This window comes from Xenopus laevis, chromosome 4L (genome assembly GCF_017654675.1).
Source record: "Xenopus laevis strain J_2021 chromosome 4L, Xenopus_laevis_v10.1, whole genome shotgun sequence".
NCBI classification, from domain to species: domain Eukaryota; kingdom Metazoa; phylum Chordata; class Amphibia; order Anura; family Pipidae; genus Xenopus; species Xenopus laevis.
Window position 1 is genome coordinate 44,091,254 of NC_054377.1, and position 144,179 is coordinate 44,235,432.

The following is a 144,179-nucleotide window of genomic DNA, read 5'->3' on the forward strand; positions in this document are numbered from 1 at the left end:
TGGGTTCTGGCAAATGCCAGAGGGGCTGCCATAAGATGCCATAGAAAGTCCCTATTTAGTGGGCTGGTGGGTAGCTGATTGGGCCTCTGTGTACTTGAAATGCCTGGGTCTATTTTGACTCCCAGTCCAGTCCTGGTGTCACCCCAGGACCCTTTATCCCAGGAATGGCACTTTTCCCCCAAGCACTACAGTATCTCTGCTGCAGGCCACAATCTAGCAGAACCAAGTCACCATGCTGCCTCTATGGGAGTATACAATAAGCAGCCCTCCTTATAGGGTTTAGTTAGAATTTTCAAGCTGCAGGCCACAATCTAGCAGAACCAAGTCACCATGCTGCCTCTATGGGATTATACAGTAGGCAGCCCTCCTTATAGGGTTTAGTTAGGATTTTCAAGCTGTAGAACTGAAAAGATGTCAGGCACTGGGTATGGCACAGCAGAAATGCAACAATAATGTGTTGTACGTGAAAGTTCTAAGCATGTACAATACTTTTTCCCAGATAATAATGCAATATATTTTGTGACTGACATTGCCCTGAAAAAAATACCATATTCTGTGGCTGCTATCAAGTCCGAGAAAGCCAGAGAAACTGCAGCAGGTTATTTTAGGTTCTGTACCCTTGGGTGTTTTAACTTTTGCTGTGCTGGGCATTTACGTTCCAATACAAGTGGTAATGGGCTTAATTCTTCCCTCTGGTCAATGCAACGTGACACCGAGTTTGATTTCCACCTGGGCACAGTGTGCAAGAGTCTGTCTGCCTATGTGTCTGTGGGGGTTTCCTCTGGGTACTGTGCTTTTTTTAACCACATATCAAAAATGAAATTTGCCTATTGCTTGTATGTAATAGGGAATGTAGGGTGTAAGCTCCACTGGGAAAGGGACTTATGTGCATAATGACCAATAACCTTGCTGTTTTTTTGTGGCTGAATAAACACTATTTCCTGTACTTACATATGGCAGTGGGCAAATAAGGGGTTAAATAAAGAGCTTATGGGTCCCCCTGCACCCATATCAATTCTCCTGTCAAAGGAATACCGCCCTATACCTCTCTCCCTCTGAAGCGCCTGGGGCCAAGGTTCTTACCTTGTGAGTGCCCCAGGGGAAGCCGGCGGGCTTCAGGCCTTTTGTTGCCTCCGGTGCAGTAAGTCGCAATGCTGCCATTCCAGGAAGGTAGCGCATGCGTAATAAGACGCCGATCGCCCATCTCCTTAATGTCGCCTCAGGACTACAATGAATGTGAGCATGTGCATGTCCGCGCAAATTTAAAAGGTCTCGAGCCGGAACCAGGTTAGTCACTCCACCAGAGACTCTTCTGTTCCAGATGTCTCTGGAGGAGCCCTAGAGACTTCCAGTAACTCCGAACCTGTTACACCAAGGATCCCTCCTGCACCCAGACCCAGGTTACTGGGCCCTGACTGCATGGAAACTGTTAATTGCCGATGGGGCAATTAACACGCTGATAGCATCCAGAAAAATGTCTACCTCTTCCAAATACAGCAAAATTTAGGAAAAAGTTTCCAACTGGGGTTCTGAGAAGTTTGGATCCTCTCTTTCCAAACTCTGAAAGGTCAGATTTCAGCCATCTCCACATATTGTACACTGATAAACAGTGGCCGTCTATACCCTTGATCAAGAAATTCTTCAAGGCCCTGAATAGAATTCATCCTTAGGTAAAAAACACAGTCCCTCATTGGGACCTCTCTCTAGTGTTGGACACATTAACGAAAGCTCCCTTTGAAAATTAGAGGAGATCCCTCTTAAGATCCTCACGCTAAAGATGGTATTTAAACTTGCCATATCCTCAGCAAAAAGAGTTGGAGAACTTAATGCTCTCTCATCCAGAGAAAACAAAGTTCAATTTCTTCATGATAAAAGTTTGTTTCTAAAGTGGCCACTAAATTTCAAGACATAGTGCTTCCTTATTTCTTGGATGATCCCAAGAACGAAGAAGAGAAAAGACTCAATAACCTGGATGCGGTGCGATGCTTAAAGCTTTATTTACAAAAAGTATCAAGTTTCAGTAAATCTGACAATCTTCGCCTCCAATACTGAGGTCCCAGAAGAGGTTGGGGGGCCTCCAAAAAAGTGATCTCTCGTTGGATCAGAGACTGCATTCAAATGGCTTACTCCTCTCAGACAGTACCTGGGCTGTCTTCCATCAAAGCACACTCCACCAGAGGGATAGCGGCGTCTTGGGCCCTCCAGTGCCAAGTACCAGCAGATGACATCTATAGAGCAGCAATGTGGAAATCTCTACACACTTTTGTAAAACACTACTGTTTTGATGTCTACTCAAAAAAACTTATCTGGATTTGGGCACAGTGTCCTTTCAGCAGCTACAATTAAAGTTCCTCAGTATTCCCTTCCTATTTGTCTTGCTTTTTTTAAATCCCCTTATTTGCCGACTGTCATGTGTAAGTAGAGAAAAACAGATAATCTTAATCATACTTGCCGTGATTTTCATTTCCTGGACTGGAACATGGCAGTGGGCAGGGGTTCCCTCCCTATTAGGGGGTATTGTCTCCAGTCATTGAGTGGGACACAGGGGGGGGACCTGGAAGCTCTTTTATTGTTAATTTCCTGTGCCTTCCTATTGGCGGGGGATTTAACCCCTTTTTTTCAATGGATAAATATAATTTGAAGGCTTTGTGTGTAGTCACGATGCTTGTATACATTGTATATGGTACTCCGTTTACAGAATGTTTATACAGGAGCAGCAGCCAGCTCCATGTTATAGCTCCCACCCTTTCCAGCTATAGTCAGGTGGTCCCCATGGTGGCCAATAAAAGGGCAACCATATTTGGGAGTTGTAACATTGAAAGCAAGTAAGTTGCAGGAAAATATAATTGGAATAGTATAATTACTACATTATAATTCTTAATGAATCAGATGAAATCAGATGAGTGTAGGACTAGCCAGACCAGGGATGACTTTGATGCAGTTGGCCAGCTTACAGTAAATATATTGCAATATATGGAAAAAACAATCTCTGTTTTGTTTAAAGGGTAAGGCATTTTTAGTAGCTTAAGGCACAAAACGTCTCAATGTCCTTAATATAATGATAATGGGTTGAGTGCAGAGGACCTTTTGTTTTTGTCTACATAATGGAATCAGTTGGTTGGTTGGCTTTAAATCCTTAAAGGAGAATTCAACCCCTTATTAAAAAAAAAAAAAATCCTACCCCCCTTCCCTACAAAGACCCCCTCCCTCCTCCACCCCAGGTAAATGCCCCTAACTTTTTACTTACACCTTGGTGCAGATTCAGGGCATCGGAGTTCACGGCAGCCATCTTCTTTGGTAATTTTTGGGTCTTCTTCTGTCACTTCGACAATTTCCGTGACTTTCGGCGTGCAGTTGTCAAAGACTAAAGATTGCTCCAACTGCGCTTGTGTCGATACGGCACTTACTTCCCGAAGAAGACCGAAGAGAAGAAGATGGCTGCTGTGAACTCCGATGCCCTGAATCGGCACTGAGGGGTAAGTAAAAAATTAAGGGCATTTACCCGGGTAGCAGCTAGGCTGGAGGGGGGCGGAAGAGGGGTCTATGTAGGGTAGGGTTTTTATTAATAGATGGTTGAATTCTCCTTTAATGGAGTTATTCATTGTTGATTGCTTAATGATTGTCGATTGTTTAATTGCTGATGCACTGCATTTTCCAGTTGAGATGTGGGTGGTATGTATGAAAGAGAACCCCAGAACCCTTGAATACCAGCACTGTATAGCAGAAGGCAGGAAAAGGGGTTAAAGCTATAGCTTGGATGTTGTATGCTCATATGTTATGTGTTGGTCTTAACATAAATATACAACTCATTTGCTATTTTTAATACATTGTAAACACTTCTGTGTGCGCATACAAGAATTACAACAAAAGGAGATCCACAGAACTCATTTATGAAGCAAGTGCCATATGCACCGTCACTGCAGCTTCTTCCCCCCAAAAAAACTCCATGTTCATAGGGGGCACTGGCTAAATAGTGTGAGCCACAACTTGTCTGTGATTCACAAATGCAACTGCAAATTATCAGCCACACTTAAGTTCCAGCATGTTTTTTTCATACTGCATTGTGTCTGAATGGCGTGACTTCCATCACCCAGTGCCAATAATGGCTTTAGCATATAATCCAATGGAAGTCAGTCAGTCAGATCTAAAAGGTGGCAACCCTACCCACTGCAGGTATGGGATCCGTTATCCAGAAACCCTTTATCCAGAAAGTTCGAATTATGGGAAGGCTATCACAGACTCCAATTTAATTAAATAATTCAGAATTTGAAAAATTACTTATTTTCTTTCTGTAAAAATAAACCAGAAGCTTGTAATTGATCCCAAGTAGAATATAATTAATCCACATTGAAGGCAAAACAATCCTATTGGGTTTAATTAATATCTAAACGATTCATAAGTAGACTTAAAGTATGGAGATCCTTGATCCGGAAAACCGCAGGTCCTGAGCATTCTGGATAACAGGTCCTATACCTGTAAGAAACACCCATAAGAAATCAGGACCACAAAACAGGTGGTAATTCCAGCATTCCTTAGATACAGCTGTACATGGGTCTATTGCTTTGCAGCTTGCATGCAGTTGCACGTAGTCCATCAGACGAGGCTGTGATGTTGTGTTAGCACTAATTGTAGGAAGAACCTTTCCCATTTTACAAAAAATGGGCTCTTTTGTGATAAGAAAACAATTACCTATGGCTGCTAGCCACTTCTGCACCGTAATGTGTTGAAAACCAGACGTCTGCAATAGTACCTCTTACTGATCACAGACAGCTCTTTCTGCTGGGGTCTGCTGGGAAATGTGCAGAAATGCCGAGACTAAGTTTCAGAATCCAAAAGGGTTGTTCACCTTTCAATTAACATTTAGTATGATGTACAAAGTGATGTTCTGAGACAATTTGCAGCTAGTTTTAATTTTGTATTATTTATGGTACGAGTTATTTATTCCGCAGCATCCAGTTTGCAATTTCAGCACCCTGGTTGCTAGGCTCCAAATTACCCTAGCAACCATAATTGATGTGAATAAGAGACTGGAATATAAATAGGACAGGGCACAAGTAGAAAGATGAGTAATAAAGAGTAGCAATAACAATAAATGTGTAGCCTTACAGAGCATTTGTTTTTAGATGGTAGTAGTAGGCAAATCATTTTTTTTTTTAAAGAAAACTATAAAAAATAAATAATGAAGACCAACTGAAAAGTTGCATAGAATTGGACATTCTATAACATACTTAAAGTTAACTTAAAGGAGAACCACCCCTTTAATATCATCAAAATCATAGCACGCATATTATATATATATAGATATATTTATATATAGATATAGATATATATATCTATATCTATATATATATTTGCAATCAACCGAATTAGACTAATAATAATAAGCATAATAAATACACACTTCCCACAATATTTTTTTTTTAGATTGGGTCTATGCATTTCTTATGCTTTATAAATTCTGACTTCTGGTTTTGTTGATATTAAATTGATACTGAAACCCTGGTTTGTCTTTTCCTGTATCTCAAAAGAATAACCATGGCATCTGTGACTCCCTGAAACTAATCTGGCCAGGATAGATATTCCGTGACTACGGGGTTGGGATGACTGCCGATTTGCTGTCCTGGATTCTGGAACAGACCATCGCCTTATTATGAGATAAACGAAAGTCCTGTTCTAATGTTTGACTGCAAAGTGGGATCCAAAAAGTCTGAAAACCGCTGGGCTGGTGATACTGAGCAGCTGCCTATTCCAGGCTTAGATACTAATATAATTTAAGAGGATAAGCCAAACGCACACACAGACTGCAGTTGTACAATAAGCGACACAAGGAACACGGCCACCTCATTGTGCCCAAAGGCAGCCAGTTCACTTTCCTCGTATAGTGACGCAAGTTGATAAAAAGCAGAATGTTGGAGACAGCTCAGTACAGACAAACATTCTCTTTATTAAGCTACACACGAGTTTCCATTAGTTACGAGAGTCGCTGGCAGCACCAAACTGAGCGCTCGGCAATACAAAGAACACACTCCAGCTTCATTTCTCGCTCATTTATTGATTGCTTTTTTCCATTTTTTTTTCTTTAACATTTGTGACCGCTCTTCTTCAGTTCGCAAGTGAAATGGTGAAGAAGTCTGAGTTCTAATCAAAGTAGAAATGGCAAAGGTTTGGTCATGAAAATTGTGGATTTAATGTAAACACTACATTCGATTAAATTAGTTTTTTTTTTTGGTTTTGCTTTTTTCATTTTTTTATTTTTTGATGTTTTTTTGTGTTTTTTTTTTCTCAGCACAAACATCCCACATGAGAGGAAAACACCATTCACTATAAGATGGAAAAGGGGGGGGGGGAGAGAGAAGCAGCACAAAGCATTCACTTAGGAAAAGTAAAATGAGATTGAAAGTAAAGAAGCCTATCAGTTTGGAAATACAGGGAATTCAGAGCAAAAATTGAAGAAGGGAGCTATTTCAGGTGGAGGTCAGTGAGAGCTGTGCTTTTTCTATACAAATCCAAAGAGTGCATGGTACACAGTTCAGAGTATGGGAACCTAATCAGAAATCAGATCTGTACATTAAATATCTTGGATTATTTTTTTCCCCCTGCATTCAAATGATTATTTTTATTCCACTTAAATGTCTTTGCTGGAGGCCGTTTTGGCTTCTCTGGCAGTGATGGGGTTGGAAAGGATATGGGAGATGCTTCTTTACAGTTGGTGCAAGAAAATGGTAGTAGTAATAATACTAAGAAGAATAAGGGAGGTGTCTTTAAGCTACAAGCACGTGGGAAAAAAAAGAACAATTTTGTTTCTTCTAAATGTACAGACTTAGCTAAACCAGATTTACAGCATCCTATGCAGCCACTAATCCAGTGATAACATTACACATCAACTTTAAGGAAGGCTGTGTTTTTACAAAGGCCAAAGGTCATGCTACCTGCAGATCATCAATTTGAGGGTCCATAAAGTAGTGCGGAGTAGGAAGGGACAGCGGGTTATAAAACCCCCTAAAAACTGTAGACTGTGCCCCCTGCTCTGCAGTTTGGGTTGGCACTGATACCCTTTTTTCATAAAACAGGGACCCCACTACATTATGTTGTTCTGAGTAGCTGGGCCTCCTATAATCCCTCTCAGACCCTCTTATACAGCAACAGCACCCACAAAAGCTGAGCACATTGTCCTGCGAGTCTCACAAACACTTCTACCTGGTTAAGAAATTGGAGGGAAAGTTTTTTTTTTTTTGTTTTGTTTTTTTGTTTTAACCGAAGAGCTGAACAGAAGAGATATACCTGAACGTTGGTTTTGGGTCCTGCTTGTGTGAAACGGATGGCAACACACATATCTTAAAAGATTAAAATATATTATATTCCCTTTATCAAAGAAGTCCTACACTATCTTTCAGCCCTGGAAAGAACAGTCATGGGTTACATGAATTCCAAAGCTTCCAGCACTGAAAGAGTTAAGACCTACCTCTTGTTTTGGATAAGGGCTGTCAGGAATCTATTCTGTTGACAGCTCTTTGAGACAAATGAAAAAGATTGGTTTTATATATATATATATATATATATATATATATATATATATATATATATATATATGTTAATTTTTGTTTTGCCTTCTGTTTACCAAGTTGCATTTCTTTTTTTTTATCGCCAGCAGATAAATTGCTATACAGAGAAAATCAGTACAAGCCGCAGCCTCTGAGGTTGTTGGCAATGATGATGTCGGTGACGGCGTCGAATACCACCTGGATGTTATTCGTATCTGTGGCGCAAGTCAAGTGACAATAAATCTCCTTATTGGGAGAGCGGTTCTTGCTTTCAAATTGTGCTTGGATATAAGCAGCAGCATCTTCATAAGTGTTAGGACCTAATGAACAGAGAAGAGAAAAAAACAAGGAAAAGGTATAAGAAATTGGAAATTTGCAAGGGACTGGCGAGACAATAAATAGAAAAAAGATCTACGGAGAACTGAATCTCGCAGGTCCTAACCCTAATATTGGCCTTACACACACAGATAAGAAATGTAATCTAATGCACCATGTCAGACAGTAAATGCTACATTGGAAAAAAAAAACAGAGGGGTCAGAGAATGTACCAGATTGGCTCATGTACGGCTGCCTTTACTCCCATCCCATTGGGTGCAGTGACATAAAGAGTCACAAAGGAGCAGCAAAATATTGATAGACTGCCAATGCCACTGGCATAAGGCTGCTGTACTATTGGGCTGGTATAACAGTCCCTTAAAGAAGAAGGCAAGCTACAGAGGCAATTTATTGCCAATAGATTAGTCGCAATAGTGCAAGCTGGAACACTATATTTATTCTGTAGAATTCTTTACCATACCAGAGTAAACAACTCTAGAAGTGCTCTCTGGTTGTTTAGGACAGCAGCTGCCATATTAGCTTGTTGCGAAATCAATTCCTGCAGTCTTTCCCTGCTCACTCATAGCTCTGGGCTCAGATTACAGCAGGGAAGGGAGGACGGAGAGGAGCAAACTGAGCATGCTCAAGCCATGCCCTGGTGGTTTATGCTGAAAACAGTAAGTCTGATACAGAAGCCCATGAGTACACAACAGAAGGAAAGAAATGCTGTGTTTCTTTTGACAGAGGACTCAGAGCAGAATTACCGTGAAGGTTTACTGGTGTATTTATATAGACCTTTCTGATAAAGCTTACTTGGTTTTAACATTTCATTCTCCTTTAAGATACATAAATCGTAGATTCATTTTTGGTGGTATTTTACCTTTGAGATCAGCAGAATTGAGGATTAAAACATAAAGCAGAAATGTTCATGGCGCTGTATTCCACTGTAAGTGTCATTTGCCAGCTGTTTTTATTCCATTTTGTTATGTTTTGGGAAGCCGAGGATGAGTAGAGTATAACAGTGCTTTATTAGCAGGCTCATGCAGCCATTACACAACGGTAACGTTTACTTTCACTTTTAAGCTGTCCAGGAAGTATGCACAGTAGAAGTCTGAGCACAGTGACATCTACAGGCCATTTGTATAAACACCACACATTTAATTCATAATTTTTTAAACCAGAAAGTAAATTATTACCTATGGGTAACCAATGCTATATACTTTCTAAATGAAGACAATATAAAGGTAATGGGGCCACCAGAACATTAAAAATATTGTATTAACTTTCTCCAAATTGTTCTGCAATAACAATTCAATTAGGCGTCCTCCAACAGATTTAGCACCAATGTAAATATGACCTGAGCTGAATTTGGTCTGCCAAGGTGACATCCCAGCATCCCCTTGGCCTAACAAGGACAGACAGCACTTTGCTGGGCATAGGGTGGAAAGAGCAGGGGAGAGGCTGCAGGCAAGCCCTCAGGATAGTTCCTCTCAGGAGGATTTGTACAGTTGTTAGGCCAAGGGATAAACTGAGGCAGGAGCCACAGTCTGATTAGGGGTTAAACAACATATTTGGACTGACATTCAGTAAAGGGATGTTGTGGTCTTAAAATGCAAAATACACATGTTGAACAAGAGCCCTAATATTTATGTTTCAAGGAGGTAGTATACCTTTTTGTAGGGGCCCTGTTACCTACCTTGTATGAAAAAATACACCAATAAATAAAAGTGTCTAAAAGAAATTAAAATGTACTGCTGCCCTGCACTTTGGAAAGACTACTATAGCTTATATTAATAAGATGCTGTATAGCCATGGGGGCAGCCATTAAAGCTGGAAAAAGGGGGAAAGGCAAAGGTCATATAGTCGATAGATAAAACACCCTTGTATTCTACAGGGCTTATCTTGTATGTGCTATATAACCTGTGCCTTTTCTCCAGCTTGAATGGCTGCCCCCATGGCTACACAGCAGCTGGTTTATTATAATATTCTTTCCGAAGCAAACAAAACTTTTACCAGTGCAGGGCAGCAGTACAATATATTTTAATTCCTTTTAGACACTTATTTTAAGGTGTTACTGTCCCTTTAAATATTCACTGGGTATTTGTCTGGGCACAAGAAATTGTAATAAATATACTAGGGCATAACTACAACCACGAATGCGCACAAATGTGTTCAGATCTATAGCATTCATTAAGGTACGTGTGTACAAAACCACTTCTTGCACTGGGCACCGCTGGGCTCATCCTGGCTTGTTTTGTGCACGGGTACCTACTGATGCTGGCAAGCCCTGGACCCAATGCCACCTAAAAAAGCTGTGCATCATGGGTATAAAAAGGTGGGCTTGCACATTACACTTGTGCTTGTAAATGGGTCCTCTTGACTGGGAGAAGATGTGGCAGTTGCAGGGGAAATCTATTATTATTTATTTTAGATAAAGTAGTCCCTCTAGTGGCCAAAGTGGCTTATATAGAGGAACCTCCATAATCTTAAAGAAAGCAGGGAGCTGCTAGTAGAATGTCATACACACAGTATTGTTGCCATGTTTTTTCCCTATAATGCAGCACTTTTCCTCATAGTTTGGTATAAGGGCAAAGTCACAAGCGGCAATTCATCGCTATGACGTTTTAAAAACCACGTTCACAATGAATATTGGGGAAGTTTGCGGTATGGCGACAAATTGTCATGTGTGTCTTCTCCCTAACTGTGGCCATGCAAATAGTTGCACTGACCTCAATCGCATCTACTTCATGAGAAGGTATTCATGAGAAGGTTACCCTGGGCAAATGCCCCTAACGTTTTACTTTCCCCTCGGTGCAGATTCAGGCATCTGAGTTCACGGGCACCATCTTCTTCTCTTCGGAAATTTTCAAAATGAAACCGGCGCATGTGCGCTGAAGCAATTTTCTATTTTGCAATAACTGCGCATGCAATGAAACTCACAGAATTTGCTGAAGCGCCGGCCTCATTCCAAAGATTACCGAAGAGGCTGAAGATGGCTGCCGTGAACTCCGATGCCTGAATCTGCACCGAGGGGTAAGTAAAACATTAGAGGGATTTGCCCGGGATAACACTTAGGCTGGGGGAAGGAGGAAGGGGGGGGGGTCTATGTAGGGTAGGGGGGGTAAGGTTTTTTTCAACTTTAGGGTTGAATTCTCCTTTAACTGTACTTGTCTTTTACCAAAAAATCGTGAGCTTTGCATCTAGTTTTTTTCAGTGTGGCACCAATTCCCCCTACAGCTAAATACTGGAGATTTAGATAAGGGCCAAACTTATTGCATTGCAGGTAGGGTTGCCACCTTTTCCAGAAAAATAGTGGCCTTCCTATATATTTATCTTTTTTCCCTATCAATATCATTGGGACCAACCATAATTTTTACAGGTCAGGTGGCAACCCTAATTGCGGGCAGAAGAGATACCTGGGCAGTGTCCCACTAGTGTTGAACCCTATGCACTTGCCATATGTTTTGGGAGAGTGCGTGTGTGGGGAGGACAGAGTACCCAGAAGAAACACAAACAGGTGGAACATGCAAACTCAACACAGAACCCATAGCTACAAGGCAGCAGTTCCCATTATACCACTGTGCTGAGAAGAGGCTCGATATAAACGCACTTGCAACCACGTAAAAGCGCAAGAGCAGGTGTGGACACATGTACCTTAAAGGGTTTGTTCAACAACACTTTTCAGTTTAGTTGTTTTTACATAGTTCTTTTTAAAATTACTCTTTTCTATTTGTTACCTTTTTTTCTGATATTGAAGTTTAAAGTTTCACTTTTCACCTTCTTATGTATTTCTGAAGCAGCCGGGGGGGAGGGGGATGCTAGGCTCTCCAACTCTGTGAACTGTTCTAAGTTGATACATTAGTTGATACATTTCTTATCTTATTTGACCTCAGAATTCCTGAGTTTCATTGAAGACACCTGTTGATAAAATTGTTGCTAATACTCCACAGATGCTGCTGAGAAATGTATCAACTAATGTAGCAAATTGTAACAGTTCAGAATGTTCACTTGGATCACTGAGCTGCCAGACTCAAACACCAGAGACAGGAACATTCAACTTCAATTTTGGGAAAAGTCAAAAAAAAAAAAAAAACATGGAAAGCAATTAAAATAGTCTTTATTTCAGGCTAACAATCTGAAAAGAACTGAACTGAAAAAAAGTGTTTGGAAGGTGAACAACTCCTTTAAAGAATTGGATGACTATGCTCTCTCCATTGTGTCCCTTTTAGAGGACCCTGCGGTTGTTTTTATAAATGATCCCTAGTTTAATGCGGTTTCAAAGGCTATTCTCCAATGGTATCGTCTCCTTAATAGACTATATTAATGCAAGTGGAATTAATAAAGGGCGCCATCTTCCGCATCTTTGGTTTTCTTCAGATCCTCTTTCTTCCCTTCGGCAATTTACAGCATTCACAGTTATTGCAAATACCAGAATGGTTCCAACTGCACTTGCGCCAAATAGCTCAGTGTTCGGAGTCTCTTTCTGAATAAAACCAAAGATGTGGAAGATGTGCACTTCAGCTCCGCTGCGCTACTCTGCATGGAGACATGAGTGACATTCAGGGACACTTTTTGCATAAATGCATTTTGCAGGGAGGAAGCAGGGACGGGGGACTGCTAATGTTTGTGGATGGGGCTTTTCTCATTAGGGTGGGTTTAGTTCTACTTTAATGTGTATCACAGTTTACAGCGTGCAGGCTGTTATTGTATTTTCACCTTCCTCTAGATCAGCAGATAAGCTACTTTCACTTAGACACAAATATTGAGTTATTGAATACATGTCTTTTTTTCAACCTCATCTACTATTATACTGTATTGCTTTGAAACTGCAGTGAAAAGGCAGCTACTGGTTTTTGCAAAAATCAAAATATATCTGCATATATATATATATATATATATATCTATCTATCTATATATATATATATATATATATATATATATATATATATATATATATATATATATATATATATATATATATATATATATCCCTTGTGTTTTTTTGTGAAAGTAGAGCAAAAACATGGTTTCATGTTAAACTACCTGAGCATTAGTCCAGATTTCCAGTAATGTGGATGAATTTAAAGGGATACTGTCATCGGAAAACATGTTTTTTTCAAAACGCATCAGTTAATAGTGCTACTCCAGCAGAATTCTGCACTGAAATCCATTTCTCAAAAGAGCAAACAGATTTTGTTACATTCAATTTTGAAATCTGACATGGGGCTAGACATTTTGTCAATTTCCCAGCTGCCCCAAGTCATGTGACTTGTGCCTGTACTTTAGGAGAGAAATGCTTTCTGGCAGGCTGCTGTTTTTCCTTTTCAATGTAACTGAATGTGTCTCAGTGGGACATGGGTTTTTACTATTGAGTGTTGTTCTTAGATCTACCAGGCAGCTGTTATCTTGTGTTGGGGAGCTGTTATCTGGTTACTTTCCCATTGTTCTTTTGTTTGGCTGCTGGGGGGGGGGGGGGAAAGGGAGGGGGTGATATCACTCCAACTTGCAGTACAGCAGTAAAGAGTGATTGAAGTTTATCAGTCACATGACTTGGGGCAGCTGGGAAATTGACAATATGTCTAGCCCCATGTCAGATTTCAAAATTGAATGTAACAAAATCAGATTTCAAACATTGTGAGGATTTATTTGGACCAATATAAATCCTCACAATGTTTGAAGCTTAATTCTGCTGTAAATGTATTCCTTGGCGTGCCGTCAACCTGCATGAATATATATTTCACTTTAAACTGGCACCCAGGTTTATTAGAAAAAAAAAAAATTAGAACCTGGGTGCCAGTGAATATATATCCATGCAGGTTGACGGCACGCCAAGGAATACATTTCTCTCTCTCTCTCTCTCTCTCTCTCTCATTAGGGTTTTGTTACCCTAACTAATACCTGCCTTGATAAACTGTATGTTTATTTTGAAAGGTTATAATTGAATGAACTCTTTCAGTTGGGCTTAAGTAGAAAAGATACATTAAACACTATCTGAACTTCCAGAAATAAATACAATTTTTTTTTTCTACACAAACATACAGTACCTGATTCCACAGACTGAAAGGAACCCATTTTATTCACACAAGCAATTCCCTTAATCCCTTAGACCAGTGATCCCCAACCAGTAGCTCGTGAGCAACATGTTGCTCTCCAACCACTTGGATGTTGCTCCCAGTGTCCTCAAATCAGGTGCTTATTTTTAAATTCCAGGATTGTAAGCAAGTTTTAAGTGCATAAAAACTAAGTATAGTGCCAAATAGCGTCTCCTGTAGGCTGCCAGTTCACATAGAGGCTACCAAATAGCCAATAGTGGCCCTTATTTGGCACCCCAAGGGACTTGCGTTGCTTGTGTTGCTCCCCAACTCTTTTTACATTTGAATGTGGCTCACGGGAAAAAAAGGTTGGGGACCCCTGCCTTAGACACACAATGCAATGCATCAGCTCCCTTACATTTTTCCACTGTGCAGTGATAGAAACTGGGGCTTGAAGTCCCTCTGCTTTGCAGAGAATCTGTGCAGCACCCGCTATGGAAAGCAAAGGGATTTCAAATCTCAGATTCCATGACTTCCCAATGAAACAAGCTAAGGGTCAGGGCACATGGTCAGATTCGGGGAGATTAGTTGCCCGGCAACAAACCTCCCCTTCTTCGGGGCAACTAATCTACCCGAACTGCCCGGATGGCACTCCGAACAATTCGCTTTCTGAAGTCGCCCAAAGGTGTCTCACATATCCCTTAAACATATAGGACCCCACATTGCCATTATAAAGATAGGTCTAAAGGGCCGTCATACACTCAACATATTTCTGCAGATCTATACTTACTACAAGAAAATATTAGTGCTAGAATAGTTTCATGGTATATATCTGTACATAGTATGAGAAAACAAGCAATATGCAAGCTATGAGAAAAACATGGAACATACAAAGAAGGAATCGGCCACTCAGAAATTTATATACAAATGCCCCAAAATCAAATTTAAAAATATAATATTTATGGTAGATTAATTAAAAAAGTAACAATATCTCCATTGGACCTACACGTTTCGTGCCCTCCAAGGCACTTAATCATGGGCTAACGTTACCTCCCAGGAAGTCACATTTATAGGCGCCATGACCAATAGAAAACAAGATACAAAACATATTTAAATTCAAAGCAAATAGAGGGGAATGTCTTTTAAAGGGACACCGTCTCTTAAAGAGATATAATCTCAGAAATCATAGAAATCTCCTGTGCCCCTTTCCTCTTTGGTGGTTTAATGTATAAGAAGAACATGCCATTAAAGGGAAAGTTAACTCCAAAATAAAATTTTGCCTAATAAAAGAAAACACAATTCTTATCAACTTTCTAATAAACATTTACAGAAAATTTTTAATGCTTATTTGTAAACAATAGCTAGTGAAAGCAAGCATGACTCCTGGTTGCTACTTTTTAAGCAATGTTGCAAAAGTCTTAGTTCCCCCTGCAAAGACAGGTCTTTTACTCAGCTGGCTTGTCTTTTGTATCAACAGTCTGAGCTATCAGTGCAGAGCATAGAAAGGGACAGACTAACATTGCTTTCAATAGCAATACATATACAAATAACTTAAAAACCATAGAACAATTATAATAATTGTATATTGCAAAACTGCTTAGAATTATGTTTTAGGCAAGAAATACATTTTTGGGTTGACATTCCCTTAAATAAAATATATATTTATGGTCCAGTATCCTGGCTATGCCCTGAACCATATCCCATGGGCTGATAAAACAAGTCTGTTCTGGTTCCTAGCCACGGAATAATAACCCAATAAGAGAGCTAAAAGTGGAAATAAGAAAGTTTGTCCCAAAATAAGTTTGTCCCAAAATAAAAAAGGGCAGCCTAAAACTGGAGTCAGTAACACCTTGACAAGGAGAAAAAAAAAGCATCTATTTGCCTCCTAATATTTGTATTAGGCAAGTACAGAAATACAAAAAGAAAAACTAAAAAAAAGAGTGGTTTTATGTGGGTAGTCGACAATGAAAATGGGCTTACAGCTCAGTGCTAAGATTTATAAATTATATACGGAAGGCGTGTAGCTAGTAGGGGCTAAGATACAGATTATAAAGTACCAATAGTATAGGCACTATTCATCAGCAGGGTCAGGGCAACGCAAAAGAGAAGGAAGAATGGATGTTGCAAAATACAGGGACATACTGCAAGATAACATGTTCAAGGTTCTGCCAAAAACAACTGAATCTAGGGCAGGACCGCCATCAGAAATCGCAGGGCCCCATATGACAAAATTTCCTGGGGCCCTTAAATGTCCATGCCTTCCCGAAGTCAGCAGATCTCAGAAAAATGGGGGCCCGGCTAATCAAGTAAGTGTGGCGTGGCCGGGCCCCCCTTACCCTTGGGGCCCCCTACGACTCTCCCCCCTGTCCCCCCCTGATGGCTGCCCTGATCTAGGGACAAAGTGTGCACTTCAGAATGGCTATGCTGACACGAGGCAAAATAAGATTGCAGTATAGTCATGTGCAGCCTCTCTGTAACTGTCCCTTAACCACATGGAGTAAATCCTTGAAGAATGGGCCAGAATCACTCCTGAACAGAGGGTGAAAAATAATAAAAAAAACTACAAAACTAACCATTATGTATCAATATAAAACATTTAGCACCTTTGCAAACACAACAAGGGGATGAATACATATACAAGGCACCACATTTTTTTAAAGGAACGCTAAACCATCAAATTTTCCAGGAGAATTGCACTAAATATGGAGGAATGCATACGCCTGTACAGCTTTATACTGTTAATGGGGAATAAACTTTGTACAGGTATGGGATCCATTATCCAGAAAAAGCAGTTATCCAGAAAGCTCCGAATTACGGGATGGCCTTCTCCCATAGATTCCATTCTAATTAATTTATTCAAAAGATTTTCAAGACCTTTTTCCGGTATCTCTGTAGTAATAAAACAGTACCTTGTACTTGATCCTAACTAAAACAATCCTACTGGGTTTATTTAATGATTATTACCTAAAGCTTCCATATCCAGAAAACTCCAGGTTCCGCACATTCTGGATAACAGGTCCCATACCTGTATTACCATTCCTTGCAATCAGATTAGGACAATCACCGTCCCTTGAGCTGTGATGCAAAGCGCCAAATCCATTCTTACCTGTGTACTCTGGGAAGCAAATGGTCAGAGGTGACTTCTTGATCTTCTCAGCAAACAGGTCCTTCTTGTTGAGGAAGAGAATAATTGATGTGTCGATGAAGAACTTGTTGTTACAGATGGAGTCAAAGAGCATAAGAGACTCGTGCATCCGGTTCTATAGCAAGGAGACAGGAGAGAGAAGAGGTGGAAGACAGAAAGAAAGGAGAAAAGAAGTTAGGCTAAGGAGAGAGGAATGGTTACCAGTGTAAAAACAAAGGGAAAAAGAAACAAATATTAAGTTCCAAACGCTTCTACAAATATTGCCATTCCTAATACAGCAGAATGTAAACCTCTACGGGTTTAATAAAGTATCGACAAAATTAAAACGTATCCATTATTCACTGTAGAAAAAAAAAGATTATATAATGTAGTAATTTTAAAGAGAATGTTAATGTGTTTGAGTTTTGAAAATTTTTGACAATTTTTTAGTCCAGTAGTAGTTCCCTGTTCCCCTTAAAGTAAAAGTTTGGTGTAAAAATAAATACTGGCTAAATAGACATATATCTGTGTACATACATTTAACCCATAAAGGATGGATGCCTAATACAGTAGCTAGAACATGAATTCCTGCTTTACCTGTCTCTAACTTTTAGTCAGCAACATGACGGGGGCCCACATGGAACATAACTATTCAGTGCATTTGCTTCTGATCCATAGCATGCAGGTCAGATTCAAAAACAACAGTTATGACCCATGTCCCACCCCCTCAAGTCATTGATAACCAATCAGTGGAAACCAAGAGAGCTGCAAAACAGGAAGTAGTGTTCTGGCTATTATGTTAGACATCCAGTCACTCCAGCCTTTATGGATTACATTTTTGCCTAACTAACTATATTGAAAGCATTTTTTATTTTGCACAGCCTATCTATTTACCCAGTTTTTATTTTTACACTGAACAATTCCTTTTAAGAGTGTTTCAGAATATTCATGACAATGGATGACACATCGGGTAAAATTCACAAAGTTTGCACCAGGTCTAGTAATCCATAACACCCAACTGTCATTGAACGGTTGGAAAGCATACAAGGGACATTACAAGGTATGGCTGCATTTCTATTGTTTTGATTGTTTGGAACAGCTGTGGCTCCTATTTACATCCTTATCCAACAGCCCATGCACATGGCTGACATAGGACACCTCAGTAGATGACATTTTCTAACTGACTGATACCCACATGGATACCGCCCGGGATTGGCAGTCCATTATAGACTTACCAGTGATTATATGAAGCATTATTGGTATGTGCATGGCATTAGTGATGTGTGTTTACTGCCCGTTTAGCAGCTTTTGGTTGAAGTTTGGCCATCCATTGCAGATTACAGTTGGATGAGAGTCAGACTAGGGAAGTACACTCCTCCTCTGCTCTGGGAGAACTTGGTACCAAAGGCACACACAAAAGGAGTACAGAGAAAGACATGGGCATGGGTTGGGTGCAAGTCCTACAATGATAACATCTTACAGGATAGGTTCTAGTGTGGGTTGAGTTTTTCCTGACCAACCTATCACTAATGGGCACCTTAATTGGCTTTATTTATTTTGTTTATACCACATTATAGACTGAAAATAAATAAGACAAAATAAAAATGGACACATTTCCGCTGCAGGTTTGGAAAATCTGAATTTCTAAAACAAAATGGTCCAGCCTTTTGGAGTTTTTGATGTGCCTTACACTGCTTACCCTGCACAGGGGAGTATCTTAGTGGAAGACAATTCTTCAGCTATGTCACAGAAAAGTGAAATGTTTCCTCCACTATCTCACTCATGCGAGATGACTATTTGTCCCAGTGTCACCCTAACAATTAAGTATATCCTCATCAGTTACATAGTACTGAAGATAAAAAAGGACTGATTTCCATAAAGTTTTCTAAATCATTTCTTGAGGAACCAAACAAATCTAAATGATGAGATGGTTACTCTTATGACGGGAATGCCCATCACTGCCTTAATCTCCCCCCCCCCCTCATTCTGCTTTCTATCTATTTCTATTCCTACTAACGGTTTGAAATGAAAAACCAATAAAGAAAAACTTACAAAAAAAATCTCAATGATGAGAACCTAGTGCAGGGGTCCCAAACCTTTTTACCCATGAGCCAGATTCAATTGTATAATTGGGAAGCAATACAAGAATGAAAAAGTCCCTGGGGATGCCACATAAGGGCTGTGATTGGCTATTGTCTACTGGCAGCCTACAGGAGGCTCCACTTATGCCACCAAAACTTTCCTCCAATCCATGAATTAAAAATTAAGCACCTGCTTTGAGGCTACTGGGAGCAACATCCAAGGGGTTAGTGAGCACTGTGAGCCACTGGATTGGGATCACTGACCTAGACACTTGTATACCACTCACAACCTGCCCATTAATAATAAAGCACTACCACATGCAGGCAGCTCTGTATTCATGGGAGAAGTGCAGGTTCCTTGCACTGCAAACCTGTACCTAGGATGTGAAGTGCAAAAAATGTGGTCAAGATACCAAGATTCTTATTGTTGTTGTGCTGCACTTGACTACTGTAATTTTAAGTTCTATTGCCATTTTATTTATGCATTACCTGAAACGTGTGAAATACTTGTAAACCTACTTGAGGGATCTTAAGAATACCTGTATCCCCTGAATAGATTAAATCTAAAAACGATTAAAAAAAAAAAAAAAAAAACTATGACAAATAGATACCTGCCAAAAAATAAAAAACACAACCAAAGGTGCCTCAACCCCAAACAAACACTCCTGGGCCTGAACAGCAGGTATATTCCCAAAGCTTATGACATAAAAGTATATAAACACTAGTAGCAAGATCAATAACTGAAGGAAATTATCCGCTATAATTGGATTTTCTTGAAAATTGCAGACATTTTTTATTATGCAGCTTGTGCGTAACACATTGTATCTATATAAACACACTGTACAATTATTAATAAAATGGATTGAGTTTATACTCAACATAAATTAGACTGGCAACGTTAAAACACAATGTATCTGTTTAGATTCTCTTTATAATGTAGGTGCACTTCATATTCAGGTTCTAGAAAATACCATAGATTTTGACACAGAGATTACTTTGGTTATTTAGAAGCTAAACATTTAGTTATGTAGATTTACCATAATTTATGATACATTGTTTTATATATGTACATTTAAAAAAAAAATACTGTACCTTCTTAAAGGGCCAGTAACATCAAAATTACAATAAAATGAGTGTATGTACATTTAAATGTAATATTACCCTGCATGTGTATAAAAATGTGCTTGATTCAGAATCTATCATTGTTTATATAAATAAGCTACTTTGTAGCCATGAAGAATGCTACCCAAGGTCCAGTAGGCCTGTAGTACCCAAGCAAAGCAGAGGAGCTATTTAAAATATATTTGTTTAGCAGCTATGTGCTCACTACACTCCTATAGGATGGATGCTTTTCTTATACAAAACAGTACTGATGCTGGACAGGCAGATATAATTTATAAATTTATACTTTCCCTTTCTGATGTTACTGGCCCTTTAAGTGGACAAATACCTACTGGAAAAAAAATTAAAAGAAAGAAAATACCAGCTTCTTGTGAAAAATAAAGCAAGCAACAGACACACTCTGCAATTGGTGTAGTTCGTACAATAGCAAATAGAGGGAGATAATGCTAAACTAAAGGGGAACCATCACAAAAATGAAAATTTAATATAAGCCTCATCATATTGAAATAAGGAACTTTCTAAATATAACCAATTAAATATTCTGCATTGTTTCTGAAATAATTGAGTTTATAGTCACTATTCCTCTCTCAGCATATGTCTCTCTTCATTCTGTCTTCAAGCAGGAGTTGGGTGTCATTTTTATTGACCGTTAGATGCAATACATCTTTTGGGGGGGGGGGGGGGACTCCCTTTCCTAGCAGATGTAATAGAGCGAATTCAAATAACTGATTCCAGCACAAACAATACCTAACAAAATAACCAACTTTGACGCAAAGCCTGCATGTAGGGAAACGATTTCTGGTGCTTTTTAAAGAGTGATCTCTAATACATATTCTAGGCAAATTGAGCCCCCCAAAAGCTGTATTAAGACATAACTGTCATTCAAAATTAGACTTCCAACTGCTCCATGAAGACAGAATAAAGAGAAACAAATACTGAAAAGAGGAGAGTGAAGAGTACCTTGATTGTTTCAGAAATGGGTCACAATTTCTAATTATTAAATATTTGATTATATATCTATATATATCTATATAGATATATCTATATAGATATATCTATATCTATATCTATATCTATATCTATATATATATATATATATATACAGTATATATAAATAAAACTTCTTATTTCAGTATAATGACGCTCATATCAAATTTTCATTTTTGCGATAGTGCCCCTTTAAGCCGAGCCAAATATCGCACAGCCAAGTTCGCTCCCAGACTTTGGGTCCCATTCAAAAAAAACAAAAAAGTTAACACTGATCTAATAAATTGAATTTTTTTCCCCACCCAAAATGAGAAGAGTCATAGTTTCATATGAAGTAGACATTATTGGGTTATGTAATAAAAGGCACTAAGTTTGCCCAGCAGGTTGAATTTACTAGTTATCTGTTTAAATGCAAGCATCTTATTGGTTGCCATGGGTTACTGCTCCTGGATAAACTTAGTACCTTATATTACAAATGGGGCTATGTGATTCCATTAATACAACTTTACATTATTGGCAGCTAAAGAGTAGATAGCTGTTTGTGTATTTGAGAGGAGGACTGTTTCAGAGGCGCAGAAGACAGGTTACCGCCAATTACCAGAAAAAAAAGAAAAGATCAAACCTATCAAGCCGTTCCAGGGCTAAGTTCTGCCCTGAGGCCAAGTCGATGCCCCCCCCCCCAGTTTTGCTTTTTTCCGTCGGAGTGGGTAAGTTAATAGTGATCTCTGCACTAGAAGAGCCAAAATTCTGATTTAATAAAATCTCAATTTCGGCTCTTTAGGTTACCAAGAGCGTTATTTTGCCATCCGTGGCAACTTGCAGGGCTCTGCTGCCTGAGACGAGTTTCTCAACTCACCTCATGGCACTGGTGACCCTGCGTGTAACAAACAATATGAGGGATTTAGAACACTGAGGTGAAAACCAAAAAGAATGAAAATATTGCTGAGTGAGTAAAAGCCAAACAATAGTTCCAGCTGTATCCTCTCAATTTTTCCCTAGTTATGTTGGCCTGCATCAAGGCTGGGCTGGCCTCCCAATCCCTAGTGGGCCCCAGGCCTCATCATCCCATCCTTGGGCCTATAGGAAAAACCTATACTATTTGACACTATCTTTAACTAAATGCTGTCAGAGTGGTCCATGTTGTTAGGGTTCTCTAGTGAGCCCTAGGAGGCCCAGTCTGACACCAAACGTATGTATTTGATATATTTATTTAAGCTGCAACAGCTACAAAGTCAAGAGGTTAAATAATGCCTTTGTACTGTGTATCCAAGTCAATGTATGGCAGTCTGCCATTAATTCTCATGAGAGAACATGCACATCCATAAATATTAGCACAATGGGAAAAAAAGGTGGGTGATTTGCAGGGTCTGACCCATAAAAATAGGTTCAGAATACTGCCCATGGGTGTCATTTTTTAGTCAAGCACAAGAATGAAACTTTTCATTTCACACATGAAGGTGTGTGCAGAAGCCAATGGGAGAGGGGGAAAGAGAGAAATCCACCTTTAATCTAATCTAATATAATTCGGAACACTGCTGAAGCAAGTAATGTTGGCTTTAACCAGCTTCAACTAAGAAACCAGAACACATTACAAAAGTGTTCCAAGAAATAAAAGGTAAAATACATCATTTGTAAGTAGGGTTTATGTAGAAATGACCTGCAGTCTGCCTCACACAATCCAACAAATCCAGATAATGAGTGAGAGCAACATATAATATTCCAAGATTAACAGTCATGGCCATGGGGAAAGCCTCGGCCAAGACAGCCTATGATAGGACAGCTCAATGACTTAATGCCTATTTAAGCAGAAATGATTGAGATAAAACGCAAAGTAGATTTTGCTTTTCGTTACCTCCTGGTTGCACATTACTGTTCCGCACTTTAGAAGAGGTGGAGATTTCTTGACAGATTAACAGTACAACCGGTGATGCACTAGGAGGGAATGGTGTTCTGCATATTTTGAATGTGCTGCAAGATGTAGAAAAAGATACCTTGACACTTTTTTGTGCCTGTGACTTTATTTTACTTGTCACTAGCTGGCTTTTTTTTATAGTTTTATATTTTATTTTATTGTATAGGAAGCCAGTATAAGTATCACACAGGGGCAAATGCTATGTGTTTACTAATTATGTACTGAGAGATAAAGTACAAACTTCATTAACAGAAATCCTAAATTATATTTGCATACACCTAACCTCGTTATGGCAAGTCAACATAAATGTGGCTTTTTGAATATATTTTTATTCAGCATTAACCCTATAGATGCCACCTGTGTGACAGTGCTGCTCATGCAATCTGTCTTCATTAGGGTATCTCCAATAAGTTGAGTCAATAACTTCATGCCCTCAAGAATATTACAAACAGTTTGCTTACTAAAAATTCTCCATTGCACACTAAAAATTGGCGGGTATTACATGAAATAAAGTAATTCAAACACCAGGAATTGATCTCTGATGATATGAAGTTAGATGGCATGTCAGAATGAAGCATTTAGCATCTATCTTATACATCTTTAACAACTGCTGCAATAAGAGGTCTTCTGTGTTTTTCCTGCCCAATGATAAAGGCGGCCATGGGCCAACGGCATCATATATTTGACTGGTCATGGATTGGCAGATATGGTGCATAGGCAGATGAAATGTTTTAACCTGCCCAGTCAATAAACCAACCGATATCCATAATACAGTACATGAATATTGGTTATAGTTGGTCAACCACACACATACACACACAACTTTGTACAATTTTATCACAACGTCTATGGCCACTTGTAGACTGAGAAATGGTGGCATCATTACTATAGTGAGTAGAGTGGTTAGTGGTCAATACAAATCAGGTATCTAACACTGATACAGCTGACATGGAAAGGTTTAAGTTATTTTGGCACTTTGACCTATTATTGGAAAGTATTTCTTAATGTACAGTAACTGGACAGCTATTTTAGGAACCCTGTTTCAAAATGAGATTCACTTGCAGCCCATCTAGTCAGATGATTTAAAGTTGGAATATACTACAATCCACCTACAACAGGGTACTACTTCAAAAATCAAGGTTAACCCTTTACATGTTGAGCACATGAGAGAGACATTTCAGTGGGGCAGGACAATCTGAGCCTTACAGAAGGAAGTGCCGCTCAACAATTTCATGCAGATCCTAGTCAACCATGGTTCCTGCTATGAAGCAATCCTCAAGATATCTGAGAAAAATGTATGAAAAGGCGCATTGGCACATGCAATGTATAACAGCTGACCGGGGGATTCATTACAACCATAAGTATTAATAGAAAAAAAAAAAAAAAGAAGTCTGGCTGTATCTGAGTACAAAGACTCCTCCTGTCGCTCCTCTGCCTTCATTATCCCGCTTCAGAAAGCCTGCCGCTTAGTAAAGGCCACAACCGCGCAGATTATAGGCAATGATGACATCTGTGACAGCATCAAACACAAACTGGATGTTCTGGGTATCCGTGGCGCAGGTGATATGGGTATAAATCTCCTTGTTCTGAGACTTGTTCCGGCTCTCATACTGATGCTGTATGTGTGCTACGGCTTCGGTGAACAAGTTGGGACCTGAAGCAGGAGAGCAGGGAAGGAGAGATGAACAGAGAGAACAGAGAGTTCATTTGTGCATGTGTGCGTTTTTAGGGTCAGGCACTTGGCAAGAATAGAGACTGACCCTTCTTAAAGGACTTCCCACAAGAGAAGGCACCACTGTGTAGGTGTGTAGGTGTGCTTGGCTGAATACACACAATCACAGGTTCAACCTCGCATGCATGAAACATTGATATTGTTGTGTTTTAATAAATGGCTGATTTTCTACAAGTGAGAAATAGTGTATGTGTGATATATTAAGATACATAGACATATGTGTGATTCTGTTTTTTTCACTCCAGTAGGAATGTCCAAGCTGACTGGCACATAGACCCAGCGATACAGCAGTGTACCTACCCTACCATGAGATTGGGCCTGCGTGTGTGTGTGTGGGTGTACCTGTGTAGTCCGGAAAGCAGATAGTGAGAGGAGAGCTCTTGATTTTCTCTTGGAAGATATCCTTCTTATTCAGGAACAGAATGATGGATGTGTCAGTGAACCACTTGTTGTTACAGATGGAGTCAAAAAGTTTGAGGGATTCATGCATCCGGTTCTGTAATCAAAAACAAGAACCGCATATCAAACAAGCCCGAAAGCTGCACCCTCTACACAAATGGGTTTCAGATGTATGCAGTTCTGTACTGGGAGCACATAAACTCAGCACTAACTGCTGGGTTAACCATCCTCCAACTACCCCTCATAAGCTCTATCAGATATGGAGTCTACTTATAGCCTCTCACTCTTTATTCCAACACTGTAAGTGCTGAACTCTGTTCCCACCCACTTTTACAAATATACATCTTTTGCTGCTCTTTATTCTCTTGCGCTCTGTGTGGCATTACTGAACATAACAGAAATATTTGACAATATTAAAAATATTTAACAGCAAAGAGAAAAAGAGAACACAAGTTTGATGTTGTTAAGTAGACATCCTTAACAGGCTCCTATTAGAGGATACCTGAATAGATCATGCACTATGCTATGAGACAAGAGGGGCATGCATTTTTGTAACTACATTATGTTAGGTACATTAATTCAGGACAGGCAAGGCCCTGGAAATGAATGCAGAGTTGGAAGCTTGCAGAAAACCTGTGACCTGTAATAGATCTTGCCAAACTTCTTTGTAAGTGTAGTGAGGATTAGAAGAACAATTCATGCTTGATCAAAGTAAATTTACAGATTTCATTGGGAAACAATGATAGAATCATGCAGAAAAACCAACACAATGGAAAAGGTTCCTGAAATCTACATATTGAATCCATGGATAAAGGGCAAATCAGTGATGGCAAGATCTCCAAACAGGTCACACATCCCTGTTGCTTCCAACTCTTGGCTGTCTTAAAATAAAGCTTCATACCTGCTATATCTGAAGGGTTTCTCAATATGTGCTGGATATGTGGTCGTTATTAGAAGGGGTTGGACGGTAGAAGAAGTAGTAAAGGTTTGAAGTGTTGAAGGCGCAGAGATGTTTGGAGAAAGAGGGTTGTGCAGACACTTTCCCAGCAGGACCATGAGAGCAGAAAGCAAGTGAACACAAGACGAAGCACACCACAGAGTCACGCGGTTAACAGCAGGCAACAGGTCACACACCGTGTGTTGTTACAGTTTGTGGTTAGAGCCGAAAAACCTGGCGGTAAGAAAGTACCTGCACACCATTGCCAGATTGAAACACAACACTTGGCAAATGAAGGAAATGCAGGCCAGCAGCTCAAAGGGTTAAACAAAGCAAGAGTATTAAAAAGGAAAGAAAAGCGCAAAGTAGATGAGTGCCCAAATCACGTTTTGAGGACCTTTACAAGACACCACATAGTGAAAATACAAAGATACAAGAGAGGTGCAGCACTCATCACCCTTTATCAGACCTCTCAGGCTCCAAAGTAATGCTGCAGCTCTCCTGCACTTCTAGAAAGAGCATAGCAACCAGCAACTGGTGGCAGATGCACTCCAAATTCTAACAGTCCAGATACAGAAAAGTGAAGAGAGCTCATATTAGTTTTACAGAAATAATTAACAAAATTGTAGAAAGAGGTTCCTAAATAACCTCACTTTATCAAATATTTGCATGAATCCCATCACAATTATAACAAATGGCTTTATACCCCAACCCCACCGTAAGGCTCAGATAACTTTCTTCAGTTACCAGTCCCAAGACACATTTCATGTTGTATCTGTAGGCCCAGCTGTGGGTCTATGTCATGTGTGAATTTGATTTATGTTTGCAACTACCCACAATATAACTGACAAATGATATTTCCAAGAACTTACAGGAAGGAAAAGACTTGACTAAAGAAGAGTGAACAACTGACAGATAGCATGTCACTGGCTATGTACAGTATATTTCTATAAAGCATCAGTACGTTCCCCAGATAAAGCACGAGTCAGGTATTGTCCCTGCAGCATGGTGGAAACAGATGTATATAGGAGAATACTCTCTCGAAGTTCAATGACCTGTATAAAAATACTCTGCCTTCAGCCTTGTGCTTTTAGATGCTCATGGAACACCTTATAATATCCTTTTATTTTACAAGAGGGGATACTTTATTCACTTTATAATTTTTGTGGTACCCTTGGTATAAATCACCACTTAAAAGCTGTTCAGTTGTTCCAGTTTAGTGAGCTTTTTATAAAGCCATGATATACAAAGAGATGAAGGAATGTGCCCTCAGGATAAGGTTAAATATGAGATTAATGCAGCGTGAATACACATTGTTGGGACTGCTGGGGTCAGCAAGTAAAAGGGGCAACAGCTTGGATTGTGAGGTTAGGAAATAAAACTAGGTGAATTGGAGTTAATTAATTGAGGTGGGGCGACATTGGAGTATTTAGCACGGGAAGTTATATACAACTCATAAGAGAGGCTGGAGTGCACTGAAATGGCATTACCAGGATAGAACACATTAAATAGAATGAGGACAGAAGACGGTGTGAGAAATTAGTGGTAACAAGCAGTAATTTCAGGCTGATCTAGGCCCTCTAAACTGAAAGGAAGGAAGGAAATGTGGACAGTTTTTTTCCCTTCACAATATCCGTCAGAGTCCATGTAAAGCAAGAATAAATTTATTCTCTCTATACTGTTTAATAAAATAAGAAAATCAACAAATTTTACGTAGAATTGGCAGAACATTTTCAAACAAGGACCATTTATTAGATTTATTATAAAGCACCCCACCCACAATAAAATAGCTGCTTTTTTAGTTGTATTACGGTAAATATGCACTTAACACACCTGCAAAAACAACAAAATGCTCAGCAAAGACTGGTTGCTACTGGCGACTGCACTTGAGAAATCTAGAACATATATGGCTAATTTATGAACATTAATAATAACCACCAGGTCATCAGGTCATTGCTATAATTTGATCAATCTGATCTGTTGCTGTTGGCAACTGCTCTTTTGCACTATGGGGGTTATGTAATTAAAGGTGTAAAAGGTGTTTTCTACAGTTCTAATGATCTTTAGCAGCCAATCATTAAGGCCCCTTTAAAGGTAACACTTTAAAAGCAAAAATCTTATTGGTTGCTATGGGTTACCACATCTGGGCAATTTTCACTCTAGTTTTTACTTTCCCGATTTGGTTCTTTGTCTCTCATAGTAAACATAACATTTTAATACAACCTGTAAATCCAAGTTTATGATTTCTCCATTTGTCTTTAATCATCAATTAACATAACACACATTGCAAACTGCAACCTGGAAATTTCCCCTACAGGTAGACCTTGAAGTCTGAATCTGGGCAACCCTAAATTCAGACAATATGATTGTGGAAGAATTATGAAAAGCTGCACCTCTGTACTACCGTAAGTGGGAACAGAGTGATTTGGTGCAAAAAATGGTTATGTTGGGTCAGTGCATTTTGGAGAGGATATGAAAATTATAAGGTGCAAACAGATCCAAAAACTGGGGCATTATACTGTAAATATCAACAGTATATGGACACAATTGTAACTTTTCCCTATACAATGTATGTTCTGTTTTGAATGTGTAAATTCCATGTTAAACACTTCTCATTATTTGTGTATTCCACATTTACCCCTGTATAAGAAGGAAGCCAGCAAGCTGATTTCATGGAATGATTCTGAGCCAGGATTATAGTGAGGACTGCACTTATCACTTGCTATCCTATTATATGTGTATATTTTGGTGGGACTAGGGATTGAGCATGACCTGGAGCCATCTGCAGGCAAAGAATAACTGAATGACTAAAATGGAAGCATCTGCATGCTGCCATTGGAGCTCTGTAGTGCTATAGCAAAGAAAAATTGCTACATTACCATATGCATTTATCAAAGCAAGCCAATTGACAGATGGGCAATTTATTATTTTTATTACTACTGTTTGTCTATGTATGCCACAAAAATGACATCCATGAAAGCAAGTTTGGTTTAGTCAGAGATATACCCTATGTACGCCGATTGTGTATCATCTTAAGAGTTTATTGACTAGCATCTTTTAGGGCAAGATTGGGATAAATATATTACATGTAAGTACTGGTTAGAATATGTAAATAAAACAAGCACATACAACATATTCATATTTTTAAGAGCTTGAAAAACATTAGCAAGAACGGAGCATATCTGTTATACTGCATTTCTACTTGAGATGCACCAAATCCAAGATTCCATTGGGAGTTTCTGCCTAATCCCAGGACTTTTTCTAGGATTTGGCCGAAAACTTTGTGCTCAGTGAAACAATCTTAAAGGCATGCGACTTTAAGGCACCAGATATTGGAAGGGGACACATATTTAGATTATGCAATTTGTGGGAGATTGAATAAACAAGTTAGCATTTAGATTTGTCGGAATCATTTGCTCTGATATGGAATTGAATGGGTTTGGTACATCCTTGATTTCTAATACATCTAGTTATATACAGCAATGACTGCATTAGAACTAAATTCTGCTGTGTCTGTTACTGACACATAGCACATTATAAAAACCAATGGATTAGAAAGCAGTTACCAATACTGGTACCAGTACAATTCTAGTACGATAAATGCCACTAATCTCGGCATGCAGTGCTGTTTTCTGCAAAAACAAGTTATTTGCTCATAGCACCACCTTTCAGCTCAGGAAAGCAAATATTTAAAAGCAGCATACAGTACCAACAGGCATCATAGAGCTTACCAACTGATTACTGCAAACCCCCCTGCATGTGCATAAAAATTGAAAGTCATATACAAAGAACACCAAAGATTTACCACAAATACTAACTGAACATTTTCATTAATATATAAACTTGATTGCTGTATATTACCCTAAACATCAACCATCTCTGTAAAACTCACACCTCAATGAATTATAGGCTGCTTTTTTGGAATTAAAGAAATCAGATATTCAAAGCACACAGGTAATACAATAAAAAACAGAAGATATCAATATAAGTTTGCTAATTAAGGCATAATAAAATGATATATATATTTAAAAATATATATATATAAAAAATGTATATATATATATATATATATATATATATATATATATATATATATATATATATATATATATATATATATATATATATATATATATATATATATATATATATATATATATATATATATATATATAAAAATCTGGATCCTCTAGCAAAGAATGATAAATATCTAGAAGCATTTTGATTTCAACTGTTTTTTTATTTGGCTTCCGCTAAATCAACACTAATGCATTCTACAATAGCTTTAATTGCTACCTCTCCATCATTCTTCATTGGGCTGCTATAAATATGGAAATTGCACCACATGAGGACAAAGACTGGAAGTGTGCCATAGAGAAGAGGATGTATTAAGACTGACCAGCAAGGATCTATCTCCGTATAGGTGCATGCAGGATATTTATGCAGACCCTAAGAAAGAAATGAGGATGGAGGGGTGCAGGCAGAGGAGAGGTCAGTCTTTAAGTATTAAAAGTAACATGAATAATTATTAAGCAGTAATTAAGGAAGAATAGCACGACAATACTGAAGGCATGCACACAGGGAAACGTATAGCTTGCAGAGAGTGAAAAGAAAAAATATGGAAAGAGGCAGGTGGAATGCAATGAGAAATGAGGAAACCTTTCCACCCATGACAACTTAACATGGCCAATGGTTACAGGACAAAAGTACAGGAAAGTTATGGTCAATGTGGTCTTGACATAAATTGGCACAGTGTTAACCAACAAGAACAAAATGTGGTGGAAGGGAAAGAACCAACCAACAGAAATCAATATGACAAATAGTGTGAAGTGTGCTGTATGGGCGGTGAAAAGTATAAAGGCAAGCGGTCCATTTTGGGGACAGTAGGAGAAGAAAAAATGTACAAAGGCCATAGTAAAGAGAAGGAATGAATCTAGTCCTTTAATGTAAAGGCAGAATCCTGGCCACATAAATGGGAAGGGATAAAAATAAATAAGGCCATAGAAAGGGGAAGAGATTGATTCAGGGGGAAGGTTGGATACAGGCCATGCAAACAAGAATGATTGGCTACATTGAAGTGAAAGGAACGAGCCTGGTCTAACCAATGAAAAGAAATAAAGTAACTTGTCACACAAAGCAAAAAGGGAAGCAGTCAAATGTATTCCCATATGGTGCAATGGGGGAGGAAAGGAGGCTGGCGGAACAGTTCTCAGTATAGTTGCACAACAGAAATATCAGACAAATATGAACAAGCAGCCATATAGCTACATGCCAGTACTGAAAAATATCCATATCTGTTACTATTGTTCTATCAAGTATAAAAAATAAACTTGGAATTATGGATCCTGTTGAAAAGCAGAAAGCCAAAGGCCACTGAGCTTCTGAGAGAATTCCATGAACTTTAAAATTAAAACTTGAATACAAACCAAGACACATACACATTACATATAATAACAATGAAATACTGATTTAGGGGATCACTCCCCAGAATGGGAAAAAACAACATCTAAAACTCACCGTTGTCTCATCTTCATGAAGGACCTGGTCGTACCCACTAAGTGCCACACAGAAGATGATAGCCGTCACATCCTCAAAACAGTGAATCCACTTCTTACGCTCTGATCGCTGCCCCCCAACATCAAACAGCCTGCAAAAACACAAAAAGAGGGCCAAAATGTTTACAATAGTGGGTGACAAAACATAAGTGGAAATGTCAACAGCCAAAAAAGAATGGTATATAGAAGACGTTTCACTCTATATTTTTGATATTCTGGAAAGAATATAGGAAAATCCCAAGGTTTTCTCTTCACTCTGTGCTAATACTGCATTATACAAGCATGCAAGCAAAAAGAAACAGGGGAGCCTAAACGCAACAAAAGGAAGTAATGGGGCATAAAAAAAAAAGCAAAACAGAAGTAGTGGCCCTAAACTACAACATGTAACTCCTGGCACCTCACAACATATGGGGTGCAAGTTTTCAACAGCTGAGGAGCCTCCAAATGAATAGGTATAGTTTATGAAGCACAGGCTCTATTAGAGAATCAATGTTGCTAAGCACAGGGTGTGAGTTAACCCATTTGTTGAATAACTGAGGGAAAAAGAAAAAATCTCAACTGGCAAAAAAAAAAAAAAAAGAATCAACCAGTTCCCACAGAAATAATACTAGTGTCCCTGCAAGGACCAGCTAATTATGTCGGTCTACTAACTTATGTAGAAAATTTATTTTTCCCCAGGCTAAACTGCAGCAACTCTCAAATGTCATAATCTACTGATCACTAGCACAGATATGAAACCATGTATTGTATAAACTTTTCTACTAAACTGCATTTCTTAAGCTGTACAAAGCACAGCAATCAATCTATTCGCGACAGCGCACTCCGGATCCCACAAACAGACCACCAAAGTCGAGAGTTGCAGTTAAAAAGGTATAAGCGAGGTCTGACGCGGTTTCTTGTCTACGCACTTCCTCAGAGACCTTTGAGGAAGTGCGTAGACATGAAACCGTGTCAGACCTCGGACGCTTTTACATATATCTAATGTTCAAATAAAGCTTATGCCTTTTTAACTGCAACTCTCGACTTCGGCAGTCTGTTTGTGGGATCCGGAGTGCGCTGTCGCAAAAAGATTGACTGCTGTGGCTGCCGTGATTCTCTTGGCAATGGACTCGGGGCGGCTGCACCCAGGTCAAAACATCGATTTGGTAAGAGATTTATCCTCTGTGAGTCGTTGAACTACATTATTGAAGTGGAGGCTGATTTATCTTTTAAGCGCAGGGTTCGGGGCTTGATGCACCCAAGCCAGTAGAAGTAATTGGTGAGCTGTTAACTAGCCTATCGTTACCAAAGGGTATTATTAGACTTTTCAAACAGAATAATATTCCCCGCTTAAAAGCACTTATAGCGCTGATGTTATTGTTTGATGTACAAAGCACAGCCACCAGAGGGCACTCCTGACTTCTATTCATAAATAAGGAATGTGTTTTCCCTTCCGCATGTTAATTTTTTCTACTTATTTCGACTTAAATGTCTGCAAGATTCTGTAAGAAATATTGGAAAAAAGCAAACAATGACTATCTGCAGTGTACAGCTGCAGTTTGGCCCATTGTCTGTTATCCAGAATGCTTGGGACCTGGGGTTTTCCGTATAAGGTCTACTAGAAATCAATTAAACATTAAATAAACCTAATAGGATGGTTTTGCTTCCAATAAGGATTAATTATATCTTAGTTTGGATCAAGTACAATGTACAGTTTTATTATTACAGAGAAAAAGGAAATAATTTTAAAAAAAATTGGACTATTTGGATAAAATGGAGTCTATGGGAGATGGCCTTTCCAGTATTCAGAACTTTCCAGATAATGGATTGCATACCTGTATTATTAATATCCTTTGTTTTTATATTTCAGTTATTTGAAAGTGGCATGATATATATATTATGAGGGGTAGTTTTTGCATTTGTCCAGTCCCCCCTCCCCTCAATACCAAATGAGTCACACAAACTGGGGACAAAGTTGTCACCTATTATGTGGCCAAGCAGTAAAAACCTTTACCACACAAGCACAATTTGCCCCCAAGTGTAGCACAGTCCTACAGCAAAGTCCTAAAGCTAACCATACATGTCCCAATAAAATAATATAAAGTTTTGCACGATTTTCATTACGTTTGTACTGGCTGGATGACCCCAATCTATATCCCATGAATATTGATCTGTTTCTTAATCAGGAAGGTTTAAAAATGTCATCTGCTGATGCACTATGTCAGCCAGAGCAAGGTTGATCTTCAAGTCCTGCTCTTATGACAGGTACCAATAGGAAGGCGGCAATAACGTCTATGGCACCTCATAAGTTGTTAGTCCATTCAGCTTGGGTGCTGATCAATTACCTTTACATGATTTGCCTGATTATGGCTGCCTTTAGTCTTTCAAACAGTTAAACCAAAGGCAAGCATACTCCATGTCTGCATTGCAAAAGAAAATGGGCTGTATAACTGGTGGCAGCATCTCACCAACAAGAAGGAGTATCCTTCATATTAAAAGGGACCTGTCACCTTAAGGAATAATTCTAAATCCTATTTTATGATGTTAGTCAAGCAAAATAAACCTCACTTACACTATAAAAATTATAGAAATCTTGTTTTTTTTTAGCCATGGAATTCACAATAATCACAAAAAGGATGGCAGATGCCATTTTGTAGGCACTGTTATCGAGGCAAGCTTTACATCATACCAAAATCTTGTTTATGCACACGAATGGGGCACCCGATATCCATGCCCATGCACTGGCTGCACAATTACATGGTGAAATGGGAGGGGGAATGCAAGGAGTGCAGTGATATCTAGGAAGAGCAGACTGGAAAGTGAAAGTAATTGTCTGGCCCTCCTCTATGCCCAAGGCTTAGTGACGGGGCAGGTAATATATGATTGACAAGTTTCTAACAGGCGATGTTTTAATAAAAAATTATTTGGGTATCATGTATAATTTGACAAAGACTTGTCAAATGACTTGAAAATGTCTGGGTGATAGGCCTTCTTTAAGCTTTGTCCGTAGGTACAAAAGGGAAAGTTATCCTTTAAGAGCAGTATTTAAAAATTGTCTGTGCACAAAGAAGGGTTGGTTTAAACAAGAACTAAATAGATGTGGGCAAGCACAATTTGCTTTGCACATAATCTGCTGTGTGTGCTTGTGTCACAAATGCGGCTAAAGCTGTTCACAGACGCAACAATGTCGTCATACGAAAAGAAGATTCATACAATTTTTGGATCGTCTGTGGGGGTGTCCCGAAATTTTTCATACCATGGCAATCGGTCGTTCAGTCGATCAGACAGATTAAAAGATTTATATTGGCTAACTATAATAACCTATCTGACGACATCTATGGGTGACGGTCAGTACTATTTGTCAGAAATAACTTTTGTACGATTGCTGCCTGTCAACCCATGACCAGAACATTGTCATATTTGTTCTTTTTACTACTTTATCTGAATGGTTAGTGATCGGTCGGAAGATTGCAACGAACTCAAAGAAGAAAATCTTTACGTCAGGGTAGGGTAAGGGCATACCTGGAGATTCGTTGAGATTTAATCGCCCGGCAACTAATCAACTCTTCTTTGGGGCGACTAATCTCCTTGAACTGCTTCCCCGCGTCTTCCGCCTGCTAAAATGAAAAAACACCTGCGCCAATGCACTTGCGGCACTTCAATTTCCAAAGTCGCACCCAAGTTTCCTCACGAGTAAACTTTAGAAATCAAAGCACCGCGAGTGCATTGGCACAGGCATTTTTTCATTGAAGCAGGTAGAAGACACAGGGAAGTAGTTCGGGGAGATTAGTTGCCCCAAAGTAGAGGCGATCAGTCGCCGGGCTACTAAATCTCCCCGAATCTCCAGGTGTGCCCTTATCCTTAGAGGGGATATGTCATAGCTTTAGATACATATTAAGAACTTAAAAAAAAAAGGAGGCACTAACCTGAAGTGAAGGTTTTTGAAGGTGAAGTGAGTTTCTACAATGCCAGTGGTCTTCACTCTGGTTCGCAGGATATCCTGTTCTGTAGGCTGATAATCAGGAGCTCCGATCCGATCTAAACTGTCTAGGTAGCTGGAAAAAAAAGAAAGGGGAACACTCTTGGTAAATTATTTGAAAGCCACATTGATTATTGATATCTAGTAATAAGAAAGAATCATATAAATCATGTAAATTAAAGAGTCAAGAGTTTGTAAACTTCAATGCAGAGGCGAATATATAATTTTTGAGTGACGAAACCATGTTTGATGGGACCTGGTCTGTAATAATTCCTGGCACATATACAGAAGCCTACATATTAACAGCCATTAAACTTTCAACAGTAATTTGCCAGAAACTGTAATGACAGATATTGACTATTAGCTTGTTCCTCCTTGAGCAAATTACTTTTTATCTGCAGCAGAGGTGCAGTAAAATATTATAAGAGGTCTACGTTATCAGAGCGCTACCAATATTCAGGCACACGAGTACAGTAGGAGTAAGGAAAAAAAAAAACTGTTTAACTTTCAGGGACGTGTTTGCTTAGTTTATGATTACAGAGGAAGAGTTTATATAAACTTTAGAATCTGTTAGCCCCTGTGGATCTGACATCACTTTCATCTCTTTGATCCATGGTCTTCTGGTTCTGTTCTCACCATTCTAACAAGAATCAAAGAAGGATGCCTTACAGGAACTGTGCTGAGGCCATCGTTCAAGACACAAGCAATGAATTCACAAAGGAGGAACAAAAGAGAGAGGGAGAGGTCTGCACACAATTTAGAACTAAGACCAATGAGTGATGCCTTCCATCCTGTCAGTTGGCCATCTATAGTTAGTATAATAAACAATGAAAAAGCGCACCCACAATGTTAAGTACTACTAAAGGAAAATACTATCCATTGTACTCTGTGGCACCATACACTTTTTCAAAACAATGCATGATACATTAAAATCCATTTAAAAAATGCACCTCTACCACCACCTCTACCACCACCTCTACCACCACCTCTAACACCACCTCTGGGGCCTTTGTACAAAAGATAAGATGGTAACACACAGGTTTCTGCATCTTTTCGGCGTTTGCCTTGTATTATTTGTCAGGAACAAAGAGCTGGTGTCAAAGATATTGCTGAGGTATAGTAGAGTAGCTGTGGTGCAGTCATAACTCTTTATGGCTCATTTATGAAGGCAAGGGCTAAGTACAATATAAATATGCACACAAATAGCCATAATTCTTACTCACAATGTAGTGGGTTTTGCCCAGATAAAATGGAAAAAGAGTAAAAGGGCTGGGATGAATACACAGCACTGGGGGAGTGTGTTTCATGGTGCACAATAACTTTTTGAATAATTGGCCAAAATAACCCCTCAGGGTACACACCACTGTCACAAAGCACACTTGTAGTTAAACACTTAGAGGAGAATAAACTGGAGGTCCACACGGTCTTGCTGATGAACACAGGGACAAATTTATTCACATGACAGTATAGCTTCTTCAGTGATGGTTGTTTAACAACCAATAAATGGAACAAGGCATCCCAGACCACAGGGCCCATCTGTTGCCTACCTTCCTGCCTCTTCTATTCAGGTCATGTGCTCTGCACTTCACATATGAGAGGCACAGGGGTAAACCTGTGTTAAACATACTAGGGCCTATCTATTCCTAGTTCCTTCTTCACAGGGTCCCATAATGGTGAGGTACTGTCATGGCACTGGCCTCCTTCTTTACTTCTCTCACCACCCAACCAATCACTAGCTACCCTATCATCTCACTTCAGCACCTCACCAAATTCTCAGGCTCCCTGGCATCATTCACTCTTGTCTTCTCCCATGACTCAAAGAGGAAGGGGTCCACACTTCTTCCCATTATATAGAGTCTCTAGGTCTAGGGTCAATCCCCTCTATGTGCCACAGTGAAGAATCTGCTCTAGAACCTCCTCAATGGGGCCCCCTACCTACCAGTGTTATCTAGTGACTATAACAGAAATAAAACAATTTATACAAAATTAACTTATGAAATATCTACCCCTTACAAGTGGGCAGCAGATAAACACAACAGGGATCTGTAAAGTGCACGATTTGGAATGGAGTTAAATCCATGTGTATGCAGGAAAGCTAAATTATATTAAATGCAGAGACAGAAGTGGTGAAAGGCAGTGACCTCAAATCTCCCTGAAATCTTTTCTATAAATGAAAGTCCAGTAAGTTTCAGGTTATTAGCAGTAAAAATAAAAAATACTGACAATTACATAACTAGCACGGTGGCACGATATACATTTTTCTGTTCAATTAAATTATCCTTTGCTGAAGAAATTGATTTTCTCAGACAGTGGCTCATTAGAAGGATTTACACCAAAAAAAAACAGCAGACCTATGATTAAACATTATCTTTGAGCTCTTAAAGGGGATATGTTAATTATTTAAATAATTGTAAATTATTAAAATACACTGATTAGCAGTGCATATCGAGGAATTAATCCACACAGAATTGTCTTTTTTCAGTTATATAGAGAAACTGTTGAAGATATCTAATATTCACATGTAATGTAAAGAACATACATTTAACTTTTCATTTCTAAATATAAAAAATAATATTACAATTAAACAAATTCTGCGACGGTTTAGCAGGAAACTCCGCCTATTACTCAAGTCTGTATCATTCTAGCCCTGGGATACTGAAAGCACAATGAGTTGTTCTAACAGGCTTGGATTTCCTGATGGGAATGGGCAGCTAAATCATTTTTAAAACAACCCAGCTATTATAATGCAAGATTAATGCAGTACCTTTCTCTCATGGGACACACAGCACTTTATAGCAATTAAGGTAGTCAGCACTTAGGGTCACTAGGACATATGTTAGGACACTAGCAGTGACTTGGTCAGCAGCCATCAATGATAACATTTGAAAAAGGGTCTCTAGAAATACAATTAAATCAAGGAAACTGTTATGATACCCCAATAACAGAATTTAGTGCTCATTTTAAAGGAAAACTAAAGCTTAACTAAAGAAGTAGTCAAAAAATGTTGTACATTGTGTTTTGGACTTCTATACCAACCCAAGACAACCACAGCCCTTTAGCAGGGAAGACCTGTGCCTCCAAAGATGCCCCAGTAGCTCCCCATCTTCTTTTCTGCTGATTCACTGCACATGCTCTGTGCTGCTGTCACTAACTGAGCTTAGGGACCAACTCACAATATATAGTACACATAGAATACAAATGTCATTAATATAAGGCTGATTAGTTATTAATACAGATAATTACTACATGGCAGCACATTTAATTATCAGCCCTGTAGGCTGTAGCATCAGCTTATATTACCGGCCAACCTCATTTTCTGCTTGATAATTTGCGACTACCCTGAGCTTAGCTTCTCAACAGCTGCTCAGAGCCCACTGAATGAACATGTGAGTATCACAGGCATTTTCCAAGATGGTGACCCCCTGTGGCAAGTTTGAAGTCCTGGATCATTGTTGCTATTGAGAAGCTGAAACTTTAGACTGGTGCAATAAGTTCAGTATATAAAATATGGCATTTTTAGTCATATTAATTTTCTCCTTTAAGAAGAAGGTGGTAGTGTGCAAAGTGCAAACCGGGAACAATGTCATTTTTTTGTGTACTTTGCTTACTGCCTTCCTGTTTTGGAAAATTGATGCAGATGTTTGCACTTCGTTTTTTATAGAGTGGAGACCTGTAGCCATCCCAATGAATACAATGATGCCTGTGTTTGCCAAACCATATTTTTTAAAGGATGGGGGAATTATACATCTCCACCCTCTTACCCTCTACCTATCCCTTTTATATGCAATATAAAATTCATGATACATTGTTGATTAGTAAATAATTCAGATCAACATTGCATGGTAGTGGAGAAACTGCAGTCTTCATTTCAATATACGAATTAGCCCAGCCTCCATTTCTATTACAAATGTAAACTCATTTTCTTATGACCCTTAAACTTAGCTTATCAGCAGTAGTAGTCTAGTAGATGGCGTGAGCGTGTGCACTCTCTCACATTTAAATGATGGCCAAACAATAATGGGAGCTGCTGTGGACTACTTTGAGGACCTGAATCATTACTGTTATAGGGATGCCCAACTACTGGTCCACTATATAAAATAAAGCATTTTTAGCCATATTCTTCTTTAGGCTTTTGTTCTCCCTAAGCATTTTGATCAGTTTTGAATCAGGAATACTATATTACATTACATGAGGATAACATGAAGTAGAAGGGAACTAATACAGGTATATATGAGGTTCACTGCCTCAGTTGGTCAGTTTTATTTTATCCCCTTCAAGCTCATGCTTAAAGGAGAACTAAACCCCTTCAGCGCTAAAATCCCTCCCCCTCCCCTGTGTTGCCCCCCCCGCTCCTCCCCCTGGCCTACCTACCCCCCACCCCGGGCAAATGCCCCTAAGTTGCTACTTACCCCTTGGCGCAGGTCATTTCCACGGAGTTCGCAGGCGCCATCTTCTCCCGTGCGGTCTCCTTCCTGGATTGCCCGGAGTTTGGCGGCGCATGCGCAGCAGGAGTATTTGCTGGTTCAGCTCTACTTTGCATGCGCCGAAAGTCAAGAAGTTTTCGGATTTCTTTTTTCGCAGACTTTGTGACTTTCGGCGCATGTGCAGTAGAGCTGAACCGGCAAATGCTCTTACTGCGCATGCACCGCCAAACGCTGGGAAGGAAGAATCCAGGAAGAAGACCACTCGGGAGAAGATGGCGCCTCTGAATTCCATGGACAGGACCTGCACGGAGGGGTAAGTAGCAATTTAGGGGCATTTGTCCTGGGGGGAGGTAGGTCAGGGGGGAGGGGGGGCAACACAAGGGAGAGGGGAGGGATTTTAGCGCCAAAGGGGTTGACTTCTCCTTTAATTTCTCAATTCCTATTCCCAGAGCTCTTTTAAGATACAGGTATGGGAACCGTTATCCAGAATGCTCGGGACCTGGGGTTTCACAGATAACTGATCTTTCTGTAATTTGGATCTTCATACCTTAAGTCTACTAGAAAATCATGAAAACATTAAATAAACCCAATAGGCTGGTTTTGCTTCCAATAAGGATTCATTGTACAAGGTATTGTTTTATTATTACAGAGAAAAAGGTTATTATTTTTAAAAATTTGGATTACTTGGATAGAATGGAGTCTATAAGAGATGGCCATTCCGTAATTTGAAGCTTTCTGGATAATGGGCTTCTATATAAGGGATCCCATACCGGTAGGTTTTTTTGTTAAAACCTGCATCATGTTCAGGAGGAGGTTAAACACAATACAAATGGCATTTTATAGGAACCCTGGTTCTAACTGATATTATTCACCATTACAATTTTCTCTTTCTTGCTATCTCTATAACATGCCACCCACAATTTACCAGTGTTCCTGACATCATCAGAATGTCTATTGGCAAGCCATAATTTCCAAAACATGCACACAAATAGCTTTCCCCTTCCCTCACAATAAATGTATTCTCCTTTTATAGATTTTATGGAGGGCAAGCAGAAGCCTTAATCCAGCCCACTCACCAACAGCACCTGTTTTAGTAATAACGTTTACTTGTCTTCATTTTCTACCAAATGTAAAATGCTCATGTAAAAATGTCTGTGTTATGTTATCTCTTCATAAGAACGACAATACTAATCAAATGGGTTATTACATTCTGCACACATTTATCTTCAGGTCAATAAAGAATATATTGAAATAAACACACACTCCTCCTGACATGATCAGCATCACAGATCAGTGCAAATATAGAGATTTCACAATCACTATGGTAACCAGGATATACTGAAGAGTTAAGGGATTGGCTGGTAGCAATAGGGTAGACTTTATCATAGTAATAACAGCGCTGTGTAGCCATCCCCTGTTTCTATGTCTGATAGGGGAATGGAGTGGTGGGTGTGTTTGTCAGAAAGAGGTTGCAGTCTGTAGTACAGAAGGCTTGCATCTCCTGTCTCCATGCCCAACATACCAATTAAAAAAAAGCGTAGTGATGTGACCGAGCCGCAGGATAAAAAGTCACACACGCAAAGGAAACAGGTGTTGCCTTTGAGGTAGATATTATTTGAAAGCTCAAAAAATGAACTGAAGCAGTTTAAAAAAATGAACTGAAGCAGTTTAAAAAAAAAAAAAAAAAAAAAAAAAAAAGAGGTTGTCACACAGAATGAGATTAGAAGATTATTATTGGTAGACATGGCTATTGGTGCTTATCAGCCTTTTTTGTTAAAAATGTATTATATAACATGGCTTATGAATATAGCAGGGCTCATCTACATTGAAGACAGCGTGCAGAGTGCAAAAATAAGTACAGTCCACCATTTCTGCCCCTTCTATGTCACTGAGGCTAACAAGTTAGAGAGTTGTGTCCACAACTGGGCCCTGCCATAGCATGCATCAAATGCAGCCAGATCCCAGTCTGAGTTCTCTCTATATGAACACTTGTTTTTGCATCCCTTAAGCTGGGGGCACATGGAGCGTTGGCTCGCCTCTCAGTCTGTTTTTTTTTTTTTAAGGCTGAGAGAAGCAGATCCCTTCCCCAGCTTCATTGATCTGAGCTTACAAGTACAATTTCTGCTTGTGTGTAGGCACACGGAGCAGAGGTCAGCCCTAAAATGCCTGCTTTTGCGTTTTCGGACCAACGTCCACTCTGCTCAGAGTACCTGCACGCAGAAGCTGTACTTTTCAGTGCAGATCAACGGAGCTGGGGAAAGACGTGGATCCACTTTTCTCAGCCTGCAGAAAAAACACAGGCGGAGAGCAGTGGAACCAACACTCTGTGTGCCCTCAGCCTTAGTGCTCTTGCTCTTATTTCTGGGTATAGTTAATGACCCCTAGTGAATGATAGGTCAACTACATGAACCTTGTTATGCTGTTCTACTCAACAGATCTACATCTAGATACTATATGAATCTGCCTGACCTGGCTATCTGATAAGCAAGGCTTTTTAGCGCATGAGGCAATTCATACCAACTCAATGAATATTGGCAAGAAAGAACTAAGACATCACAGAGCACAAAGAAAAAAAACGAGTGGATTGTGAATGTTACTGTGTGCTCACAGTCATGTGTGGTGCTTTAACAATGGGAGGCCCAAGTCACTCAAGCCATTTCCTTGCTCCGACATCCCTGTGTTTCACTCTGACTGAAAGGAATCTAAATCAGTGACAGAATGATTAATTTAAGGGGTTATTCACCTTTAGGATAACTTTTGGTATTTTATAGAATGGCCAGTGCTATGCAACTTTTAATTGGCCTTCGTTTTTTCTTTTTTATAGTTTTTTAATTATTTGCCTTCTTCTGATTCTTTTAAGCTTTCAAATGGGGGTCAGATCTATGCTCTGTTAGGCTACAGATGTATTGTTATTACTACTTTTTATGACTCGTCTTTCTATTCAGGCCCTCTCCTATTCATATTCCAGTCGGTTATTCAATTCAAAGCAGGGTCGCTAGGGTAATTTGGACCCTAGCAACCAGATTGCTGACACTGAAAACAGGAGAGCTGTTGAATAAAATGCTAAATAAGTCAAAAAACACAAATAATAAAAAATTTGAACCAATTGCATAATTGTCTCAGAACATCACTGCAGCATACAAAACATTAATTTAAAGGTGAACAACCCCTTTAAACAACCTCAACAGATAATGACAGTAATTAACACTGACATACCAATAGAAGTAGTGTGAACGATGGACAGATTAATAATGAGCTGTGTCCTGTACAGTTGTTATATCAAACTCATTACAGACTGGCCATTTACAAACAGACCCAGTAAAGAACAATGCTAGCACCACAATATGTACCACAAGACTTCCAAATAACTTTTTGTTTAATATAACTAGAGGAAATTGCAAATTGTCGTTCATATAACACACATGGGCTTTACTTTTAATAAGCCGTAGCTCAGAGGCTTAATAGCTAGACATACACTTAACTGCTCTACTCTCCTACATTAATACATAAGTCACATGGCTTTAGCCAGCAATTTTAAAATAGTATCATCTTGTGAATATTTTGCAAAATCAATGGCAATTACTGTGAGCAGGGGCGCGCCGCCAACGAGGCGAATTGAGAAACTCGCCTCAGGCAGCACGCCAGAGAGGTTTCCAGGGGCAGCAAAAAGCCACTCCTGATACCTTTAAGAGCCAAATTTCTGGTTTTTAAACCGGAAATTCAGCTTTACTAATGTGAGAGAGCGCAATTCCTGCCTCCCCTCTCGACGGGTAAACCGGGGAGGGGGGGCGGCATTGCAGGAGCAGCCTCAGGCGGCGTTTTCCTCTGAATCGGCACTGACTGTGAGTTTCTTACCAATTGCCACAGACATATGCTCTGTGTAGACCTTAAAGGGGATGTTAACCTTTGAGAAAACTTAGAATGATGTAGAGAGTGATATTCTGAGACAAAGTTATTATTTTTGAGTTAATTAGCTTATTCAGCAGCTGCCTAGTTTGCAACTCCAGTCTGGTTGCTAAGGTCCAAATTACCCTAGCAACTATGCAATAGCTTGAATATGAAACTAGAATATGAATAGGAGAGGGCCTGTATAGAAAGATGAGTAATAAAATGTATCAATATATTTAAGACAGAGACATTTTGTGCATACTGCTACTGAAAAATGCCTTACCCTTTAAACAAAACAGGGATTGTTTGTCCATATATTGCAATATATTTAAGCTGGCCAACTACGTCAAAGTCATCCCATATCTGGCCAGTCCTACGCTCAATTTTCATCTGATTCATTAAGAATTCTGTTGCTTCATTATACATTTTACAAAGGGACTAAGTTTTACCTGCAACTTACTAGCTGCTTTCAAAGTAAAACTCCCAAACTTGGCTGCCCTTTTATTAGACACCAGTGGGATCACCTGACTATAGCTGGGATAGATAGCTAGCCTTTTACAGTGTTGGACCCAAATTATTGCTTGCTAGAGACAATGCATTATAATATTTTCTTTCAGTAACTTACTATTTAGCAGAGTCATTAAGCTGGTATTCCCTGGATCGGTTGAAGCATTCCTGAATTCCAGAGTCTGCCCAAAGTCTCATCATGGCAGATAGCAGCTCAGGAGAGAAAGGCTCTGTGTCTTCCATGCGGCTCACCACATCACACACCATCTTGGCATCAGCCTGTGAAAAACATAGATGTCAAAAGATATGAGAATCATTATTGAGAAATTGGCGAAGAAGTGCTAACCATGTGAATGGGATTACATCTTGGACTAGGTGCTGGGAAATTGCACTACAGCCTGGTTTGCATAAAAACATGAAAGGTTTGTGGTCTAAAAAATCCATACACATATTCTTTTTAATTGGAGAATCTATCAAATAGCTTACTTTTAATGTTATTGTGGTGAAAGGAAGAGACACTGTACAGTGTAGCTCCACCAATGAGTCGAGTTGAGACACTCGCTTTAGGCGGCAACTCCCCCTGGTTGCCAGGGGCGGCAAAAATGCCGCTCCTGGTAACTAAGAAGCAAATTTCCATTTTTCAACACGGAAATTCTGCTCTTCTTGCGCTCTCTGCAATAGCGACTGGCGACCGTGTACTACCCCCTCCGGGGCGACATGGACCGCCCGACCCCCTCCAGCGCTGAAAGGTAAGTGAAGTGGGGAAGAGGGCGGCAAAATGAAGGCCGTCTTAGGTGGCAAAATGGACAGGATTGCCCCTGACACTGTATGCTAAGTGTGTCAGTAATGTTTTATATAGACATAAAAACCTTTTAAAAACAGTGCACAGCTGGAAATAAATGGCAACTTTCATATTTTCGTGTACATGTGAAATATCATCACATAATAAAACGTTGTATAAGCTTTATAGCTTCTTTAATATCTAATAGTGACTTTTTGTGAGTACAATGTCATTTTGCATTCATTATATCTACTGCCATTTTGATTCTAAAGGTGAAAAAGAGTGACTTTGCAAAGGCTAAAATCACAGCAGGCATAGAAACCGCCAATCTGCACCAATCCATCTGGCTTTCTGTGCAAAGTGATAGCTTGCCTAGGCCATGTTATGGCTCAAAAATCACAATATAATTTTATCACAGAGAGTACCACAAACAGCAGGCAGAAATGTTTTACGTTATTCAGTGGTTACTAAGGCTTCAAGTGTCCACTTAATTGCTATACACAAAAAACCTGTGCTATTTGCACTGATCCACACTAGCCCCCTGTGCCAAGTGAACAAGGAGGCATTGTACATGACACTTGCCTTGACTTGGGGTTCAGAACAGGGTCCCCTTTGGGAATGTGTATCCTACATGCGTCTGTAATCCAGTTACCAGTATAAATCTTTTTGCCTCATGTTTCTGGCACCTTCATATCTGCTGCAAATTATATGCTGGTCTGCAGTGGGCACAAATTGACTAAAATTCAGGAAAGTAACAAAATGACGAGCTCTAAAATGTATTTGCTTTATTTATAGTAGAGATTATGCTCCATTTATTTTCTTTCACAAAGATAAAACATTCGCCTAGGTAAATTTCCATATATGAATGTATTAATGGATAAATGACCACACCATACAGAAGTCTAAAACAGTATTTAGAGCTTTAAAGCATTACTGTAAATTTAAATGTGTGGATGATTTATGAATTAATGCATAAATCTCCCCAGAAATGGCATTTAACTTGACAATGTAAACCATCTTGTAAATCACATTATGCGTAATCTGACGCCGCTAAATTTAACCTTTATATTGCTTTGGGCAGGGACAAACTGGTGCCTCAGGGTTGCATTTGATTAGATGCAATCTTTCAACCATCTACAGGTGTAGATGGCAAACGATTGCACAGTCTAGAATATATAGACACAGCGTTTATGCCAGAGAAGCAAGTCTAGCAATACCCAGCAAGACTAGCAACAACCTGCTATCTACACACAGAAACAAAATGCCCAGTACATGTGACCATTTTGTACATCACCTATATACACAAACACCAAACACATAAATTATAGATATATATAGACCGGCCCCTATTTCTGATTTTCCTCAGATTCGCTTTCATCTGGTATAGTACATATGGACTGGCAAAAAACTGGTGTCATTCCAATATTTAAAAAGGGATTACAATCTCAGCCTGGCAATTATAAGACAGTAAATTTGACATCTGTGGTGGGCAAATTATTTGAAGGTTTGTTAAGGGATCAAATTCAAAATGTTGTCCTAGTGAATGGCATTATGAGCAGCAATCAGCATGGCTTTATGAAGGATAGGTCATGTCAGTCAAATTTGATTGTTTTTATGATGAGGTTAGTAAGAAAGCAGGAGAAGTGATCTATTTGGAATTTGCCAAAGAGCTTGATACTGTGCCCCACAAACTACTGTTTTTTAAACTAAGGTCTGTTGGGCTTAATGAAGTCATTTGCACATGGATAGGAAACTGGCTACAGGATCGGGTACAGAGGGTGGATGTTAACTTGTTCATTAATGACTATGGGGAGGGTATTGTAAGTAATGTTTTTAGTGTTTCCAGATGACACAAAACTATCCAGCCCAATTAATTCCATCCAGGATGTGACATCCTTGCAACAGGATCTTGACAAACTGGCAATCTGGGCAGCTAAGTGGCAAATGAGATTCAATGTTGATAAATGTAAAGTCATGCACCTGGGATGTGAAAATATCCAAGCCACTTATACCCTTAATGGGACTGCACTAGGCAAACCCATTATGGAAAAGGACCCTGGAGTCCTTGTAGATAATAAACTTGGCTGTAGCAAGCAATGCCAGTCAGCAGCATCAAGGGCAAATAAAGTCTAGAGCTGAATTAAGAGGGGCATTGATTCACGGCAGGAAGGTGTCATTCTTCCACTGTAAGGCCCCATCTAGAATATTCCATACAGCTAGTAAAAGGTATGGAAAACCTTAGCTATGAGACTGGCCAAGTTCGGGTTGTTCATGCGCTTAAGGGGTGATATGATAACTATGTATAAATATATAAGGGGATCATATAATAATTTCTCTAATTCTTTATTTACCAGTAGGTCTTTCCAGCTGACGCGAGGTCAACCATTCCGGTTAGGAAAACAGAGGTTCCGCCCGAGTATTCAGAAGGGGTTGGTTTTTACAGTGATTGAAGATATGGAATTCTCTCCCTGAATCAGTTGTACAGGCTAATACATTAGATAGCTTTAAAAAGGGGTTGGATGGCTTTTAAGCAAGTGAGGCAATACAGAGCTATGGAAGATAGGTCATAGTACAAGTTGATACTGGGACTAGACCGATTGCCATTTTGGAGTCAGGAAGGAATTTTTTCCCCCTCTGAGGCAAATTGGAGAGGCTTCATCTGGGGTTTTTTGCCTTCCTCTGGGTCAACTGGCAGTTAGGCAGGTTAAAAAAAAGAGCTAAAAGGTTGAACTTGAAGGACGTGTGTCTTTTTTCAACCTAACTTACTATGTTACTATATATAGCCACTCATGGTGATACAGAGGTACATAGAATAGAACTGTGGTTTATATGTATTTACAACAAATAGGGGTTTTTACAACTTAAATGTAAAAACGTTTTGTGAGCTACACAAGCAAGAAAATTTCCGTAGGAATGCCAAACAAGGGCTATGATATGCTAATTTATAGTCTCATGTGGACTACTAGCCTGCAGGAGGCTCTCGGAGTAAATTTGTTCCTTTATGCGTCCAAAAAATATGAATTTAAATCAGGAATTTCAAAATGAGCACTATGAGGCCAATCGGAGCTGAAAGCAACATGTTGCTCACGGGCCACTGGTTAGTGATCACTGGGTTATAGTCTAAAAAATCATTCATCTGCAATGCAATGTTTTTGCATTTGCAATGCAACTTTGTACCATATTAATTAATAATAATGCAAAACTTTGGATAAGCTGGGAATATCAGTGTGCAGTGTAATTTACAGCATTTGTCTAGGATTCAGCTGGCACAAGCAGGATTTCTTATAACTGCAACACACAACGGGAAACCTGAAATTGCTGCCTGCTTGAGGCAGGTGCAAAATACAAGACAACCTTGCACCAAAGGGTGTTGGGCCTTTTACCTATTTACAAAGTAGTTAGAACCATCATGTTGAGACATGACAAAAATAAACAGGGTAGAGACAAGGGGTGCAGATTCACTAAAGGGCGAAGTGGCCAACGCTAGCGTAAATTTGCCAGAAATCCATCATATCTTGTCTGCCGGAAATGCATTCAAGTTGTAAAAAAAGCTGGTGACTTGTCCTTTTTTTTAAGCGGGATTGCCTGCAAATGTCCTAACGATTAAACTTTTTTCGGTCAGACATTTGAGGGGCATGGAACATTCGTTTTAGGGTGGGCTCATGTGTAGGGCATTAGAGAATCTCTTTTGTCTTTATTCAGGTTCCTTGGACATTTGTAATAAAAAGTGGCCACTTTTTTTTTGAACCAACATCTCTAATAAAGACGTCTATACAACTTTAATGCACCAGCCCTATTCAAATTGAGCTAACCGTAAGAGGACTAACAAAGTATCGCTAGGCAGAATCGATCTCTAGCATAATTTGTTTTGAAACAGTCACATTGCCGAAGTAATCACCAGCATTTGGCGCCCAGGATGCAACTTCACATTTTAGTAAATTAGCGTAGTGGTAACGAATTTGCGTCTGACGAATCGTTCGCTGGCGACAATTCGCCCTTTAGTGAATCTTTTATTGTATGTAATTTTAAGTGGTGAAATTCTGTGGAGGCAACATGCATCTTTCAAGACCTCAGCCAGGAATAACAGCAAATGTGTAGGCACCTATGAGAATGGGAACCGTGATCCATGTACTTTACACATGATTCACATAGGAGAGCAAACTGTGGCCAAACCTCTTTTTTAAAAGAAAAGCACTACAATTATATGTCTGGGTGTAAGACTTGGTATTTATAGAAAAAAAAAAAAAAAAAGGTTAAATGTCATTGCACTACAGACTAGAAATGTCTCGGTTTTAAGGACTTGCTTCCTGTATTATAGTGTACATTATACCGTATACATTGGGCTTTATGTATGGGGAGACTGGAAGGCAGTTTGGTATTTGTGGGAAAGAAACCTTGTTACGTTAACATTCTCTTGGCTAGGAATCAACTATTTACTATTTACTTTGCATACAAAATCACATGAAAAATGAACAGGGTTGTTCTTAATCTCATGACATCTAAGTCATGAAAAATCATATTATTTGTCATAAAAAGTATTAAAATACGTCACTGAAATTAAACATTGCATAATAATCATTTTACGTTCAACCTCACTTCTAGCAAAAAAAAAAACCCATAGTGAGGGTTTCACATCTTGTTTTCATCACCATTAAAAACAAAATGGGAATTTCAACCCAGTTCCATGTGCTTGCTTTCAAAACAGGCCAAATGTACAAAACAAACTGTGCAGAATTCGGTCAGATGAATCAAGATGGGAAACTGCACAAAAACTGTTTCAGTACATGCAAAATAAAACATAAATTCACAAAGTAAATCGAACAGACGCTCTGATCCAATCATAACAGAGAAAAGACTATTTATATCACCATGGAAACCTTAAATTAACTCTTCAAATGTATTCAGGTTCTCCAATGGGAAAGGCAGATCAATGTCAGGCTCTTGCGCACACAAAGGAAATGTAAAATTATACAAAAAATAATCATATGAAACAAATAAAAATTTATATTTTACTGTAACTCCCCATAAATTATAACCTTGGTTTCTATTGGTTACTGCTCAGGTGCAAATTTCTCATGTTTTGATAAATGAGCCCCACATCTTTCTAAACTTACTACAAACAAGAGCAAAAGATCTTTAATGTTTTAGGAGTTTAGCAGCAACTTAACTAGAGGGGGGTGGGCCCTGGCGTGGGACGTGCAGCCGGGCCCCCGCCCCCCTCCGTACGTCCGGAATCCACCTGGAATCAGCGGCGCGCAAGCTGCAGGAGGACCCTGAGGGGGTGCGGGCCCTGGCCCAATCGCACCCCCTGCTCCCCCGGTAGTTACGTCACTGGAGTTTAGGCCAATTTTCTAAGCCAACAGTAAATTCATGGTTTAAACAGCCATTCGATAATAATTCCAGGACTACCCAGGCCAACAATTCTGCATTTTACTCCTAACTAGTATTGAAGCTTCCCCACTCCATCCAGTACTATGGATTTTCCCTGTGTCCCAGTTATCCCATCTAACAGTGCGTATTTCTGTCACAGGCAGCAATTTTGCCATTAATATGAATGGAAAGAAGGTGCAGTCTGGGACTCATTGACCTGTGTGGTTCTTCCTAAGAAGCCTTGAAGGGGGGGGGGGGGAAGAGTGCAAAAATTAAAAACTGTGGCAAAAAATAGGCATGGGATTTCTACCTGGAATGCTTGAGTTTTCTAGAGAAGAGGTTTTTCTGTAATTTGGGGTACAATGCTAAAATTTATAATGCATTTAAACATTAAAAACCCCATATAATTGTTTCTATCAACATTTCTTCATGCTAGATAACATCACATATGAAGCGCTAATTATAGAGGAACAAGAAAGAAGAACTGTTTTAAAATAAGATAATTTAGGGAACTTCACTTTGAGTTCGTAAAGCATTATGCATTACAAGTCTCTAGGTTACAGATCCCTTTTTGTTACATGCCTAGAATATATGGTTTATGAATAGTCCTTATACAACATTTTTCCATGCTTATATGTATGCTGTCTCCCCTAACATTGAAAATGGCTGCATCAGTTCCTGTAGAAAAACAGAAAATGGTGGGCAACTACTGCTGCAGAAAGATCAGCCATGCCCAGTTGATGCTGTACAAATATTTGTATAACACTTTGCAGTCCTGTGGCACAAAGACAGTTAATTTATAGGTTATGAATGCCACTCCCTTAATGCCACGTTATATTGTGTCTGGCACAGGGCACACTTCTTTGAATCCTCAATATATGGCTTCATTAGTTTCTAGAGACCAATTATTTTTGTGAGAATAGCTCTGCTTTACTCTCCTTCCCACACCAGGGTGTGCTTCATGCTGGGTCTAACCTTTCACACAAATCCCCCCTCCTCTGTTGGCACAGTGGGCATGATTTACATTTAAAATATTTATCTTACACTGATTTCTAGCTTCCTGTCCCCCACTTGCCGCCAACCTACCCCTCCTCTGAGCATAGCCTTGCCATCTGTCCGCCAATCTCTAGAAACATGGAAGCGAAGGAGCTCTAGGTGTCTATTTAATGAAGAGGATAGAACTGGCTGAGAAACCCACCGGGAAAACAAATATAACATAACAAGAGCAACATTGTAGTTGTAGGAAGTGGAAAATGCAGTTAAGCATATATAAAATGTGTGTGTCCTTTTATATCAAATACCAGTCAGATAAATTTTGTATAAGAAGTCAACATAAAACTGCTACTCATGATTTTGGATTTCAGTAGAGTAATGTGAATTATGTGGGCAAACCAGTAACTAGTAGCAATAAATGGAAAGGCAGGTAAAGAACTTACCTAATGTTATCCTAATAAACATGTACTGGAAGGGACAACAGTACATTACAAGAATGGGAGAAGGCTGGGAGGCGGAGTAGAAATGTGAGGAAATTAGTGAGGAAATTATGGAGGCTGGGATGGAAAACAAATGGAGGCAAGGCAGTTAAGGTAGCTGTAGAGGAAATCGCACACCCACGACACCCGTCCAATATAGTAGTACCTGGTGCCCGGTGATGGAGGAATCGGCAAACCTCTCAAGTAGATACGAAAAAGCACACCGGCACACAGGATTTGAAGCTGCAGGGCGAGCCCTTGCAATTTTTAATGCAGCTTCAAATCCTGTGGGCCGGTGTGCTTTTTCGTATCTACTGGCAAGGCAGTTAAGACATATTACAAAAAAACAACGGAAACCAGGAGGATGAACAGTGAAACAATATAAGAGAAGGAAACAGGGCCCTGTAAATCAAAAAAAGTATTTATGAAAGAGGACAGTTGGAGCCCAAGCTGCTAAAACTGAAATAAATGGAGCTGTGATAGATAAGAAAGCATGGAGGAAGGGAAGTAGAATAGCGACAAAATGGACATTACTGAGGTAGGGTAGCAACAGAACATGATGGAAGCATAATCTAATACAGAGAGAGGTGGAGGATGTAGGAATCAGAAATGGATAAGAATCTCGGTGTGATAAAATGTGAAGGATGGTGGCAGAATACTTTGGGCGGAATAGATGTGCCAATCAAGTAAGGGCAAAGGGGCATGTTTACTGAAGATAAATATCCCACAGAGATGTTGCCCATGGCAACCAATCAGCAATTCGATTTAAACAGTCACCGGCAAGTTAGAAAATAAAAGAAAAGATCTGAGTGGTTGCTATGGGCAACATCTCCAGAGAACTCTGGAGATATTTATCTCTGATGTTCGTAAAAATGCAAAGGCAGAAAAACCAGTGGGTTTGGAACAATATATAGCCCATATTAATGATTCTCCATTATTTCTGTTTATCACCTATTATGTCCATTTTGTAGAATAGGACAGAGCCAAGACAACAGACATGTGACAGCTACAAGAGTGTAGAAAATAGGAGAAGAGGCTTCTGGGCAGGGACAGGAAGTGGATGGACAAAAAAAATTATACAAAAAAAAAGGGGGAACAGGAAAATAATGAGATGCCAAACACAAAAAGACAACCAGTAAAAGCAGAGCAAATTATGAAGGCTTTATAACACACACACAGGAAAGGGTGTAGACATAACTGAACATCTTATTTATTGTTATGGTTAAGCTACTGTATAGTGCAAAAAGCTCAGTGCATTCAGTTTTAATAAACCACATTCTGCTCAAGGAACTCCCAGGAACATAAGGTCACCATTATGGTTTATGAAGATGCACTGTACACAATATTCTACATGAACATAAAGGGAGCTTTTAGCAAATACATTTTCCCCATCTCTGGGTACACAAATGAAGAATCAAAACAACTGCTCTTGTGAATGTAGCAAGCACTTCTGTCAAAGCTGTACCACATAACACAGCACAAGCACCACTAGGCCCTGAAAGCAGGCCTCTCTGTCCTTGTCACCAGAAAGCACTTGGGTGCTAGCTCAAGAGAAGCTCAATTAATGAGCTTTGTTACCTTGGCAACATTTCATCTCCCTGCCATATGAGCCCAGTAGTGGATTGTGTGAAAAATGAATAGGATTGGGGGGGAGGGGGGAGAACAAGGAACAAGAGAAAAATTCACCAAGTCAAAATAATACAGTGATAAATATGTTGCTAATGACAATGTGTCTATTGTGTTTTACATAAAATATTAGAATATATTGTTTCTAACTATATTTCAACTATGGTGTGGTTTGTACTGGGGTCTTTCGTTATACAACTCTGCTAGGTTTGTCAGTCATCCTGGATTGGCTATTTGGATCCCACTGAACTGAATGGAAATGTGGAATGGAAGGAAATATGTTGAAGATGGTGAGATGTATCTTCATAGGTGGATTAATGACATATGGGGCCCTAGGCTACAGCCACACAAGGCCCCATTCTAGGCTACTGCTGGGTCCAGGTGCTTGCACCCGAGCTCTCTAAGCTGGGTCAGGTTCAGCAGTCACCAGTGACTTCTACTCCCTGCAGGTGCACCCACCAGACCCAGAAGTGAAAATAAAAATAATTATTAAAGGAAAACAATACAGAAATAGGCCCCTGATCACACTAGTCCCCTAGGCTGTAGCCTGTGCATTTATCTGCCCCTTGTTATCTTGTATGAGACGGAGAACTAGATTCACAAATTGCAGTGTACAAAACCTAATCTAGAATATTGGATAAACCCACTTTAAAAGCACTATACATCTCTTGGACCCTCTTGGCAAAGAAAAAATTAATTAGCATAGAAATCGGCATCCGTCTTGCATATGGCAGAAAGCTGCACTTTTTTTCGCCTCAGGGACAGGATCTGTGTGTCTCTATAGTACACAGCATGTTCACTTCACCAAGCATTAAATAAAGGAACTCATGCACCTGATCTCAGCATGTTATGTTTTTATTCAAAACAAATATATATATATATTCAAAACGCTTTCATCCAAAACTAACATTTATATGTCGCATTACAAAGGATGCCTAAAAGAAGCAGGACTACATATCACTTCACTAAGAAACAAATACGGTGCGGAATTAGCAAAGGAAAGGAGGAAGCACCAAGTACTTGGAAACTAAGATCTGGAACTAGTGACTGCCCCGAGGGGCAATACCAAGTTACAGACTTCAGCTAACACCACCTTACCACATATAGAACTTCCCCTTTACTGTATTTTCGAGCGCAGAGCTAGAGAGAGAAAATTGGACACAAATGAGTTGGTTCTCCAGGCATGGAGTATGCAGAGCAAGCAACTACTGTTTTATCATGTCAGAGCTCAGCAACCATGCTTATTAGGGCTGACGTGAGTGTTGAGCTATGCCAGCAACTAATGTCTCAAACTGAAGCAATATAGAGAGTTAATAAGGCTTATTGTAGGAAATCTTATCTTATACCAAACATAGGTCCTCATGCTATTTTGGGCAGCTCGTCACAATACCCCAAAATACAGTAACATATTTTACAGCAACAGAAAACCATGATACTGGTTGTAAACCAATTTTTGGCCTGTAACGCCCTTAATTTGGGCCCACTGAAAAACACTGAAGGGGTAGTTAACCTTTAGATTAACTGTTATTAAAGGGGAACTAAGGCAAACATGAACATTTAATATAAGCTCATACTGAAGTAAGAAACTATCTAAATACAATGGATTAAAAATCTGCATTGCTTCTGAAATAATCAAGTTTATATTCACTTTTCCTCTCTCAGCATCTGTTTCTCTTCATTCTGTCTTCATGCAGCAGTTGGGTGTCAGATGTATTAAAGTTCACTCAAATAAATAATTCCAGTATAAACAAAATAACTGCCTTTTGCACAAATTCTGCATGTAGAGAGACATGATGTCTGGTGATTTAATAGAGTGATTTCTAATACATCTTCTAGGCAAAAGGAGCCCACCTATAAGATATATTGGACCATTCAACTGACATCCAACTCCTAAATAAAGACAGAATGAGGAAAAACAGAGAGGAATAGCGAAGATACACTTGATTATTTCAAAAACAGTACAGAATTTTGATTTGATTGTATTTAGAAAGTTTCTTATTTCAGTATGCTGAAGCTAATATTACATTTTCAAGATGTAGACAATATAATTTGTTTGTCTGTTTTTGTGATTTTTGAAATATTTACTTTTTTTGGTTTATAGGTTTTAGGCTTGAAATCTCAACTGCTGTCTACATGCAGGGTTTTGAAAGCTGGAAATAGGCAAAAAAGAAACACCAATAATTCATAATCCATGCAAAATAAATAATGAAGACGAATTGAAAGGTTGGTTAAAATAAGTCCATCTATAACACAATAAAAGTTAATATAAAGGTGAACATGCCCTTTAAGGAACACTACAATTTTTTTAAAAAAAATGTCATGCTTGAAAACAATATACTGTATTTTGTAAAGGTGATTAACCTACCCCTTTAATCATGGTCTAATTGCTTTGCATTTGTGAGAGCCATTTTCTGCCAGTTCTTCGCCTTATGCTCTCTGCATTTCCCTTATGGCTTTTTATACTTCAATAGTATATGTAGTCATTTACTCCAGCGATGCTAAGTGCTGACAAAGTGCATATTCTTCCCTCTGTGAGTACATTACTAGCAGTCATTGACTCTCCCACTTTGATGTGTGGCACATAATAAAACCAGATTTAACACCTTTATGCCAGAAGACTAAGAGGGAAGTCAAAGGTTTAAAGAGGATGTCCACTCAAACAATTAAACTTTTTGAATAATAAAAAACAATGTAATTCTAAGTAACTTTTCAATTAATGCTAATTTAGAATGTCACTTATTTCAAAGTTATTTGTAAGTAACACTGCACTTAAAAGTCCCACACAATTGAGTAGACAGTGGTGGAGTTTTATTGCAGCTAGTTTCACTCTTAAAAAAATGTCCCAAAACTCGTGTTCCCACAATGCTTTGTACTCTTTCATTATTATCCTTATAAGGTCTGTTAATCACAGAGCATTCAAGGTACTTGGGGAACTGGACTTTTTGGCTGGAGAAGAGCCCACTACTGATATAATGGAGCATATTTAGAGACACAGTATGTCCCTAAAAATCCCACACATGAGAGTGGTGGCACTTAATTCTGCGGGACAGTGGCAAGCTCTAATTTAATTCTTTGATAAATATGAACCAACGTTTTAATGGTATAAGTAGTCAGGGAAAGCAGAGACAGGTTCAGTAAGAGACATGCAAACTGATTTCAATAACAATTTAAGTTACAAATGACTTGTTAAAAACACAATGGTTAAAGGAGAAGGAAAGCTTCAAGACAGTTTATTGGCAACAGATTAGCCACAATAGTGCAAGCTAGAACACTATATTTACTCTGCAGAATGCTTTACCATACCTGAGTAAACAGCTGTAGACACTGTCTCTGTTTGTTTAGGATAGAAGCTGCCATATAAACTTGGTGTGACATTACTTCCTGCCTAAGTCTCTCCCTGCTCACTTACAGCTCTGAGCTCAGATTACAGCAGGGATGGGAGGAGGGAGGGGGAGAGGAGCAAATTGAGCATGCTCAAGCCCTAGACCTGGAGGTTTATGCTGAAAACAGGAAGTCTGATACAGAAGCCCATGAGTACACAATAGAAGAAAATAAATACTGTGTTTCTTTTGACAGAGGACTTTAAGGGTTTACTGGTGTATTTATATAGACCCTTTCTGATAAAGCTTGCTTAATTGTAGCCTTTCCTTCTCCTTTAAGGCATACCGTAAAAGCTCAGCCTTTCAACGTCTTTAATTATGCAAAAAGACATTCTATGATTATTTATTGTTTACAATTGTTATTTGAACAGAACAAATATAAAGCAGAAATAAACAAAGAAAAAAGAGAACTAACCCAAAAATTAAACAGAGCATATTTAATAGTGCATGAACCCTATCTGTGCCATTAAAGACACGGATTGTCAGGAAAAAAAGGGTTATGATATTATTCCAGAGAAAAGAACCCAAGAAAAGGTCAAATACATTCATTCATATCCCTACAATGAAAAATATACAGTTGATAAAGAAATGGAAAACACAGGATTGGCTTTTCTCCACTGGTATATCTATGCAAGTGAAGAAAATGACCCATGTGTCATTAGCCTTAGGCTAACATGGAGCAGCTTCAGTTTCCAGGTTTGCCCTGCTTAGAAAATAAAAAAAACTGAATTATTTTACGATTTCATGTGCTAGCAATCTCATTCCTTAATATTAACTTGCAGAATACTACCTATGGTTCTCAATAGAAGGGTTCTCTGTTTAGACTAGAAATGTAAAAGGATCCAATTTTTAAGAACCTGTGCAGTTTCATGTGAGGGTGCGCCAGCCCCTACCAGTTACAGTATCTATGTATAACATGAATTCTGCTGTTAACAGAAACACTCCATATACTGGGTGTCAGATGCAGGGAACAGATGCAAGGTTTCCAGATTAATCAGTATACTTTCCTCTTCTAATTAATTTTTGCTATTTTACTCTGGTGATTAACCTTTCTACACTGCCCACGAGGTCAGCTGCTGCTTAACTGAATCTCTAGCCCCAAGGGAGAAAGAAGGGGGGAAATCCCAGCATGTGGCAAAGAGTGGTCAGAAAATAAAAGCATTAGAGGATTTTGCATATGGAGATGGGCTTGTTGATTTAACCCTGTAAAGAAAGACACTAGATGTTCCTGCTGCAATACCAAAGTTCAAAAGTTTGTCTAGGTCCCAGATGTGCAAGAAGAATGTGTGATCCAGACGCTCTCGTACAGCAACAGACCCACATTAACAAAACCAAGTTTACACAACCATCGTTTAAAAACTCAAATAAGTAAAAATGAAAAATGCTTTCTTGCAGCTCAGTCATCCAAATACAGATCTCTATGAACCCTGTGTATATTCTAGAGTAGAAAGTCTCGGCCAGTGGTCCTTGGCCTGCCGCCAGTGCCTGGCAACATCAACAAGTGCTTCTGGGTGCCCCATGTCTGAATACAGAGAAAAAAGCCGACTACCCAAATTACTTTCTCAGTCATTTTACAAAAGGATTAAGGTTGTGGGAAATGGCACTTTGGAGCAGGGGTAGGCAGGATATAGCAGTGTGTGCCCTCAGCAGCAAATCAGCAGAGGCTTTTCTTTAAGCTAACTAGTAGGGGGCTGCAGGGAACAGTAGATAACAAAAGTTGGAAATCCATAGTCTGTTGAACATGGAGATTTACAATGGAGATTTTGGTTGCAATGCACAAACTAGTCCTACAGACTTGTTTGAATGAGAGACAGATATTTATATTGTTAGGAAGGTTTAGAAGAACACTGTATACTGTATAGAAGTGTTAATAGCATCATTATGTATACATATGATAAATCTAAAATCATTTTTTTTTTCATTTATATATTCTTAATTAACACTGGTGCCAGTTTTGGGCAGAGGAGCGAGAAGCCTGTTAAAATCCTTTTATAGTCCCACTTGAAGTCAACTGCCATAAAAAATGAATCAGTCAATCCCAGGATAACGAGTGTGCAGTCACACCCCACCCACTGAACTACTGAGAAATCATCAGAATCAGCTGGACCTCTGGGAATGAAAGGCAGGGAAGAAATTTTAAATAAGCAGTTAGTTTTCCACCAGCTGCAGGAATATTCATCCTAGAGGCAAGAAAATGTCAGATGAGTCTTGCTGCTTATCACACAGCATATAGCAGGGATGTGAAATGTGTGGGTTTCCAGCTGTGATGCACTACAATTCCCAGCATCCTCAATCAACAACCTATAATTAGCAATACTATATTGTATTCTATTATTATATGTATGTTTATTCACTTCCAGCACATCAGGAAATGCAGAATATATCAGTATTGATATTTTCTATTCAGAAATCTACAAAGTACAAATGAAAAAATGCCTTTTCAGCACAGAGGATTAGATTCCTCGCCACTTTATAACCTTGATTGTGAAATGAATATCCTATAGTGGGTAGTTGTCCTTTAAATGGTCACTAAATCATAAAAATTGATCCTTATTTGTGCAGAATATTACTGTTTTTCAAGCCAATCAGTGCTGTTTCAGTGTAGGCATTGTACAAAGACACTCAAAGAACAGAGCTGTGTATAACCACTATGGGGTGCAATGACACCAGAATGTATGGCGCAAGTCTGCCTGCACACATCAGAGGAGAGAAAGCTCTTTGCATGCAGACTGTAACCTCTGTTTATATCCTATAACTAGGATATAAACACTTCTTATAAACAGAGTATAGTATCCATTTTAAAGGAAGTGTTGAAATTAAGGAGGAATGTAAGGAACCCCATAGTCAAGCTGATAATGGTGGTCTGTCAATGTTCTTTGTTCCAATGTTCCATTAAAGGCCTGGTCTAGCTTCCTGTAGGATCCATTTTTGTCATAAATAAACATCCACATGCTGGCTGACAGGCGAGAAGGCAATATGATAAAGACATGCTGCCTTTTTCCATTTCTGTGTATACAGCCAAAAGAAAAGTCAAACAAAACCTTGTAGAGAAGTGCATTTAAATGGGAAAAACACAGAAAGAGAGTAAAAACCAAAGAAGACACAAAACAATATGAGGCCCCCTCATGAAGATATTAGAAGTTACCTTGGAGTGCCATGAGCTGTATATGGTCATGGAACTATTCTGTGACTTATGATATCCTTATATTTTTAAATAGGGGGTTTATTTACAATATATATACCCTGTATTAGCATAATAGCACACAAGATTCCCAGCTCACCCAGATTTCGGGCCCAGGTACATGGAGTGGATTTAAGCACAAAAAAGCATGAGTATGTAATTTGGTATTAAAATCCACTCCATGTATCTGCATGTTGACTAATGCAACAGCTCTGGGTGCAGGCACAGGAAAAAGCTGATGCAAGTAGAGATGCTTATTCCTGCGGACACACCAGGCAGAGAATCAACCATGTCTGGCATTAGCCTACCGTAATCAAATTTGTACCTTCATTAATCTTCCTGCACCTAGCTGAACAAAATCAATCACTGAGTGGTTGCTATGGGTTACAGCCCAACATATATTTGGCCAGTGTTAGTACCTGAGCTCTGCAGATGTGGATACTGTAGCCAAGGTATTGCAGCCATATCTGTTTTCGAAGTCTAGATTTTTTCAAGTTAAATATAATACCAATATTCAATTGTTTCCAGTTAGTTAATTTCAGGCTAGTCTCAATATAGGAAACCTGGAATTAAAATGTTTTAACACCAACCCAACAAGTAATGAAAAGGGGCTTTATTGTTGTCACACAGCAGGAGGCAGTAGTACAACTTTCACATTTGCTTCAGGCAACAAGTGGAATTGGCAGTGGCTTGAACACATTCTTACAGCTTATTATGGCTGGCACAGAGCCCTCTAACACATGTGCATTTGACCAACCACTGTGAAAAGGATGTGAAGGCCAAAATCACTGGCAAACAAGACTGAATTAAGTTTGATCTTCTCACCAGAACTAAAGTATACAGTCCTATTCCTCTATCATTGGTTAATTATACCAGATAAGGTGGAAAAGTTAGTTACATGTTGTAGGAGGGGGAACCACCCTGCTCAAGCAAGCTCAGTCTGTAAACGTTCTACCAAAAGCAAATCTTATTAAACCTCCTTAAATCTCTGCATCTGGAAGCTCAAAGGTTTAGAAAGGGATGCCTTTGTACAGGAATGCTAACAAATGCAGGGTTTGTTCTAATCTGTGTGAAAGAATTTGAAGTATAAAAGAGGAAGCTTTGAAATGAGCCACTGACTGTTTGGTGATTCTTAGAAGTGGCTGATTTTTGTATGTGAGAATATATACCCATTATTGGTGCAAATTCAGTTTGATGAGAAAACCTCTCAAGAGGACTGAACTCTAGCCTGAATTCTTAAACTGAACTAAAGGAAAAGTTGTCTATTTTACATCAAACTGAACCAGGCCTATTGTGTCAGAAACAGTAATAAACTAAAATCAGTCTATCAGTTCTACCCATTGTGACAAAAAATGTTGTCCCAGTGATAATTGTGTCTGATGAGGTATTGGCTCCTTTAAATTTCCAGAGTAATACTGGCTAGGGCCCTGGAGCATGGTCTGAGAGTACTCTAGACAATTATCCAGCAGGTGGAACATTTAGGGTAGAACTTCAAGGGCGATTTTTAAGTGCGATACTGTCCGTTCCGACACACAGAGATGAATCGCAGGCGTCACGTCGGATGCACCGAATCTAAGGTAAGTAATAGGAATGTCGGACGTTGCGTGCATCCAACACATTTATCTCAGCGCGTCGGAACGGACAGTATCAAACTTAAAATCACCCGTGGAGTTCTACCCTTAGGGGGAGCCTGGATGTGATGAGGAGTTTAGAGAGCTTGGAGAAGCTGTGAGAGAAAGACTGAAGTTTTGTAAGAAACTTCTAGGACTCCAAAGAAAGACTGCCTTGTAAACGCACAGTGGACTTTTGTTTTGTGTTCTTTGAAAACTAAAATCTGGTGAGACTTTGCTTTATTGTTTTCTTTTTCAGCACGGAACTTGTGCCTGTTTATTTTAGGGATGCACCAAATCCACTATTTTGGATTTGGCCGGACCGGACCCCTGAATCCTTCGCAAAAGATTCGGCAAAGTTCAAAAAATGGGTGCAATTTGCCATGTTTTCACTCTGCGGAATATAGACATCTATATTTTTCCCATGAATACATTGAAGCATGTAAACAACCTCTCTCCCACTACCTACCAGTGTCCTAACTTGCATGACATTTAGTCACCGTCACCTTTGAATTGACTTTTAGTATGATGTAGAAAGTAATATTTTGACACAATTTGCAATTGGCTGTCTTTTTTTTTATATTCATGTTTTTTTAGTTATTTTGTTTTTTTATTCAGCAGCTCTCTGATTTGCGGTTTCATCTGGTGGCTAAGGTTTAAATTACCCTAGCAACTATGCATTAGTTTGAATAAGTGACTGGAATACAAATAGCAGAGGGTCTGAATAGAAAGATGAGTAATAAAAAGTAGCAATAACAATACATTTGTAGCATTGCAGAGCATTGTTTGTTTTAGATGGGGCCAAAGATCCCCATATGGAAGCTGGAAAGTCAGAAGAAGAAGGCAAATAATTCAAAAACGATAAAAAAAAGAAAAAATTAAGGCCAGTTGAAAAGTTGAACCAACCCTTTAAGGTAGGCATGGAAAAATGTCGGTTCCAAGCTATGCACTTGGAGGGCAAGTAGGGTTGCCACCTTTTATAAAAATATTTTACCGGCTGCTGGGGGCGGGGCCTCAAATGGGCGGGTTGTGATGGCAAAAGGGGGCGTGACATCAAAATGGGCAGGGCCACATGACGGAGACCCGCGGACGCTAGAAGAGGCAAAAAAAAAGGTAAGTTTCAGGGGATTGGGGGCAGGCCGAGGGCTCCTTTTGATCGTATTACAAATTTACCGGCAGCTACATTGCCGGTAAATTTGTAATACCGGCCCCGGCCTTTGCAGGTATTTTACCGGCTAGGCCGGTAAAATACCGGCCGGGTGGCAACCCTAAGGGCAAGACAGGGCTGCCTTGTGCCTGTTGGCGATGTGCTCTGTACCTTGTGCCCCAGACACAAGTGCTTTCTAAGTAAGCAATAGGATGTGGCTTTCATGGCCTTTAATGCACACTTTAAAGGCATGCTTGAAGGTTGCATTATTTTTTATTATACTTTTGGCACATACATAACTTTTTCAGTAAGAAGTTTTATTACATATACTGGCAAAAACTATGAAGCAATATTTATTCCACTGAAATGGTTGCTACACCGTTTTTGGATTGGCACAGCTATAAAAAATGCATTTAAGGAAGATTTGTTCACACAGGGGCAAAAAATTTTGCTTTACAATTTTTCCAATACCGACGTTTATTAAATTCCCCTGTAAAGGTGGCCATAGACGTAAGAATTACGATCTTTCTTGGAAAAGATCTTTTCAGAAAAGATTGTTCATTTCAATACACACGTGTAGAGCTGAATTATCAGATATACAGGAAGAAACAATAGAATTCTACCTGTATCTGACGATTCAGCACTAAAAATGGCCGATGTTTGGGTGCCTTCAAAGGCGACCGATCAAAACTTTCCGTCGAGCCCGATCAACGAGCCGACCGATATCCAAGTCTTCTAACGATTACAGTAGGCTCTTTTCCCACCATACACGCAACGAATATCGTACTAAATTTTTTTTGTACAATATTATCTGTGTGCCACCTAAAGTGGCACAGGTTAATACTAATCTGATACATGGTGTTAACTCACAATCATTTTTTTTATTTTATACCACTTTTTTGGAATAATATATATTACTTTATTATTATATGATACTGCTGCATCTTAAGAAAGGGAGGATAGTGGTGCAATCCACATTGCCATTGCAATTAGTGTGAAATTATTGTTTATCCAATACACTTGCACAGGTCTCAAATAAACACCAACTTTTTGGCTATCACTGTGACTAATAAGATCAATGTAATATGGAAAGGTGCCCTACAGCTCATTATCTCCATCTCTGCTGTAGGTAAAATATTGTATTTGTACTTGTCAAATGCAATTATAATTGCAATTGCATTTAGACATAGATTGTGAATTAATGACTACCATTTGTTTAAAATACCAGGATGCTGCTCTTCAGTGGAACAATACTTCCAGTGTTAAATTTTAGTTTAACTATTAATGGTGAAATGCCACCAATCCCAGGATGCTACTATGGTGATTATTATAGCAGAGACAATTCTCAGTCTATGGCAGGGTATTTTCTGGTGTTTTGTAGCTGCAACAAACAGCATTGTGTTTCAGTGCCCATACAATCTGCACAATACATTTGTTACTATATTTGATCTCGCCTGCTACAATTAGGTGGGGCATTTTCCCTCGGCTTCACTGGTACAGCACAAACTGTTATACTGCTATTGATGGTGTTCTACTTAATTCTATGGGAAATGACTCGGTTTGGGTAAGTATGCTGACTAGCATTACAGAGACTGCTGATGTGATGTTAATTGAGATGTGGCTTCTCCAACCATCAAAAAAAGCATTTTTGAGTGGAGCATTTCTGGTTAAATAATATTAGTGCCAGTGACTGGTGGAAAGGGACGATTTTACCAGTGCTCTGTTAGGAGGGCAGCAGCAGTCAAAACACCCTATAACATTAACATACCTTCAACTTGGAGGCAATTTACCTGCCTGTATATTTTTGGAATGCTGATGGAAACTGGAGCAGTGAAGACCCACACAGACAAAGAGAGGACATACAAACTCCTTGAAGTTGGTGCCCTGGTTAGAATCAAACTCAGGACACCAGTGCTGTAAAGGCAATAGTTAAATCACTGGCCTATCCCATCAAAAACTCATATTTTAAAGTAATGATCACCAACCAGTGACTCATTATAACATATTGTACAATCGAATGCAGGCGATGCTTAACTATAACGCACCGCTTGTTGTAGCATCGGGTGCAAGCTGCTGGCCCCCCTGCCAGGGACCCACGTATAACTCCAAGAAACACGCTACAGCACTACGAATCCTTTGAAAGTAGTTTATTGTGCCAACAAACTAGGCAATGCCCTTTCTCAAGCACTTTCACAGGTTTTCGGAGTGCTGCAGCGTGTGTTTCTTGGGAGTCATGAGCAACATGTTGCTCACCAACCCTTTGGATGTTGCTCCCAGTGGCCTCAAAGCAGGTGCTTATTTTTTCATTTCTTTTTTTACGGCAACTTTTGGTTGCATAAAACTAGATGTACTGCCAAACAGAGCCTCCTGTAGACTGCCAGCCCACATAGAGGCTTCCAAATATACAATCACTGTCCTCCCCTACTGTGGCTCACAGGTTAAAAAAAGATGGGAACCCCTTTTTAAGTAACCACAAAGAGAAGATGCTCTTAGACTAATTTCATAAGTAGAAATATGAGGATTCTAAACAGTGGGTACTTATGCTGCATACACTGCTATTACAAGAGAATTAACTGTTCGGCATAGGAATGTCAGATGTGATTTGACCTAATGGGTTTTGACTGGTGCTTAATTCGCAGATGGCTGAGAATGATCCAGTGAGCAGACACAGTACACTTTCAGGCCAGGTTCAAGGTTATGGGTGAGGTCAGAAAACAGCAAGACCTAAAAAGTCAATTTTAAGTTTAGCACAGATGTGGTTAAAAAACGACTGGCAGGATTAAACCAGCGCACAGCAAATCCTTGTAATGTTAATTTTAGAAGTCGCCTTGGCATGTCTAACCTTGAAATGGGCAATAAGAGGAAATTCATTTTATTCGGATCTATACTTAGGGCTCTGTAGTGCTCAAGTGGTAGATGCCAGTGCCTGGGAAGGACTGAATCTGTACAGCTGGAATTGCACTGATGAAAAGTATGCTGATACCAAGTAAAGCCATTGGGAGATTCCTGACAGAAGAGGAAGGAAGCATTACAAAAGATGGAAATTGACGGTGGGACAGCTGGAAAGAGAATGGACTCAGAGCAGGAGATACAGAAGCAAAAAAGTCACTGAAAAAAAAATAATGAAGTGCTTACATTAGCTCAGGCTCCTTTTGGTTCTAACAGAAATGACATTTTCTCCCAATAAAAATGCACGTAGCTCTGACTCACAGCTCTTCTAGCCTTTATCTTTCCTTTTTAAGATATACCAAGAAATTCTTTAAAGCTGGACCTGCCAAATACTTCCTCTTTGAGGAAATTTATTATGGTAATTTGTCATGGAGGATACTGGCTTACTATTTTGCTGGGACATCTAAATACAGATATGTATGAGAATCTTTATTTCTTTTAGATTTTCAACATCACCTATTTAGCAAGTTTTTTTTCTTCTACTGGTATAGTACCCCTTATTTGGAAACCCATTATCCAGAAAGCTCCGAATCTCCCATAGACTCCATTTTAATCATATGATTCAAATGTTTAAAAAATTATTTCATTTCTCTCTGTAATAATAAAACAGTACATTATAATTGATTCTAACTAAAATATAATTAATATTTAGTGGAGACAAGACAATCCTATTTGGTTTATTGCAATTTGCTAAAATTCCAACCTGGAGAGCTGCTAAATAACTCAATCTGGTTGCTATGGTCCAAATTTCCCTATCAACCATGCATTGATTTGAATAAGAGACTGGAATATGAATAGGAAAGGCCCTGAATAGAAAGAGGAGTAATAAAAAGCAACAGTAAATCTGTAGCCTTACAGAGCATTTGTTTTTAACCGGGGTCAGTGATCCCTATTTGAAAGCTGGAAAGAATCAGAAGGCGGCAAATTAAAATAAAAACTACAAAAAATAAATAATGAAAACCAGTTTCTTGCATTTCCATGTGGTTCCTCTGTGGCTTATATGTTTTCTTCTTCATACCCAGCAAAAACCAAATATATTATAGACAAAGACAACTTTTTCTCTGGCACCCACATAAGTAGATTGTGAATGAGCAATCTAATTTAATAGGTCAAAATAGGTTAATAGGTTAATTCAGTGAATTTAACTATAGTCAGAGATGCTTCCTTAATATGAACTCACAACTCAAATGCTTTCTTATTTAAAAAAACTTGAATGGAAAAAACTTGATTCAGCGAGTTTGGGGTAAAGAACCTGAACACACGAAGGCTACTACATCTTCAAATGGTTCAAGGGACCTCTGCCATTGACTCCTACACAACCTCAACTGGTTTTAGATGGTGTATTTTTGGATTCAAGCAATTTCTAGGGTCGGGGTATAATAAATCTTGAAAAATTTGAGTTCTCAGTATTGTCTAGGGCAGGGTATTTGTTATCATTATTGTCTATTGTGTAGCTGTGACAAGTAGCTGATAATAGTAGTTCTGTGTGAGTGTCTTCACCCTAATGAACCTATTCTACACACAGCAGTAGCAAAATTGTCCAGTACAGGTATGGGACCTACTATCTAGAATGCTCGGGACCTGGGCTTTCTGGATAATGGATCTTTCTGTAATTTGGATCTTCATACATTTAATCTACTAGAAAATCGTGGAAACATTAAGTAAACCCAATGGGCTAGTTCTGCTTTCAATAAGGATTAATTATATCTTAGTTTTGATAAAGTACAAGGTACTGTTTGGTTATTACAGAGAAAAAGGGAAATCATTTTTAAAAATTTGGATTATTTGGATAAAATTGAGTCTATGGGAGACGGCCTTTCCGTAATTCAAAACTTTCTGGATAACGGTTTTCCAGATAACAGATCCCATACCTGTACAGGTCCTGATCCACATCAGTCAGCAGTCCATGCACCCTGTACTTATCAATAGGTCTAACAGTTTCTTACAGCTATATGCTGCTTCCTTCATGTGCCAACATAATACTGTGTTCCACTGCACATTAGCATTTTATCTTGCAAAAAATTTAAATCAACAAATGAGAAGCATCACTAGAAGGAAGAGGAGGTTTTTAATGTATAAATACGCAGCTATTATCTGGAAATCCATTATCCAGTGACAGGATTGAATTCCTTGTAGTTGCAGCTCTGATAGTATTGGCTGGATTGGTGAGGAGGGGTGGAACACCTTTACCTGCCTTCTTTTGCCATGGGCAGGGGCGTAACTACAGAGGAAGCAGACCCTGCGCTTGCAGGGGGGCCCAGTAGAATAGGGGGCCCAGTGAGGACCTAATTAATAGCCAATTTTAATATGTCTGGGTAGAACAGGCCACCGTATCAATATTTTGGGGCCCTAAATTGAATCTGCTGTGGGGCCCAGTGACATATAGTTACGCCACTGGCCATGGGCACCTGGAAAGCTGGCGGAGCTCCACAGCCGTCCTCCCATGGTGCTGTGCAAGTTTTGGCTTATATTATAATACACTTTATTGTTACTGAAACTCTTGCTTCATTGGTTCTACCTATATGTGTTAAACATTTAGTAAGGGATTCTACACTGCGACAGCGGTGGCTGGAATTTGGATAATGTATGGTTGGATCAGTGTACTCTTCACGTAACCAACAACAGCTCCGAGCACGTGTTGTGAATCAGCAGAAAAGAAAACGGGGAGCTGCTGGGGGCATTTTTGTAGGCACAATGGCTGTGGTTGCCATGGCATGGTGTAAACCCCAACATAATTTGCAGAATTTCAGTTCTCCTTTAAAATCAAACACATTTAGAAGCACAACATTTTTGCAAACATATATATTTTTGAAGGTTTGATGGTCCAAAATGTGGTGTAATTGCTTTTTTGTTTTTAAATAGGTTAAATTGAATTACTGTACCTATTTGAAGTAAATATTGCACCCCCCCCCCACACTAATGAAATAGTTATAGTATTTAATATACTAATTTGTATTTTTATTGTATAGTAGTTTATTTCACCCATTTTTTACATAAATTATTACTGCATTAAATTATTACATAATGTTTTACTGCATGTGATACATTTTTTACATAGCAGCCATTAAATAAATGAAAATAATTTTGTGAAGTTTTTGACAAGCCACAAATTGAAACAGAATGGAGCAGGAGGGAATAACTAGTAAAAAAATTATAAAAATATAACCAAATGCAAACAACCTCTACATAATGCCATCTTGTTACCAGTCACAGCTGGGTATCACAAAGCCAAAATGGCTAGGTGTTAGTGAGAAGAAATGATGAACAGACTTCTGTTTTATATCTGCGCTACCCTGGAAACTACAGTAATAAAAAGGCAGGCAACAGAAGAAGCAAGTGAATGGAACTCTTTGATTTGAGCTCTTGTTGGAAGATCAGCTGCTCACTTGTACATTCATTCACGTTCTCATTATCTAGTACATGTGAGATAACAGCTTAGTCACTCTCACTTATTTTCACCCCTACAAGACAGAGACAGGTGAAAAAGCTAAATGAATGCAAAAGTAAATGCTACTGTTCCAAGAAATAAGCACAAGCTAAGCGAATAATAAACAGAAAACTATATATTCAAGCTAACTGCAGGATAACCTTCTGATGATCTTCAAGTCCTGTTGAGCAGCATACAATTTGATTTTATATATATATATATATATATATATATATATATATATATATATATATATATATATATATATATATATATATATATATATATAATATATATATATATATATATATATTTCAGAAAGACCAGAAAATGGAGTGCGGGTCCTTCTGAAATATTATATTCTGACTTCTATTTATCATATTATACAAAATGCTATGCTATTTGACAAACCCTTGACAATTCCACATATCAGAAACATGCTCAAGGCTGCTGGTCTAACTTTTTGGGGTAATTTACTAAAATCTGAATTTATCTAATTTTTTTTATTATTAAACAAAGCTCAACCAAACACCCATCCAAGAATTTACCTTATTTAACTCGAAAAAGTCGGGGGGGGGGGGAACGAGATAAAATTATACACGGCCTCGACAGGTTTGAAACGTCAGTTTTCAGATTCAGGCTTTTTGCAGCATCGGTGTATAATAAATCATAATAAACTTGATTTTTTTTTTGCCCCCAAAAGTTAGACCAAAAAAAAAAATATCAAGATTTAGTAAATAACCCCCTTTATGTTTGTTAATTTAGAATAGAAGCACTGGATACATAGAATTAAAGAGATTGTAAACGTAAAGGGGGTGTTCACCTTCCAAACCCTTTTTTCATTTAGTTTTTCAGTTTTCAGATTGCTCACCAGAAATAACATCCATTTGCAATTGCTTTCCATGGTTTATTTTCGATCATTTTTTCCAAAAGTGCAGTTTAAAATGTTATGTTAATGTCTCTTGAGTTTCAGTATAGCGGCTCAGTTATCCAGGTGCAGATTCGGAACGGTTACAATTTGCTATGTTAGCAGATACACTTCTGAGCAGCATCTGTTATATATTAGCAACTATTGTATCAATTCTAAAAGCTGCCTTTAATGAAACGCGGGTATTCTTTAAATCTAAAAAAAAATTGTCTTTTGAAAGAAAATATAATTGATATAATTTTATAAAGATCCGTTTACTTTTATACATGTCATGGGACTAAAGGGGATTTTGATACTAGTATTTTACAAGTGGTACATTATTTATTATAATACACAAGTTATTATGTCAAGTGACATAATTTACATCACTAAGCACAGATTATAACTGAAGACATAACTAAGCAGTGTTTAACTGTTAATACAAAATACCTTTATATTTAAGCAATGTTTGTCCCCACTTGTGAGCCTTTGTTAGGTTTACTTTATATACAGCCACACCCACCAACACCAATTCTAAGTCTAGCATATTAACTTTTTTGGGATCCATATCCTACCTAATCCCAATGATTCTCAATTTACAGTAACCGGTGAACACAGGGGTCAAAACATAGATTACCAATATTGGGTATTAAAGGATTGAACTTGATTGGCATGCGTATTTTTTCAACCTAAGTTACTATTGGAAGATGGTGCCCGTGAGCTCCGCTGCGCTGAATCTGCAAAGAGATGTAAGTAAAGACTTCAGGGCATTTACTGAAGATAACAGCTGGGGGGAGCAGGGTCTATGTAGGGTAGGGTTTTTTTTATAATTAAGGGTTTGGTTCTCCTTTAATCAGTTGTTGAACTTAAATGTAGTCCAAACACAGAGGCAACAGAAAAAGAGAGTGTAGGAGCTCATATAGAGGGAAGAGCTCCGCAAAGTACTCTGTTAAATCACCACAAAGGGAGTATACATTTCTTCTGGTTCCTAAAAAAAGAATGATAAATCAGCATCATGGGAATCTGTCGGTTGGCCAAACTATTGAGGAATTGATTGTGTTACTCAATTTTAACATAGTAAGTAAGGTTGAAAAAAGACACAGATCCATCAAGTTCAACCTTTTAACTCTATTTTAACCTGCCTGCCAGTTGACCCAGAGGAAGGCAAACAACCCCATCTGAAGCCTCTCCAATTTGCCTCAGAAGGGGAAATCCTTCCTGACTCCAAAATGGCAATCGGACTAGTCCCTGGATCAACTTGTACTATGAGCTATCTCCCATAACCCTGTATTCCCTCACTTGCTAAAAAGCCATCTTTCAAAATAGCTTTAAGAAAGTTAAAGTCCTTTCATTTTTTCATGAGATTCAATTATGGGGCTTTATGGTACAGGTGCGGGATCTCTTATCCATAAACCTTATATGCAGAAAGCTCAGAATTACAGGAAAGCCATCTCCCATTGACTCCATTTTAAACAAATAATGCAAATTGTTAAAAATGATTTCCTTTTTCTTTAACATAATAAAACAGTACCTTGTATTTGATCCTTTCTGATCGATATCAATGGTAAAACAATCCAGTTTATTTAATGTTTAAATGTTTTTAAATAGACACGGTATGGAGATTCAAATGACAGAAAAAAAAAACCTTATCCAGAAAACCCCATGTCCCAAGCATTTCAGATAACCGGTCCAATACCTGTATTACTGTATGTGTATTATGAATTTTAACTATATGTATCGGCTATTCATTACCCAAGGACCACAAACTTGTCCAAAAATAAAAACATTAAATGGATGAGCAATTTAAAGGAACAGTAACACCAAAAAGTGAAAATGTTTTAATGTAATTAAAATATAATGAACTGTTGTCCTGCATTGGTAAAACTGGTGTGTTTACTTCAGAAAGACTACTATAGTTTACATAAAAAACCTGCTGTGTAGCCATGGGGGCAGCCATTCAAGGATCAGTTTACACAGCAGATAACTTATGCTTTGTGTAGAATACCACTGTGTTCTATTACAAAGTCTGTTATCTTCTAAATAACCTGTGTCTTTTCTCCTTTTTCAGCTTAAATGGCTGCCCCCATAGCCACACAGCAGCTTATTTGTATAAACTATAGTAGTTTATCTAAGTCAAACACATAACTTTTACCAATGTAGGACACAGTACATTATATTTCGAATTACTTTAAAACGCTTTTAATTTTTGGTTTACTGTTCTTTTTAAGGAGGGTGGTATCTGTTTTGCATTCTGGCTCACCGCAGGCTAAATATGAAGAAAACTATAAAAACAAAGAAACAGCGGTTATAAAAAAAAGTTTGATACAGGTAATCGCAACAAATCAGGGGTTAGTATTTTACTGGTCACCTATTAAAAACAAGCATATTAATGGTTGCTATGCATTATTGAACATAGGCAACCTTTCTGCTTTTTGTTGTATACACACAGTGTATATGTGCGTGTATATATAAATATATTCAATGTTACTGCATATTGCTTTATGTTTATGTACATTTGTGTTCATAAGAATTCCAGCCTCATTAATGAATAGCAAAAACTAAAGGACTTTAGAAGGGCAAGTTTATTAGTGAAAAACTGAACATAGCCCATATATACCACAAGACAGATATGCATTATACTGTAGTACAGAACTTGCTTATGTCCTTTTACCTAATTCCATATTTGCAAAAATTGCAAATCAAGCCAACATTAGATGTTAGCATTAGCATCCAACGCCCTATGCTTGAAGTTTGGAACCATTTTGCCATACAGAGTTATTAATAGGACAAGGCGGTGAACAATACTTCATAAGACATATGATCGTTAATGATCCCCAGTGCCATATTAAAAGGCCCTCTCATTTTGTTTGAAAGATGAAAGGGGTTTTGTAGCCGGCTTTGCTTGCTGTACTTTTAAGTAAAAGAGCTGTAAGGCACCAAAAGTATTGTTTTAGCAAATGTTTCCTTACATTGTTCCACTGTTTATATCTGTGTAGTAAGATCAAGTCTTTCAACTTAATTTAGCACAATAGGGGGGAAGGAGAAGTAAATTGATACAAAACAACACAGAACACAGAAGCCTTGGCAAAAAGGTTTGTCAGGGAAGTCTGTTACACAATTATATTGAGTGCATGTCGCTTTCTTTAATGCCCACTTTAAAAAATAGCGTGCAAATATTGTGTGGAGGGTTGGATGACTCTACATAAGTAGTAATACAAGTGTTTTCACACAAAATGCTTTGTGCCCAACAGAAATTGTTCTGTGTGCTGACCTCATAATTTGTGGAGGTTTGGAGATGTGCATGGCTTAGAGGGAACGATCATTTGCAGCAGTTGCAGTACAGAGAAACAGTTAAGGAATTGGACGCATATCATTTGGAAAAGCTGTGCTGACCACCATCCCCCTCTTCGATTTGGACTTAGAGGGAATGTTGTTTGCAAGGTACCACCCTGAACTGTCATCAAAAACTGATCATATTTACATTCATCTAGTCTCACTGCTGACCCAGCCCCACCCCGCCCCATTTTATCTAAGCATAATCCTTTAAGTGGTGGAACTATATTGGAACCCTGACAGGACGACTGTCTGTCACGGCAGCAATTCATTAGTAACAGGACTACACATGAAGATTCTGCACGTTTGTGCTCTGTTGGCGTTTTGTGCCATAAAGGATCAAAACGCCAAGTCATGATCGAGTACTGTGTGCAGAGAGTTTTGTTGAACACAAAACAACTCCAAAATCCAAGTTTTTGGATTCAGCTGAAAACTTAATCCTCCAACAAAAGATCTGGCTGAATATCACACTGCATCTGAATCTTTTGTAGCATAAAAAATTTTTGGGGAAAAAATCATGAATCAATAAAAAAACAGTTTCCTTCAGGTGTGTCTGAATTAAGTCTCATCACTTTTGGTAGGTTATTTATTAAATGTTGAGTTGAAAATAGCTTAAATCTCAAAATAATCCAGCTAAAACCTGTCAAGGTCATGGTGACGTCAATTGGCAGAGGTCCCTTGAACCATTGGAAGATGCTTGTAGCCTTCATGATGTTTGGGTTATTTTCAGTGGGTTTTGTTTGAAAACTTTTTTCACCAAAAACTTGATCAATTAGAGTATTGAAGTTTTTCACCCCAAATTCACTGATTTGAGTTTTTCCCCTTTGAGTTTTTTCATAAATCAAAAAAACATTTGCGTTGTGAGTTTAATAGAGGTATAAAAAAAACTCACAAAATTTTAAAACTCGAACTTTGATAAATAACCCCCTTAGTGTTTGGCTTTACTTGAACCCTACAAAGACAAAAAAGCCTAGGATGCACCTGAATTCCAAACCAGATTCTGGATTTGTTGCATCTCTTTTGAATTTACCTTCAAAGTTAAAGGATGCAATCATTGCAGCGTTGACTGTCCAGAGCCAGATACCTCCAGAGTGAAATCATTTAGTCCTAATACGTCTTTCACTTCACTATAAGGGCTACTGAGTCCAAGTTACCCTTCCACACAGAGCTCCTCATGATCCAATTGGACTTCAGTTTGTTTTAGAGATTTTGGTGGCTTAAAAGGGTCTCTCTGAAGCAAGAAATTTTAACTAATACAAATTAAGCAAACAAGTATTTCTGTATCATACAAATAACCCCAGTGTTTAGGCCTCCTACAGTAGCCATTTCAAAAGACAGGTCATATGCTCAAGGTTTGTACACCCTTCTGTGAAGCATGGTCATGTGTTAGTTTTAGAAAAACTATAAGAAAAATATATTTATATTAAAAAATACTAATGTGCTTCTTTCTAAAATTTTGTCAAAAAATCCCATTGCATGTTGCTACACAGATGTCTGATATGGATACTGAACTACAAATTAAATTGACAAATTATTATGAATATATTGCTACTTGGTTGTTAATAATTACTGCTAGTGAATGTATTTCAGTTACATGAGATCTTTACTGATCATATGGAAATCATCCTTATAATTATATTTACTTTACAGCAAGCAAAACAGAGCACTACACTACACCAGGAGTTCTTTTTTAATGATTGAATTGTGTTTAGTGTAAAAAAGCGACTACTCTCAGTTCCAGCATTAAAGCACATATTTAAAAATTCTGTAAATGAGAGGAATGACTTTCAAATGTAGCTTTGTTCTCTTTTCTGCCTATACAGTTCACCTACAAATGGGCACTGACAGTATAGTAGCACTGCCTTCTTTTCGAGGCTGTAATATCAGAAGAAAAATGACATCTACATCACTATCCTCTGTTGGAGACCATATGATCAGAGCAGAGCCTTAAGTTAGCAGCGGTTTATAGACATGTTTTTCCTAGAAAAATCAATGTATTATGCTTTGCTGCAATATCCTTATGTTCTTTATTTCCATGTCTACAAAATGTCAGGTGTACCATTAGATATAAAATAAAGGATTCATATAACCACAGAAATTGAAGGGGATACTTACCCTCCTTTCTTTGTCACCATACTCAATGCCTAGAGTGTCCATGGCACGGACAATGGCTGCCAGAGACTGGATTGTGTTACTGTAAACCACAGGCTTGTACTGCTTGACATCCTCTCCTGAGAATCCATCTTCATGGATAATTCTGCAATGGAAAGTAGTAGAAATCACAACATGGTTTTGGAAAATATTTCTATATAGAAATGCATGAATTGCCAACAGGAATATGCAGTAATGGTTTGTGAGGGGGTGCAGAGGGGGTTAAGTCAGCTGCATGGTGCATTAAAGGAGTGAGGTTCTTTAAAGCAGACAGTAATAAGGGCTGCTCCCTGCTCCCTATGCATCATGTTTAATTTGCCAGCCATTAGAATAAACATCAAAAGTGCATACATTGTAAAAGGCTCAGAGCAGGAAATCAGAGACCTTTAAAACTGAAACTATTCTGCCCCAAATCACCCAGTACAAAAAAAGAAATACAAATTCAGGAAAATTAGTGAGAATACAAAACTTGCTCTGACAGGGCTGCCACTCCCTTTCCATCAAAAGCTTTGCATAAATTATTTATCCTTGAGGACACCCCATTAATGTGAGTGCTTGCATGGAATAGCTTGGATTACAGGAAGCCAGTCCATCAGGGCCTTGGGTTAAGAGGTTTTAGAAATATGGATTAATGGCCACAGAGTAAGCACCCTCACATTACTTAAAACGTCTATGGCTGATTTACAGCTACAGTATTTGGAGACAGAATAAATCAAACCTAATCATATCTGCAGTTAGACTACTAAGGACACAGGCTCACAAATGAGTGACTGACATACAAGATCTGCTTTCATAGGATTCCTGGAAGCCGCTCATAAACCAGCATTTGTGAAAATCAATTATATTGTACACACAAGGGGTTCGTTTTGGCAAACAGGAAACGAGAGAATGTGGGGAACATAAAAACCGGGATGCAATGTAACTTCCTATGGTTCATTTATCCCATGTTATCAAATCAAACAATTGTGCAGGCCATAGTTTCCTTGTAGAACATGAAAATTTAAAACACGTGGCCAAACACATTCAAAATGTTCTCTGCTAAGAACTACACACAAAGCTTAGGTTGAACTGGTAGGGTTCACTAAGGAAACCAGTGTGATTTGGCAAGATATTGTGAAAATGGTCTTTCCTAGATAACATATGATAAACCAGAAACCTTTTATAATACTACTGGTAGACTGCAAAGCTGGGCTGACCTTTTATATACTTAATGTTCTCAAAACCATAAATGCAAACAACTATTAACCACTTTAGGAGGGAGTGCCTGCTATAGCCATGACCCCAAAGCTGTATGTCTGCACCTATATTGAGAAGTTGCCCTGCTTCAGAATCCAGCATGTTCAAATACCTGTAATGTCCATTTGTTAAATAGTATTGTGTGGTCCATTTTATGGCTAAATCACACATTGTAACATGTACTGAATGGTGTAATCATGCCACATGGCCCTGTACACTTCAAGTGGAGATCAATGCTAAATGCAAAGAAGAAGAGAAACAATTGTCCTGCATTTAGCTCAGATCTAAGACCATGGGTAAACAGCAAAACACTAAGGGGCAGATTCACTAAAGGGCAAAGTGCCTGACGCTAGTGTCAATTTGCCAGAAATCCCATATGCAGGGGCATCGTCAATCCACTAACAGGCATAGAGAACAATTCACTAGCGAACGAGGGTGTCACTAGCGTTCGTTCACACTCTATCACCATGGGACTTTTCGCTTTGGCGAAAGGCCGTTACTCCACAAATTCACTGAACGTTACCTCTTTAGCCAGAGTTTACTTCGCCACCCCAGACCAGGCGAACTGATATAATGAAGCTACATCTTCCTCAATCTTATGTCAGTGACATCATATCCTGTATGCCTGAAATGCATTAAAGATGTTAAAAAAAAAAAAAAACTATTAAAGTTTTATGTATGAGGAATTTTTTAAAACTGATTTGAGGGGCATGCCACATTTGTTTAAGGATAGGCTCATGTCTAGGGTCTAGAGCAGTGGTCCCCAACTAGCAGCTCGTGAGCAACATGTTGCTCTCCAACCCCTTGGATGTTGCTCCAATTGGCTTCAAAGCAGAAGCTTATTTTTGAATTCCAGGCTTGGAGGCAAGTTTTGGTTGTATAAAAACCAGGTGCACTGCCAAACAGAGCCTCAATGTAGGCTGACAATCCACATAGAGGCTACCAAATGGCCAATCACAGCACTTATTTGCCTCCCCAATGACATTTTTCATGCTTGTGTTGCTCCCCAACTCTTTTATTCTTCTGAATGTTGCTCACATGTTCAAAAGGTTGGGGATCCCTGGTCTAGAGGATCTCTTCTGTCTTCATTATGGCTCATTAGACGTGTTTGAAAAAGTGGCCACTTCAACATTTGCACCAACATTCCTATTAAAAACATCCATATGACTTTTAGGTACCGGCCCTATTCAAATTGACCTAAGCGCAAGAGTGTTAGCGAAGTTTTTCTAGGCAGAAATGAACGCTAGTGAAAATTCGCCATTATTCGGCTGCTGAGACGCAACTTTGCATTTTAGTGAATTATTGTAGTGGAAACGAATTTGCACCTGGCAAAATAGTGCAGAATATGGAGAAGCGGTTGCTGGCGTTTGTCCTTTAGCGAGTTTGCCCCTATGGCAAGATGATGTTAGCATAGCAGGAGAATCCACTGCCCTGCTGTTCCCATTTGCCTTTTCAGTGCGGGCGGATTTCTACGCAAAATGCAAAATGTTGCATTTCAGTGCCAAAATCCACCGCGTCTGCCTGTACCAGAGCGCAAACAATACTTCCGGGTGCAGGCAGAAAAGGAACGGAAGCAAAGCAGCGGATTCTCCTTGGTATTGCCCTAGCCTAAACTCTAGTCAAACTTTAAAGTGCCCTGCTCAAACAATAGCAAATATATAAGGTCAAGACCAGTGGAAACAATGCCACAGTGGGAGATACATGCATTCATTGTATTAGCTACATAACACACAAGAGCCACGGGTGGCCCATAAGGACAATGACACATGGTGCTGTTTGTCGCTCATCATTTTGTTGCAGCTACAAAATACCAGAATACTGAGAATCGTCTCTGCTAACATACTCAAATCGCATTTCTGAGCGTTTACATGTAGTTGTAGTTTCCAATAATGTTTATGGCATTGAATATTCGAGCATCTTGTAGTTGTGACAAAACACAGGCTACCAATAGCACCATGTGTCTGCCCTAAAGTATATCCTTTTAACCGGTGCTTAGTAGTGCAATGCAACAAAAAGATAAAAAAGATTTAGCAGAAAACCATACACCTTTAAATGATGCTTATGTGCCACATACCCTTTTGACTTATCCTACTTATGTAGAATGAATGGGTCTTGAGGTGCCCATACACTCACAGACAACAGTTGTCAAATCAGCAGCCAAAAAACCTTATTTGGCCACAATAATTGCCTTCCTTCCATCAGAAAAGGACTTTTCAGGTGTAAAATCAATGGAGGACCAAACTGGTCTGTGACCCCCTTCCCCCATTCCATGTCAGATGATCATTGGCTTATAGATCACGACTTGGGTTCCATCCCTTAGTGACCTGGTCAAACGAGTTAATATGTAATAGCCTAATATACACATCAACAGATAATGAGTGGGAGGCCATAAAACACAAGTCAGATGCAAAAAATTCAATGCAGCTGGCTATGCATATCTTACCTTGGTCAAAGAACCTAAATTGATGAGGTTGGCTGAAAAAGCCAAGCAATCAAATTTGTCATTAGGGGAAAACATACAAATCTGCCAGTGTGTGGTTCCCTTTAAATGTGAAGCCACTTGGATTAGTAGTGAAGCTTTTTCAAGAAAACTCAGAAAGTCCAGTTTCTTTAGAGACTAGATACTGTATATTATGACCTGGATCAATAGTCATTAAACTACTGAAGCTTTTTTTTTTTGCTTCATCATTACTAAAGATGAGTATTTATAAGCCAGTGAAAAAGGGGCATAGATATTAAATTTGCATAAGATATGAAAGTTCTCATGCAATTTAACTTTCCGTTTCTACACCAGCTTACTACAATAGGGAAGGTCTGATGATGTAATTATAGACAGCGTAGCCAGAGTTTTTACATATTAGATCAATGGGAAAGTACTTAAAAAGGTCACCGTTTTATAAATACAGTATGTGTTTCAGTTGATGCCAGATATAATACACCTCTGCAGTAAAATTAAATATATACTTTCCTAAATATGCCTAACATTATGGAGAACTATGCAATCATATGAAAAAGTTTGGGAACCCCTCTCAGCATGCAAAATAATTTACTCCACTTTCAACAAAAAAAGATAACAGTGGTATGTCTTTCTTTCCCAGGAACATCTGGGTACTGGGGTGTTTTCTGAACAAAGATTTTTAGTGACACAGTATTCAGTTGTATGAAATTAAATAAAATGTGAAAAACTGTTTGTGCAAAAATTTGGGTCATTTTGCTAATTTGAATGTAACTGCTTAAAACTAATTACTGGCAACACCAAATTGGTTGGATTAGCTCATTAAACCTTGAACTTCATAGGGAGGTGTGTCCAATCAGCAGAAAAGGTATTTAAGGTGACCAATTGCAAGTTGTGCTTCTGTTTGACTCTCCTCTGAAGAGTGACAGCATGGGATCCTCAAACCAACTCTCACAAGATCTGAAAACAAAGATTGTTCAGTATCATGGTTTAGGGGTAGGCTACAAAAAGCTATCTCAGAGGTTTAAACTGTCAGTTTCAACTGTAAGTAATGTAATCAGTAAATGGAAGGCCACAGGCACAGTTGCTGTAAAACCCAGGTCTGGCAGGCCGACAAAAAATACAGGAGCGGCATATGCAGAGGATTGTGAGAATGGTTACAGACAACCCAAGATCATCTCCAAAGAACTGCAAGAACATCTTGCTGCAGATAGTGTATCTGTACATCGTTTTACAATTTAGCGCAATTTGCACAAAGAACATCTGTATGGCAGGGTGATGAGAAAGCACTCGCGCAAAGACTAACAGTTGTTTGTTGTATGCAAAAGCTCATTTAGACAAAGTCATTTTGGAACAAAGTGCTTTAGACTGATGAGACAAAAATTTAGTTATTTGGTCATAACAAAAAAGCGATTTGCAAGGCGGAAGAAGAACACCGCATTCCAAGAAAAACGCCTGCTTCCTACTGTCAAATTTGGTGGAAGTTCTATCATGCTGTGGGGCTGTGTGACTTGTTCAGGGACTGGGGCCCTTGGTAAAGTCGAGGGTCGGATGAATTCAACCCAATATCAACAAATACTTCAGGATAATGTTCAAGCATCAGTCACAAAGTTGAAGTTACGCAGGGGTTGGATATTCCAACAAGACAATGACCATAAACCCACTTCGAAATCTACAAAGGCATTTATGCAGAGGGAGAAGTACAATATTCTGGAATTGGCGTCACAGCCCCCCGACTTGAATATCATTGAAAATCTATGGGATGATTTAAAGCAGGCTGTCCATGCTCGGCAGCCATCTAATCCAACCATCTTTAGGTCACTGCTGAAATACTATGGTTTTCATAAGGCATGTTTTACAGGTATAGGATCCCTTATCCAGAAAGCTCCGAATTACGGAATGGCTGTCTCCCATAGACTCCATTTTATCCAAATAATCCAAATTCTTAAAAAAGATTTTCTTTTTCTCTGTAATAATAAAACAGTACCTTGTACTTGATCACAACTAAGATATAATTAATCCTTATTGGAAGCAAAACCAGCCTATTGGGTTTATTTAATGTTTAAATGAATTTCTAGTAGACTTAAGGCATGAAGACCCAAATTACGGAAAGATCCATTATCCGGAAAATCCCAGGTCCCGAGCATTCTGGATAACAGGTCCCATACCTGTATAATAAAAGGAAGTTGCTACTTTGAAAGCTCAGACAATGATAAACAAAACTCCAATGAATTAAGAGGGGTTCCCAAACATTTTCATATGACTGTATGTAATCCTAAAGAAATGCTCTTATGTATTCAATGACAGGAATTCTGCAAAATGTTTTCCCTAGTTCCCAGAGAAAAGGATAATTGGGTTTCTACTTCATTTGACCTCATTAGTCATGTATGATTTATTTAACATTGGTTTAAACAAAGGGATAGTAAATAATGTATACATTACCTTTAAACTAAAGCCCAAAGATAAACTGAAATGGCAATGTGCTTTTAACAGAAATATATATGTATTTACTAAAAATGTGTGATTTCTTATATGCGCCTATAGAATCCTAATAGAATGCAGCACCTGTTCGTTTTAACAGTGATCACTCTGCAGCAATTTATCTCAGATAATTTAACACCGATTAACATACACTACTTTAATCTAAATGTTAATCCAGTAATCTAAAATGCTTCACTTCTTGTCTGCATCATGGAAATGAAACAGCGCTCTCCATATCATCTCATCTTTTGGGGTGATTAGTTGAGCTAGGAAGGATTACTGTGCAGAAATGGACTTTACTGTATATATATATATATATATATATATATATATATATATATATATATATATATATATATATATATATATATATATATATATATATATATATATATATATATATATATATATATATCCATTATTCCAATACCAACTGTGCTGGATCTGCATCTAGTGCCAATACAAGAGAATCCTCTACTTTATTACCAACATTAAGCAGGACTAACTCATATGTCTTCTTTGCACACTGCATACATTTAGCATTTCCTACATTTTTTAAAAAGAAGACCATATAAATATATGATTGTGTCCCAGCAGCGACACGCCTGTGTTGTCAAAGTGGCAATAGTGTGCATTTTAAAATGATGTTCCTGAGTTGTCTGGTGAAAAACTGGTCTCCGTTTTCAGTGCCACAATAAATCAGGGGAATTATTTGACACTTTGCCTTATGAGGCTGCTATAATGTAGATGCATCCTGGAAAAATGAAGATCCACAAGAACATAAGGAGATTTTTCTCTATAGCATTGTCAAACTTGTTTTACTATTGACCTTATCATGAAACTGAGAATTAAAAGAAATACCTGATAATTAGAGGCACATAGCAAACCTTTAATCTCAGGTTTCTGCAATTTAGAAAATAAATTACTGTATAAGCTAAATTAACATTATAACAGTATACATCGTTTGTCGGACACGGTATATTATTCCTTGGTTTTGATAAAGCAGTAGCTGCTCTCCAGATTCTTCCCAGAGGACTGTTGTTAGAAGACTTGCATCTCTCTTCAGACCAGGCTATGTGTACAGCTGGCTCTGTTCACTAGTGTACCAATCCCACAGGATAAAGCACATTTATATTGTACCCCAAAATGGATTTTCATTTATTCAGAGCTTGTTACATTATACAAAGTGAATTGGCAGCTGATTTGATGCAGAAGACAGAGACAATATAATATGATTGCTTTAGAACAGGCAGCCTTGGGTCTTGCTGAGTGATCATTTTTCACCTCCCAATTAATTTACAAAACCCATAAACATTTTACAAAATATGATTCCTCTATGCATGCTGAAGGCTTAAAGTTAACATATGGCAGTGGGATTAACCTGGTCCTGACTTCTAACATTTATTCATTATAAGAATAAGAAAAAAAATGAAATTGATCTCTATATGTCTATAGATGAAAATAAATTCAAGGAAATTACTTATGATGATTGAACTATAAGCCTAATGTTCCACAGTTTGAATTTCCCATGTGACGCTGCAGCACCATGTATGTTCTGGCAGGTAGTTGCACCTGAAAATGGTGCCAGCCAACAGATGTTGCCTTAGGACATTACAAACGTCAATGCAGCGTGCTTCAACTAACTACATATTGTGCCACACAAGCATGAATTGACATTTGGGTGATTATCCCAGAGGATCCAACCTATTTTTAGCCCACATGCAAGCAATTAACTTGTGAGCTTTTTAGAATGTTTTTTGTAGCTTAAGGATGATGGGAGACTGCAAAAACTTCCAGGGCCCCGGTCAGACCAAACGAGATTCCTATTCAGCAGTTTTACCAGTGCAGGCATAATATTTTTATTACTTTGAAAACGCTTTCATTTGTTAATGCTTCTGTTTCTTTATGTATTAAAACACTACACCACTGTAGTACAGAGTTCTATTCTGCCTATAGAAAAATACGAGTGGCCTGTTAAGTAACAGTCTGGCTTACAGATGTTTTGCACTTGCTACTTTACAGTGCTTTTTGGCTTTCATGTGTGCATACGAGGTCTCTACCAGCATCAGCATCGCGTCTGGACAAAATTACACAGCTGGGTCTGTGGCATTTCTGTTGGCACGCAATGTTTCCTGGCATGTGAGTCCTTATCAGACTTGTACTTCGCAAAGGAATTTCAATGGGCTATTTGGGGAGTGTTACATATATATAGAACAGGCAGATTAGATTCTGAAGAGCATTAATTGTTCTATTTTTCCTTTTACACATTTGATGGAGCTTTGAGCTCATAAGATATCCTGAGGTCTTGAGAAGAAACTGTAGTATTTCAGTCACCCAACCTCTAAACTAGGATACTGTGTGCAGAGTGGAGAATTCAGGAATCCTGTTAAAATGTAAACATGTTCCTTATGAAACAAAACAGTTTAAGGATTTTTACCACAAACATTTATTATACATTTTCAATGATTGTAACAGAAAGGAGAAGCAGAAAAAGGATCACTCTGTGGTGCTCACTAAGAAGAACTTTGGGCAGGTGCAGTCTTCTGTTAACAGGAGCAACAGGCCTGTGTACCAGGTAAGTAAATACAATCAATGGGGGTGCCTAACTTTTGGCAATCACCCCCCCCCCGCCTGCAGTGATTTCACTTTTCCTTCTCCTTTAATAAGCAGATATTCAGTCAGGAACACGTTTTAATGAATGAGAACAAGATGGAAACTTAAATTGGCAAAGAAACTGTTTCCATTCTTTTTTTCCCAGTTTTCAGATACAGATTGGGGTGTGACTACTATAGCATTCTTTCTGTTTTCTTCTTCAGATGACACAACTCTGACATATCAGTGACAGATATGCTTGTTAAAATAAACAAAAAACTCCTTAAGTGATTGTGACAGTCTGATATTTCGATTTTACCCCAATGCCACTCAGAAGGATACTAAGGTCTGCTAAATCATCACACTATGGGGATCTTTATACATGGTTGTACATGTTACAACACTTTGAGAAGCTGCTTTTGCCAATGGCATTAGCCACCGATAATTCCACTATAGAAATCTATTAGCTTCTTTAGACATGGGTCTGACTCCATTTCTGCCATTATCTCTTTTCCTATCACAACCTTCCTTATCCTTATGATAATCCCCAGATATACAGGAACAAGAAGAGGGCAGGGCCTTATGAGTGTGTGGTCTGATATTACTGTAGGTGTGGCAAAGAATGAAAAAAATAGCCATAAGAAGAAACCCCAATGTCTGCATAAAGGCTGCTGTACAAAGAGATACCAGGAAAAATTGTCAGCACTAACTTTTATGCTTAAAACTTGAGGTCTTACTATGAGCCATATTTCTGACAAGGGTAAACTGTGCTGGACACAGTAGCTGCCTCTCCTGCAACTGTCCTGGTTCAAGGACAATTTATTCCATATTCAGAATAATGTTATCCTGACCAGAACTCGTCCCTGTTGCCATAGGGAAAGCATCAAAGCTTTTCTCCTCCCCAAACAGATCTGTTGACACTTAGCCAAACAGTACATTTAAATCATCAACTGAAACAAAAATAAAATGTGCTAAAATCCACCGTGACCCTTTAATGTAACAACCCAATCTTTGAATCCTCTGCAAGATGCTTTTCACGTATGGGCTTCTATAAATCCTATTTCCTCCATTTCAGAAAGGCTTTAGGAAAGAAAAACGGCTTCCAAGTATCACCGTATTACAATAGGCCCTGTAACACAACTAACTCAAAATGGGGTTTAATAGCAAGTAAACAGGAGTATTCAACTGTGGCTCTACAAAGGTTCCAAGAAATGATTCATTCCCATGAAGGACTTTTATGATCATATCCTTTCCTGAGAACTCAACTGATGACACAAATAAATGCACCACAAACTGTGGGTAAAGTGCATAAAATTGGAACACTGTATGGGATAAATGGCAGGGCAGCTATAATTTTATATCATAAATGGGCTCCAGTGGATGTTTTAGCAAGCAGTCCATTGTACATCCACGTTCCTTTCTCCAATGTCATCAGACACAGACTAGCTTAAATAAAAATCCTCTGCAACTTGCAATATGATATGACATGAATTAATTGTTGTGTCATGTTCTGGCAATCCCAGACTGGAAAACAGACAAAAAGTCACCTCTTCTGGAGAATTCATTGTTTTGTTTTTTTTGCGATGTAATAAATGTGTTTAACGTCTTTTGTCAGTGCTCTGAGGTGGATTACAGCATTTCCTGGAAATGGGGATGGATTGATACAGCAGAGCTAAGGATCCAAGGGCCTTGAAAATCAGAACTCTGACATAACATGAAATTATAAGCAGACCTGGAACCCATCTGGACACAACATAACAGTGACTAGAGTATTTGGGCAAACAGCATTCAACCAAGACCTTAATTCCAGTTAAATTAACAATTTTCTTATTCTTCCGTACATCAACTAGGGGTTCCCAGCCCCAATGGTGACACTGCATGCAAACTGGAAATTAACAATGCTATTATTAGCGTTATAACAAATACAATTTGCAGAATATTGTGAAGTTTTACTGTATCAGAAGAAACACAATTAAAGGAGAGCTAAACCCGAAAAAAAGAATATGGCTTAAAATGTCATTTTATATACTAAACTTATTGCACCAGCCTAAAGTTTCAGCTTCTCAAAAGCAGCAATGATCAAGGATTTCAAACTTGTCACAGGGAGTCACCATCTCGGAAAGTGTCTGTGACACTCACATGCTGAGTGGGCTCTGAGCAGCAGTTGAGAAGCTAAGCTTAGAGGTTGTCACAAATTATCAAGCAGAAAATGAAGTTGGCCTGTAAAATATAAACTGATGCCACAAGGCTGATTATTACATTTTGGTGCTAGTTGCACTGGTTTCTGTGCTGCCATGTGGTAGTTATCTGTATTAATTACTAATCAGCCTTATATTGTAAGATGTATATTCTATATGTGTAATATATATTTTAAGTGGGCCCCTAAGCTCATTAACTGACAGCAGCACAGATCATGTGCAGTGAGTCAGCAGAAAAGAATATGGGGAGCTATTGTGGCATCTTTGGAGGCACAGAAAAGAATCTCAAAACATAATGTACAACATTTTCCTGCTTCTTTAGTTAAGCTTTAGGTTTTCCTTTAAAGATACACACAGAATACATTTTTGACTAGGTAGAGTGATTGAGGCTAGAACTCAATCTCCACTGGTCACGTTGCCACCTACAACGGACAGCAACCTACAGATGAACTACAACTTCCATAAGCATTGAATTGTTTTGCCATGAGCAGGCATGCTTCTTCATTCTGGCCTACTACATTGTATAAGCTGGGCAGCTCTGATAAACATACTTTAAATGATTGATACTACATATATCCTGTTGTCTATTATGCCCGTGTTATACATGTTCGTTACACAAAAAAGGAAACATAAGGAAAACTCAGACCACGTCCTAGGATTCTGTATGTGGTAGAAACAAGACTAGACTTGAGTTGTTGATACGATACATTATGTCCCACAAGATCTATATACCCTGGCCTCAGGCACCATTGCTTGTTCTCATGGGAAAATATATATCCCAGCTGGTACATGCTCTGTAAGAGAAGGGAACAGGGACCTGCAGCCTAAATCCCAAGGTACAAACAGGCAGATGTCTCATAAAACAATAAATCTCAATCACAACAGGATGAAACATGGGTTTCCCAACAGTGAAACCAATTGGTATATTATCAAAAGGCCTTTTTTTCTCCTGCTGACCCTGATAACATGAGTTTGCAATTCCATCTACTGGTTATTTTAGCTTATTTTTTATCTTTTCAAATGTAAAGTAAAAATTATTTCAAAATAGAAGTGTGGCTATAGATAATGATGCACAGCTAACTTCTCTACCCTACTCCCAAAAAGGTCCATACTTGTACTTACTGCTTGTTTTACAGCACCAGATTCTGAGGGAGTCCACTCAGTGATGTAATTGACAATATTTATATTTTATTTATATTGAACAGCTACATGTTGATACGACATGGATAAACTAACCAGTGCTACAGAATGATCCTACATAACACCCCATTCATGCAAAGAGGAAAGGAAAAGTTGGAAGCCCATCCCACTAATTATATTAAATTGGTATGCATGCCATTGATTGGGAATAGTCATACATCATCAACAAAAAAAGAAATATTTTCTGCAAATGCACAGGTAAATCCTCCCAAAAATCCTTCTTAAGAATCGTACGATGACAGCAAAACGGTGCAGATGGTCAAATGCCCCACAGCATTAGCTTTAAGTCACCTGCACAATTTATTGCCATACCCTGTCTGCCTTGCTTTAGGCACAGTATCACCCACAGTAGGGAACAGAGACTGTTGTGCCCCCTGAATCCCTGAGCAAAAGATATGACAATCTTGCAAGGTATTCATTAAGCTTGGACTAACTCCTAGCGGGGGAAGTCCAGACCAAGGAGGAAGCTTCAGGTAAAAGTCCAAGTTCGTGGAAACAGACAAGGGATTAGAAATAAGCGTAGTCAAATCCAGTCAATAGGCAGGCAGATAAATAGCAAAGTCAAAGTTCAGGCAGGGTCAAAAGTCCAGAAATACAATAACACGAATGAAGGAATACCCAGTAAAGCTTAATACAAATCCTATAAGTAGGGCATTGAAGCCGTGACCTGGAAGTCCTTATATTTTAGATTTTCTCCCCGGGTGCGTGACGTCATCGATGCCGGCCCACATGATGGGCGCTGCGCCTGACGGGAGTGCCATTGGGCGCTCCTGACAGTTTCAAAGGGAATATATGACATTTTATGAAAATATACACACAATATGGCTTTCTAAACATATTAAATGGTCTGGATTTTTTGTGGGAATTGATGCCTAGTTCTGAAGTCACTGTGGTTCAAAGATGACTGCTGCTTGTTACACTTTGTTAATTGTTTTTTATATTAAGAGAATTAAATTGAGTAATGATGTAGTGCCTAAATATAAATATATTAAACACAAATACTTGCATGCACACATGTGCCCATATACAATATAATGTAGAAGCAGGCTATTGTACCTGTGATGAACCTGCCACATGTACATGACAGCAAAGGATTAGAAGGGGCATACAGTGTCCCCAGGTCAGTTAGTCTATGTCTTTGTGCTGCCGAACGAAAATATTTGACTTTTAATTTTTATTTGAGCACCGACAAAGTGAGAAAGTAAACCCGCTTGTGTTCTGGAAATTAGCACTGATCTTTATAAGCCAATTCTGCTGAGTGAGTCTAGGGTGGTTTAATGTGAAACTCTGATGACTAATACAAAATCAGCAGTCTGGAAAAAAGCTTCACAGCCAGATGCTAATACAGCCGCCAATATGAGACCAGTATTTATTGCAGCATTTGACTAATATCATTTTTTTCCTACATTCCACACGCAGGTCATATTAGAATGCCAGGACTGTAGAGAAGTGACAGTGTGGGAGATGGGTAAGCAACAGCTTCTGTCTTGGCACAATGTGTAGTTGACATCACAGTCTGCTGTGTTGCTTATAAAATAGCTATCTCTGTGGCAACACCCCCAAAGGGGCCACCATTCTCAAATATATTCCTGCTGGATTGTGCTTTGCATAGGAGAAAACTTGATTTTCCATTAAAACAAGCAGCCTTCCCAGATCCTGCTCAATTAACAGAGGTGCTAGTATATAACATTTTAACCAACTATTATCAATGGCATACTTATGCAAACTGACCCTCCCTATAATTTAAGTAGAAATGGTGGCAGAATATTAAACCCTATCCCTAGTTGAAACTCCCTATAACACCATGCTGACAACAAGTTGCTACTGTGTTTCAACTTGATGTTGAAGTGGCCCTGGGATGACAGGGCAGAGTAGCCCTCAAAAGTACTGCAGTACTTTTGGCCTTGGGTCCATAAGAGCCTAAAAATCTTCCTCTAAACAAAATTCCTCTGTCTGAACTAGAATATAGCAGGTTAGGCTACCTGACATGTAACACCACCTGCCACCATCCTAAGTCATTCTCTGGTGATAACCAAATTAATGTTTAGCAGATGACAGAAGGTTGGAGCAGGTTGGAAATGGTCTTTGTTAGCTGCCTCAAAAGAAACATAGAAAGGAATGAGGAACTTGCCCCTGACATCAGGGTTCAAGAGGGTTTGGGCTTCTCAATCATGGATTCAATTGAAAATTAATAGGAATACTGTACCAATCCCAGAAAGGTCCTCAGCAAACACAACATGTTTTTTTTCACCCATGTTCATCTCCTGCACAGCTCCTGGCTCCTACCTTCTCTATCACTTGCCTTATAAGCAATCATGAACAGAATAGGCCATTAATCAGTACCAACCCACAGCACCAATTCCAATCCTTAAGAGCACTCCCAAGCTTGCCTTCAGAAACCCCATCAATAAATCTTTTTATTCACATCTCAACTGCCCATTTATCAGACACCTCATTTACCCTACAAGCTGATTACATGTATACCTGAACTTACACACTGCTCATTCATATCACATCACATTACTAGAAGCAGCTCAATGCTAAGCTACTGCACATGCTTCAACTGATTCACTTGCATACTATCTATATTTCTTAGATGTTTGTATTTTACGATGTGCGTCAATGCGACACAGGGGGCTGATCTCGGCCTGCGGAAATGTGAAGGCAGAGAATCAGCCTCAATATGGACATTAGCTTTTTTCTTTTCCTGCAACCAGAACCATAGCAGACACAATTTTAGCACCAAAATGCAAACTCTCATTTTTTAGTGCCCGCAGTCCACCATGTGTGCCTGCACCCATGTCCACTCAATGGTTCTAGATGCAGGAAAGGTAAGAGGCAGATTATGGTGTAGGGGATGATTCTCAGCCTGCGCTTTCCTGCAGACAGAGTTTCAGCCCCTTGTGGCTTTGGGCTATTATAAGGTCCCTGGCACATACACAATTTTATCAGGAGCAAATTCACTTGCTCTTGAATTAAACTGCGATGTCTGCTACTTTAGGAGTAAGTCAGTAATTCACTAATGTATTGCAGAGGGACAAATGAAGGCATCAGGCCTGGACTGGGAGTCAAAATAGGCCCTGCCATTCCAAGTACACAGCCCCCTACCAGCCCAAACAGCCCCCGACCAGTCCACTATATGGTAACTTTCTATGAAAACATACAGCAGCCCCTCTGGCATTTGCCAGAACCCACAGATTGCCAGTCCAGGCCTGGAAGGCATGGCCACATGAGTACCAAAACCCAATCTATCTAATTTCCTTTACCATGACATCACTAAGCACTGTTTATTATAGTGAGATACTTAACCAGATATTCATAGCTTTTATTTATTATATCCCTAGATCAGCACACATTATTGTACTTTCTTTTTTATTATTTATTTAAAGGCTAAAAGTAACTCCCTCAAAATGATGCATCTTATAAACCAGGAACAGTAACACCAAAAAAATGGTTTTAAAGTAATGAAAATATCATGTACTGTACTGGTAAAACGTATGTGTTTGCTTCAGAAATACTACTATAGTTCCTATAAACAAGCTGCTGTGTAGCAATGGAGGAAATTGAAAAAAGGCTATATGGCACAGGTTAAATAGTGGATAACAGCCAACACCTCTATGTTCTACAGAGCTTATCTGATGTGAAACCTGAGCATTTTCTCCTTTGAATGGCTGCCCCCATTGCTACACAGCAGCTTATTTATATAAACAATAGTAGTGTTTCTGAAGCAAACACACCAGTTTTACCAGTGCAGGGCAACACTGTATTATATTTGTATTACTTTAAAACACTTTCATTTCTTTATGTTTCTGTTGCTTTAACTGCCATTGCATTACATCAAGACCCATTAAGTCACAAGAGCCAATGGTACCCCACCCCCTCCCCACAGCAGCTTACACTCTTTCTAAAGCACTCTTCATCTTTCACATTATCATAAGAAGCTTAAACGATCCCCTCATGTCATCCCTTTCCCACTCATATGGTAATGAGGAGATTGAAAAACACCATCAGCATCCTTTTGAGTAACACAGCTGACCGGCTATCCTTACAATCTAAACCAGGGTTGTGCTCATCCAGCTGACTACAACACCCAGCACCCATACACAAAGCTGTCAGGCAATGCTGGATACTCTTGCTCGTAAAAGTCCACCTGGAGCTCTCATATCTAAAATGGGCTATTGGTTTTTTTTTTTTGCTGCCTACGTTTTACAAAAATAACTTTCTTTCTCCACTGTACCATCTTTATGCCCTTACATTCCAAATATTTTATCTGAACGTATCCCCTGCCTTCTATAAACGGAGCATATGGCCTCCATAAACTCTTTCCACATCCCACATCTAATAAGCAGTTAGCATGCCGCCCACAGTTCCTTTACTCTTCCATTCGACTCACACACCCCTTTGCTTCTCAAATTGAATAGCTTTACTCACTATTCAGAAAACCCTTTCACTTCTCACGTTCTTGTGTGGAGCTGTCACATCCTCCCTGCTTGTGGGGGCCACATTTCTTTCTTTTTTTGGTCTTCTTTTTTGGGTGGAACCATTTTGAAAATTGAATATTGTATTTCAATCAATACACACGCCCAGTGACCTAACATTCTAAACAGCAGCCTGCACGCCTATCACGCACAATATTAAATATTTCCGCTCCGTGATTTCCACACTTCCCATGCCGCTCTCACTAACGATTCCTGTATGGAATGTACCATATGTAAACTGGAAAATATTGTTGCAGTTTTCCAAAATATAAAAAAAAAATTCAAGTTCTATTGACAAAAAAAATGTGTGCATCCTGCTTTGTCCACATTAAATTGCTCTTCATTCAAGCAGATTTCATAGCTGCCAGAGGGGTCTGTAACACTTCGCAAATCCATTTAAACAAGAAAAGCAAGGCACGCAGCATTTGCCAGAGGTTAGAAATACAAAATGAGTTGTCTCTGGTTTATAGCAGTGACAGTGTCAGACAGGATTCCACCTGACAGCAAAGCAACCATACTGGTGAGTTCAGAAAACATCAGAATCCAGGGCAGTAATGATGTGCAGCATCACAGATCCACACTGAGCAAACCTACTTATCTATCTATTTCTATCTATTTCTATCTATCCATCTATCTCTATATATCTCTATCTACAGTAGAACCCCAATTTTACATCTTCTGATTTTAAGTTTTCCCTCATTTTACATTGTAGTTTTGTGGTCCTACATACATATTATGCATAATACATTTCCCTAATTTTACAGTATTGTTTTCTGGTCCCCTGAAAAATGTAAAATGGGGGTTCTACTGTATATTTATCTATCCACATATTTATCCATCCACATCTATGTCATATCTATCTATCTATCTATCTATCTCATGATCACATGGCACATAAGATACAAATGGGGATATAGAACAAGTCCCCCAAATATACCAAGGGTTAATAAAAAAGTAAAGTGAATAAAAATGATAGCGCCCTAGTCAGCAAAAACAACCATTTTTGAAGAAACATAACAGAGCAAAGCTGGTATTTTGTTTTTTTAGAAAGGGTGGCAGTCTTACATTTAACCCCCTGCATTTGCACATGTTCAGCCTAAAGTACTGGCTTTACACACCACCCCTACATGATAAAAAATATGAATTTATACAATGTGGTTGCTCCATCTTGAGAGCAGCCATTACAGAAATGCTTTTCTGCTGACTTTAAGCATCTGAAACTCGAATGCATTATTTACACAAAGCTGAAATTGTGCCAAGCAGTGAGTTAGAAACAACCCTTCTGTGCCAAAGACTACAGCAGCCATCTACAGAGGGGTTAATGTGGTCATTAGTAAGGACATTCCCTCCCATAATTCCTAAGGGAGGAAGCAGCAGGAAAATAGGTCAGTGCAGACATATTGCACTGAACAAATCTCAGCAAGGGAGAGTCTGTTCTAATCCCGGCCTGGATCGTGTTCCAAATGACACAAGAGCCGCTATATTCTGCTGAGCTGCTGTAGCCTCTTGTAAGCATCACCTATCCACCCTAACCGCATGGCACTCACATGTAGCAAAGGAAAATAGGACAACAATACAAAAGCCTACACTACATTCATTGTTAATTCAATACTAGCAAAAATTCTATCGTGCATGAAATAAATCGAGGCTCACAAATGTGCTGCCATTCCTTTAAAATTTGCTCCCATTCCCTTGGCGGAAACATATATAGAACTGCTGCAGCTTTTCATCTCCCAGGAATTGGTACCACTATAATTTATTTTAGGAACATGGCAAAGTGTGGCTTATAAGTAGATGCAAATATCCTGCTGTTTTGTGGGTAGTATTTGAAAACACTCTCAAATGGTATCCAGATTTTATAACTCAGCATACTGAGGCAATTGCAGTACAGAAATTAAAAGGGGGGAAAAAAAAAAAATCTAATTTTAGCATAAAGCATGTTAACAGGCATGTATGTACATCTATGGAAAAATGTATGTGCCATTAAATTGAATCGAAAAATGTATTTACAAAATTTGTTTTTTAACTAAATATAATGATTTCACTATTATTCTGGGTCCTGCTCTACAGAGGACAGAGGAATCAACCCGATCCTGTATAGCTCCTATCATGAAATGCCCAATATAACTAAACCCTGTAATAAATACATTTTAGTGTTCCTGGACATAGAATCATGTTAGAACGTGAATTTAAATGTGCCGCATTTTTTATTTAATAAGCAATGGTTTATATCGGTGGATTGCTAAAGAAAGAATTTATGATTAAACTGCTCAGCACACTAATTGATTTCTTTGCTGAGCACATTATATTTTTAATATCCAGTTACAACCTTACAGGGAAGAAGATTAGCATGGAGCACGATAGGCGTGCATATGCAGCTATGAATTAACAAGTAATATAAAGGCATAAATGGTAGTCAGTGGCACAGAGAAGCATAGGTCAAGGAGCCACAAGGCCATATTACAATATATACATCCGAACCATAATCTAGGGATTTAGAGGCCTGTACATGTACAAAGCAATCTGTCTAAGTATACTGGCATGAGCAGAGAAAATGCACCAAAACCTCTCTGCGGCACAGATTTAATCAGTGTACCATTTACAAGCAAAAATGTCTGAAATGGTAATTAATAGAAAAGGCACAGAATCCCAAATGCAAGTGCTCCCTACATGGTTAGATTATCTGTCCTGAAATTACACTCTGATCTTACAGGCAAAATACTAATCTCATGAACATGATCAGATGCCCCAATCGCCTTCCTAATAAAGAACGAGCTTTTAACCGCCCATGTTTACCTCAAAGAGAGAACAGATCACTTAGATATGCCTAGAAGTAAAGCAGTTAATAATGACTAATCCTTTTAGTCATGTCTGCATAAATACAGGTTTTAAACAAAGAAAATCATCCATTGTTGTTGCTGCCTTCCCAACATTCCACTTTTCAAACAAATACCAATGAACATCAAATTGTTTCCACTGACTACAGGATGTCAAAATTCTCAACACAATGTGCCCATACAAGAAAAGTGACACCATGTGATGCCACAGGGGCTGGTCAGTGTCAGGGAGAGAACGGTTGTGCCTCCAGCAGTAGTCCTCATACATTCAAGATAGAACCATCTGTGTCAGAGATGGGACAAAGGAGAGACACACCCAAGATGCAGACAATGAGCAAGGTTCAGGCAGCAGTTCTTGGAAGCAGCACAAGGCAGACTGTACAGTGTACAGGCAATCTGGAGAATGCGCAGGCAACACAATAGAAAAAAATCCAAGTATTATTGCAACTAGCGAAATATATTTCAGATTTAAGAATCAGTGAAACATTAATACAATAATGTATATATTTATTGCAAGTTTGCGATGCAAGCTATACATTTTAGTATGTCTGGGTATTTCAAGTATTAGTGCTTGAAACCTTAAATGCTCCTACCAAGGATTTGTAAAGAATTTGAAAAGGGTGTTCTGCTTTAAAACTATGACTCTGTTAGCAAAAAAAAAGCCCAAAGCCGTCATCATTTGCACTTTGCAGAAAATAAATATGAATAACAATGAAAACTTCTATATGCACTGCTAACAAAAGCAACACTAGTGACAAAAACAAAGTTTGACAGGTGTAACTCCTATGTGATACTGGGGCTTATTTACCAACACTGGGTAAATATGCAGCCTGGCAGTAACCCATTGCAAACAATAAGTCATTAGCTTTTTTTTCAGTTAGCTGCAGGTAGAGCAATGAAAGCAAACATTTGATTGGTTGCCATGGGTTACAGCCCAGGCCTAGATTTGCCCTGTGTTGATAAATTAGCCCCTGTGTACAGGTACTACAAACCCTCAGAGCCCAAAGATGGCTGTTTGTGGTCATAACTGCCACAGTATTGTGTCATCGAATTAGTAGTACTGCAAAGACCTGACTTCTCAAATGCACTTTACAGATGGTCAATGGAGATTACAGGAATACATTTTAAATTAGTGGTTGGATCACTAGTGAACGTGTAAAGGAAATGATTCAACAAGGCAAAGGCAACCAACATGGATTCAACATATAAAGGAGTGTTTGCACAGGAGGGAGGTGTTTTTCCTCTTTGATCTGGGCATCAGCTTTTGACAAAGTTTAATTTGTATTGCGTTCCAGAGAAACACATCAAGAGCAAGCATAGCATTATACACGAGAAGAGAATTGCTTTAAATTAAAGATGTTTCTTTAATCAATGTAATACATTAGAGCAAGATATCCCAAGAACAAACATTTTCTTTATAAATGTACACTTCTTGAATTTTCTTTTTATTTGACCCGAGGCAAGGATTTTCATAGGCCTGAGTAATTGGGGCATAAGCTAAAATTAGAAGATTTCCGGAATGCCAGAGCATGGACTGGACACAGTGCGTTGGAAGCCATGATTGGGGCAGATACTTAATGAGCAGAGCCCACAACATCCAAATGTCCGTAAACAAAAGCGGATGCACGGGCCCCCTGTGCCATTAGCCGAAGACTGCTGCAGCAAAGGAACATTGTTACCTTTCAGCAGCTAATTTTAGTGATCAATAATTTTCTTGGCTACTTGTAATTTCCAATTCACCTGGGAACCATATTAAAAAACCACACAGCAGTCAGGGATTTTAATGCAGTGCACAACTGTACATCTGCGGAATCAAACTGAATTACGTTTGGGAAGGAAAAAAAATATAGCAGTCAAGTCGTCACTAACTGCTGCTTTTGCGATCAGCCAAAGATACAAATAAACAAATAAACCCTTTATGGTTTGCAAACAGGAATAAGATATATGTTTAATTATATTTCTATCCATGGCATCTATTAATGGTGTTACTTCTACTGGACACTTATTTTTAATGGAGCCATTGTATATGGTCACAAGTTTAAAAAAATGTTTTGGCTAATCAGACATTTTTTAAAAACCTGAGCACATCAAAAACACTGTAACCAACTCCTAGGGGCCGATTCACCAAGGGTCGAATATCGAGGGTTAATTAACCCTCGATATTCGATTGGGAATTAAAATCCTTCTACTTCGAATATCGAAGTCAAAGGATTTTAGCACAAATAGTTCGATCGTACGATCGAAGGAATATTCCTTCGATCGAACGATTAAATCCTTCGAATTGAACGATTCGAAGGATTTAAATCCAACGATCGAAGGAATATCCTTCGATCAAAAAAAACTTAGGAAAGCCTATGGGGACCTTCCCCATAGGCTAACATTGAGTTCGGTAGCTTTTAGATGGTGAACTAGCGGGTCGAAGTTTTTTCTTAAAGAGACAGTACTTAGACTATCGAATGGTCGAATAGTCGAACGATTTTTACTTCGAATCCTTCGATTCGAAGTTGTAGTCGAAGGTCGAAGTAGCCCATTCGATGGCCGAAGTAGCCCAAAAAACACTTCGAAATTCGAAGTTTTTTTACTTTGAATCCTTCACTCGAAGTTAGTGAATCAGCCCCCTAGTCTTCGGTAGTCAGGGCCCACACATTAAGCCCATAAAAAATTGCTCTCTTTTTTAATTAAAATGTAATACAGTATATTGTGATATCACCAACATTAAATATTACAAGGTCCTTTTGAGTAGTCAGGGCCCACACATTAAGCCCATGAAATATTGCATGTAGCCTATCAATGGGCATCTTACATACCGTATGTCCACACACCACTTTTCTTTAAATAATGAAAGGTAATCTTGTTCTAAGCATTTCGCCAATACAGAGTGCATTAAAGGAACCGTAACATCAAAAATGTAATTAATGTAATTAAAAAATGTAATGTTTTAAAGTAATAAAAATATAATACAGTGTTGCCCTGCACTGTAAAACTGATGTGTTTACTTCAGAAACACTACTATTGTTTATATAAATAAGGTGCTGTGTAGCAATGGGAACAACCATTCAAAGGAGAAAAGGCTCAGGTTACACAGCAGATAACAGATTAGCTCTGTACAACATAATGGTGTTATCTGTTATCCATTATTAACCTGTGCCATACAGCTTTTTTTTCAATTTCCGCCATTGCTACACAGCAGCTTGTTTATATGAACTATAGTAGTGTTTCTGAGGCAAACAGGTCAGTTTTACCAGTGCAGGGCAACAGTACATTCATTCATTACTTTAAAACACTTATTTTTTTGGTGATTTTAGGTTTTGTAAATGTAATTTCAATTGAAAGCAGTTTCTGTCTGTTAACGTTGTACCACTGCAACATTGTATGTGTAGCTTGCTCTGCTCTAGCCAAAATTCCAATTCCACAATGCCTTTCATGTTTTGTGAATGGCAGACCTTTGAGGAAGGAGAATAACAAAAGTATGTACGGCATTGTGGGAAATAGGAGTCTTGAGGAGAGTTGATTTCTGTTGCACTGAGAAGGGAATAGCAAAGGACTAACAGAAACTGTAACTGTAATCATTTGTAAAAAAAAAAAAAAATTTAAAATAACAGAATAGTTTAAATTAATTGGAAAATTGCTTAGGATTACATTTTGTTTAGTTATGCCGAAAAAAAGAAAGAAAAAGAAAACTTGATTTATGCTCCTTGCTCTGAGACTACAATGTAAAGAATGTGTGAGGAAAGTAACTGACAGCCCTGGCTTGGTAACAATAAGGAAGCTGTAATTCAGTGAACCATGATGTTCTTAGGGATGATTACAAGAACACAGCCACTCGTTTTAGAACGGATATGTCTAAGGCTAGGTAAAATTAAACTAATGCATGTCCAAAATCTCAACTAGGCTGTTAAAAAAAAAACCCCAAAAAACACAGATTTTCTTTACACACATTTCAAAAACATACAATAAATAAACACAGAGAAAACAACATACACTTAGATGTAATGCACACCAGTGGAAGTCCATGTAACCAATCAACAATTAACCATGATCAGTCAAATTGCGGTTAGATTAATGAAAGCAAATATCTCATTGGTTGCTAACCACTATGATTTTTCTTTTTTAATCTTTGGTCTCAAGCACTGGAAGGAGCAAAGAAAAATCATAAGTATATATGTTATTAAATGGTGGTAAATGGTAAAAAGAATTGCCTGGGATCTTTGAGGTAATCCAAAAAAAATAACAAAAAAAACAAAAGGGCCTGTCGTGAGCACAGATACATACAAAGGGCTCCATAGAACTGCCGGAACATGAATATTAACCAGCACTCAAAGCTGCCCAGTGATTTTCTCATTAGAGCTTGAGCTGCTGCTTGTCTGAATAATGGCCTGCATCAGCAGAAATTTAACGTTCAAATCAATGTATCCCTAATGTGGAAAAAGATCTACAGATACGCTGAAGTTGTTTCGACTATCAGCGCTGGAATAAAATCAACATAAATAAGCAAATGCTACAGAATAATCAGAGCAGCAATTCCTCAGCTTGTAAGAGCAAAAAGATGTAGATCAAAACCATGTTTGACTAAATTGCCCTTCTTCTCAAAGAGATCTAAAGCTGTGGTTCCCACCCACTCCCAGGCCAGACTGTGATGATCTTGCAGAGGGACAGCCCTGGGTGCCAATTAATATAGGCTTCTAATAATATCGCTTAGCCTCCTCAGATATGGACGATTCTCTGCCTGTCTGCATCTATGTACTCCTCATTTCATTCACACATCACTTATCAGCATACTGCATGCCTCTGCTCAAAAACATTTTTTGCGGTTTCTTTTTTCCTATGGTATAATAGTGTTTTTTTATTACCAATGTAAGCAATAAACATTCAGTTTGTCTTGCAAATAATTTTTTATGTGATGACACTTATTAGTAGGGTACATTGCTTGAAAATATGGTTCTACAGTCACTGAGACCAATACCACTTCTGCATGCAGAACAAAACTAGAATTATCCCATTCTGTCAAATACTGTAGTAATAATAATAATAATAATAATAATACAGTAGAAACCCCATTTTACATTTTTCAGGGAACCAGGATAAAATTATGTAAAATCTGGGAAAATTTAAATCAGGGAAATGTGTTAACGTAACTGTTCTTCAAGTACTGAAAAGATATAAGAACAGGAGTCACTTTTACTTTGAGATATAATATTTACTGTGTTAATAGCAAGGGTTGCAGCCTTAATGTTACACTATGGGGAGCATGTGCATGGCAAAATGTTAGTGTTTTAACCCTCTTTCTTTGACAAATAATAACATTCATAGAGGAAAAAAGGAGTTTTAGGGTACATCAGGACTAAAGTTTGATGTAAAATCCAGGAAAACATAACTTAAAATCAGGGAAATGCACCCATTGAAATGCATTAGAAATTGGTGGGACCACAAAAAAAATGTAAAATGCAGGAAAACTGTAGTATTTTTTTTGTTGCACGACAATGGAAAGCCAGCTCATCACAAGCACTCATCCTCCATGGACTTGTGCATTTTACAAATTATTTAAGGGTTGGGGCAGACGGTCAGATTCGGGGAGATTCTTTGGGCGACTTCGGTAATCGAAGCGCCACGAGTGCATTAGCGCAGGCGATTCTTCATTCAAGTAGGCGGAAGGCAGACGGAAGGGAGTTCGGGGAGAATGTCGCCCCGCAGAAGAGCCAATTAGTCGCCAGGAGACTAAATCTCCCCGAATCTGCCGGTCTGCCCCAACCCTAAAGCTGGCCATAGACACAAAGATCCGATCGTACGAATCGTGGATTCGTACGATTTTCGGACCATGTGTGGAGAGTCCCGACATTTTTCGTCCGTCGGAGATCGGTCGTTTGGTCGATCGGACAGGTTAGAAAATTTCTGTCGCCTGCCGATAATATCTCTGCGTGTATTGCCGATCGTACGATTTTCAGAGGGAGACTGTCACTAGTGTTGTCAGACATAAGTATCGTCCGATTGCTGTCAGGGGCAGAACATTGGGTGATCTGTTCTTATTTGATCGGAATGGTAAAGACTTTGATCTGAATGGTTAGTGGAGGGTCGGGAGATGGGAAAGTCCGATCGTACGTTGATTCGTACGATCGGATCTTTGCGTCTATGGCCAGCTTTAGCGTTGCTTGGAGGACCTCTGGTCCTGCATTTGTACACTACACCAAAGGCAGCAGTAATCTGAATCTTCTGAACTAGAGGACCAAATGTTTCCTTGCCCTGAGCAAGGATTTACACAAGAAAAAGCATCTATTCAATGATGGTCTGTTCCTTGTTCCAGCCTTTAATGGGCTATCTGGTGTAGCATCTTTTTAATCCGATTGGTTGCTCTGGGATACTAATTGCACCAATTGCAGCCACATTCTGCAAAATACTCAATTTATGGATGTGTCCTTTGGGAATGCCTGTGCTTAAAGCCATATAACTAGGCTACTATTGTCTAAAAATAATGTTATTTGCAGGTTCACACACAAGTTTCCAAAATGGCAGTGTATATGTTCAAATTCCCCTCAGGAACTGAATAGCCTGTGCACTAAATGTTTTAGGCCATGTGTTCCTATATAGTAAACCAAAAAACTTATATACAGTTTTTATTTTGTCATATAAAAAATGGTGCACATACCTTTGCACATGCAGTACTAAGTACTTTCACCCTTGGAATTCAGTAGGAGATTTAATAGAAAGCAGCTTCAGAACTTAATTCTGCACTGGAGAGAATGTAAACAGTGGCAACTGAAATCCAATCCAATAGCAGATCCTTCGAGGAAAACCTTCCAGTCATTGATTGCGCAGATTATACACTGCCAGACAGCAATGCTTAATGTTATTACAAAAAGCTGAATTTCTCTTATCGCCCTATGAAAATAGGTACCCCATTCAGTCAAACAGTTTAGGCAATCAGCTCAATTCATTCTGCCAGACATCCCTGATAAGACCAGAGATATAGGTAACAAGTGTCATGGCTATGAGAGCAGACCTCTGAAGCAAGGTGATAAAAAAAAGAACACTACATCCCTACATCTCAGACATACAACATTCTGATTATACACACACATTACACTGTATGTATTGATAAATATGCTGGACAACTATAAATGCAGCAAGGCTTTAAACAGACAGTTAATTATAGGTTTGCTTTGTAACTAAAAACAGTAGCACCAGAAAAATAATTTACCATAGTCTGAAAAGGTTATAGATATTTATGTTAGATATTAAGTTAGATTATTGCTGGGTACTTTAAAATGAGCAGTTGTCATACTTTTTGACTGATACTATAATTAGCTTTATAGCAGCATACAGTCTCAGACGCTCTGATACATCTATGTTACTATAGAAATGTAATGTTCTATAATATTCTTTCGCATGGCAGCAACTGATTTATCTATACAAAGCATTTTTAATGTTAAAAAAAAGGGCAGAGTATCTTTTCTGATCAGCACTATATAAAAAAACTTGTTAGAGATTAGTCATTAGAGGCAAGTTATTATGTTCAAATTGTTGCAAGTACAGGCTGTGATTATACGCACGGCAGCCTTTAATATAGATACTAATCTAAACAAACTAATTTACGGCAAATCAGCCATTTGGAGAAAGTCATTTTTTAAAAAAAAAAAAAGATAACTTGGGTCATACATAAGATTTGCACATCACATGTAGTCAAAAAATAATGAAACAGCCTATGAAGCATAGCAAATGACTAATGGAAACTGGCATCAAACACGGTTATCTGTGCATTTTTACTGTACCCATTTCAAGCTATTGTATGAATTCCAAAACAGGCAAGATAAAAGCGGCCATTCTACAGCCCCTGGGCAGAAATGCATGTGTGCACCCTTTAGTGCTCATACTTATGCCTGGGGCTTGGCTATGCTCTGCAACTTGTGTCAAATAAACAGATCTGGTGCAGTGTCTACAGGCTGAGGCCAGCCCTCTCCTTATCATCTGCCTTACCTCCATTTTATAGTAGGTTAACCGACACTTTAAAATTCCGGGACATATCTAATAAATGCATTAAAGTGCTGCCCTCCTAATTAGATTTTCTAGATACTGTATATCCCTCACTTGTCAAGTTATCTGGTAACCCTACCCTATGGCCCTGTAAATACAGTGCTCTGTTGCAGTAAAAAGGGCTGTTCACCTTTAAACACCTAGTTGTTTTCAGATAGTTCACCAGGAAAAATTAATTTTGTCCATTTTCTATGTGTCACCGTTTTTCTAATATTGAAGTGTAAAGTGAAATTTTTCACCTTCTAAAGCAGCTCTGGGAGGGGGGGTTGCCGATCCTGTAAACTGTTCTAAATTGATACATTTAGTTCTTATTATTATTCATATCTTTGTCCCTTCTGAGCACAATATCTGGGTTTTATTATAGGCAGCTGTTAGAATTGATACAATAGTTGCTAATATACCAGAGATGCTGCTGAGAAATGGATCAACTTAGTGTTGCAAAATTAACAGCTTAGAGTCTGCAACTAAATTACTGAGCTGCCAGACTGAAACACCAGAGACAGGGACCTTAAACTATAAACTTAGATTTGGGAAAAACAGTAAAAAATAAATAATGGAATGTAATTGAAAAAAGTCCTTATTTCTGGGGAACAATCTGAAAACATCTGAACTGAAATAGGTGTTTGGAAGGTGAACAACCCTTTAACACCTGCCACTACTTTATGAGGACAGGTATGGGGGTGCCTATCAGTGGAGGAACTAATCCGCCGCAGTATCCTCTTCCAGAAGGGGTGGGGGGGCCTGCAGAGGCGATCCTGTCCATTTTGCCGCCTGAGGCGGCCTTCATTTTGCTGCCCCCTACCCCTCCCCACAGCACTCACCTTTCAGCGTAGGAGGGGGTCATGGGCAATCCAGTCACTAGTGCAAAGAGTGCAATTACGCTCTCTGCACTAGAAGAGCTGAATTTCTGTGTAGAAAAATGGGAATTCGGCTCTTAGTTACCAAGAGCGGCATTTTTGCCGCCCCTGGCAACCAAGGGGGGCGCTGCCGCCTGAGGCGAGTGTCTCAACTTGCCTCATTGGAAGAGCGTCCCAAATGCTGCAAAGCCGGCACCTAGGCCCTGCACCTCCCCCTAGTTCTATTACTGGCGCCTATGTGCCTCCCCCTCTTCCGACAACAGGCAGTGATGTAGGTACAGGGAGGCCACAGGTCTTTGCATTCAGACAAGGAGCAATTATTTGCTGCAGTAAGGCAATAAGTGCATGAAGGATTGCATCCATTTTTGGCACTTTGTACAGAACCTACCCAGACACTTTCTAAATGCTAAGTAGCACTTTAACCCTTATTGTGTGACACACACACATCAAGCACAGGATTAATAGCAGCAGTGGACAGAAATTGGTTGTTATTGTGTTAAAATGGCAGCTGTGGCAGAAGTGGGAGATAAATTACTACATGTATTTGGACTGGTACAGGCACATGCATTAAAACTACAAGTACCAGCCTGTAAACAATAAGCATTTCCCCATACTCCATTTGCTTTATTTCAATGTGTGATATTAGAAAACTGAAGGTATATGTATAAAGCATGAAGGACCACATGATACTGTGGCATGGTACACAACATTTCAAAAAGGGGATACATATAATCCATTTTTTTTTTATTTGCCTTAATCCAATCCCCACTATGCATATACATAAAAAATATACATTCACTTGTCACTTTAGTCACAACCATGCCTGTATGAACAGAAACAACCGGTCGGTGAATGTGTAAGTGCTGTTAGCCTAAAGGTTCAGATTCAATTCAGGTAAGCATTAACAAATTAAGCTGGCCATAGATGTTGAGATTTTTAAAAGATCAGATCCTGATCGTGAGACCACGATCTTCTCAGAACGATCGTACGATCATACGAATTTACCATCAACTAAAAAGACCAATTCGCCAGGAAAACAAAGGGGAGCTGCCTGCTTGGCCCTGCAAACATAGATAGATTGCACTGGGGCCGACAAAGATTTTTTGACCTGGCCGATCAATTTCCCGACAGATGGCTGAAAAATCGTAAGATGTATGATCGTTCGAATCCCACTAACCGCACGATAATTTCGAAGGATTGGTCGGGCTTCCCTAAAATCGGTCGTTCAGCAAGAAGAATCTTCGCGTCTATGGGGAGCTTTAGCCAAATATGAATCCTATAAAAATTGATGATATTGGCCCGAATCCAAATCCTGAATTTGATGCATGCACACGTTGAGCACAGTAGGATTCCAAGTTTATTATTTAAAAAAAACAAAAAGTATGTGAAAATTGGATGAAAAAGTATAAAAGTTTAATTTGCTCTATTCCTAATGCTTTGTATTCCTCCTATAAAGTTATATGCAGTTTATTATTATCATTATTATTATTATCATGTATTTATATAGCGCCAATATATTTCGTAGCGCAGTTTCCATTAAACAACCCAGAGACCATTGATAGCTCTGCTCTTGCTAGAACATTAGGAATCAAAAGGCCGCCCCCATTCTCTTGAATGTTTTATTCAGCATTTAAATAACTCTGAAGCTAAAAAAAGCATTAAGAAATTGGATGGTGACGTATAACCTCTTTTTCACTACAATTAGCAGAAAAGCATGGTAGGAAACTAAATTAGAAACACACAATTGCAATTTTAAGAAACCACACCTTTGACCACCAACCCTTCCCCACCCTACACTATCGATAACAGCAAAGATATTTATGTGACAGGAAAATAACAGATTTTAGTAAATCACAGAATGATTATTGTATAATAAATTATGAAGAATCATCTTGCTGTGTGTAAACTGCACCACAGTATCAGAAGAGGTATTAAACTTACATAGAAATTTCTAACACACTGGGGCTCATTGACTAACAGGATACAAATGGGCTCAGTATTAAACTATTTTCCTGCATATTTAGAAAAACCGTGAAGAATGCAATAGTGGTTTATAAGTTTGAGCATAAACTGGCAAATAATTTGTTTAGTAATCTGCGTGTCTAGAACTGCTCTATGAGCATTGGATTGCTGGTCATAAATTATGGACACAGTAACATAAAGAACTAAAGGCATGCAATTTTGGGATTAAGCAATACAATGTCTCAATTGTAACCAGCAATGAGATAAACGCATAACTAGCAGTACAATTATACAACAAAATAGGGGTAATTCATGTGTTTCCAAGGCAGAAGCACAAGAGAAGTAAGGAGAGCCAGAACTCCACCTAAACCATGACTAGTGAATCCCACACCTATAAAATCTGCAACAGCTTTGTATACTAAAAGTATTTCTAAAGTACCAACATATTCCACACAGCTGTTCAATAGAAGAGTCTTCATCAAACAGCTTACATACAAAAACCAACACGTTAACAAATCCACACACAGTGGAGAGGTGGTCAGCCCAAAAATGCCTGCTTTCGGGGTTTCTGTCCTCTCTCAGCCTGCAAAAAAAAAAAAAAATAGAAAAAAAAAGGAGACCGAGCAGTAGAGCTAATACTCTATGTGCCCTCAGCCTAAAGCAGGGATCCCCAACCTTTTGAACCTGTGAGCAACATTCAGAAGTAAAAGTAGTTGGGGAGCAACACTAGCATGAAAAATGTTCTTGGGGTGCCAAATAAGTATGTGTGATTGGCCATTTGGTCTCCCCTATGTGGATTGTCAACCTACATTGAGACTCTGTTTGGCAGTACACCTGGTTTTCATACGACCAAAAGTTGCCTCCAAGCCTGGAATTCAAAAATAATCACCTGCTTTGAGGCCACTGGGAGCAACATCCAAGGGGTTGGAGAGCAACATGTTGCTCACGAGCTACTGGTTGGGGATCACTGGCCTAAAGCTTCCAGTGTAAAAATGAGGACATAATAGTGGTCTGAACACTTACACCTGCCATATACAGTGTTAGGGTGTTATTTATTAAAGGTCTAGTTGATTTTTATCCGAAAAAATTCAAGTTTAGGGTTTAAAGGAGAAGGAAAGCTACGGAGGCATTTTATTGCCAATAGATCAGCTGCAATAGTGCAAGCTAGAATGCTATATTTATTCTGTAGAATGTTTTACCATACCTGAGTAAAAAGCTCTAGAAACTCTCTGTTTGTTTAGGATAGGAGCTGCAGTATTAACATGGTGTGACATCACTTCCTGCCTGAGTCTCTCCCTCCTCTGGGCTCAGATTACAGTAGAGAAGGGAGGGGAGGGGGGGAAGAGGAGCAAACTGAGCATGCTCACGCCCAGGGCAATGAGGTTTAAGCTGAAGGCAGGAAGTCTGATACAGAAGCCCATGTGTACACAATAGAAGGAAAGAAATACAGTGTTTCTTTTGACAGGGGACTCCAAACAGCACTACTTTGGGGGTTTACTGGTATATTTAGATGGATCTTTCTGATAAGGCTTACTTAGTTTTAACCTTTCCTTCTCCTTTAAAAAAAAAAGAAAATTAGAAACCTAAAACTTTTTCGAGATTTATTATACCCTGAACCTAGAAATAGCTTGAATCTGAAAATGCTCCAGCAAATACCGGTCATGAAGAAGTCAATGGCAGAGGTCCCTTCAACCATTTGAAGATGTCTGTAACCTTCATGATGTTCAGGGTTTTTTTCGGTGGGCATCAATTAATTCAGATTTTCAGGTTTTTCACCCAAATTCAATGACTCCAGTTTTTACCATTTGTGTTTTTTCTTAAATCAGAAAACATTTGAGTTGTGAGTTCATTTGATGTATAAAAAAATCTCACAAACCTCTAAAACACAACTTTTGATAAATATCCCCCTAAATTCTGGAGGAGTCGTCCAAGTAGAGTGTGAAGAAAACAAAATCTACTGAATTGTTACACAAAAACAGGGAACTACACTCATTTCAAAATGTACAAAAGGAAATAAACAGCCTTGTCACTAAATATGCTTATTAGAAATGTAAATTGGCATGTTAGTATTCACCCAACAACAGGAAACCACCAATGTCAGTTTAGGCACAACAGGAAACCATAGGTCATCACATGGTATTAGATTTATAGAAAATTCACTCACAGTGTATAAACCACTAAATTCGGCTTATTATGCAGAGACATCACATAACCAACACCCAAAAGGGCCTGCATAGCACACAATGAAGACAGGATTGGATAAGTCCAGTTTTGTAGGTAGAGGTTAAACCTGCAGTTTATAGTGAATATCCATTTTAGTTTGTGATAATTTACATAGATCAACTTGTGATATCAGTTAATGTGGATGTGTCACTGATGTGCCGGCTTTGCAGACATTCTTCTGAATCAAAAGTATAAGGTACTGTATCAGCCAAACTCACATAATCAGGGTGCAGCATAACTTCTGCCCCATTAATTATACTTATTAATGTTTACTGACCATATGCCTAGCAGTATAACAAACAACTAAGCAAACAACCCCCAGGGTACTGTAAGGCAAGGCAAAGGTATGTCCAAAACCTCCAATGATGTCTCAAAATCAGCTGGGAGTATACTTCAAGCAAATCTATAATTGGTTGCTATGGTTTACTGCACTGATTTCATTGTGTGCAGTTTACACTACTAACACATGAGTAAAGTCTGCCTCTGAACATGTCATTTATCACTGTCAATTAACACAAATCTGCATCTATAATAGTTCAATCTTTTTGACAATTAAAGAAAGGACACTAGAAAGGACAACCCCTGGGTAATGAGCAATGAGACTGCTGAGGGTGCAACCATGTCCAATTTGATCCAACCAGAAAGACTAAGGTAGAGGTACACAGCGACTGTAATCCATTTGGTCAAATTATAAATACAATGGAATAACAAACTCAGAACCAATTCTGACTTCAGCTGACGTCTATAATTTTACCGTACCGTAAAGCCTCTAATAAGTTTTAAAGAAAACACATGATCATTCAGGTATTTAAAGGGGTCATTCACCTCGAAGTTAACTTTTAGTATCATGTAGAGCAGGAGTGGCCATACATTACTAATGCAAGGCCTACTTTTAGTGATGTTGTCCCAATATGATCTACATCCATAAAAGCATTGTTAGCAATCAATATTACTTAAATATCGATTTATGAGAAAATATATATTGCTATATTTAACAAACAACTATTTCTTATGTAACGTAAATGTAATAAATACCTGTAATAAATATCTCAATGATAAGCATGAAACAGGAGGGTGAATTAGATAAGATGTTTGTTGATAGTGTCTAGAGATCTACTGATCACCAGTTCAATCTTTTTGACAATTATATGGACATTTTTTTCATGTATTGATTTAGATCAGAAATTAAATCAGTTATATTAGCAATACTCTGAAAGAATGTAAGAATGACATTACCTGTATCAAAAGTGGGGTGTTCCCAAGTTTATTGAAGTGCTCTAGACATGCAGATCATGATCAAACTTTTCGGCACATCAAGTGACTTGAGGAAGGGCAGTTGATGTCCCGAAACATTTGATCATGACCTGCATGTCTAGAGCACTTTAATAAACTTGGGAACACCCCACTTTTGATACAGGTAATGGCATTCTTATATTCTTTCAGCGTACTTACAACTGGCGGTGGAGGAGGCCAGTACTAATACCTGTTTTCCCCAAAACGTTGATTTTTTGTACATACTAGCAAAACAGGGACTACTTAATAGTTATGAAATGGTACCGGAGACAAAATTAGGCTTAAGCTGGACATAGACTTAAAGATACAATCATTTGGCGAGTAGATCTTTATGCAAATTGATTATCAATGTGCTGGCCCAAATAGGGCTTTTCAGAATACAAGGTGGGAAGTATGGCAGATAAGTAAGACTGAAAAAGAAGATCTAGGAAAGTCATTCTTAATCTGTAAGGCCTAATGACACTTTTTTTTAATTGGGTGTTTTTGTAAATATGAAGTGAGACTTCCACATATGGGAAACAACTGTTTATCCAAAGTACTATATTTAAACGGATTCCAGCTGCAACTAGAATATCAGAATTTTTTTAAGAAACCTGAAAACGTAAATGTAACGGATGATGTTGCAAGTGGGTGAAGGTTTAGGGTTGAATATGACAAGCATGCAAAACCCTGGTGAAAAACATTTGGGAGCTCCTAATCTAGATGAATATTTTATGTGCAAAAGACTGCAGTACCTAGAAAGTTTAGCCCTCAAACAAGAATACTAAGCCTATTTTTTTCTTGGCTTTTATTTTAAACCATGCAGCTTTGGTAAAGTGAAAAGAATATAGTTAGTATAACAAAAGTAAAAAAGAAATTGTAACACAAATGTGACAATGTGTATAGACTCTACACAGCTGTACAGTGGAAACACGCAATTAAACAATTAAGAGCATTTAAAAGACAGCTTAGCAATAATCAATGATAATAAAAATCAATATGTTTCTCAGTAGAAAAGTGTTTCCAGTGCAATGTCTTTCTAAAAGCCTAGCAAAACATCCTATATCTGGCCAAACAATATCAGGAAAACCAAAAAGGAAAAAGTATGCATATATGTACAGATCCTTATATAATAAAAATAATGATATAATAAATTACCTACAAAAGTATAATAATAACCAGTTACCTGCAAATGTAATTAAAAAAAAAGTACACTCCCTGCTGCTACAAACAAAAGGCCACAATCACCATCCCAATGACCCAATACACAATTATCCTTCCTCTCTTTATTCACCCCTCTGCTCCCTACATTGTTATTATTTTATTCGCTTTTGTTGGCTCCCTTTTTCTATACCCTGTTTCTTACTTCATCCCATTTTTTCCTATGCTGCACTAAAACACTTGTAGTGGAAGTGGATTAAACTTGGGAGGAGCAAACTTGATAGGAGCAAACTTGGAAGGAACAAACTTGGGCTGAACTGGACACCTTCTTGTATATTTTTGGCCCAGTTCTACCCTGTATATGGCACCATATGTTGTTTATTGTTCATATATTAAACTCATTAGAAAACAAAAGCATTTTATGAACCAAAATAATACATAAACCATGGACTGAATAATTTACACTAGTGACTTTCACCAGACTTAAGTCAGAACATTTTCTGACAGGGAAACTGGATCCATTTGCTTCCATCCCCACACTAGAAAGGACAACCCCTGGGTAATGAGCAATGAGACTGCTGAGGGTGCAACCACATCCAATTTGATCCAACCAGAAAGACAAAGGTAGAGGTACACAGCAACTGTAATCCATTTGGTCAAATTATAAATACAATGGAATAACAAACTCAGAACCAAGTCTGTCTTCAGCCGACGTCTATAATTTTATGAATGTCTACCGTAAAGCCTCTAATAAGTTTTAAAGAAAACACGTGATCATTCAGGTATTTAAAGGGGTCATTCACCTCGAAGTTAACTTTTAGTATAATGTAGAGCAGGAGTGGCCATACTTTACTAATGCAAGGCCTACTTTTAGTAATGTTGTACCAATATGATATACATCCATAAAAGCATTGTTAGCAATCAATGTTACTTAAATATTGATTTCTGAGAAAATATATATTGCTATATTTAACAAACAACTACTATAACTAACAAAAGAAGAAAGAGAAATGCAGGTGATGGAAGGAAACCAACCATGGATTAAGGCTCAAAATGATTTCCTTGGTCACATCTATGATAAAACTGTGATATTTACCAAAGACTTTAGTTTGCACTTAAAGTAACATGTCTGCAGACAACACTACGTTCAGCAACCTAAAGATATTTAGGCTGACCTATCAAATTGTTGTTCAATTTTCTGGATGCAGTGGGCAATTAATACAGATCAAATTAAAAAAAATTATGAGTACCTACAAAGAGGTTCATGGGTGCCTCAGCAATTGATTGGCCAATTATGCAAACTAATTGTGTTTATTTTGTAGCTGATGAACCCATGTTTTACTATGATTTTCCAACTACACAGACATTTCCCTAAATCAACATCTAAAACAAAAACTGAGCAAGAACAAAGAAATGTCTTTGCTTTCATTTCATGCCGGTCTATTAACAAAACAACAATCATTCCATGAGGAAATTCTTGACTATTCTCACATACAGCAATGACAGTTTCTGATTTGGTTTTTAGCAAATGAAAATATAATTTAAATATTTTAAAGGGGACCCGTCACCCAAAAAAAATTATTCAAAATCCTATTTTATCACATTAGTCAAAATGAACTTTAATTACACTATATAAATTATTTGAATCTTGTTTCCTTCAGTCTGGGAATTCAAAATGATAGCAAGCAGACAGCAGCCATTTTGTGCACACTGTTATTAAGGAAAGCCTTGCATCATCTCAAAATCTTGTTTGTGCACCAGAATGGGGGACCCGATGTCCATCCCCATGCCCTGGCTACACAATTAAATGGTAAAGAGAACGGTGGAATGTGTGGAGAGCAGTGACATCTAGGAAGTGCTAAATGGAAAGTGAAAGTAATTGTCTGCCCCGCCTCTCTACCCATGGCATAGAGGAGGGGCAGATAATATTTGATTGACAGCTGAGATTTTTAAAAGAGCTTACAACAGCTATGAATGCTTTAATAAAAAATAGAAATTGGATTTCATGTTTAATTTGAAAAGAACTTTTATTATACAGATGTTTGTGTCTGGGTGACAGGTCCACTTTAAGTGTTTTTTTGACTGTCCTTATTTAGACCCAGCAAGCCACATTTACTAGTTATATGTCCAGTGTCATACTAATAATCCATTTATGTGCTAAAATAAAAATAGTTAAGAAGAGATGCAGCTTCCACTGACACTTTTTGCAGGACCAGACCTATTTGAGCTCCATGGCATTGTCTCGCACTGACAGAAAGGATATTATGTTGCCAAGTATACCAACCAACATCGATGAAGGTATCACAAACAGGCATCATGCAGAATTAGTAACTTTGCCAAACCTACTTTCCTCCAAGCCAATACTTGAAAACATTAGGCTACATCTGGTTCCATTTCAAACTACTGATTTTATTCATCAGAAATATTGTACTGCTTAAAACAGAAGGCCACTAAAAAGCTGCAGGCAAAAAGACACCAATGTATCTAACTATCTTTTCTGTGAATTACTTGCTGTTAGTTCTTTATAAGGACAGGCCTTTAAAACCTCAAGCATTAGAATGAATGAATGGTGTATCGATCATTCCTTCTCAATGATCAACCAGCATGAAGTAAACTTGTGCATGACAAGCAAAGCTCAAAAGCTTGGCCCCATTTCAAATGGAAGGAAGAGTAGCTGCAGGAGTCTCTTTGTGAACCCAGCTGCAGCTCTTTCTGGTTGCCTCGCTGACTTGAAAGCAGGAAGCCATTGGTAGCTACAAGACTAAAAAAGGGGCTGGGCTTATTAATATCTTAATGCTCACATGCATTTATGTCATGGCACCAGACTGTAAACCGGTTAATAACCTCCTGCCAAGAAAAATTAAAACTTTTTGGTGTCATGCATAACATAAACGTGATGGAAATTGGAATGTTGCCGTAGATCTCTAAATAGATCATAGTATATTTCTCCAACTGTACACTAGGTATGGAATTAATTTTTGTCTTGAATGTAATAAAAACATGCCACAGACCCTACCCTACAACTCCTATCATGCGGAGTGAAGTGAAGCTGACCATACAAGCCCAGATCTGATCAGAGTGTGTGGCAATTGTACAACTACTATCTGGACACACATCAGCTCACCAGGCAGTTTCAAAAGACCATCCTGTGATCCTGTCAGATCTCAATTCATATGTCTAAACTGAATATTTGACAACAGGTACATGGATCACAAGAAGATGCTTTACTTTCTGTTACATGGAACAACGGCACTTAACTATCTTTGTGTAAGGTCAGTAAGCTATCTGTTCTGAAAAATATAACCACATTACACTAAAAAAAGTAGGCTATATCGTCACACAAGGCTCTAGTGGTATTCCTTATCTGCATCTTGGGGTAGCTTTCCAAGAATGTTATCTTGTGGTTGCCGATGGCAACCACTGTCTGTCAATGAATGGAATAGGGGTGGGTGCTGAATGACTGTAACTGCTCTAGACAAGTAAACACTGACTGCTGACAGGTCTGTGGTACCATCCATGTGTATTATTGGGCTGTGACATTTATACGTTACTATAGCAATCATGTGACCTCATGGAGGTGTAGCAAGAGCAATGGGTAAAAAGGACATTGCCTGATTTTCCAAGAACTGCTGTAATTCATGACAAGCACTTAGCAAATATCATGTTTTTTTACAAGTTCTCATAGCAAACTCTTTTCGAACTGTCTGAATACTTCTACACATTAAGACGCAAAAGCACTTTCTGCTAATATTACTTTCTATAAAATGCCTGATTATGTTAACATTGATTTCCGTGCACTTGTTCAGACTTGTCACTAGATAATTGCACAAATTGCACTTACAGTACTTAATTGTCACTCTTGCACACCAGAGAATTGATGCAGAGCTCGAAGTGGTACTGTCTACCTAGAGCCATTCCACTGCTGCTGGCAAGTAGGCTATAACATTAGAACCATTTTCTATTGTATGCTATATACAAATGAGATGTCTTAATCAAACTAACACTAACAAAGGCCATATGGAAGTCCATATGGACATCTAAAACGGCAAAAAACGAAAAACTGCAATTAACATTATGGGACAAAAAAAAAACTCTGTTCTAAGTTTATTATAATGTTCTGTACCTAATAGAGGTATGGGATCTGTTATCCAGAATGCTCTGGGACCTGGGGTTTTCCGGATAACAGATCGTTCCGTAATTTGGATCTTCATACCGGAAGTTTACTAAAAAATCATGCAAACAATAAATAAACCCAATAAGATGTTTTTGCTTCCAATAAGAATTAATTATACCTTAATTTGAAACAAGTACAAGGCACGGTTTTATTAATACAGAGAAAAAAAGTAATAATTTAAAAAATTTGGATTATTTGGATAAAATGGAGTCTATGGCAGACCATTTTTCCGTAATTCTGAGCTTTCTAAATAACAGGTTTCCGGATCCCATACCTGTATAGTCTTAACCATTACTGGCAACAAACAAAAAGGAAGCTTCTCAGCACAAGCTTGCTATAAGGAAGATGAATTTTCATATTACCCACACAAAACAGTTCCTTCCTATACAAATTCACAGTGTAATTAGAAGCTAATTGTCTTGTTATTCAATTACCTCTCCACCTGCATTCACAGATAGAGTAGCTTTCTATTAAAAACACACCACAGAGCCTATGATTAAGTGTTTATGACACAAAACGCATCAGGCTGATGACACAATAAACTCTTTTCACTATGAACTGTTGCCTGGTGGAAGTTTGCCTTTTTTGAGTGCCTGCTCCATATTGGTTCGTCGGTTTGTCCGCCCCCCGTGCTGAGGGCTCAGGGTGGTGCATCTGGGCCACTTCTTTTTTGTGCTGAGTAATCATTATACTTCCTGGAGACCCCAATACTACAGATGTATTTTCACACCACAGAGCTTATCCAGTTTCTATCCCACATACAACACTGCAGATGCATTATAACTTACAGAAGTACAGTACAGGCCTCAACAACCAAACAACACGTAAATAGTAATTTAAATAATGACATGGTTGCTTGCACTGGCAAATCCTTCTGAATGCACACCTATGGACATATTTCCCCACAGTTCTCCAGAGGAAAATGTTACTGCCATCTATTCACTCATATAAGATTTGTAAGAGAATATTTATCAAAAGGTGAAGAGAGAGCTTGTTCTATTTTCAGGCTTTGATAAATAGCCTCTAAAAATCCTATAAAAGTCGTAAAATTTACAACTGGCAGACTCTGGTAAGCTCTAGGAACAGCAGAAGATGATTTTCAACAGGCCGACTGCCTGTTGCTCACTTCTAAAACCAGGGATGGAAATTCTGTGGGGGGGACACAGCCCCCTCGGCCACCCCCGTTCCATCATGTATGCATTTTCAACTTTAATAAATATTTATCGATATGTCTATGTATCATATGCATTATGACTTTGTCTCTTTATTGATGTCCATCAAAAAAAGGTTCCAGATTCACTACATACTGTATTATAGTCTAGTAACCAAATAATTAATGGTTCTCATACACCTAATAATCTTATCAAAAGACTGTTACAATACTCGTCAACTAGCTTTCATTAAAATCTACAGTGTCCAAAGTAAATATCACAAGGCAATGCATTTATTTATGTAAAGGGATACTGTTATAACAGTAAAAAAATTGTATGGCCTCTTTATGTTATATAAGATACACAAGTTTGCTATGGGATGTCTACAAGCAGGTGCTATACATCAGAGGCCCTGTGATCATGGGATTCCAGGACTTGTTCACCTAGCTGTACTTGCAACACTACCCTGTGGCCAACCAAAACATTCAGTTCTCTACCAAGCATATACAGTAAGTTTTAGAGAACATTTAACAAATATATAGGCAATTCTGCACCAGTGAAGTACCCTATATTAACCAATAAGCTTTAGTCAGTTTAGTGCAGTAAGACTAATGAAATCAAAGATGAATGGCTGCTACACTTAAGGTGGCCATACACTACAAGATCCGCTCGTTTGTGACATCGCCAAACGAGCAGATCTTTTCCCCGATATGCCACTAACGGCAGGGCTATATCGGGGGTAATCTGAGCGTTCAGCCCTAATGACGAACGATCGGATTACGATGAGCGCAATAGGCTCAGACTGGTCGGTCGTCGAAAAATCAAACTTTCCTGATCGATATCATGTCCAGATATCGATGGGAAAGACCCGTCGGAAGCCTCCATACACGGGCAGATTAGCTGTCAAATTGGTCTAAACGACCGATATCAGCAGCATTATCTGCCCGTGTATGGTCACCTTTACTGTATTGTTAATAAATTGATCCAACATTTGCGAAATTTTCCTCTAAATCTTACATCGCAGAGGCCATTATCCAATAGCATAACTACTATACAGCAGAAGCGATAACATTGGGGCCTGGAGGAACCTGACCATCACTGGGACTGCTTATAAATCCACCTCCTTCTGGAAATAAGCCAGCAATCGGGCTGGCGGGAGAGCGGTGGGCAAGGGGTCAGGAGGACAGAGAGAGCCGGCAGCTGATGGTGTGAGCCAGGCCCTGTTCTGTTAAGTTATGCCACTGCTACAGGCACCACCTGCCTCTACTATACAGAGTGTCCCATATTCCCTTTCACAGAAGCCTTTATGTATACTGCTACTACCATGTACCATTGCACGGTCTGCATAGCCAAGAGCAATATTTGCAGTTTGCAACAGATCCTACACTTTTCTTATAAAGTCTCCTGCAGACATACAGTACCACTATATGTAATAGACGGCATAAAGCTGCCCAGTTGCAGTAACCCATAGCAATCAATGGGATGTTTGCTTTTAAACAGGTGACAGTAAATGGTACCTGCTGAATGGTTGCTACGGGTGATTAGAGCTGTAGCAAACTTTGCACCTTTTATTATATGAGGCCCATTGTCTGAAAACATTTCAGTGAGTAAGGCTGCTGCAGCTTGCCTTCAAAGCATTTCAGTGACATAGCTCAACAGATCACCTATCAACATATCAATCTACAATATTTTTGTCTTGTTATTCATTCCCCCCTCATCACTACATTTGTATAAAAATTATTATTTTAGTTAGATATTCAGTCAAAAACACATCCTTTTGTGCAGGGATCATGAGGCAGTATCATCCTGCAATATAGCATACTACAAGAATAACTAGCCCTGTCAAGATACAAAAATCCAACAACAGCAACGAATGTATGGCTGCCGACACTTGGCCTGCCGAAGGATTCCGATTTTAACCATGGTTTACGACAAAAAACGAAGCGCCGAAAGCAGAAAACCGGGCGCAGCCGAAGCTGTAGGCTCCGCCCCGAACACTTCCGAATCCCGGTTGGGCGCTGTCCACCTCCTGAATGCGAGAAGCGCTGAGGTGGCTGAGCGCTTGTGTTCGGGAGGGGAGAGGGAGTGCGGATGAGAAATAAATCCAAAGGAAGCAGCACCGTCTCAAATAAATGAATAAAGACATAAAATAAATGGTTTCTTTTTCAACCAGGTGCTGTAAACTACAATTCCCAGAATACCTATCGATTGGTAAACTGACAGGGGAGGCTGGGATTTGCTGACATTTTGAACACACTGAAAAGGCTTAATTGTCTAAACTCGCAAATATGAATTTATAAAGATCAACGCGTCTCCGCTGCCCTCAAATATGCAGAGACCTCGGCAAGCACGTTTAATAATGTTAGACGTTGTATGATCAGCTACCAGGCCCCCTAATAAAAATGGGTATACAATGTACGTCGGCCATTTTTTGTACTAGACACTGAAATCTGACAGCTCAGCTGAATTCCAATCCCTTCCCTCGACTCGCTGTCAGTTAAGAAAATCTCACTCACTATTGCCTGAGATAAAGGTTGATAAAGGGGGGTGCGCATATATAGAACAATATATATATATATATATATATATATATATATATATATATATATATATATATATATATATACATACATACATACATACATACATATGAAGTACATTCCCTCATTCCCGCAAAGCACAATGCACTCAAAATAATGCTTTCCCAATCTATCGAGATGCCACAGCAATGCACTATATATATATATATATATATATATATATATATATATATATATATATATATATATATATATATATATATATATATATATATATATATATATATATATATATATATATATATATATATATATATAGATAGATAGATAGATATATACATCTCTACATATACACCGCACTCCCCTCCCCCACCCTTTACATACAGTGGGATACAGCCACACAGACCTACACCTATAATGCAGGATTTCAGTACATACATAGGAGAACATTACAATGAAATAAAATATTCCTCCCATCATTACTATTACCTAAAGTCATACATATTATACGTTTTTCCTATACCCAATATCCTTCCATGGTCTTTTGTACAATTCTTTAAAGCAATTAACACACACCCTACACCACCTGCCACTTCCCCCTCCTGCTTCCACTATTGAGAATATTAAATAAGTTACCTCTAGCCCCCCCCCCATTAATGAAATCTGTCGACTGCCCTCCTCATGCAATGCCATCAATGGTTCCCTCTTCCTAACAGCAACCAGAGAGTCAATCGGGGTTACACCAACACCGCCTCCGTATCTAGCCCACCAACCCACAGTTGGGTGTTTTTGCCCTGGTAATAACAACCAATTCAAACATCCATCTAAGCAGGGGGATAAAAGCAAGGGGGGGATAAAAGCAAGGGGGGTATAAGCAAGGGGGGTATAAGCAAGGGGGGGATATAAGCAAGGGGGGATAGCGCTAGGCTACACCCAGCCGCCTCCCAGGGAGATCTCATTATTTGTGCTATGCTGTCACTCAGATGGAGAATCATTCTGTGTTTGTGTGAGGATGTTGGTAATTAGCGACTATGTGTGTGTAATTGTGTCACAGCAGCTGAGTGTGCAAGGAGTAGAGCGCACTAATCGCTGTCTGCTCACATGCCGCATGCAAAGCAACTCCTGCAGATCCGAAGAAAAGGAGGAGGAGAATTCGTGATAACAATTGGGCAGAGAGAGAACAGGCCTCCTTTACACAATACAACAGAGGCCCAGCCGGGAAGCGAGATGGTTAATAGGCAAGATCCATCTACATACACACAACCCTAATACACGTCATACAATGTGGGCTAGAATTATTATATATTATTAGTATAACAGACAGCAGCAGCCCGCACGATTGAATGGGTTCAGCACCACAAGCTGTGAACAGCTCCCTGCAATCAGTGCACAGGGCCAGGCGGCACTAAACATGGCGGCTCACACACAGCTCAGGGGGAGGAGGGGGGGTAGAGTCACTTACTTCATCTGCTTCACAATGGTGCTTTTCCCAGATTCCCCAGCCCCTGTAAGGGTTAGAGAGAAGACTTTCCATCAGGATGTAGGATGGGAAAACAGGCGAGCAGCATATAATAGTGCACAGCCACAATCTTTCTTGCATTCCAGCTGGTTGTTACATTACATGATACATGAAATCACTGCGATATGCGACTCCCCCCAGTAGTCATAGAACATGGGCGATGGACTGCAACTGAATGACTTATTTTCCCTTCGAATGAAACCAATAAACGTGTGAGCTATGAGTGAGTGTAGGTATAGAAGCTAAATAGCTGCAGCCTGCTACTGATCCCACTGCCCTACATCATTCTCCCGGCACCACTCACTGGCACCACTCACTCACTTCTGCACAAATGGGCCATACAATACACCCGGACTACATACTAGGATGTGACAGTGAATCCCCTATCCATTACACTATGCCAAGCTGTGCCCACCCTGCGGCTCTTGCAGAACTACGAGACCCGACATCCGCTGACATAGAAGGTGCAGAGACTTGTAGTTTAACAACAGGCACGGGCCGCATATTGAATAACCCTTCCCTAAGCAATATACAAATCGCCCATTGCTGTGTAAGAGAGAGGGGGGCTATTTGGGATTAGTGTAGTGGACGCATGGCTCACCCAGCAGCAGCAGTTTCACATCCTTGGCAGCGGTGATTCCATCTTCCTTGAGGTTCTTCTCGATCTGTTTGCTTCTTTCCAGCGCTGCTCTCTCCTCCGCGCTCAGTGTGCAGCCCATGACTGCTCGGGGGGGAGTCCCGGGTCCGGCGGGAGCGGGCGGAGGGGGTCCCGGGTCCTTCTCCCGGCGGCGGGTTTGCGAGGGTTTGTTTCCTGGCTACGGCTGAAACAGTGGGGATGGAGATGAGTCCCAGTGTGCCGGTGACAGCGACAGCTAACGGGCGGCGAATCTCTCTGTCGTGTCGCTCTATCTGTCCCTTCAGATCTGTCCCGCTATCTCCGTCTCTGCTGCCGCTTTGACGTCACTGAGCGCGCGGCCGCGGGAGCGCCCAGACACAAACTAAAGCGAGTTCGGGAGCGAGCCAGCTCTTGACCCGCCCATTTTTCGGACCGTCACGTGATTCTCTCAGTCACCGAGAAAGAGTCACATGGGGTTCTTGCTTACGCCCAATGCTTTACAGCCTATGAGACTGGACTTCCCACTGTTCGCACATTGATTTTAATATGGCGTTCTGTGTGCACATAGCTCTGTAGCTTGTAGTCACGGCGCACCTGAGCACAAAGACGTGCTTCTGTCGCACACATTAGTAGGGCGCTTCAATCGGGTGCGCCTAATCTTGGCTTTAAACTACAACTAGGGTTGCCACCTTTGCTGATGGCTACACCCGAAAATGGGGTGGGGCAGTGATGTAGGAACAGGCATGATGACATCAGAGGAGGGCACAGTGATGTTGGCAGTGTTATGACACCAGGGCGAGGCTATTGCATCACTAAGATCAGGGGTGTCCGACCTTTTGGCTTCTCTGGGCCACATTGGAAAAATAAAAAATGGTCTGGGGCCACACATGAAACACACAAACACTTTTGATCTGTGTAAATTAAAGAAAATACACAGAAAAGAACTACAATACCAGTTGAATAACCAGTTGGAGCTATACATTGGAATATGGGACACCTGGATATTAAACAGACTTATTATTATAGTATTATTACTAATACAAAAGTGCAAATGTTGGTGCCGGGTGCACTGGCAAACTCACGTATTGATCAGACCTACTCCATAGGTCACCACATTGTTACAACCTGGCCTAGTAAGCCTGTTCCTAACAAGACGACAGACTGAGGTGGTTAATGTGTTTGGACTCAGAGAGCACAAAGTGTTATTTCACTCTTGTTTTCTCTGTATTTCCATACATTTATTACTCATTTATTTTCTTTCTCCTTCAAGCTGGGCTGAATTCATATCCATCCTGGGCCGCAGGTTGGACACCCCTGACTTAGATGAACTGGTTGGATTTCTATCCAGTTTTGCAATGTTTTAAAGTGTTGATGCCTAGTTCAAAACCACACAGGTGGCAAACTTATCTCTGGCTACATTCTGCTTGATGAGTGAGCCCAAAGCTTTAATTACAGGTATGAGTTCTATTATACAGAAATCAGTTATCCAGAAAGCTCTGAAATACAGAAACGCTAATTAAGAAAAAAAAAATCTTTTTTTTTTTTTACTGATTTGCTTTTTTTTGTATCTGTAATAATAACAAAATAACTGCACTTGATAGTACAAAAGACATGTTGAGGTGAGTATCTTAGTATTTAAATGTTTTTCATGTATTGGCCAGATTATTGTTTCATAAGGCAGAAAACCAAACAGAAAGTTGAGCCCTGAACAGGCCTTACATGGTCAAAACCAAACAGGTGGCAACCCTAACTACAACTCCCAGGATACATTCTTGTGCAGTGATTTGGCCGAATATGGTCAGCTGAATAGCTTTAGGAAGACTAAAAGCGTTAGGAAGGGTTAGACTGGTTCAAGCAAGCTTTGATTTTGACTGTTTTTGTTGTGAAAATGTCTCCGGTAGTTAAAATTGACTAACTGCACAGTAATATTTTAATGGACTTGTGAACAGATATCACCAGATTTATAAAGTGCCATTTACAATACATGGTCGTAACTATTAAACATGCCGATTACAGAGTAAAACACAACTGATGAGCAAGTTTGTCTCACCGCTGAAACATTTATTTAAATAGGGGGTTGTGAGGCATCAGGTATAGCTAATTCTGGCCATGAAATGCCCATAGGACCAGTGATAAAATGTGCACTCTTTGTAGAACATTTATATTATCTTTTGTAGTGAGCTACAAAGAATCAATTTAGTATCCTCCCGTTGGACACTGTCATAACAATTTTAGAATTTTATAATCTACTTTACAAACCCCTTTCATCATAATGCAGTATTGTAAATACTATAGACAAACACAAGTAAGTAGAAACATACATGTTCCGTTATATGGTACATACCACACTGTTCACAACGATACATAGTTCAGCTTACCTTAGCAATATAATAGGTTGTGCTTTGGTTTTGATTATTTTCTTAAAGTTTATCCATGTGAAATATTGTGGCCTTTGGCCTGCTGATGAACTTAGTTTGACAGCTGGGAAATAGCTCAATCTCAACCAGGGAAGTATTAACAAATACAGCAGACTGAGAGGAAGCTGGTGTCCTAGGAGTAATGAAGACCTTATGGGAGTCTAATGTCACCCTGAAAAATAATTCAAAATAATATTATATCGTGTTAGTCAGACAAAATGAACTTTACTTACACAGAGGTCAAAGTAATTGCTGCACAGAGGTGATGGTAGGCTATATATTATTGACAGCTGAGGTTTTTAAATAAAACAGGTATTTATATGTTTTAATTAGGGATGCACCGAATCCGCTATTTTGAATTCGGCCAAAACCATCTCAAAAGATTCGGTCGGCAGAAGGATTCGGCCAAACACTGGCCGAATCGCCGAACCAAATCCTGGTTTCTGTGCATCCCGAGTTTTAATAAAAAAATATTTCAAATTTCATTTTGCTTTTGAAGACTTTTATTATACAGATTTTTATGACTGTATGACAAGTCCCCTTTACGGTGAAATTTCAATACTTGTACAGAGAAATTAGTTATTTTCCATGGCTGAAAAGATATTTCCATTGTTTCCAATTAGTACATATAAGTTCATATCATGTCTATTCACACCAATTGCACATCTTTAGTGCTGTCCCCAGGCGCTTTTTGTCAGATGCATTGCCCGACAGTTTTTCTGTCACTCGTCTCTGTCCCCATATATCGTGAGCAGATGAGAAATGTTCTTACAGAAGCCAGTAGGAATTCCAATGAGATTTGTAGAAATGCACAGTTTTATCGTCTCATGTAAACACTATTCTTTTGAGGTGGGGGAGACAAATTTTATTTTTCCCCCCACCCAGCTCAATTCTTTTCTGCTCTATATTGCTCTAAAAGTATCTAAAAAGTATCCAGATACCTGCCTGTTCAACATCTCATATCCAAACCAAGGGTATTAATATGGATTTGCTCCTATAACTGCCTGTTGTCCACATATCTGCAAGGTGTTTCTGTGCTTGAAACATAATTATCTATTCAGTATGTTTTTGTGTACGAGTGCTCGTATACCTGTTTGTCTTAAATGTACTTGTTGTTAGAGACGGACCTTTCCTTTTTTATGTTTGTGCCTCAGTGCCTAGTCTGCAGGTTGACAGTCTACATTTTTCACTCTACTAGTGCCAATTTCACCCAGAGTTATGTATAATTATATATTTGCTTATGTTAGTCATACAATTTTGGATCATGGGTACCACCAGATTTTTGGCATACGGTTCTTTCACTATGTATAGTGTGCAGGGGTCCTTCTTCCCCCAAAATACAGTATTCTTAAATACTCTATGTCATATACTACTGGTACCCAAACTCTCAGTCTACCCACCCCCCTCAGGGGGCCTTTTGTAGTGGAAAGTGAGTGGGAGATTTAGGGGTCACTTTATATACATCTATGGATATATATATCAAACTATTGCATGGTATAAATCACTGAAGCTACAACTGAGTGATTGTTATGGTTTCCTATATCCATATTCTATGAGATAAGCGTGGCTTTAGAAAATCTTGATCCACAAAGTGGGCCTTTGTACAGAAAGCCTGAAGATCTCTGCAATATAGTAATATCATTCTGTGTGCTATGTCCTCTGTAGTGGTTGTCCACAGGAATTGCCTTCATACTGAAATTTTCAGTGTAAAATAAGTAAGATACTTGATTGCACATATAAAAAGGAAGAATATTATAATGTATTTTCCCAGCTCAGTCTAACCAACAACCTCAAGAGTCACCTTTCAAGTCCAGGCCACATTATAATACTGTAGTTTTAGGCATTTTAAATAACCCATTTATTTCATGCCCAAAAATGCCAACCATAAAAGTCTCATGAAGGCACCACCAGCATAGGTTATTTTTACACTATTTTCACCCAAAATATTATATCTCACCCAAATAGCTGTTGATTGGCTGATTGTAGGTAGCATTGGCATGCCATATGAAAAAGGAGTTTTGCTTTGCTTGTACACCTAAAATGAGAAATTAAATTGTTGCTCAACTGTACTGGAAATAACTTATGTCTTATTTGTCAATATATGTCAATTGAAACATCTATTTATCTGATAACAACTGGTAAAAGGAATGGTTTTGTCAAGAGTGACTAATTCCAGCTTCTTCCACAAAAACACAGAGAAATAGATAACTACTCTGATAGATCTATAATCTCATGCGTTGACAACCTGATTTGAAATCAAACCATTTACTCTTGCATCTGAGGGACACTATGGAAGTCCAATCGACTTGAATACACATGGTGTAGTTAGTACTGTAATGTAAACAGATTTATATTCCAAACCAGACTGTCTATTGATATAGATGTTGAGACTCATTTTAACTTAGTAAAGCATAATGGTGGCTCTGGGGTGGGGGGTGGCACCTGTTTCCTTTCTTCAATCTTCAACATCATTTGCTTTGTTTATGACATCTTGTAATATCTTGTTATTTAAATTTTTATTATATGTTCCACTGTTATTAAGCTTAAAGGGGTGGTTCACTTTTAAAGCAACTTTTCAATTGGTTTTCATTATTTATTTTCTATAGTTTTATAGTTATTTGCCTTTTTCTTCTGACTTTTTGCAAATTTCAAATGGGCGTCGCTGACCCCTTCTAAAAAACGAAATGCTCTGTTAGGCTACAAATGTATTGTTATTGTTAATTTTTATTACTCATCTTTCTATTCAGGCCTCTCCTATTCATATCCCAGTCTCTTATTCAAATCAATGCATGGTTACTAGTGTAATTTGGACCCTAGCTACCAGATTGTTTAAAATGCAAATTGAAGAGCTGCTAAATAAAAAGCTAAATAACTCAAAAACCACAAATAATAAAAAATTAAAACCAATTGCAAATTGTCTGAAAATATCAATCTCTACATCATATTAAAAGTTATCTCAAAGGTGAACAACCCCTTTAATGTCTTATAAAGTATATTATTTTCTGGTTTTGACCATTTGGCAATCTCACATTATATTGTATATCTTTGTCCTTGTTGATCTAGTTCTTCACTTGTCCTTGAGTTCTAATAAACCTGACCTTGACTTGTCTCGGATTTTGATTCTGTTATACCTCCCAGTTTTAGTCAAAACGTAGTCAAACAACTGTACGTTTTATCTTAGTCTTTTGTTCTGTTGCATACAAAGATTGTCAAACCTTGCCATGAAGTTTCAGGCATTTTTGTAGAGTACCTGCAAGCTAAAACCAAAGGGGACAGGGACTTTTATTGGCAGAAAAGACACCAACATCGAACCTTTATCCAGTTTAGAATCCTGACCATCTCCCTATGAATACAAACAAGCTGGAACAGATGTTTGTTTAGAGGAATGAGGTGTTGTTTTATCCTATTGAGAATATATTTTATTGATGATATTGTAAGGAAACAGTAGCCACAGAAAAACATAACAGGACACTATAAGAGACTCAATAAGAGCTTAAACATCAAGTGAATGGTTTGTGTCCTTAAAGGTGCTAGTGTTAAGCACATCCTGAGGTTTAGTGCCTATTAAGCAGTTTTGGGATCACCATATAGATGAAAGAAAATAAGCAGTGCTTTTCAAAGTGTGAAAATAGAGTTCACTATAAAATCCTGTAAAGGTGAATAGACAGCTGGGGAGTTACCTTTTAATGAATTGTGGCAAGCTCTAATTTCACACCTTAATAAATATGCCCCTAAATTACACCTGCCAACAGTCAGAACAACAAAAACACCAATTCAATTCTATTGTCTGTAGAATGTGCTTACTTGCCTCAAAAGTGGACAAAACTGGTTTTATTTACTATAAGGTAGGGGACCTATTTATCAAGAATGCTTGGGACCTGATAAGGGATCTTTCTGTAATATGGATCTCCATACCTAAAGTCTATTTAAAAATAACTTAGATATTAATAAATCCCAATAGGATTGTTTTGCCTCCAATAAGGGTTAATTATAACCTAGTTGGGATCAAGTTCAAGGCACTGTTTTATTATTACAGAGAAAAAGGAAAAATTTCAGTTATTTGATTAAAATGGGGTTCAGAATAACCAATCCCATACCCGTATCATATTGGGCCTTAAAGTTTACAAATTTGTTCTCTGATATTGCAAAAAATCAGCAGGACTCATTAACAGAGAAATTCTCCAGGAAATTCACATTTGAATAATCCAGTAAAAGCGTTAGTTTTCTTGCTTTTTTTGTACTCTGTAACCCTTGTTTGTTATCCACCATTTATTCCCTGTTTGTTATAACTAAGGTAAGGCACTGCGTATCTTGTCGGCGCTATATAAATAAATGATGATGACTTTTAGGCTCAGGCTCCCTTTTTTAGTCCAACATATCTAAAGGACCTCCCCATAGCTTTTAAAATGTTAAGATAAAACATAATTGTGACAGCCACATTGTTCTTGTTTGAGGCTTCTTCTCAACAGAAAATAACCGCCCTCCCATTTCTCACTTTATATGGCCTTTTAGCTAGGTCTGGGTACTTTTTTACGATAATTTTGTGTTTCACATTTTGGAAAACTCTACCTTAGTGAAAGAAAAGAAGTATGGACAAATATGGAATACTGATATAGTGTATTTAATAATCCAATCACCAAGTTAGTCTATATTGTAATTGTTTTTTCATGTAAACGTTTGATGAACTGTTTGATGATGAACTGTCATCATAATTTATTTTCTCGTTTCTGCTAGTACATGTGATTACAGTGACTGCTTTGCAGCAATCAAATTGGAAATAGTTATGTTGATAGACAAAGTGTAAACACTAACCAAAAGCAATGTGATTTTTTTTGCTCATGGGTTCAATTAAAATTAATTATATAATTTACTGAATCATCTTTAAAATCAAACAACCAGAAAGAGCCACAAAGTGGTAAATGTTTCCTACTGGTATTGCCATTCAAAACATTATTCACTGATTCTGCAAAACTCGGTCCTTATGGAGGCGTTTTTAATAATCGTTGTAATAAACTAGGGATGCACCAAAACCACTATTTTGGATTCGGCCGAACCCCGAATCCTTCCCAAAAGATTCAGCCGAATACCGTACCGAATCCTAATTTGCATATGCAAATTAGGGGTGGGAGAGGGAAAACATTTTTTACTTCCTTGTTTTGTGACAAAAAGTCACGCGATTTCCCTCCCCACTCCTAATTTGCATCTGTAAATTCAGATTCGGTTCGGCCCGGCCAGAAGGATCCAGCTGAAACCGAATCCTGCTGAAAAAGGCCGAATCCCGAACCGAATCCTAGATTTGGTGCATCCCTATAATAAACCAAAAGAAATGTACAGTTTCCATAATTAAGATGAGGAGATGCTTCTGCAGCATCTGTGGAACAGGACTGAATTGTGTGCCTTCATATTTAAGTGTGTTGGGACTTTCAGGCTCAGCATAAGCCGTCTGTAAGATTTCCTAATTTGATTCTTCAGAGTGGCTGAATAATAAAAATATCCAGCAACTATTCTTAAGGGTATTCAAGAGCTGAGGTTTTAGTCCAAAGTTGGAAAACAATATCAGGCAGCTAATTGTCATAAGGTGAAACTACAGGAAACAAAATCAATGCATCACACACTTACAAGTATTGTAAAAGTAGCCAAAGCACAGTAAAGACTTGTCATCTGAACATCATCTGAATTCAGAAGTCTTTCTTAGAGCAAGTTAATTGGGGTTGAATAAAGAACAGCTATCCATCAAGTACGACCCTTCTGTTTGACCCCTAAATGTTAAATATTCTTGATTGCAATAACTTAATTGAAATGCATCCACTTTAACCTTCTTCAAGGAAATTCAGCATCCCCTTGATAAATGATTGTGTTCTAAAACATTGGGGTTTCTTTATTCCCATATGTCTGCTTTTGCTGGTTTTGATTTTTGGCATTAAGGGGATCCTGTTGGTATGTATATCAAGGGAAGCTGTTTTTCTCTTTATCTATCATGTTAATATCAGCTGCATAAACTGTTTTCTGCAAACATACCGACTGTCTTCCTGATCGTTTATTATTCTGTGGTGTGCACTGATTAAAATATATATATACACACATTAAATGGTCCCAAAACACCAGTTGGCCATGCTTTTCGGGTCTCAAACTAGTGTATACCGTAATATTAATAATAGCTTCCTTTCTAAACTCTTTATGAGCTAAGTGGAACTTAGTCTGGTTCACCTTTTAGTTAAGTTTTCATAACTTTTCAACTGGTCTTATTTTTTTTTAAATAGTTTTTGAATTATTTGACTAGAAAACAGATGCTCTGTAAGGCTACACATCTATTGTTATTGCTACTTTTTATTACTCATATTTCTATTCAGGCCCTCTCCTATTCATTATCCAGTCTCTTATTCAAATCAATGTATGATTGCTAGGGTAATTTGGACCCTAGCAAACAGATTGCTGACACTGCAAACTGGAGAGCTGCTGAATAAAAAGCTAAATACCTCAAAAACCACAAATAATTAAAAATGGGAAACAATTGCAAATGGTCTTAGTATTTCATTCTCTACTCATACTAAAAGTTAATTCAAAGGTGAACAACCCGTTTAGTAAATATTGGATCATAAATGACAGATTGAACCCACAAAATCTAAAAATCCTTGCTCCAATGTTACAGGCGGATTACCAGGTTACAATAAACTCCAGTGTTCATACAGGGGGAGGCACATTTATCAAGGATCGAATTTCGAATTCATGGGAGTTTTTTTTTAATAAAAAAATTCAAAATGTGACCAATTGAAATTTATTATTAACATGAAATTTTTTAAAGTTGGACGAATTGAATCGACTCAAAAACTTGAATCGAATTAAAAATTTGTTTCAAATTTAAAAAAACTTGAATGTCAGGAAGGCTGCAAACCAAATTGATCCCTGGACCTCTCCCATTGACTTATACAGTAATTCGACAGGTTTTAGGTGGCGAATAGTCGAATTCAAGTTCTTAAAAGGCCAGAGTATGATAAATCTTGAAATTCGAATTAAAACTTGAATCAAGTTTTGATAATTCACAATTTGAATTTGATTGTTTTGACCAAAAAAAAATTTGAATTCTAATTTGAATTTTCACTTTGACCTTTAATAAACCTGCCCCTAAATCTGTAGATAGGTGTTTGTGAATGTCCTTTTATGCTCCCTGATAAGGGGGAAGTATTTTTAGAAAGTAAAAGAGTAAAATGAGTTAAAAAGTAAAAGAGTTTGTTTCTCAATCTTGGAGTTTCAGCTTACAGTCTCAGTTCCTTCTTCTTTATAATCATATTAGTCATAGTAATACTTATTGTTTAGGGTTTTTTTTAGCCAGGGGGCAAAAAATTAAGAAAGGGGAGAATTATCTATCTAGAGGGAAACTAAAGGGGAAAATTATCCATCTAGAGGGCAACACCCGTTTTCTATGAGCAATATGTTCCTCAGGTGCACGGTTATAAAGAAAATGCACATATTAAAGATCCTTTGTGTGATTTTACTGGAGTTTCTTGTTCAGGGAGTGGATGTTTTACAGGTAAAAGAATTTGGGTAATAGTGAGGAGACGCATGTGTTTGCTACAGACTCATTAATAAGCATGGTCTATACCTCACTGACCAGGTGGCATATGCAGGGCTGAAGCTGACCAAAAGAATGGAGGATTTTAGTGAAGGTGAAGTTAGCTATAGTAGAGTGAATACAATTAAGTTTAGTAAAATATTCCTCAACCACAGTCCAAAACTGTGCTAAAATTATCTGAATTTCCCCAGGAAGTGACTGTAAAATGACAACTACTAAAGCAAATTTCTAACAAAAGTAACAGGAATCACATTATGTAAACAATAATAAATTCAAACTTGGATGATAAGATACATAAAATAATTCATCAGACATGGGAAAAGCTGATGTATTGAATAACATATTTTCTGCAGTTCTCACCAGAGGTTATCCAGTGATATAAAGGTTTCAAAAAGACATGAAATAACTTTATTAAGGAACCAATATCCTCTTGTTTGAATGCAAGTGGCTGAACAAAAGTCAGATTTAGTTGTATTATCATTATTATTATTAATAATAATAATCATAATAATGCAGAATTATATACAGCCCTTTAAAATAAATGGAATGAGCATACAGCCCCCCCCCAATAACTGAAAAACATGTAAATAAAATAGTATGGTAGCATTCATAAACTGGCCCAGTTGTACAGATTCACTAAGGGGGGGATTTGATAACTATGTATAAATGTAGAAGGGGACCATGCAGTCTACTTTTGATTCCAAGTTCACCAGCAGATCCTTCCAACAGGCACAAGGTCATCCACTGAGATTATAAGAAAGGAGGTTCCTTGAGAGCTTTAAGGTTGTAGAAGTCTAGTGCTTGTTTTGGCAGATACATTAGATAGTTTCAAGAAAGGTTTGGATGACTTTTTAGCAAGTGAGAAAATACGAGTAAATGTGCTATCTTTGCTGAGTCGTGAACGATTATGTATATGTATGTAACTATGGACACATACGTAGGCTGACCAATTACCTGATCCAGTGCATGTATGGTGTCATCTATTAACCTAGAAACTAAATGGGACCAGAATTTCATGCAAAAAGTTGTCTAGATCAGTGGCATGTTTGTGGCCAAACTGAATCAAATTTGACTACTCTGCATTAAAGGCATCTGATATTATAGGTATTAGTGGTATACAATTGACTAAGCATCAGAGCTGTAATGTTTCTTGGTAATTCATTGCAGCAAGGTGCTTACTGAACCATGGACACTGAACAGATAGGATTTCCCAGCAACAGCTTACAACATTAATAAGAAGATACCCCAAAAGCCACTATACTTTTGGTTTAAATTAGAAGTTGGAACATCAGTTAAAAATCGCTATATGCATAAAAGGGCTATAGAGGTCAAAGCATGACAATACAATTACCTTGTTAAAATCTACACGGGGTATTGGGCTCCGGTTTGGGAAACTGCATACAAATGGGTCTGACGGAACTTGACAGAATTCAGAGAAGATTAATTAAGAGCTGAAGGCTATGGTGAAAGAATTTCCAGGTTGGTATTCATCAGAAAGACTCCTTTGAGGGGATATGATTAATCTCTGCAAATACATGCAATTCTCGTGGGAACCTGAGGCCATTCCTTACAGCCAATGAAAAGAGATTTAAGCACGAGTAGAGAAAGTGTTTCTTTGTAATAAGCTCATAAACAGTGCAGAATTTCTTGCCTATGGTAGTAGCACTGGTTCTTCCTGCGGATACATTTACACATTTATTAGATGGGTTTTAGCTAGTGAAGCTGCTCGAGGTTATTGATCCAGAGAAAAATCTGATTGCCTTGTTTGAATCAGGATGTTTTTTTTCCACCTTGTGGCTTAGTTGACTCATGCTTTAGTGGGGATTTTTGTTTCCTTCTTCTAAATCAATATAAATGGGATCTGTATTGTTGAACTAGATGTTCATAGTTTTTGTACCTTATTTTGCTCCATTATCACTGCCGTTCTCCATTTTAAACTCTCCATCCTTACAGTGTACAGTATGCTTACAATAACTATAAAGACCAGGCCAATGAATACACTCTGTCACACACAGCTCTAGGATAATCTAAAGGCTAAACCACATGGGGGGACATTAAAGGCATAACAATACCGATTTGAAAGCAACTGGATGGCAAATTTGCTCGTTTTAGCCCTTTGCTAATGCTGCTATTGACTTTCTTTCTGCATCATATTTTAAGTTTGATTTTTATTTTAATCACAGGGAATGTAAATTGGATCAAACACAACAACAGCTCACAAACAATAGCAATCCCACACAATTTAACAGTAATGGATTTGCTATTTCATTCAGAGCAACAAGAGCACAGTAAATGAGTTTTCTTATTCAGGAAAAATATGTTAAAATTGTCTTTTATAAATGAAGCTGATTGATATATTGTTCTTTGGTTCAACACATCAGAGGGCTTTCAGCAAGACAATTGTATACATATACTACCCCACATACACAGTGCAAGCCAGACACTATTAGACGCATACAATTAACCCCACACGTACACCCAATATGAAACTCGTTTTAAAGGTAAAATTTTCCTTTAAAATGCCTTTAACTTGCATTCATTAACTTACATAAAGGATGGCATTGCATTGCAGCTCTCACTTATATGATTTAATGCAAACAGCACACCAGCATGCAAGAAAAAACACAATTAGCACCCTTCATGACTAAGAAAAGCGCCATTGCACACAGGTTGCGGCACACGCTACTGGGGGGCAGATTTATCAAGGGTCGAATTTTGAAGTGAAAAAATGTCGAAATTCGACCATCGAATACGTGTAGTACGATAGTCAAAGTCGAAGGTTTTTTCCTTAAAATTAAAATCCTTCGAATCGTACGATTCGTACAATTTAATCGTACGATCGTACGATTTTACAAAACAACCTTCGACTTCTCAAAACTTAGCCAACGGCTCATATATTTGCATTGATGATTACTGTATCTTTAAAGATATGTCAAACACACTCAATTATACTTCCATATAGTGGCCAATGATCCAGCCTAGTCTTATCTTATGAGTAGTGCTTACGTGCGACTATTAATGCACTAGGGTACCCTTAAATTATGGCCACCCTAGACATCAATAAGACTTCTGGCAAACAATTCACAAACTAACACAGTTTTAATGTTGTACACCCTGAAATGACACAATCCTCACATTTACACACAATGAAGCCATTTGTGTCCAGTTTGCAAAATCATGCAAATGCAGCCATTCCGACATATTGGGCACATCTGCAGCAGGCACAAATTAGGGTGCAGATGCAATGATACTAGAATGCTGGCCAAAAGAAAACACCACTTTGCATCCACAAATTTCACACTGCACTGCATTTGTAAATTCCCATTCTTATGCCTTAAAGTAGACCGGTCACCCAGACACAAAAATCTGTATAATAAAAGTCCTTTTCAAATTTAACATGAAACCCAATTTCTATTTTTTATTAAAGCATTCATAGCTGTTGTAAGCTCATTTAAAAATCTCAGCTGTCAATCAAATATTGTCTGCCCCTCCTCTATGCCTGAAGCATAGAGAGGGGGGCAGACAATTACTTTCACTTTCCATTCAGCACTTCCTAGATGTCACTGCTCTCCACACATTCCCCCATTGTCTTTACCATTTAATTGTGTAGCCAGTGCATGGGGATGGACATCGGGTCCCCCATTCTGGTGCACAAACAAGATTCTAAGATGATGCAAGACTTGCCTTAATAACAGTGTCCACAAAATGGCTGCTGCCTGCTTGCTATCATTTTAAATTCCCAGACTGAAGGAAATAAGATTCAAATCATTTATATAATATAATTAGTTCATTTTGCTTGACTAATGTGATAAAATAGGATTTTGAATACTTTTTTTGGGTGATGGGTCTCCTTTAACACTTTTACTGTGTGTACTTTGTAAGAGAAAATAAAATATACTACACAACTCAATCTATAAGAAGTGATTTTTTTTCATACTTTAATATGACAATTGTATTTTCATTTTAGTATTTATTTTCTTGTTTCTTGTTTGATACAAACTTTAATTTGCAATTAAAAATGAAAAGTAAAAATGAAACATAGCATTTTGAAACATACCATTTATACATTAATGCTTAGTTGCAGTCTCCTCTGAGGCATGCATTGCAGTCTGACCTATAACCTTCACAAGAACAAGGATTAAAATGAGGGTCACTGAGACCTATTACAGTAGCTTCCCCAGCATCACATTTATGCGGATCAATTTTGCTTTGAAGGAAAGTCTAGCAGAAATTTTCTATTTTCATTTTAACAAAGGGGGGTTCACAGTTCTTTCTTGTTAAATCTGCCAATATACATGTGAATGTGACAGGATATTTTTCATCTTACGTTTTGAGTTTTTCTTAATTGTAAATGTTTTCATAGTGACTCATTTCTGTCTGACTTCAGCAACCAGCGGCCCTTACTGGTTCCCTGCACCAGTCTCCAATATTTTCATTTTTAAGGCTAATTTCCACTAGGACAGTATTCATGTCTAGCAGGTAGACATACAGTGCTTTATAAAATAAATGGGCAAAAGGGCATACTGAGCTATATACAGGGATAAGCAGGGTCATCTAAACAACATATGGTGTTTAAGATGAAAATTGAGTTTCATGACTCGGCAAAATGCATTGAGCATGTGCCAGTAAAATCACTACAAAAATTGCATAATAAGGACATTAACCCTCATATGTGGAATTATAATCACTGCATAAAATGGACAAGGTCAGTTTGCCTGTCCCACAAAAGCATGGATGACCACCCTCAGATATTTCATCTGCTATAACTGTAGCATTCCCCAGAAATGACAGACCCCTGATTTTAATCTACTGTAAGACTTTTTTGTACTTGAACTTTCTATTGGAACAAATGTTTCTAGGGAACCTTTCTAAAAAAAAGCTGATATCTTTAAGTGTGACATTATTTGTTCCATTGTCTTGAGTTTGTCCTAAGAGTTTATCCACTTCTGAGGTTGCTGGATCACATCTACTTCATTTGGCACAATCCATTTCTTCTTGTCAGCCTTATCATATTCAAGTATTGTCTTTATCTATAGCACTACAAATGTACACAATGCTTTACAAGATGTAAACACAAACAGGAGTATAGCCATTAAACAGAGAATAAATATAAAACTGCTAGGAATTTTAAATCAAATTTGGAATGAGGACATCTGAGTTTACAATCTGTAAACTGTTTACCAAGTTTGCAGGATGCCACAAACCCAAAGGAATATTTCTTAATATGGGGCACAGTCAGGCACTGACTTAGTTGAACATTTCTGAATGGTATTTGTTAGCATAATATAATAAATGTGTTAACACAGTATAAAAAACTTACCAACATGCACACAGATAGACTGCTCTCACCTTCTAAAATTAATATTTCAAGCACAATCTAAGTGGATGGTGTACTTTCCATAACAAACTGGGCTGCTAAAGAGCAGACAGAATAAATACAAGTGTGTAAGAAGAACTGGTCAAGACCAGCCATAAATGTCTCCAGTGGCTCAGATTCTGTAGTAAGTACGCAGTCCCAGAAAAATAAGCACCAGAGTTTGAATCCTAGCTGGTCGTTACACCCAAGAGGCTGATTTTGCCTCCAGTAAGGATTAATTACATCTTAATTTGGAACAAGTATAAGGTACTGTTTTATTATTACAGAGGGAACGAGAATTTTTAAAAAAACTGGATTATTTGGATAAAATGAAGTCAATGGGAGATGGCCTTCCCATAATTCAGAGCTTTCTGGACAATGGTGTCTGTATATTGAATTTATTGAACCAGCCTAAAGGTCATATAAGCTGATGCTACAGGGCTGATTATTAAATTCTGATGCAAATTGTGCTGGTTTCTGAACTGCCATGTCTCAATAGTTATTTACAAAGCAGCCTCAGCCTTATATTATACTGTATATATTCATATATAATATGTATATTCAGTATCTTGTGCTTTGGTCCATAAGCTCAATAACTGATGGCAGGACAGAGAACGTACAGTGAATAGAAGATATAGAGCTATATAGGCATCTTTGGAGTCACAGATCTTTATTGCTAGCTGCCTTGCCTTGGGTTGGTATAGAACAATAAAACATGATATATAACATTTATGTCCAACTTTTCATGGTTAAGATTTAACTTTATAACACTTAGGGCAGGGGTGCCCAAAAGGTAGATCGGGATCTACCAGTAGACCTTTAGCTGGTGATCACTAGAACTCAAGGTAATGTCAAAAAACGGCTTATTTAAATCACCCTCCTGTTTCATAATTTTCATTCATATATTTATTATGTTAAGGTTACACAAGAAATAGTTGTTTGTTAAATATAGAAAGATACATTTCCTCATCAATCAATATTTAAATAATATTTTCCATTGAACAGAATGCTAACAATACTTTTATGGATGTAGATCCTAATGAAACAACATCACTTGTAGTAGACCACGCATTAGTAAAGGATAGGCACTCCTGATTTAGGGGGTTATTGTGTTTAGTTGTGTTTTCCACGAAAGTTCAAGTTTTCAAGGTGATTTTTTTTGGTCAAAACTCACATTTTCGGGTTAAAAAAAACTAAAATTTTACAAGATTTATTATACCACGACCCTGGAAATAGCTTGAATCCAAAAATACACCATCTAAAACCTGTTGAGGTCATGTAGGAGTCAATGGGGCACATTTACTAAAGGGCGACTTGTGTTCTTTTGGCGAACATTCGCCAAAATGACAATTCCCAGCAGATTTGCCAATTTACTTAAAAGCGAAGAGGACAATTCACTACCGAAAAGCTCAGTGCTATAAGTTTTGCACCATTTTGTCAGCAAATTCCCTAGCGAACATTTTCCCTAGCAAATGTCTGGTAATTAATCAAAGTATGAAAGGTTCCCTTTTCGCCACAGTGTACTTCACCATTATAAAGATAGAGTATCCACTTTTAAATCGCAATCTACATTGGCCTTTCCATGGTACTTTTCTCCATGGTGAAAATTCTCTAGAGGATTTTCCCCTCTAAATTTACTGGTGAATTTACGCCAGGAGAAAATTCACCACATTTCTCTTAAAAAAGTGAAAGACAAAATTCACACTTTAGTCAATGTACCCCAATGACAGAGGTCCCTTGAATCATTTGAAGATGTTAATAGCCTTCGTGATGTTCGAGTTTTTTTCGGAGAGCTTGAATTTTGCAACTCCAACTCGCTGAATTGAGTTCCATTCAGGTTTTTTAAGAATAAGAAACCATTCGAGTTGTGAGTGCATTCGTGTTCATTCGAGGTATATAAAACTCCACCTTGACCATTAAATAATCCCTTTAAAATCACTGACAATTTCACATTGGTCCTCTGAAATTCAGTCAATCACAAACCATATATACAGGCTGATGTGGTCTTTAAATCTGCCAGAATTTTCACCTGGTCTGATGACCAATAGTATCTATATATCTAAGTGTTGAAAAGGGAAGGCAATATCAGCTGGTATATGGGCTCCTTTATTCCCTAATGCCTTTCCTCCTCGCTGCTTATTATTGCTGGAAATCTGTTGCACAAAATCTGTCACCATGTCTTCTGATCCTGCCTCTAAAACAGCACTAGCAATTAATTGTCAGACTCCAACTTTTTTATTCTATTATCTCTCCTTTTTGTAAGATGCTTGGGACAGGGCCCTAATTCCATTTAAATTCCTTTTAAATTCCATTTTGGCACTAACTGTACTATTAGTAACATATTTCATATTTCATGTTTTGTTATGACACAGAAAAGGCAAGTGTGTCACGTGTTAGTGATCTTCCTACTTAAGCTCTATTTCACCAATACCGTCACAAATTTACAGCTAATAATTTGAAGAAAAAAAACATGAGAACTATAGATATGAACACAGAATTATCCTCTTGTCAGAATTATGAAATTAGCAGTTATTAAATCTGCCATTTAAACGTTCAGGGTGGCTGAGGTTTAGAATGGATTATCTTGGTAGGATCTGATCACCCTCCCTGCCCTAGAGAAGGCATAATGGATTACACTCCAGTGCAATCCCTTCAGGATTTTACCTATTCCATACAAAATATTGTATGGAAAATGATAGACTGTTGTGTTCATTTAGAGGCTGAAATTTCAATGAATTGATTCATTTTGCTCTATAGTATATTAGTATATTATTATGATAATGGTTCATTTACATGAAGCAGGGTTTTACACATGAGCTGTTTTACTCAGTATCTTTTAATAGAGACCTACATTGTTTGGGGAGTATAGTTTTCCTTTAATTTGGAAAACTGGGCAGGCTGTTTTGACCTATGCAGCCCTTCTGAAAACCAGGCTGTCCAGGTCAAAGCTGGACAGGTGGCAACCCTAGGCCTCTTTTTTGCCTTACATTTAAAGGGATATCTTGTTGTTTGCGGTTACTGGCCTATCTACTAAAAAAACTCACATGCTCAGTGGGCTCTGAGCAGCTGTTGAGAAGCTAAGCTTAGGGGTTGTTGCAAATTATCAAGCAGTAAATAAGGTTGACCTGTAGTAAAATCTGATGCTACAAGGCTATATACAAAACTGATTTCCTAAAGGATGGATGGCCTAGTAGCTTTCAGATGTCTATGCAGGCCATGCAATCACTAAGCAGCTATAGGGGGGCTGGGATAGAAGTGGCTAAGTAAGGACCAGCAGAAGGGTGTTTTAGGGGGATTATGGGTATCACCATTGGGTGTGTACAGGTAAGAAGTTGGCCCACAATAATTTTTGCTAGGGAGCACAGGCCCTTTAATGTATGCCCCTTAATACCAGTGCCTATATCACAATATCACACTCACTTATAATTTTGTGTGCACGCATTTTGGCACTACAGGTATGGTATCCGTTATTCGGAAACCCATTATCCAGAAAGTTCTGATTATGGAAAGGTTGTCTCCCATAAACAACATTTAATCCAAATAATCCAAATTTTTAAAAATGATTTTCGTTTTTCTCTGTAATAATTAGACACATCTTCTTTTGCTTGATCCAAACTTAGATACAATTAATCCTTACTGGAAACAAAACCATTTTCTTTGGTTTTTTTAATGTTTACACAATTTTCTAGTAGACTTCAGGTATGAAGATCAAAATTTCAGAAAGATCCATTATCTAGAAAGCTCCAGGTACTGAGCATTCTGGATAACAGATCCCATATCTGTATTTGCAAAAAATGGTACAAGGAAAGTGTTTGTTCATACAACCTATAGAAAATTGTAAGGGAGGGGTAAGAGCAACCCATTCTGCCCCTAAAATCAATATGATCACTTCCAGAATCAATAACCATTGATTTTAGCTTAAAAAAAACATACCCACAAATGTTACTAGAAAGCCATTCCTTGCAGTTTTAGGTGTCGTCTGCTAAAGGTGCTGTACATCCTATATAAGTACTTATTCTAAATGTCTATCTTAATATTCTTAAAAACATGTCTGTTTAACTACATCGTACTCAATTTAAATGGGTCACATGGTTCAAACTATTTTGTAGAACCAAAAGCTTCTAGGTGTGAGTTGCAGCTCTATTTGAAGGGAAATTAACCCTCCCAGTACTGTGTTTCTTATAGACTGTATGTCATAGAATACCTAGAATAATAAAGAAACTGTTATAATGTATGGCAAATATTGTTCATATTTATTGTCACTTCTTTTTTTCTAAAATAAAGAAAGAAAGGTTTTTCAGTACACTGATTATTTCATATGTACAGCAGAGGCTGCACATTTGTTGCTAGTGACCCCATTAGATCAGAACAGGGTCAAAGTTTAATGAAAAAATCATGATCATGACAACCAATTAGCTATATTTATGCAAATGTCCAAGCATACATATTATAATTCCTTTTAAATCTCACCAGACTGGGCCCCCAATACACTGTGTTGCACCCATAAGTCCTCAATTAAAACAAAATATTTCTTGTTAATATTGGGGCACATGGTTTCTGTGCGGCTTCTCACTATAAGAAGGTGAAACTGTTAGAAAATGTAACTAAAAAGTTACTCAGAGACAGACAAGCAAATGAAGTGAAAAATAAAAAATGTTTTGATTAGTATATTTAAGTACTGTTTTGCCACTTCTCACAGCCAGTAACTCCAATTTAAACTTCCTCAAAGGTGGCCCTCCTCCTCCTCTTTTATACCTGGAGAACAACTCTGTAAGATTGTCAGGAAGGAGGAATACACATACACATACACATACACATAAACCCCCTACCTGCATGGGTTAGGCCCTTCTTTGATTTAAGTGTAGATGCAAGAAGAAGAAAATCTTCTGTCAGTCTTGAGCCCAGTAAGATAGATTCTTCCAAAAGTGACTGCTTTACCATGAAAAGTTTAAATCTACCTGAGCCTACAGGAGAAGTGTCAGGGATATAGTGCTACTATATAAACTACTTTATACTAAAAGTATGGGTAAAGATTAGGGATGTAGCGAACCGCCGATAATGTGTTCGCGAACGCCGTTCGCGAACACCGGCAAAAAATGCGAACAGTTCGCGAACTTCGAACATCCAAAAATCGTTCGATTCGAAAGATCGAAGGATTTTAATCGTTCGATCGAAAGATTTTCGTTCGAATCGAATGATTGAAGCCATTCGATCGAATGATTTCATTCAATCCAATGGCTTCGATCGTTCGATTCGAACGAAAATCCTTCGATTTTAGCGATCGAATGGTCGAATGGTCGAACGATTTTGACGCGAACGCCTATTGGCGAACGTCGCGCGACGTTCGCGAACTTGCGGCGGACGCGAACAGCCGATGTTCGCGCGAACAAGTTCGCCGGCGAACAGTCCGCGACATCCCTAGTAAAGATGTGTCTGAAAACTGCAGTTGCAGTAACCCCATAACTAGTCTAGGAATGCTATTGCTTGATGAAAATTCAAGGCAAGCTTGCAACTATGTTTAGGTCCAAATGAGCTCCTTGTTGTCACCCTAATTGTCCTTCAGGCTACTCCACTCCTCCTCTAATGCATTTGGTTCACTAGAGCAAGGAATCCAGCCACACAGTTGGCTCCTTCTGACTGTGGACAATTAACAATCTCTGGTGAAAAATGACCTGAACGCTCTTGGGGAACATTATTAATAGCCGTAGTAGCAGTAATAATTGGAAAACAAGAATCCCTTCATGAGTTAAAAAATAAGCAACTGCTAATTGAAGTCATTGCTGATTGTAATTCCAGTCAATTATAAATGTTTGCAAGCCATGTATAAATATATGAATAGGACCCTCTGAGGACCGCTCATCAATAAAAATGTTTATTTGTAAACCGAGGGGCAAGATGCAGACACCTTATATTACAAAACTGCTATACACATAATCCACAAAGTAAAGTACAGGGCTTGGCTGATGAATATGAAGTGGTTACCATTTATTTGGAAGGAATTGTTACATTTATTAACTGACAACAATATACAGCAGTCAATAATAATATCTGCTATGTGCCTGATTATAATTCCCCTGCTACTTATCCAGATGAAACCTGTTATTATGTAGTTTTAGGTAAATTGTTATATTACAGAAATACAAATAGATAATAATTTTAGCCCTCGTTATGCAAAACCATTTATGGGCGTTTAAAGAGCAGGAAAGAAGCTAGACAGGCTCTGTAGAAGAGTGTTATATTATTTTTGGGAAGCAGTTATGAGTTGTACTGTGTTAGCCATAGTTTAATAAAAAAAATGTAGTCATATAAAACTGTTTATTGGCTACCTGGTTTCTATAAAAAATGTAGGCTTTTGGTATGTAAAAATTAAAAATCTTCATTGGGCATAGTATAAGGTAAATCTTTTAATTTTAATCAGTTATAATTACTGTAAAAGCTTAATTTTCTAAATTATTTCTGGTAGTGATATACTGCTAATTATCATATCTAGCATGGCTCTTTTGGGTCAGTGCATATGATATTTAAATTACAAGTTTTAGAAATTAATTTACAATATCTTATATTATTCATATAATGATGACTTATCCAGACCGGGACATAGTGAGTGTATGCCACAATTCTACTGGCTGTATAAAGCTGCAGAGCCACCTGGGCAGAAAAAAACTGGACATTTTGGGTAAGCAGGGAGAAACAGACATTATATGCTTTGTAGAGGTTATTTATCAAAGCTCGAGCGTTAGAGCTTTTTTTTTTTACCTCGAATATCCTTATTTAAGAAAAAAACTCGAATGGCAAAAACTTGAATGTGCGAGTTAGAGTCCCGTAACCTTAAAATTCGAAATTAATCAAGTTAATCTCAAAACGATTAACTCAAGTTCTTGATTCTAGTTTTCACCCAAAAGCCTCCGAAAAAAACCACGAACATCAAACAGGCTGTTAACCTCTTCAAATGGTTCAAGGGAGCTCTGCCATTGACTTCTACAGTACCTCGACAGGTTTTAGGTGGGGTGTTTTTGGATTCAAGCTATTTCCAGGGTCGGGTACAATAAATATGTAATATTCTAGTTTCTTTTTTTTAAAAAAAACTCAAATCACTCGAGTTTTTTTGTAACCCAACACAACTCAAACTTTAATAAATCTGCCCCTAAAACTAATAGCACAAGGAAAAGGCATATATATATATATATATATATATATATATATATATATATTTTTTTTGTGTGTGTGTGTAAGTGGTAGTGGAAATGGAGAATGTAAAGACAGTTATGTCTTCTTGTTCTGATACGCTTACAAGCTGTCTACAAAAATAGCTTCATACTGTATCTGACCTTTGATTCGGCATGTGGCATTATTGTTGGATACTGAATGATATGTTGTGCTCTGTTCATCAGTAACCTGATCGCAAGGTCTGATGCAGATTACAGTATGTCACTGTCTTCCCCGAGTTTTAGCATACAGTGACTCTATAGCAACCACTACAGGGAATAGCTCTGTAAAGGTCACATTGTCTTAGAACACTACATATTTCTAGGCTAAGTCCCACAGCAATATTTTGCAAGAGGTTAACCCCAGTAGCCAAAGCACCTGAAGCATCCAGTATATCAGCTGCTGCAATGGGCAAATCAATTAGAACTTTTCTTGCGTATCAATGGAAAGGCTACTAAAAAAATAAATCATTCTTAGGTTAATCCAGGCCAGACATATTATCGTGGATAAAAAAAAGGCCTATCGGCACTAAAAAGGAGTGACTGAGAATTGAGATTTCTGTTGCAAGAAACACAACATAAACATTTAATGGGCTGGAATAATTTAGATGAATGAAATCAATTCAAGTAGCACGCGGGTATTCTTTCTAAGCTTCTCAAGTTTCTCCTATGTGTGATTGATGTGTTTCTTAGGAACTTTTACAAAGGCCAGTCTATGCTTAGGACTTTATATTGGGGGAAATATTGAAAGAAAACACAGAAGGTGTCATTTACTTACTGCACCCCAGTGTGCAATTGCTTTTTTC

The 144,179-nt window shown here is 38.4% G+C and overlaps 1 protein-coding gene across 2 annotated transcripts; it reads right to left on the reverse strand.

The window, feature by feature from the left end:
• Positions 1-5,924: 5,924 nt before the first annotated feature.
• Positions 5,925-121,214, reverse strand: LOC108714022 (guanine nucleotide-binding protein G(o) subunit alpha). 2 transcript variants are annotated; one of them, XM_018257850.2, is made up of 8 exons: positions 120,811-121,204; positions 120,153-120,195; positions 75,813-75,954; positions 44,633-44,793; positions 35,643-35,771; positions 31,700-31,829; positions 16,995-17,148; positions 5,925-7,861 (listed from the first exon to the last, which is right to left on the reverse strand). In XM_018257850.2, exons 1-8 carry the CDS (start codon positions 120,926-120,928, stop codon positions 7,674-7,676), a joined length of 1,065 nt encoding a protein of 354 aa, XP_018113339.1. In that variant the 5' UTR covers positions 120,929-121,204; the 3' UTR covers positions 5,925-7,673. The 2 variants fall into 2 exon arrangements, with proteins under 2 accessions (XP_018113339.1, XP_018113338.1); XM_018257849.2 differs by lacking the exons at positions 5,925-7,861; positions 16,995-17,148 and adding exons at positions 22,749-24,768; positions 25,189-25,342 and having other exon boundaries at positions 120,811-121,214.
• Between the last annotated feature and the right edge of the window lie 22,965 nt (positions 121,215-144,179).

Bases quoted from the DNA above. Each gene is read 5' to 3' on its own strand.
- LOC108714022 (XM_018257850.2), bottom strand. From the start codon at position 120,928: ATGGGCTGCACACTGAGCGCGGAGGAGAGAGCAGCGCTGGAAAGAAGC. The intron at 35,772-44,632 runs GTAAGTTACTGA...TTTTTTTTCCAG, and splicing joins CTTAATGACTCTGCTAAATA to CTACCTAGACAGTTTAGATC. The intron at 31,830-35,642 runs GTTAGTGCCTCC...GTGTTTTTGCAG, and splicing joins TTCAAAAACCTTCACTTCAG to GCTGTTTGATGTTGGGGGGC.